General features: G+C 39.3%; 4 protein-coding genes and 1 long non-coding RNA gene across 5 annotated transcripts; 1 reads left to right on the top strand and 4 right to left on the bottom strand.

Annotated features, from left to right (window-relative positions):
• Positions 1-1128: 1128 nt before the first annotated feature.
• On the top strand, positions 1129-49077 carry rasgrp3 (RAS guanyl releasing protein 3 (calcium and DAG-regulated)). The gene is made up of 17 exons (XM_062429857.1): positions 1129-1235; positions 28807-28945; positions 29455-29557; positions 31507-31569; positions 32371-32502; positions 33821-33968; positions 35434-35607; positions 38899-39015; positions 40160-40438; positions 41919-41999; positions 42343-42456; positions 42550-42665; positions 44501-44648; positions 44826-44862; positions 45834-45983; positions 46097-46464; positions 46875-49077. The coding sequence occupies exons 2-17, from the start codon at positions 28876-28878 to the stop codon at positions 46881-46883; spliced, it is 2109 nt and encodes a 702-aa protein (XP_062285841.1). The 5' UTR covers positions 1129-1235; positions 28807-28875; the 3' UTR covers positions 46884-49077.
• On the bottom strand, positions 47751-49752 carry LOC133991451 (uncharacterized). Its single transcript, XR_009927001.1, has 2 exons — positions 49423-49752; positions 47751-49383 (listed from the first exon to the last, which is right to left on the bottom strand). It is a non-coding gene; the product is annotated as an uncharacterized LOC133991451 (long non-coding RNA).
• Positions 49753-52968: 3216 nt separating this feature from the next.
• Positions 52969-68296, bottom strand: LOC133992370 (B-cadherin-like). Its single transcript, XM_062431118.1, has 18 exons — positions 67893-68296; positions 66763-66877; positions 63248-63336; positions 62619-62858; positions 62207-62347; positions 61482-61637; positions 61035-61179; positions 60271-60443; positions 59731-59859; positions 58906-59091; positions 58525-58769; positions 57828-57970; positions 57438-57529; positions 57146-57278; positions 56453-56671; positions 55639-55769; positions 54793-54942; positions 52969-53917 (listed from the first exon to the last, which is right to left on the bottom strand). The coding sequence occupies exons 1-18, from the start codon at positions 67941-67943 to the stop codon at positions 53702-53704; spliced, it is 2754 nt and encodes a 917-aa protein (XP_062287102.1). The 5' UTR covers positions 67944-68296; the 3' UTR covers positions 52969-53701.
• A 15336-nt stretch (positions 68297-83632) lies between these two features.
• Positions 83633-97524, bottom strand: si:busm1-71b9.3 (B-cadherin). Its single transcript, XM_062430978.1, has 20 exons — positions 97417-97524; positions 93134-93248; positions 92675-92763; positions 92045-92272; positions 91659-91799; positions 91129-91284; positions 90682-90826; positions 89757-89926; positions 89433-89561; positions 89047-89187; positions 88526-88681; positions 88079-88223; positions 87316-87488; positions 86768-86896; positions 85981-86166; positions 85607-85851; positions 84921-85063; positions 84540-84631; positions 84244-84376; positions 83633-83793 (listed from the first exon to the last, which is right to left on the bottom strand). Exons 1-20 carry the CDS (start codon positions 97465-97467, stop codon positions 83633-83635), a joined length of 2928 nt encoding a protein of 975 aa, XP_062286962.1. The 5' UTR covers positions 97468-97524.
• Positions 97525-100141: 2617 nt separating this feature from the next.
• Positions 100142-122886, bottom strand: LOC133992260 (B-cadherin-like). The gene is made up of 20 exons (XM_062430979.1): positions 122865-122886; positions 122446-122513; positions 121098-121212; positions 120534-120622; positions 119917-120144; positions 116501-116516; positions 114139-114263; positions 112198-112353; positions 111750-111894; positions 110986-111158; positions 110444-110572; positions 109197-109382; positions 108816-109060; positions 107437-107579; positions 107052-107143; positions 106734-106866; positions 103753-103971; positions 102970-103100; positions 101047-101196; positions 100142-100893 (listed from the first exon to the last, which is right to left on the bottom strand). Exons 1-20 carry the CDS (start codon positions 122884-122886, stop codon positions 100678-100680), a joined length of 2781 nt encoding a protein of 926 aa, XP_062286963.1. The 3' UTR covers positions 100142-100677.
• Between the last annotated feature and the right edge of the window lie 15461 nt (positions 122887-138347).

The following is a 138347-nucleotide window of genomic DNA, read 5'->3' on the forward strand; positions in this document are numbered from 1 at the left end:
GACCTTTAAGGTGGACCATCTATTCTCATTTTAGTGACAATCTGAGCTGCTTCCACACTGAGAGCGGAGAAATGTCTGGCTGCTGAGTCTCTGCTGAGTTTTGCTGCTGTGGTGCTCATACATTTGTTTTTGTTTTCTCTTTTAACAGAAATTGACTCGTATGAATATGAACTATTTAACTCATAAAATCCCTTTTTTGTGAGCATTATACACTCACCCCAACATATAAAAATGGCTCCTGACATTTCAAAATAAAACCAAATTCACCTGAAACTCTTCAATCCCACTATCAAACTGATGCTGGATGCTGTGTGGGCCATGTATGTAGGCTGCAGATACGGTGTAAGTGTAACTAGGGGTCTTGGCACCTAAATATGGTATTTGAACCAGTTGTGTAATGTTAACTGCAATTGTGGTATAAAATGATCTTCAAATGACAATAATATTGTTTATCACATTTATTTCTGGGACAATATATGTCCAACAATAGTAGTTATCATGACAGGCCTAATGGCAATCCATCCAAATAGTTACTGAGACCATTCCACAGTCAAATATTAAAATGTCTACTTTTCTGAGCACTTTGAGAACATATCATCCATGCTGACTTACAATCCATTCAGTTAAGGAAGATTATGTGATCAATAGCTATAGAAATAACCCTTGTGATGAGATTGTTTTGTCTGCTACTGATTACAGGGTCAAGAATGAACTTGTGGCAGCGCAAATTGTGACGTGTGTGTCTTGGAAGGAAAGTTGGGTGTAGTGTGAAAGTGTTAAATTCCTGCAAACCCATCTCAGTTTTCATTTCTCTATTTTTCCTCCTTGTCTGTCCGTCTCTCCTGCTCTGTCTGTCTCCTCCCCTCTGTCTCTATCTGTAGCAAGGCTACACACTGATATTTGCAGAGCCGTCCTGCACACCAACCTTTGTTTCCAGTAAACTCTGAATCTATTAATAGACTGTGTGTGTGTGTGTGTGTGTGTGTGTGTGTGTGTGTGTGTGTGTGTGTGTGTGTGTGTGCGTGTGCGTGTGCGTGTGTGTGTGTGTGTGTGTGTGTGTCAAAGACAGGGGGGGAGAGTGTTTGTAGAAGTTATTGGACGGACAGAGTTAACCCTCAGCACTTAAAGCAGGCTGTTGTGTATCACTGGCTGTACCTCTGAGTACACATAATACAGGATCATGATTTGCGTGGCAGAGGTCACCTGGCGGTAATGTTTGTGTGGATCAGAGAAAGGTAAGTGCATCCCTAAACACTGCTGTGTGTGTGTGTGTATGTGTGCGTCTGTATTTAGATGGTAATCTTCAAGCTCTGGTTTATTCTATTTTTACATATTTTGCCATAAAGCAGGTGATTTTGTGGGCTTTTTGAAAATGTTGCCTTCATTTTTGGTGTGTGTCTGCATTGCACTTTGCAGCAGGCAGTGGACACACTGTGTTAATGAAGTTGATGAAGTTTGTTCAATGGTGGCAACCACATATTGACCAAGAACAGCATCATTTACCAATGAAGCCAAAGGTATTTAGGTTAACAATAATCTAATCCCACTGATAATTACTGGGATTAACAGAAAAGGATCTCATCTCTGCTAAAACACTACTGTATTGTAATTATTATGTCTTTCTGCTGACACATTTAACACTGATGGAACAGTATAACTAAATATGTTTGCTTTGTTAAATACAACTACATTGTGTGTGTCACATATTTTGTTTTTCTAAAACTTCAAACTCTATTTGCAGATCTAAGTGCACAGCTGAGTCTTTGATGGAGTGTGTTTTGTCACTGTAGTTGTGGCATTTTGGTTTTCAGGAATGTTCATTTGTTACATGTGATCCTGAAATAAAAAACAACTGAATACATAATCATAATCAGTATAATTCAAGGTTCCATACCAACAGCGACATTTATGTGAGTGAGTGGTCAGGGTCAGGCCTCTTAACACCATGTCATTGTAGTGGATTGTATAATTACACAGTAAAGTGTATACCTCATTGGATGAAGGCCATGATAAGGCATGGTCGGGTTTTCCAATGAAACTAACTGAATGTGGTGAAGGTCCCTGACAGTGAAAAATGCAGATGGTGACACAGAGGTAGCACATGGCTACATGGTCTTACTCAGAGTAAATGAGTGGCTGGTTAAGATATAGTATATCTGGTGGAGACCAAAACTGAATAAAAAAAACGTTTGTCAGTTGGACAACAACATATCTCCAAGTAGATGCTAATGATACAGGTTGTTTCAGAAGCAGTTCCTTTTTTAGTTTAAAGCAGTTTTCTGCCCATTTGGAGTAATTTTCATTTAATCTGGCGGGTAAACTTTGTTTTGGGTGATAATTTGGGCTACCTTTTTACCATCTGGATGATTTCCACTGATAAAAGTTAGGCTATCAAACTTTTAAACAATGCTGTTTGAGGCTGTAGGGAGTGTGGAGTGGTCTCATGGTGTTTTATTATGGGGTGTGTGCAGTATGTGTTACGTACAATGTGCATTGTGTTTTACCATGTGGTCAGTGCAATTTAATGTTGTGATTGAATAAGCTGGTTCTGTTTTGTTCATATGTAGTTTGTTTTACTGTAACTGTTGAGGCATTTATGCGCGCAGCCTTTGAGTTTCTCTACGGGGATAATAAAATATATCATATATTCCAATAAAGCAGCCTCTCCTCATCTGAGTAGGACGAGACTAACACTGTCCTGAGTTCAGTAGGCTGGAACTGCCTTTGTGTCAATTATCGAAATTACCAGCTTCTAACTTGTAAATAGCACTCATGTAACAATGAATTTCAATTTTTTTTCTTAAAGCTCCGATATCCGACTAGGCACTTAAATTCCATGCTATGTACAGCTGTAGCTATAAACATATCTGCAGAAGGAAATGCCTCAGCTGTCCTTTGTGTTTAGTGCTAATTAGCAAATGTTTGCCTGCTAGCATGCTAAACTGCTGAAGATGGTAAACATTACCTGCTAAGTACCAGCATGTTAGCATACCCATATTAGCATTTAGCTCAAGCATTGCTGCAGTATGTGGAAGTACAGCTTCTCAGGGCGTACTCACACTAGGCAATCGTACCGTGCCCAAGCACGCTTGCCCCCTAAAATCCGGATTATTTGGCTAGTGTGAGTGCAATTGTACCGTGCTTGAGTACGGTACACTTCCCTGGTACGGTACGGTTGGAAGAGGTGTGCTTGAGCACGGTACACTTGGTCACGCATGCGTACTAGGGATTCATATTATAAAATAAGACATTTTAAATCCCGGGAAAAGAAGCCAATTTTCCAGGGAAATTGACGATTTTTAAAAGGCAACATTATCTGAGCCCTGGTCATTTCAAGCAACACTAAATGCAATGTGGAGACATTATGCATATATGGGTTCCCAATCCGACCATTTTTTGGGTATTATTTTATCATTAGTAAGGCAAAAGAAAGAGATTTATGTCCATCGACATTATAATGAAAAGGCTATAGGCTTAATATTAGTTTGCTTCCTGCGTGCTGCGTGAACTTCATTACATCTGCTGCACCGCTGCTACCACAATTATGAAATGTTAAGTTTATTGTCTGTGACTGTGACCCTCATAAAAGTAATATTTTACAAATCTACATTATATAAACTAACAAAATTTGTTAAAGTAAGTCATTTGGCGACAAGTCATTAAACTAAATCTTACTTTTACTGGCGTAAAGAGTTGAATCAGTACGTCTGCTTTTACTACAGTCTTTTTTATACAAGTATCTAGTACTGCATACTACACAGGCATGACTCAGAAGAACAAGCTTGCACTTTTTAATCATAGCGTGTTGTGTTAATTGATCAGCTGTGTTGTGTTTTACCGGCGCACAGCACGCAAACACATACCTGTGCATGTTTTATGAGAGTAAACTGTATATATGTTTTTGCGCAATGTGTTGGAGGCAACCGTACACTTGGGTTTGAGTAATGTGAGTGCGGGCCAGCGGGGGACAGGGGAGGGGGGACATCCGTGCTTCAGCACGGTACGGAACAACTGGCCCTAGTGTGAGTGCGCCCTCAGAGCTGCTAGCATGGCTGTAGACTAGTTTTAGGATTTGGTTTATTTTCCAAGATCTTTCTAGAACTGTCTCACCACCACAAACCCACTATTTGCATCCTAGATACCTCATGGGTTTGGTTCTTATATACAGTCAAGCTCAGTTCAGCCATCTAATGTCCCTTCTATCCACATACGTGCAGTTCAGCCTTCTTTATCTCTATCAACACCTCAAGTTCCTATCCAAATGCCACCAATCCCTTTGCCACCTGCCTCTTCATCCCATGTGCCTTCTCACTAAATATACCCCCAGTACCATCTCAAGTGGTCAGCAGAGCTCAAGTAGTCTATGGTCCTCAAAGTCAGTTGCCACCAGCTCAGGGGACTCCTACCATGGTAAGCAATACAACCTCCACCTATCCCTAAACCTCAAGTGTCATAGACCAGTTCACAGCCATCTGCTTACCGTCGAAGTAATGTAGCTTCATATCAGTTTCATCATGTTCCTCAGCAACCAATGCAGCAGCCTCAAGCCCAACACCTTGTGTCCCAGCCAGCTCCAGTTTCATATGCCCCACAGCTTTCTGGAGTTCCTCCTATTCCAACCTTCCTTTTGCCTGTGGTTCCACGAGTTCAAGATATCCATCTCAAGTTGAGGGACCTGAACCGTACAAATGTCATATCCTATTGGATCATATATGTCTCCCCTCTGCTTTCCTATGCCCATGACCCACAACCTTTCACCAAGGCACTGGCAGCCTAAGAGTGGACAGTGTGGTCAACCACATCAACTGGCCCTAAAGGAGATACAGACCATATTAAATCTCCCTAAAATGGCTCGTGAAGATGCTGAGGGGTGACAAAACTTTGCGGTTAGAGTTAAGAGTTAGAGTAAAGTCCTTTGTGTGCATGCTACAATCAGTCAAATCAGGAGTAGGTGCTGCAGATCTAGCCTGTGCATCACATGTTCAGTAACTGTTGAGTAAACCCCCTGTAGAGCTAGTTTCTAACTATGCCAGACATTCCCCCTCAGCCTCTTCTAATGCTCAATGTACCCTAGTGAACTTTTCTGCATGGTTGAGGGAGAAGCGGAATGTTAAGCAATTGCAGCACAAGCTAACGACTTTCAAATCGGCCTTCCCCAAATTCAAAGGAAAGATGCAATTCAAAGATTCAAGTTTCCATCAGCTACCATCCTCCATGGGGCTGACCAGACGTCTCCATGTAGACACACCGCATAAGGACATAAGTCACAACCCCAAATGAGGTATCCATGTACATACTGTCAGTCAACCTCCCATTACCTGCAAGAACTTAAAACTTAAGCACAGAAAAAGTAGTAAAATGTTTGAAGTAACAAAACAGATATTTGAAAATTTGATAGAACTCATCCACAAATCCACAAAGTGCATCACCCAAAGTACTACCTAAAGTAGTCTGAAGTAAGAGAAAGTAAAAGAAAGTAAGACTGAAGAAACTGGCCGTGGTTTAACTTAATTGCTGACCTCTGTTCTACAGTGATTGTATGTTGGGCTCTGAGCACCGTCACAATGAACCTGACATGTACTGTGCCAGAAGACATTCTGTTTAGACACTGAAACCTGCTCTGCTAACATGGTACTTTCACTACAAAGCATGTGTAGACACGATATAACCCCTTGAATGTCCACATTTACTTGTTAACTAATCCTTTAAGAAATCCTTAGAAAGTTTGGAACTTGGACCATTCATAGCCACACCGGGCACTCTAATTTGTGGATTCAATAAACTTTAACTAATTTGATCCTGACCTAAATGACTCACTGAATTCCACAGCATACGACACCTTACTGAAAATGTACGAGAGACAATAAGAGCTGGAGTTGAATTCTTTTTGTTCAGCCAGGCAGCAGGATGTGTAGTCAGTGTTTTTGTTTAGGCAGACATTTTTAGAAGCCCAGAGAGACAAAACAATGTGTGCAACGTCATTAGAGCGGAGTATGGGATGGGTTGACCCAACTCACACAAGAACAGAGCAACAATGCACACACACACACACACACACACACACACACACACACACACACACACACACACACACACACACACACACACACACACACACACACACACACACACACACACACACACACACACACACACACACACACACACACACACACACACACACACACCACTAATTGTGAAGTGGCGACATAAAATATTACTCAGAAATCTGAATCAGAATGACTCACTTCAACTTTGCTGGTTTGTAAGCATGTGTCTAACGGGGTATTTACTGGGTTAAATTATCTTGAATGTTGCTGGGGTTTGAGACAGGAAGACGCACAGAAACAAACACTAAACGTGCGCACAAGCATATTGTGATACATTTCCTGCTCTCTGCTCTTTTCCACTTTACCTTGTGTGGTCCCTATATTTAGCTCAGTGCAGGGAAACCAACCAACACAGGCAGGAAAACTAAGTTGGGAAAGAATTGAAGGAAGTCTACTGGCCATTTAGACAAACAACTCACACACTGGGATCAGCGCTGCCTGTACTGTATGGCCGAGAGAGACAAAGGGCTTCGGAATAGATAGAGGGGGCATCTAAAGAAAAGGGGATGGGAAATATTTCGATCCAGTACCGACGGCTGAGAGAGCTATGCTGGGTTTAGTAGCGGTCTTGAGGATCCGGGTGGATTTGGGTTTTGATGTGGATTTGAACGTACACAAGGTGGATCTATACATGAGCATGTTTTAAAAGGTGGATCCATGTGGTCTGTTGGTAGATCTTGGCAGACTGAAGGTCTCAGATGAGGTAAGGTGCATATGTAGTTGCCTAAATGTTTGTATGGGAATGTGCAACAACTTAAAGACTAAGATATAAGTCCGTAGTCTTTATCTTAATTAGTACCTAAAATATCCAGCTGATTTCATTCCTAAAGTGAATATTAATGTGCTGCAATAGAATATTGTGACAGTTTTGTGCTGGTTCTTTTGTTGCACTCATATCTGTCAGATATTAAGCAGGACAGTTGTTTTTGTCAGGACTTTAAAGGATAAGTTCGCAGTTTTTCCTGTTCATACTGACTATTAAAAGATCTCCTTCAAATGTGTTTTCAATGGAAGTGATGGAGGACAAAATCCACAGTTTGTCAACGCAGTCATTTAAAAGTAGATGATCAGCTTCTATGAGTCTTCATCAGTGTGAGTTAGTCATATCAAGTGATATCTGACACATTTACAGTCTTTTTAGCATCACATTCCCTCTTAGTGTTTCCCTGTTGAGCTGTGGTGGAAGTATAGTAACAAAAAGACTTTGGTACTAAAAACACTGTAATGTTGAAACATAGAAGACTTGATTTGACTCATTTGGACGGCTGAAGCTTCATATTAGCTTCAGATCAACTTTTAAATACATTTTTACACAGGAGGACTGTGGATTTAGTCCTCCATCACTTCCATTGTAAACACATTATGAAGGGAGCTTTCAATGTTGATTTAGGGACCTGACAGTTGTTTTGAGAAAGACTTTGACCTTTAAGGGTTGATTATAGTTGTATGTGCTTGATAGTTTTATGGTAATTGTATGTAATACATAAGAGTCTGTCATTTGTACAGTGTGATCCACTCTATTGCGTGGCAATCATTGCCTCCCGGATGAAGTAAAGGGACTAAAGGCCCTCAATTTGTAATGAGGGGATACTCTTGCTTGACTTAAATTACATATTAAAACATAGTCAGTGTATCATTTCACTAGTAATAATAATCTTCTTCTTCTATTGTTTGGTATTCCTGAACTAGCCTTGAAGCTATTGTAGTCTGGGGCTTGCACAGATTGCATCATGGTTGCTTGTAGGTTGTTTTTTTTCATATATATATATCTCACATCTCACACACACACACACTTTTCTCTCCTATGCTTTAAACTTTTATCTTTTGTCACATCTGCAACAGTCATTTAATCTGGACAATTCATTTCAACTTTCAGCAGTATGTTAAATCTTTATGTTGCTATTTTAATTCAGCACTTCAAGTAACAACAAAATAACTAAAGTTTCAAGTTCTGTTTTGAGGTCTGTCTAGCTTTCTCTCTCAATGTGTTTCCCCTCTAGGTAGCAGGTTACATAATAAGCACTTTTGTATTTCTTGTGTGTTTTTGGTGGAAACTGGAACACACACACACACACATGGTTTTTGAGCAGACTGCATGTTGCAACGTGCCACCCTGTGTCTTTAACTGCTCTAATGACCCCTGACCTTCCTTCTAGAGCCACCGACCAAACCACCACCAGGCCAAAGTGTCTCTCCGCATCACAAATGTCACAATCATATTGGCAGTTTGCCTACTCAGCACATTAATACTCCTCAGAGAAGCCTTTCCATCACGGACCCTCCATGACTTTTCTCCTCTCACCTCACCTTGGACAAAATGTCACGTTTGCATAAAAGATCTCTCATAATCTAATAGGCACATTGGGGTGATATTCCCTGATTAAATTTATGAACCCCCCCCCCCCCCCCCCTCCTGAAAAAAACCCAAAAACACTCAGAATGTGGCACATAGACCAATCTAAGTATTCATTTAAATGACATAACTTGAATCTTAAAGGCAACATCAAATCTTCTGGCTGCTTTACTGTGTGTATGACACTGCTGCATATTGTAATTCATCATTTCATTCAGCGCCAGTAACACCAGTATGACGACTTCAGGTCTTACAGGTTAACACGTGGATGGCTTTTGTGAAAACGTATGTAAAGCTCACAGCTTCCCTTCACTGTGGATATACATGCATTCATAATGAGCTGCTGCGGCGAAAGACACATGCGGCATCTGATTAGCATAATTATTTCATTGGTCGTCACCTAAGTAACTGCACAGAATACACTGAGGGTAATCTGACTCTGTATGAATGTATGAAACAGTTCCACCTGGCTGCAGTTTGTCCTAACCAGAGTGAAGTTACCACTGAGTTTAATAAAACAACCACACTGACTGCTGCAGTAACCGTTTCCCTGCTTTTTCTTCCTCTACATGTATCATGTTAGAATAGAATAGTGGAATAGTGACTGATGATGACTTTATCAGTGTTTCTAGGTTGTTCCAGATTTGCTGTTTTGTTTTTTTCTGAATATTCCTAAAACTGTTGTATGAGACCCAGCAGGCTAAAAAAGGGTCGTTTAATTCCCCTCCATGTTTTTGGAAGAGTCTCAGTGACATATACGGTTCCCTGTCTTTATTTGGAGGAGATTAGATACTGGCCCAGTGAACATTTTCGCATGGAAAGGGGTTTAAATCAAAAGTGCAAAAATCAAAACGTTTTTTCATTCATGTTGATTAAACATTCACATTTAGACCATATTTCACAGGGATTTGCAATAATGGCTTTCAACTGGGAAATTTAGATGCGGTTTCTTAGTTAGGTCCCAAAGTGACGAGCAGCATTGTAGAGGATGAAAAATGTCACTGTTGCAAATCCTGGTCTCAAACTCCAGTCTGCCTGACCATTCAGCCAAAGCTCCGCTCCAGCAGACACACAGACCTGCAGCTATAAATGCATCTGTGACACAGAGACAGACAACAGAGCAGAGCGGAGGAAAGGGACGGAGACAGTGATGTAACCTCGCTGCACTACGAGTCCTGACCTGCATGTGTTTTTAAAATATTTGTACAACATAGATATTTATAAAAAAAACATCATTTGTGCTTGGACAGTATTCGGATTTGGCTTCACCCCTACTACATAGTTCCATATTTATGACATTTTATATGAAATATTAAAAGAATTGAAATTATAACTTTGTATGGAGCACATTTCACCTACCAGTGCAACATGACTTCACACTAATCAACTGAACAAATTCTCATGATAATTAAATCAATTGGTGATTTGTGACACATTGATGTTGTAACTGCATTTTAGCTGGTTGATAAGATGTTGAAAGGAAGTTGAAATCCTGATTTGTGCTCACTGGGAAGCTCAAGACTCTTATTTTGAAAATCTGGGGTCCCTTGATTATATCAGATGCAGATTGACTCGGCTGCAGCTAAGAAGTGTCTCAGTGTGGCTCAGTGTACAATGTATCTGAACCATCTTTTAATGGTAAGGTATCCCTGGACTGTTAACAGTGTGCAAAAAACATCTGCATGTATTCATTACATTAGAAGCTTCTGACCTGTGTGCAGCAGTCTTTTTGGTTTCTGTTTATGTACTTTCACAATATAAAAATGTATAAAAGTTGTTATTAGATTTGATTGTTTTTTTGGAAGTGTTTCTAAAATAGGCTCAATTGTGTTTAAGAGCGCTGTATTGATTGATATGTGAAGAGGTTTGGCTCGGAGCTTCGGGCTCAGCTGCTTTTACAAGCGTCCCGTATCATGGCATTTTTAAGATAAAAAATAATGATTAATCGATAATTGATCGTTAATTTTCCCGATGATCGATCAAGAAAATGTATTCAAATGCCCATCCCTAGTGTTCACAGATGAAGAGGCAGTAATTGTACATCAGTGTATCAGCCTGTGGATCAGTGGGAATGTTTTGGTAACACAGTCCAAAAGGAAACTGGAGCGTGCAGGCTTTTCTTTCTCTGCTGAAGTTCAAATAGGTGTCTTGTGTGCTTTATTTTCATCTTTGTCACACTCTAAAAAAAGAGAGTAAGGCGTCTGTGATCACGCTCGGTAAACGAAGTGAAGCTTGTGTGCTCCGCTTCCAAGTGCCCTCACGCTGCAGAATGTCAAGAGGCTGTGTGGAGGGCTTCAGAGGGGAGCGGTGAAACAGTACACACACACACTGCACTGTTATTAATACACACATGAAATTTGTGTGTCAGAATCAGCTGATACACAAATCTGACTAACGGAGTGTTTACGGAAATATGTCCGTTAAAATGTATCTTTATGCTGGTTTGTATTTTAAAGCGTGGTGTGCTCCTGCGTGCACACCTGTGAGCACATGTCCGGGGATTAAATTGAGACGGCTTTTTACTGTCACTGACTGTGACCTGCTGGTGACATATCAGATGCACTTCACTGTGTCTGACCTGACTTGTCTGATGTCACTTTCTGCACGCACACACACTGGATGTCTACATTAGTTTGAGCTTATGTCCAGTCAGAGAGGAGCACTAAGCCGCACACAAACAGAGGGAGCGAGCACAGCGATATGATTAACTGCAGGTCCTTAAATAGACTTCATTAGATTATTTAAGTTTAACACATTTCAGTATCCCAGTGACTCGGCAGTTTGACATACCACAACCAATCCAAGTCCAGTGAGTTTGTTTTCAATAATTGAACCTATTTGTAAGTGTTTTAGTTGCTTATTATACATTATTTTATTATATTGGGGTGGGACACAGCACAAGAGCAATAAAACAGTAAACCAAAGAAATATTCTGGCAGAAAAACTATGTGACGGTGGTTTTAATCATTGGAGTGGAGTAAGTTATGGTAAACAGGTGTTTTCTTTGTAACTTGTGATATATTCATGTTATTTGTGAGTGCTCACAAACACAGATATTGGAGCTTTCTTGCCAAAATGCACATTGGGAGTTGTAGTTCATTTTTTAAACTAACTGACTATTAATTTTTATAAACACAGGCTTCAACTTTTGAAGAACGTTTCAATGGTTTATAGTTATAACACAGAGCTGTAGAATATGACTTGGATCCCTTTTAAATCCCTTTCATGGGAAAATGGGGATTTTAACTTCCAGAACCAGCAGCTCTCACTCTGCAGCTCTCTCTTTCCCTGAAGAAATTCCACAGTGAAGCTAAAAAAAAAAAAGTATTATCCACTGTCTGCCAACAATCTCACAATGCAATGCACCACATTTTATGTGCAACGTGAAAATGACTGATTACACCTGACAGATTATTGCTCAGTACTGAGTGTACTACTGAGTGTTATATAGGGCGAGAATGAGTGAAGAGACTGAGCTTGTGTACACTGTCTTTGACATTTTAATACACTGTTAAAAACATGAACTTGATTTTATAGCTCATAATATACTACTGGGAATCGAAATACAAAGTAGTTATAGTGTTTGCCTGCAAAAAGCTTCATAATTTGACTTTCTATGTAGGTTTTTTTTTGTTTTGTTTTTTACTTTATCTTTTAACTGGCAGAAGGATTTTATTGATCGCATGCTGGGATTTCACATTTAGCCTGTGGAAGCTTGCACAAACGCTTTGGGAGCTAACTGTTTACTAGCACACCTGGGAGCACCAGTACTGGGTCAAGACAAGCTACAACCCATCATCAGCATACCCGAAGCCCAAATAGCCAAATTTCTGCAGTAAGTTCTTGTGCTTGGCGGCTTTTCTGCGGTTCACCTGTTCTAATACTGTATCAACACTGCAGGTCGGAGCTGCTGCCTTCCCTGTTAACAGCTTCTACCAACCACAACTAGTCAGTTAACTATTACTCTGCACTTTTAGTCCTTTACTAGCCTATTTTTTTTTGTATGTCCCAGTTACACATCTATGACTAATGGCTTCCCTCATCTCTTTGCTGGACTGTGTCAGCTGGATGGGCAGAGGTTGAGCAGTATTACACACCTACTAGCTTTAACATCCAGCTGGATAATAAATACTAGAACAATGCGCCCGTTAACTGAAATATATGCATAGTTTTTTAAGATAAGATAACACATCATGACACACCACTGTTTAATAAAGTCAATATATATTGATGATGTGATTTCTGAAAAATGTTTATATAGGCTATGACACACAGACTAAATTGTAATATAGTGGAGCCAATGCATGAAAAGGTTAAGCTTTACATGCATAATCACATTGTGAAGTATGATCTAGTTGCTAATGAAAACAGTCATATGTTAAAAACAAAAATCTAAGTAATAATTTCTATGTCTTGGTAAGGATGGGTTATGATAGAGGAAAATACTCATTACCTCAGAAAAATGTAATATTTTATGCAAGTATTGTCTGAAAAAATATATTTCCCCTTGTTTTAACCGGTGTTACACCAACATCTGTGACCGTCAGAAATGGTGACCTGTGTTGCTGTCTCTGCTGAAGAAGTTGTTTATATTATTATATTATTTACATCCCACCCTAATCTAATAGACAGTTGAAAAGGAAATGTGTTGATTGTTGATATATATACTTTAGTTTATAGATATAGTGATTGTTTACTTTGCGGCTTCGCTGTTTAGTAGTATCTCGTAAAAAATGAAGATCAACAATAATTGTACTTCCAGCATCATCCAACTACCAAAAAAATACTACCGCCAGAAGTGTGTGTGTGTGTGTGTGTGTGTGTGTGTGTGTGTGTGTGTGTGTGTGTGTGTGTGTGTGTGTGTGTGTGTGTGTATTCGTGCTAACAACAAGTTATTATTTAACTCTGGTACAAAAATGATCTTAACCCTGAGACAAAGAGGAACATAATATGTGAATTCATGTCGCGGAAGGATAATTACATGTAAGGCTGTATGGGCGAGCAACTAACAAACTGTAGCATTAGCATTAGCATTAGCTACTGTGTGGATTGTGTTTTGTGGTTTCTTACCTGACTTCTCTGGAGTTTCACCACCTTGCGTTAATGTCATGCAGCGTTTGGCGACATTGCGAGTATTTTCCAACAGTTATTTGCTCTTGTTAGGCATGTTGAAAATGTTCGTCACCGTGGATAAATGTCGCCTCTCATTGTCTCTCTCCTCCCGTCCTTCACGCCCCTATGTAGGCCTACGGCGTCTCTACGCATATATGTCAGGGGGTTGGTGAAAGGTGAAGGACAGACGGAATGACGAACATCCTGCTCTCCAATTATAGTAGTAGGATATATCATCCAGGACTTGTTCGACTTTCCATCTCTTTTCGGCTGAGGAGTCCCGCAGCCCGCTGTAGCCTCCGGGCGCTCCTCCGTGTCAGGGCGCCGCTCCACACAGTAGTTCAGACCAGCTGAGAAAAGCTCCTTCGTAGGTCGCTTCAGCAGCACAGTTTCCACAGCTGGCTTTAATTAGCTTGTGTAGCATTATGCCTTTGTTTACATCACAATTTAACCTATTTTAGAATCCTCTGTCTATGTATATAAATGACAGCATACACACCGGGTGGTCATATTTTTAGCTAACAATTTGTATTTCGCCGTTCTAAACACTCTACCTGCCGGTCAGTTCTGGTCTTCTTCAGCAGAGGGACTACTTTCACTGCCCCGCCACTAGCAGACTCACTAGCTCCACCCTGTGGCCTACCGCCCTCAACCGTTTACAGCTCCCCACAAACAACAGCTCCAGTTCCCATTCAGACAATAATAACTATCAGGACCACCTCTCACTCATGGCATCAGTTCTCCCCATTAAGACTATAGTGTGGAATAGACTGACTGCTCCTCTTTCATCACTAAGCAGGTCAACAAAAATAATCTTCGATACATAAGCATCAGCCAATGCTTCTCCATTTACTATAGCCTTGACTTAGGTTGACTAATGACCTTTTTAATGACTGCTGATGATGGGATGTGTTGTGTCCTTTTTGTCTTGGACCTTACTGCTGCCTTTAATACTGTTGACCATATCATACTGATAGACAGGTTGAGGGATTGGGTAGGATTAAATGGCACAGCCTTAGATTGGTTTTCTTTATATCTGTTAAACAGGAGGTTCTGTGTCCCAATTAATGGTCATATGACATCTTTTCCTCCTGTCAAGTATGGTGTCCCACAGGGGTCAATTTTTGGACCAATTTTATTTTCCTTGTACATGCTCCCCTTTGGACTTATTATTTACTTATATTACTTTAAAGCTCTTCGTGGCCTGGCCATATTTTATATGACCATACAAACCTGTTTATAGCCTGAGATCCTTGAGCAAAGGTCATTTAGTTGTTGACGAAACAAAACTGAAAACTAGAGGTGGCGGAGCTTTCTTTGTCAGAGACCTAAAAGTCTGGAACGAGCTGCCTGAGGAAATTAGGTCAGTGACTTCTTTTAAGATTTTATTTGATTTCTCATTAACTTCCTGAAACACTGATGTCTAGATTGTTATGGATTTTATGAATCTTACTGCTTGTCCCTTTGCTGGTGACTTTAAGTGTACAGGTTTACTTAGATGTTTACTCTTTGTAAAGCATATACAGCAGATACCAGTCTTCATCCTTTAACCTAACCTGCTCTGCTCTTCAAAAATTAATAGTGCCAGTTGTTTGTATTTTACTTTTTTTTATAATGGTAGAGAAAAACATTATTTTAAATACTGACTTCATGCCTGAAGCTGAGCAATGTGCTTTACAGTCAAACAAGTCTATTAAATATTCATACTGCCTACTGGAACAGCGCACACATGAAAATGCAAGGTTAAAGCATTATGTTGCAGATTATAAAACACCTTGTCCCTCAAGACTCAACATGTTTTAGTATTCATACTATCTCACAGGATACATCTGTTATGCAAAGAGGTTGAAATGCATTTTGTGAGACTTACTGTTAAGAAAGAAGATTTAAAATATATATTATTAACAGCAGCAACAGTGCCTTGGGTTCAGCTGGTTGCCCCAATCAACAGAAATGAGCCACTGTATACTGTTCTGCTCGGGGGGGCACATGACCATAGTGGAAATATATGAAGTTATGTAGTAGAGTTGCAACTAACATTTATTTTAATTACTGAAGAATCTGTCAATCATCATTTCTTTGATTGTCTTTATTGTCATTAATAATATTCCTGAAAACCATAAAGAAATGTTAATCACTTCCCGGAGTCCATGGTGACATCTTCAAATTGGTTGGTTTTGTCCAATCAACAGTGTCTAAAGAGATTCCGATTTTAATGAAATAAACAGGATAAAGTAGAAAGAGAATCAGGCACCCATCACTTTGAAACAGACTGGTGGGTGTGCTTTGTGGCACCTGTAACCACACCCCAACTATATTGTTAGAGGGTCCTGGAGTACACCTGTACATCATTGCAGCAACGTTAGAAGTGAAGCCTGGAGGCAAGATAAACAAACATTTCAGGGGTTATTAATTTCAAACCCAAGGTAATTATTAACATGCTGCAACCTGTATTAGACAATGTAGCTAAACAGAAAAAACTAACACACAGTGAATGTAATAATAAATATAAAGGCAGGTGGACAGTGCTGATAACAGCAGGAGAGCTCAAGTCCACTGTTGGTTTCCTAACTTTAAAAGCTAAATCACAGACTCATTCACACTCAATAGGGTACATCTTATTTAGCCCATTTTCTATTACTTGTTGTCTCTATCGATTGATCCTTTTCGCATCAGACATAGAATATATATAGAAAAATCTATATTCTCTCTATATATAGGGCACTGTGGTTTTATATTTAATACCATAACTACTATTTTGGTGGTGTAAATAGTCTCTAGTGCCCCAAATTCACAACTGAAAATAGTCCCCAACAATTTACACCCTTATAAATGACATTTGATGAAAACTACAGTGCCCAGCTGAAACATGACATGCCTATATTTTTATTAACAAATGGGAAATCAGAATGTACTGAGAGATGGAATAACACATTGTTGGTTTTGTTCTTTTCTTGGAATTTGTAGACCAAAACAAAAATATAGAAATGCCTGCCTTTCATTGGTGTGATATATATTGACACGTTGACCTCTCCAGGGTTTTCATACTGGAGTTCTTGTAAGCTGTGATAGATTTCAGGAACATGAAAAGCAGTTAAGCAGATAATAACTAAGTAGCTATGCATTGAAATGTGCTCAGAGGCTGACCCCCTTTGAGATTTACTTTGATAATGTGTGTGAACATAACTTTTCTTTTTTTTCATGCATGCCACTAGTCATCCAAGAATATCCTCGGTTCCAGTATTATCTCAGTTCAGTGGACACATATTGCTACAGTTGGATGTTATGTAGAAACTCTCAACACAGCTCACTGTCCTTCAAAGTCTTGTGTATATAGTTCCCACATTCTTCACAGTGTCAGCTGGTCATTTTTTTAAAACTACAAAGACACAGTTTGGGAATGTCTATCAGAGTTCTATTCTAACCGAACCCCTTGAATCAATTAAACAATTGGAATCTAACTTGTACCACCTGAGGCCAACAGCTGTAATAGAATGGTCATTTTTGGTATTTCATTCTTCAGAGTACTAGAGCTCACCAAACTAGACATATAAGAACAATTATAAGAATGGAGTCTGTACATGAAGTTAAGAAATCGGTGTATTATGGATGTGTAATTTGTGCCAAGCAAGTCTAACTTTTCTACATTCTCTAAATGACTTCTCTTAATCAGCCACACACAGCATCAAGTTTCATTTGATATATTATTCCGGTATGATTGTTTAAACCTATTCTATGATGCCGACGCCAACATTTAAAGCAGCATCAATTTTTGGCCACTTGGGGGCATCACTGAGACTTTAATCAACAGATATTGATTAGTGCACCTAATGAATTAAAGCTGCAACCAAATTAAAAAACATGCAGCCTTTTTTTCAGTAGTCATTGCTGCCCTACCACAGCAACTAGTCATACTAGTTGTAAGTAGAAAAATGAGATCACCTTAAAACTAAGATAAATAATTTTGTTATTTTTTACTTTGTTACTCATCTGCATATTTTGGTGCCCTTTTACCTCCCAAACTCACCAAAAGGGCACACTAAAAGATGACAGACATTACTGGGGTTAAGTAGATATTGTTTAATTATCTATACTTGTACTATGTGTTTATAATGCTACAAATAGAACTCATTAGAAGCTAATGAAGCACAGTGGATGGGATTAACCAGACTGTAGAGGTTATGTACTCACTGATGAAACAGGACATACGAGTTGCCGTGAGAACGCACATGCGCACACACAGCATAGACACGGAGGCCATCTGCTTAAGCCGTCCTGCCAGCTGTCTGAACCCAAGGTCGATGTAACATCTGTCTGCAGCAGTAGACTAAACATGAGTCTAACCTGTCTAGTTTGCTCTGACTGTCAGATTCATTCTAAACACCGCTACCTGTTTAGTGTGCTCTCTGCTCTCACGTGCATCCCAGTGAGAACAACAGTCAGTTTTAGATTGTTCTATTCAGGCAGCTATATTAGAACTTTACATATGTTTTAACAGGAGGGATTAGGTTACAGTACAGGCAAGTGTACAGTTAAGGCATGATCTGCTGAGGCTTACATCTGTGTTACAGCTGGTGTAATTGAAGCATTAGTATGATTACCATACATTTAACATGTGGTTGCCTAAAAATAGAAAGAGACATTTGGTTTACTACTGAGAACTACCCATTTTGGCATAAATAATTATCTTTTTATCAGATAAAATTGTCTATTAAATAAACATATATATCCGCAAAAAAGGAAACTGACTTTCTTTAGTCACTACAGAACTTTCTAGAAATAAAAAAATAAAAAAATCTGATATTAAAGCTGCTCTAATCAATATTTAATGGATCAAATCATTATATGCAAGGTGAAATGTGTCACTAGTAGTAACTACAGATATCAATCAATGTTTCCCTTAGAGGTTAGTGAAGTGATAAATGAAGAACAGAGCTAAAAAGGAGAGCGAATATTGGAATTGCAGGCTGCTAATGACACACACAACTCCTAATGAATTGTAATGTTATTCTATGTGTGCTGGATTTAAGTTAATTTTAGCCCACTGAAACTAAAAACTATAAATCGGATCAATTTGAATGAAGGAGAAAAAAAATGCTGATAGGGTCTTTAGGAACACATTTCTGTCAATTTTATTTCAATTAAAAAATGTTATTGTCATATTTTTGTGGCGTTTCCGCTGTCCAAGTGTGCAGGTTAAAATGTAAGCCTGTAGTGATGTAGTAGATTAAGGCAAGGTTGTGTTATCAGTGGAAGGTTTGTGTGTGTGTGTGTGTGTGTGTGTGTGTGTGTGTGTGTGTGTGTGTGTGTGTGTGTGTGTGTGTGTGTGTGTGTGTGTGTGTGTGTGTGTGTGTGTGTGTGTGTGTGTGTGTGTGCGCGCGCGTGTGTGTGTGTGTGCGCGTGTGTGTGCAGACACTTGTTTTTGCTACCTTGTGGGGACAGTGTCTTGTTGGGACCAGTAGTTCTCATAGGTACCAAAGCATGATCCTAATGTGCCAAAGCATCCTGGTTAAGGTTAGGGGTAAGGTGTGAATTGATTATGATTATGATTAGGGTTAGGGTTTGGCTGTGCATGTGTGTGTGTGGGTGTGTGTGGCAATGCAAGGTCCTAACAAGGATAGCTGAGCAGGTTTGTGTGTGTGTGTGTGTGTGTCTGTGTCTGTGTGTGTGGGTTAGGTCACATGGCAGGACTGCTGCTGCTCCAGGCTGCTGTGTTTACCAACAAGAGGAGGAGGAGGAGGTCATAGCGTAGTATACGCTCTACCATGGGAGTCTCTCTGCTTGACAGCCAGTAGCAGCCTGCAGCATCTAACAGCAGTTACTGTTATCTCAGTAAGGGGATTGCTTTGGAGCCTGGATGGTTGCTGGTACGCTGCTGTTTAGGGGGTAAGATTGCCTGTTAAATGTATAATAAATACTGTGTAATATAGACTGTGTAGTTTGTAATTGCTAGTTTCTGTGACAATATGTAAAGGTTTGTTGTTTTGCAATAGAACTGGATATGAGTTTAATGTTTTAGCGAGTACTTTTTTAGCTATTGCTTCATTTTGTATCATTAAGGATGTCAGTGTTGGGCTGCAGCAGTGTGTGTGGTGACAAGTACAAATCAAAGATGACATTTTATTACAGTTAAGTCCTTTAAACCTGATTTTAAACTGGGTTTTTTTTTTCCAGACCGTGATGTGTGGCAGGGATGTAAGAGCAGTGTATTGTGTGTGTGTGTGTGTGTGTGCAGGTGAACATCTTTGCGTTTGTGTTATCCTGCGTCTGTCTGACCGTGCATCTGTGTGTGTGTGTGTGTGTATGTGTGCACACCTATGAGCAGTGTATGTCACTGGTCTATGCATAAGCACACAATGACGCATCGGCAAACCAGAGGCAGAGACACAGTGACCCATTGTGGAGGCAGAAAAGCACAAGTCATGCTAAAGGGCACAGCTGACTGTAACATGCACAGCCGAGCCGTGAAATCAAAAGGAAGAAAAACTTAAGAATCCGTTAGTGTGCGTAACCCGTAGCAATCGACATATAACGCATTAATGTTCGACACACCGTGAAAGCAGTGTGATGTCCACACAAGACGACGTGAAAGGGGAATACTTCGAAAGTTTCAGAATGGCCTGTTTGTTGTTAGTGAGGCATCTCTGCGTCACACTGTGGAGACTAGAAGTAGCAAACGGCATCGAGCGTCCGTGCCTAAACGGTAGATATTTTTCTGTAATGACTGTCTTTTTATTTTTATTGATGGGTTTATGTCAAAGTTGACTTTTATCGATGCACTAACCTACATTTCAAAAACATACTAACTTCGGAAGCCTTTTATGACAAGTCGAAGACCGCACTGATGAGACTGATTCAAGATCAAGATCAATGGTTGAATCAGCCTGAGCTAGTAGCAAGTAGAAATTAGCCATCCTTATCACTCTGAATTGAAATGACCGGCAAGAACAGGCAATCACTGCTGTGGTATATTGTGAAATGATGAAATATATAGTGCTGGTGAGGATTTTGAACATCTGTATGGGTTTACTACCACACTACAAAGGCATAAAGGTTATAAAAACTTTAATATATCGGTCAGCCGATGTTGTCAGCCGATATTGACTTATCAAAGATATATCGGTACTGATGGATACGTTGTCCGATATGTGCTGATATTGTTCTTTTATTTTCTAAAGTTATATAGGCAGCATTTTATGTATATTTGACCATTATCGGTCGGGCCCTACTTTAAATTACCTGTATGTGTGGATGAGAGTTTGAAAGTGTTTGACAGTCTGTATTATGATGTACCCTCCTCCTGAACAGGATTCTGTTTCCAGACTGAGGGGACGTAATCGAAACTTAAAGTAATCTCAAACTACCTAGAGACAAATCCTGCCGTTATTTCCTGCTGACCGCACCGCACCACTGGACTTTGCAGCAACCGATAGACAGAAATAACTCCCTGAATTAGATGCACTTTATGCCTCTGCAGTCAAGCAAATAGGTCAGATGTATAACTTTTGGACCGGTTATGTAACATTCCATCTCCTTCAGAAGTAGTCATTGGAATCTGTCATTATCTTGGCATCCTTCTGTCTTTCGCTTGCTTTTCGTTAGCAACATTATTAAAGTGTGAGTCAGGCTGGGGAGACGTTGACGAGAAGGGTTTACCCTCCCGGGTGCATGACTGTATTGAGCAAATTTCAACTGCTTATTAGATGACCATAAATCACAATTTTAGCCTTAGGGTGGTATTAGAGAAAAGGTCATAGTGCCCATATGACAGAGGACTCCGAATAAGATAATCAATTATGCTCGACTGTCATGTTAGTCTGCAACGTCCCACATCTGTCAGGTTGGTGCTCTATCAAGCTGATATTATGAAGTCTGAGTTAAATTTTAAAATAAGTATTTTTAACTTGATTTTGATTTAGTTTTACGTTGTTATACAAAAAAGTACCTAAAGTATCTCATTTGTACCTCACTCTCATTAGTAAATATCAACCTGACACTCAATTTAGGATAAGTAGGTATAAATAACAGATGGAAAATGTATTAAGAGCTGTCTCCATGCTTTTAAAAACAGATTTAAAAATATGTGTCAGATTTACAACTCCTCTTGCATGGCACTATATACTTGCATAGGTCAAGTATAGCACCTTATATATAAACTATAGTACCAGGGCCACAAACCAGAATTGGCTGAGCAACCCCCGACCTTGGCTGTTACTTGTCACATGGCTAAACAAGGATTTAAAGAGGAGGCAACCAGTGGATTCACCAAGGCAATGTCATAATAGAGATAAATCCCTTAGTAGCACCCAGCAATGCCAGTAGATTAAGATTATAGATAAGATTAGGTTTCAAGAAGAAATGGTAAACACAGTCAGTTGTTCAAGACACTATCCATGCTACCCTGCTGCTTGCTCGTTTACTTATGCTGTATCTCAAATCTCATACATCTGTACTCACACTTAATATTTTGAGTGCATTAGTGCCTTCACACTTTAGTATGGAAATATGCAGTGCACTATTAATACTCGGATGGTCAAAAAGTTGAGTTTGGAACAATACGCCACTATACTGTTGTCACATATAAACCCTCAGTAGGTTTATTGGGTTAATTTAGCAGTCTGTACAATGACATAGTACTGCAAACAATAATGCGAATGCTAACACTATGGACAATAAGCACAATGGCCATGTTTGATTTGAGACAACACTAACCTATTTAAATTTACTACATAAGAAAATACAGATTGTACACAGTGTACTAACAGAAGTGCACTAACAGAAGTATGTGATTTGAGACACAGCATTTAAGCAGCCAACCTTTTGTAATTATCCTCACGAAAGCCTGAATACAATATTCACTTTATGTTCTCTTCCAGTCATCACTACTGCACACAATCCTACAGCTTTACTCTGGTCTACAGGATATACAATCAAGAGTTCCATTCCATTAACAACCATGTAATTGCTCATGGCTGTACTATGGATCTCTAATCAGCAATAAAATGAAATGATTTTTTAAATGAATCTCACCACAAGCAAGACAAACTGTGGTCAAGGCCAGTAACTTCCTATTGGTTTGTACACCTGTCACAAGTGTATGTCTACTTGTACGTCAGTAGGGACGTCCTCATCTGATCTACAAGAATGTTTTCAGAGCTGATCAAGACTTATTTCAATCATTTGTATTTGAGATACTGATCAGGGTTAGGGTTAGGGTTAGGGTTAGGTTCTAATGCTTTAGTTATTTTAGCTCATGACTAGGTGCTGTTTCTAAAACAAGAATACAAAGCAACATAGGCCATGTGGTGTGCTGTTATGCTGCTGTTCTGTCAGTTGGTCCGCAAACAACTTTGACTGAAATAACAGACTCAGATATCTCAACAACTATTGGATGGACTAACACCTTTAGTGTCATTATTTACTCAAGGTTTTAATGCATCTAATACTTTGGTTCATGAACAAATGCTTGCAAAGCTAATGATATTGCCATCAGCCTCAGCTGTAATATGTATTAAGGGGGAAATTAGCAAATGTTAGCATGCTAACAGGCCAAACTAAGATGGTGAACATGGTAATCATTACACCTGCTAAACATCAGCAAGTTAGCATTGGGTCACCCCTCACAGAATGGACCTCCCTGAACTGACTTTATGCGGGTTAGGATGTCTGCTTTTAGCATGCTGATTTTAGCATTATGCTTTCAACACACAGTCTTGCGGAGCTGCAAGTATGTCTGTAGTATATTAAGGCCTATTTTAATCGTGCACCTTTATTCAAGTGCAAAGCAGTGGATCTTGAGTCCAAAGACCTGGTTCAGGTATGTGCAGGATCCCAAAGTGCCTTTTTTAACAGTTGCCATCTATCTACTGAAGGATGGACTCTCTCTATGTCTGTATGTCCTTTGCTATCTCTTGAATTGTTAATCTGAGTCACTCCACACTTGACAGGTGTATTGCTGGGGGACAACGGAGCGCCATGTCAAATTTGGTGCAATATGGACATGCTGCGTTATTCATTTGAATAAACTCTGAATGAACAAGTGATCACTTGCTGACTGCTCAATTAAACTGCCCAAGAGAGAAGAATGAGTGCACACACGAGAAAAAAACAGAGGCAGAGGCAATAAAACTAGCCAACAGGAGTGTAGATACGTTTCAGCAGGCAGCAGCAGAATCAAGCATCAGAAGACCATAAACTGTTCAACCACTGTTTAGTCTCACTAGTGAAGAATCTATTTGAATTAAAACCATTTGATTAATTAAGTTTATATTGTTTTAAATGATACATTTAATTGATACATTTATATGTGGTTGTATGTGGTGTGTGTTCCTTATATTTAGTTTTACACATTAACATATAAAAGGTTGCAAAATATTAGGAACAGTTTTCAATTTTTATGTACTTCAGTACACCACCACGCAGAGCTGTTGTTTTGGATTACATTAGACTGCACAGGTGTTCCTAATGAAGTGCTCCGTGAGAGTATTTTGAAGAGTTATTTGACCTTTCAGTCGTTGGGGTAGTTCATGTTATTCAAGTAGATAGGAATTTCATTTTTATTAGAACAGATCTATTCAGCTGACAGGCATATCCTAACTTCATTAAATGGTTTCACTGACTTTAATATACTTGAAGTATACAAGGACAGTTGTGTGTGAAAATATATGAAATTGTACATACATTTATACAATGAAAATTTTAAATCGTAATTTGTATCAGCAGATACTTAACCTTAGTCTTATATCAGAAACATTGGTGGGTAAGGCAGAGATCATTCAAAAGTGTGAGTGAGTTATTTGCTGAGAGAGGTCAACAAGTTGTGCTGGAAAGTACGTCAGCACCAGTCTTTTGCTTTCTATTTTGGTTAGCCATCTGTATGCTGATACACTATTCAAGGCAGCACAGCCAGTGCATGGTGATTGGTTGCCCTGTGAAGCTGAGAAAAAATGACGGCATGGAGCTTTAGAGAGAAAAAAGGTCACCCGTTCATGCAATTGAAAACCGCAATAGCCAATGATCATAAATCTTACAATGACAAAGTCAGTGTATTATTGGTGTGCTGACGCAGATGAGGGGACTCATCTGACTCGCTGTTTCGGTCACCACTGCAGTGTCAGCAAAGACAGATGAGAGAGAGAGAGAGAGAGAGAGAGAGAGAGAGAGAGAGAGAGAGAGAGAGAGAGAGAGAGAGAGAGAGAGAGAGAGAGAGGATCCCTTCAGAACACTGACATGAGATTATTATGCACTACCGTGAACTTAAAGATATTCTTTTCCAGTTGGCAAAGGGCGATAGACATTTTAACATTTATTCAGTTACTTTTCATTTTTAGGGGTAGGGATAAAATGACTATTTTCTATGAAGCAATTTTAATATCTCTCAGCTCATTCTTTTGGTTTTATGGCCCCCAACTTTACTGTTTTGCTTCACTCTCACGGCTCTCATCAACCTTGTTACCAGCAGCCAGCTCTTTTTGGTGATAAAGCTGTGATGAACCCACTCTATGGCAAATGTCCAGCACCAGACAGCAGGCAGAGTTTAGCTGGATGCTGGATGAGTAAGTAGGCAACTGTTAGGGCTTGCTCCACTGCCCTAAGTGGCCAACACCAACAACAAAAAAAATTGAATTCAGCTTTAAATAAGTCTGTTAGCTAACAAAATGAAAGATATTCACCTAGTCAGAAATGTCCTACACATATGCACTTTCATTTCTACAAGGCTTTAATTAAACCCATAGATTCAGAAGCACAGGAACTCTCAAATATTCGATCATATATTGTAACTGTGGCTATTTTAGGATTCTCCTACAATTGTTTGTAACTAACTCTATGACCATTCTCCATCAGCAGCATAATCCACATTTATCTAAATATTCCTGAAATGAAATGATAGAATCGTTCCTGAAGAAGTCATAGTCTGTTTCAAGATTCAAGAAGAATATTGTCATATGCGTAGTAAAAAAACAAGGAGGTTCAGACAATGTAATGCTCTCCCTTACACACAATAACACTATGCATATGGCAATAAACTTCTTGAATCTTGAATCTACTAAAATCATCAGTCACAGTAGGAATTGCCTCATCTAAGCATAGTCCCTTTTAACATCATATTCATGTACACATGAGTTACGTCCAGTCAAGGAACAATGCCGTCATTCATTCAACTGTGTACACACGAACACACACACACACACACACACACACACACACACACACACACACACACACACACACAACATGCATGTGTGATGTTAGCGCAAGCGTCACAAAATAAATTAGCTGTCGGCCAGTGACGTCTTGTTTGCCCCACCGGCCTCACCAAGGTGATGGCAGCTGATGACATACTTAACCATTAACAACATCAATGTCAATTGAGCAGCCTGAACGATGTGATCCTACGACACAGATATTACAAACGGCCTAGTTCCTCAACAAACCACAGGATTAAATCAAGTGTGAGTTTGAAACTTTTTTTATTGAGATTAGATTTTTAATCCTGTTTTGTCAGATATACTTTTAATCCAGTATTGTATTTTAAAGGTGTTGTATGTAGAAAGTCAAAGCTCTTGTAGTGTAGAGAACTTTATTAATAGACCAACTTGTTTTGGCTTGCGACCTTCATCAGGGCCATATGATGTCATATTTAACGTGTTGCATTTTGGGGAGATTTTAGGGACAATTAAATGTTAGAAGACAGTGATTAATAAGACTTGATGTACAAATTGTCAAGTAGCTGACCAGGTACAATGATAACACATTCTCTCACCTGCATATTTTGACACGTCAAATCAGGAAAAGCACTGATGCACTTAACAGTATTAGTGATGGCTGACTCCCATTTAGTTTTATTCAAATTCATGACCGTAATAATGTTTTTGGGTTGTTGTTTATTTTAGATTTCTTTTTGGCATTTTTTCCAGAGAGATGGATATAGCATGCAACAAAGGTCCCTGGCTGGAATCAAACCAGGGACATTGCAGTTATATGGTATGCACAGTAACCCTTCAGTTACCAGGACACTCCATGACCCTAGTGATGGTTCAGCAATATGGCTTTGCTATACACTTGAATGGTGCCGAGCCATCATTATTATTATAAGTTGCATCTGTGTTTTCCTCCTATGACAAGGCAAAATGTCGGCTGTGAAAAAAATGGTCTTCCAGAGACTCAGCTGTGGTGCAGTTCAACAGGTTTGGAGCAGATGTAGACAGCTAGTCAATAGCATTCAATGGCCTTTCCTCACCAATAACTCTAAATAATACTTGATAACCAGACATAAGGAGTAGCCAAATGTCAGTGGACTTTCTCCTGCTCTTTCTTAGACATGCAATAGACAAGGGAAGGCAGAAACAGCACACATACATGGCTTTCTCCAATACTGATACCTTCTGAAAGTCAAATTTGAGCAGAAGATGCTGGAACAGTTTATTCCTAATGTTATTTTGAAGGACTGAAGCATTGTCATGGGTGGAAATATTAACGCCAAGTATACAACATCGTAACCTGCAGGTATAAACATCATCATATTTGGATAAAAATGTCATGGTCATTGGTAGAAATGCCCTTGTTGTGGATAGAAACATTGTCAACATGAACAGAAAGGTCATTCTAACAGACAGACACTGTCTCCCTGACACAGTTCAGGTGTTACTAGTGCAGCTATTCATTTAAGGAACCAACATGCCCTCACTAAATTATTGTAAGCACTTTCTATTTCGCTTAACCCTTAAAAACTGTTCATATTCTACACCCTCGCAGTATGTTCTGGGTTAGTTTTGACCCGGTCTAAGAATCCCTTCAAAAAGTGTCTATACCAAATGTTGAACCACAGATGTGTTTAGAAAGCATCAATAATTCAATGGACACATATGTAGTATACAAAAGTATAATATTTTAAATTGTGCATTTTGGACCACTTTAGGAAAAGTCATCAAATTTCAGGACATGTGTTGTTGTTTTTTTTAGCTGTCATTTGTCAAAAACTGCACATTTGGTCGTTATGAAAATATGGTTGAAAAAATGAAAGCAGTGCTACAGAGGCAGGACAGAGTGGTGACACAATTGGGTTTTTTTTTTTTTATAGGATGTTGTTTGATCTTTAAAAGTTTCACACTGAGTTGGATACAATTGGATTCAGGTGTGACAGCTGTTCCAGAGAATTGGGCATTCCAGCTCCAGAGGTCTGCTTTGTGCAGGACGTGGACTTGCTTTCTTGCACGTTGCAGATAAGATAGATAGATAGCTAGATAGATAGATAGATAGATAGATAGATAGATAGATAGATAGATAGATAGATAGATAGATAGATAGATAGATAGATAGATAGATGATAGATAGACTTTATTTGTCATTCCATTCTCATTCTAACTATACACCATACACCGCACTTCAGAATGAGATTCTGTTGCAATGGCTTAAAAAATAGTGCAAAACTGTAACAAGTGGGTACCCTAACCCATAAAAATACAAAGAATATTCCACATTTGCATGAATATATTGCACAGCAGTAGTTTGTTAACTAGCATTTGAGTATACAGAGCAGTCCACAAATAATGTGGCAACAGTAATATAGTGCAGTAAATAGTGAGTTATTTCATTTGTTGCTTATTTGAATTGGATACTTTTGGGTGACCAGGTACAATGAGAAAGAGTGGTTGTAAGCTTCATGATGTCCTCTTGATTCTTACTTTTAGGCATGCTAGCAGCATGGCTGTAGAGCTGGTAATGTCAATCTGTCGGTCGGTCAGTCGGTCTACCACTTTGGTCCAGACTGAAATATCTCATTTGTGGCTCAGAGCGAGAGAGTTCAACAACCATAGAATGGATTGAATTTATTAATAATGTCATCGTTCTAATGACTTTGACGAATTGTTCACTGATGCTGTGAATTATTTGGTAGAATTGCACAAGTTTCACATACGATACCTGTGGTTGTTTTTTTGTTTTTTTTTACCATATGTCACTGGTGGCCATTGGTTTAAATTGAGCACCTCCCTTTGTCTGTTTTTAAAGAAGACAAAGATCTTGCTTGCTTTGAGGCCAAATTGATTTGGATGATGGATAAATGCAGATGAGCAAGTGTGGTTTAAGCTATTTGATTAATGATGGAAATATTTGACTTTACATAACCATAAAACTATCCCTATGCATTTATCCTCATATTGTCTACTTTGTCTACTACTTTGTTTTATTTCTATATTCTCTTACTGATGACTGACTCTCTCCTGCTCCCAGGAAAACCCTGATTGGTCCAGAGCAGTGAGCAAGAAGTGTTGGCCTCAGTCCTTCTTCCAGCTTGGCACAATGGGATCATCCACACTGGGAAAGGCAGCATCTCTTGATGCTATCTTAAATGAATGCATTCATGCATTTGGTGAGTGACACATGTGAGTGAATTGCAACCCAGGCTGGATTATCTATTGAACAAAGTAGGCATAGTTAGACACCTAGACACTCAGGGGCCCCAAAGGCCCCAGGCTCACCAACTGTGTGGACCTGGGGCCTGTGGCAACTACTTTATGGTATTTTATGACATGATTAATATAAACTGAAAGGGAAGGACTGTGCATTTGTACCTAATCTTAAGGGCCATCTTACAGATGGGCTATACATGTGGCATGTTACAATGTGCAATTAATTAGTGATTCATTAGTGTCACAAAGCACTTTTCCAAGAGCTCTAACATCCCACTCAGAAACATTCTATTATTAGATTATTAGTAGGATCAATTAACTGTTGGTTTGCTTCTCTTAATGGACTTTATGGACTATAAGTAAAATAATTAATTATCCTTTAAGATCAATAAATCAGAAACCAACATATCTCAGTTAAATGTACATAGTGCCTATGACATGTGTTTTACCATGACTATCTCCTTCACAGATGACAATGGGGAGCTGCAGGCCAACCTACTTCCTCGCAGCCTGCTGCTGATGCATCGCTGGTACGTTAAATCATCAGAACTGGCAGGAAAACTACTAATAATATATCCCACAATACAGTGTGTTAACAATATGTTGAGATACTGCAGGTTGTGGTATTTCAGCTGATTCAGAATACATATGTACATTAAAATCAACACATTGTATAATGATGTCTGAGATCAATTGCCCCTCACTTTTTACAGGAAATCCGACGTAAGTCTTACATTTTGTTATTGGAATTCTAACCAATCCCTTTTAGTGACGATAGCATAGTTGTTAACGTTCTTCATTCTGTCCCTCACCTTTCTTCTCTTGCTCTGCCTCTGTATGTTGATGGGAAATTAGCAGTATTGATCCTTTCCTGGATCAATGGACTTGGAGCTGCTCAGTAAGTGGCGTGCTATGCTGTCTGACGTCAGACAGCTATAGGCAGCTTTCTTTGTCTTCACCTACTGGAAACACATAAGCCATTTCTATTTTCCATTTATATATGTTTATTACTGCGCTTTACCTCAGGTGTCACATATCATTGCACAATACTGTATATGTGTTTTCAGTCAAGTGTGATTTTAAGACCTCCTCAATGAATTGTAAGAATCTTTTGTGCTAAAAAAAAACAAATGTTTAATTGAAACTCTACAGCAAGAATATCTGTGTCAGATGCTGAGAGGTGTGCTTGGTGTTGACATATTTAAAATATGTCTAACACACAATGTGGAGCAAGCTACTCAGGACTTGATGCACAAGCGAGAAAGAACCATAACATGTTTTTCTAGTGTCTGCTTGAAGCCAATGCATTGATTTGAGGACTGAGCTGAAATGTGGATGTCTTACAGTCTCTCTGCAGTAGCCTTATAGTCTTCTGAGCAGGGCCAGAGACAGATGTTACAGTCGACTGTTCTACAGATTCCAAAGTGCATTTGGTCCAGGTCAACTTTTAATAAGAAGCCTATTCTGATCTTGTGACATTGTTGTTAGAAATTGAGTTTGGTTTCAAGTTGAAGATGCAGCTGAGGAAACAACAAATCATGTTTAGTCTTATTTTATTGTCACTTTGCCATTATATAGTGAATGTAAAGAATAACAGATCATCTACTGCTCTCGATGCCTTGTAAGCAACATGGTGAAAAAGGACAGATCAGATGGAGGTGAGGCAGAACAGGAAAAGAAAGGGGAGAAACAAGAGAACAGATCTTCCTTAATTAACTTTTGCCAAAGCTCCATTGATGTAGAGATAGTGCTCTGTGAGCATGTTGTCCCCAAGTCTGTGTGGGGGGTTTTTCTGGGTGGTCCAAAATTCATTGCCCCTGGACGCCTCCCTATAGAGGTGTTCCGGACACGTCCGACTGGGAGGAGACCCTGGGGTAGACCCAGAACACACTGGAGGGATTACATATCTCTCCTGACCTGGGAACACCTTAGGATCCCTCAGGAGGAGTTGACGAGCGTTGCTGGGGAGAGGGATGTCTGGGTTCCACTGCTCAGCCTACTGCCACCATGACTCGGCCCCGGATAAATAAGTGGATGGATGGATGGAGACTCTAAATTACCAATGAATGTAAAAGCCTCAATATGCCTTAAACAAACTATTTGTACAACATTTTATCTGACCACATCTTTATCTTCTTTCGAGTCGCCACACTTGGTTGAAAAGCCTACCACCACAGAGAGGGATCCTCAAACACATTGTTTATGTTCAGTTTAGATTAATAACTGCCACTGCTGAAGAAATGTAAAGACCGAGGCAGACAGTCAGGGTTCTCATAAGCTTTTAGCCCATATAACAGCTGCACTGTCAGCTGAAACGATTCTGCATGATATGGAGGGGATAGTTTCCTGTTTGTCAGTCACAGACAGCAGTAAATTAAGCAAGTTAAATAACAGAGATTATTTCCTTAACATGCTCATATTCCTCAGTCAGGGAGTGAATGCACAATGAAAATGATTTGTCATATACTGGACTGTGTTCATTTGTCAACTCTCGAAAAAAAAGTCCTTAACCTTACCCCACGTACCGCCACTGCAATGGTGACAGCTGCCAGAGAACCAGGCTGAAGATCTGTTATTTAATGAGGTAAGGTGCCATACATACATTCATGATTTATCCACACCTCAACTAAAGCCAAGACTACAGAAAACCTGATTTCAACTCATGTCACACTTTATTTACTGCAGTTATTAACAATGAGCTCAAAGTTTCACACAATTTTAGTTAGTGTTTCACGTTGTTTTTATCCTCAGAAAGCTCATAAATATAAATGATAACTCGATTATATTGATTTATATTTAGTTATATAACCATGACTAAATATGAATTGCAAATATATATAAGTAAATATATTGATTTTCAGTGGGTTGGTTGTAATTTAGTGGAATACCCAAAACTACATATGCATGGTGGTATCATATTACAAGTTACTAATTGATGTAGAACAATAATGATAATTATTAATGAATAATGAAAACTCATTCAGATTGGAAGGTTGTTGCATGCAGATATTTGGGTTTGAACCATTAACACAAAACCAATGTATTCAATTATTTAAGATATTATTATCATTATTAACCAATAAAATACAAAGTACAGTTACTTTCAATGAAGTCTAATTAAGAAAAAGCAGCCCTGCACCAGTGGGTGGGGACACCACAATGTTATTAAAGTGAAACAAGCTGTAGGGAACTTCCTGCACAATAAATGGACACGAGACACAGGGTCACAAAGGTCATGGTCTGGTTTAGTGGAAAGAATTTGGGAGCTAAAATTACATGTACACATTTCTCATATCACAATAGTTTCAGTGTCAAATTGCTATTGAATAGTAATAGTCAGTGTGTGTGTGTGTGTGTGTGTGTGTGTGTGTATGTGTGTGTTCAGGTACTGGATAGTGACGTTCCCTGCGGAGTTCAACCTGGACTTGGGTCTGATCAGGATAACAGAGGAGTTCAGAGACGTGGCTGCTCAGCTGGGCTGTGAGGAGCATTTCAAACTCATTGACATCTCCACCATGTAAGACACCGATTTTACATATCACAGTCTCTGATAAACTCTGATAAATTGCCTCAATTCATGCCACTTGAGTCGGCGTTGGTTGGTCCCACTCTTCATCTCTGCTGGAGGCTACAGCTCCAGGCAAAAACTGCTCCTTACACAAGTTTGCTTATTGTTTTTTCAAGTTAGATTTAATTTTCCAACAAAAGCTTCTGAATGCAACACTTTGTGGCAGACAACTCTCAGATAAGACAGACGTGTCCCTGAATGCACCGAAAAGAATGGATTCATAAATGAACCGTGCATATAGCTGCATTAGCAAAGTAAGCAATTCTGTACAGGTGATTCTTCATGGTAAACAGAAAAGAACAAGCTAATGTTACATAAAGGAGACAAATCAAACTTCAAAAAGTGGTTGGCAGTAATTTAAAGTGTCTACTGAGCCGTTATGACCGGCTCAAAAACCATGACAAATAACAGGAGATGGCTGGAAAACAGTGAGTGGAGGGTCTGTACCATAAAAGGAGAAGCAAAGACAAAGATGGGGAGAATGGAGAGAAGGATCAGAATTTCCCCTTTCTCTTTCATCATGGAACAAGAGGGGTGCACTCTTATATTACTGGGAACACTGGGCCCAGGTGTGCCCAATGAACAATGACTTGACCACACCTGCTGGGCATCTGCATCACAAAACACAAAGACAAGACAAGCAGCCAGCCCAACAGCCACAAGAGGCGAGGTCGTCAACCCTCAACCCCTCCCCAATAAAGACAGAGTACCAACAGCAACCATGATATGAACCACCCAAAAGTAGTGGACCCATTTCCAACGGCAATGCTGGGCCCACAGTGATGCACCAGATCTGAAAAGAGATGCAGCCTGTGCACCAAATCAGACAAGACAAACATTCCCATAACCAGAACTGGTGCTGAATCGCTAGTACCCTCTAGTATTCTATTGGTTCCTCTGAAAAAGGGAGAGCTCATGCCAGGATAAATGAACCCAATGTGTTTCTCAGGATTGTAACAGGAACCTTTTCTTATGAAAGGAAATTATCATCAAGGAACTTTTTTCTTGCACTTGAGGACCAGGTAGGTTCTGCTTAAACATCAAACCCAGTGGTCCCTTAAACCTTACCGTAAACTTTAACCTAATCCAGTTTTTAATCTTAATCTGGATCCAGCACCTTGAAGGAGCAATTGATGGCTAAAATTACTCCCTTTCCAAAAATGTCAACATCCAGAATAAAATCAGGATAGTACAGGAACAGCACATGAATAGAAACACATTCCACCAGTTTCTGAGAACTGACTTTCTAAATTGTTCTCCTTCGTAGTCCGTCATACGACTGGATGCGTAAACTGACCCAGCGGAAGAAACAGGCAAAGAAAGGCAAGGCTTCACTGCTGTTTGACCACCTGGAGCCCATGGAGCTGGCCGAACATCTCACCTTCCTGGAGTTCAAGTCCATCAGGAGGATATCGGTACGTCTACAGGCAGATCTTACCTCTGTTTCTCTGCCTCTTCCCTGGTCAGACCTTTAAATGACCTGATCTATCTATCTATCTATCTATCTATCTATCTATCTATCTATCTATCTATCTATCTATCTATCTATCTATCTATCTATCTATCTATCTATCTATCTATCTATCTATCTATCTATCTATCGATCTATCCATCCATCCATCCATCCATCCATCCATCCATCCATCCATCCATCCATCCATCTATCCATCCCCCAATGTATAACCAATGTATTCAGTATATTTTATTTCCATTGTTGTTCCCAATGAAATAACATATCTGTGTTTTAATTTAAATAATTCGACCAATTCAAAGTACATAGTTATTTTAAATGAAGTATAATTAAGAATGCAACAATTTAAAGCAAGACTTTGTAACTTTTGAAAGTAACTGAAAAAGCTGATCTCAAATTTGGCTACATGATATGGGATGTGGCATTACTTCATGCTATATATTTGTCCCTATATAAATCAAAATTAAATGAGTAAAGTGCATTATATTGGTTTCATGCAAGTATTGAACTAGTTTCACTAGAAACAGTGTTTGAGACAACTATTAGTCAATTGTTGATGTCGATAAAATGTGTTCGCTAGTGAAAAAGCATGCTGAATTATTTCATGCTAGGTTAAGCATGATGTCTTTTCCTGAAATTACATAATCAGCTCTTTGAATGCCAATGAAATCCACCGTGTGAACCGGTGGCAGTGTGTTCAGCACTGATGAAAATGTTGCAGAAAGACTCTTGGGAAGTTGTACACCTGCTGTCGAGCTTTGATGTGAAGCTCGCTGGCCTCTGGGTGAACTTCCCTGTTTCCAGGTGGCTGATTGGTAATAACGGCAGCATGGAGGTCAAAGTGTATGTTTTCCAGGGAGTAACTGGAACTGTGATAAAAACATGTGTCCTTGAACACCTAATGTAATGATACGGAAAACGGCTGCTTTAATTCACATAAGAATCATTTTCAACACACACGGCCTGAGTTTGTTTTCCAAAAGATGAATTTCAAATACCCTTTAATGTCTTCATGTCCATGTGATGTGATTGACCACTTGATCTCCCTCTGGTGCCACCATCAGGCCAAATTTCCTGTTGAACACACATACAGTAGTATCCAAATCAAACAGGACGATCACAGGAAATTCATTCATTCAATACATTCATTCTTCTCAGAAGATGATCCCTTTCCATTCTGGAAATCTCTCCAGCTTTCCTCAAGCACCATTGTAAGACCAAAATAGCAACTTTGCTTGAAATCCTTTATAATCTAACAGGCTTCAAATGAGCCATTAAATTAACACATCACTGGTGCTCATAAGAGGATCAATCTCTTTGTTTTACCTGTATTACGCTCATTTTTATATCTTTAGGCTCCTAAAATTAAGAAATTGAATGTCTCATCTGTACTTCCATGTCATTCCCAGTTCACTGATTACCACAGCTATGTGATCCACGGCTGCCTGGTGGAAAACCCCACTCTGGAGCGCTCCATTGCTTTGTTCAATGGAGTCTCGCAGTGGGTCCAGCTCATGGTGCTCAGCAAGTTAACACCTCAGACCAGAGCAGAGGTCATCACCAAATACATCCATGTGGCTCAGGTAAGACGAAAGAGTAAGAGTGGGAGATATGGAAATGATATAACGTACATCTAAAAATATATATGTGCGAGCCCCCTGCTGACGACACCAGCGTATGAGTCTCACATGCTCCTGGTTTCAATATCCCATACCAAACCCCCCCTCACCAGCCAAAAACAGAATCCTCCTGACTGAAATACACAGTGACTGCACATGACTGTGTTTATGTGGACAAATGCAGCAGTAAAGGCTTGTCTCCTCCCCTGGACAAAACCCTCCTGGCTGTGTTTGTGCATGTTTGTGCAGGTGTTCAAAAGGGCTGTCACTTATTCATAATTTAAAGTACCAGATAAACAAAGGCAAAAAATGAAATATTCAAACTGGAAATTGTATAATGGAAATTGCACATTTTCATGCTCTGATTATTGTGGGTAAAATATTACAAGAAAGGGTATTATCATGATAATCTTTCCTGACATACTATCAGTCATAATCATGTTTGATTTAGTGAAACACTGAACTGTATATTACAGCTCTGTTGGACACTAAAAACACCATAAACAAAAGCAGGCTGGTCATTACAATTTTAAGACATTTGACAGGAAGTGACTTTAAATGTAGCTAAGAGTCTCTTTCTATTCATCCATTCATTTTTTCATAGGTCCTCTGCTTTCTTTTGGATCTTAATAGTTGTTAAGGAAAAGAAAATCCAGAACAATGTTGATCACTTGTATTTGTTCATTTACTTTTTCTTCTACTTTTTTTACACACTATCCGTTGTTAACATCGTAAATCACGGCCAAAGTATGGTTCTGTGTCTTTGTGGCTTTTCCTTATTTTTCACTCATGTAATGTCACAGCTTCTGGAAAGTTGGCCAGTCAGAACAGAGTGGGCTCGGAGACAGAGGCTGAAACTAAGGGGCTGCATAAAGGTTCAGTATAAGATAAATAGGTTGTTGAGGTTGTTGAGGTTGTTGTTTATTTTACTTTGAATCAAGCAAAGTTACTCAAGTAGATTCCAAAAATAAAGATTTAGAGCTGGAAATAAGCATAATACTGTAGGTCCACTTTGATGAATATAAAACTTTTAATGAAGACAGACCAGACAGCTGTTCAATGCCCATGGTGTCCTCTGGAAATAGTAGTGACAGTATTAGAAATGCTGTTACTAAAATACATAAAACATTTCTAAATGAAAGTTGTTTTATTGTATGCAAGTTGCTGTAGTTGTTGCACAGGTATCTGGACCAATGGGTGTTTCAATACTAGATTTCCTGAAAGAGAAATTCAATGCAAAAATGGTGTATCTGACCAACTTTCAATTGACAATTGAACAAACTGCTGCATAAACACACTGTTGAAGCTTATAACTGAGCTCAATTACATGGTTGGTTTGGTTGTTGAACGCTGTGTATTGCAACTTTAATGATAGAAAACATTTAGCAAGATTACAGTTGTTGTGCTGTTGGCTATTTGGAGTTACAAACTAAAACAACTAACTGAATTTGCCCCTCTTCTCTACTGTCTCTTTGTTGAGGATCTGTGTCCAAAATGATGAAAATGATCTCCTCATGCAACACAAACATAGTTAGAACTGAGTGTGATCTCAGTGCGTCGCCAAGACAACAAGTGATGCGATCAATAACACAACCTCTCATCATCTATGGAAGACTAGCTGGGTCGTAATTATATTAATACGACACAACAAAAATATATTAATAAGAAATTCAATACATAAATATCAAATGAAATAAAATAATAAACATATATTTATTTACTTCAATCGATATTATTTGGATCTATATGTATCGGTTATTGATCTATTTAATTTGAGTGCAGATTTATTTTAAATTTGTACATTTCATATTATTATATTTAATATCTTTATGTATTTTATTTCCAATCTATCCATTTACTAGTTCATTCATTCATTTTCAATTCATTACAAATTTACATTTATTTAGTAATATACACATTTCTTTCAAGATGACTCTTGTCACAATAATCGGAATTGACTTATCTTGTTGATAGTTTATAACATTACATAACTTTAATGGAGCCCCTGTTTCCAATGTTGCGTCCATTCATAAATATAAATAGATGCACTTGAGTTATGCTGCAATCATTATCAATATTCATGGTAGGTGTATATATGTTACTGGCAATTTTGTTGGGCATCTCCAACTAATGAGAGCTTCTCTATTAATCCCCCATGAGAATTGAAAGGAATGGATCAGTGAACTAATGACACGCTCTCAGTGATTCTGTCTCCGGTAAGACAGCAGACTGTCTGCAGACAACCTGGAGGATAAAAACGTTTAATACACTATCAGGTGTGTATTACATCTAATAATACTGAATTAGTTTGTAAGACTGTTGGATTTGTTTAAATGGCAAAAGAAGTCATTGGTATGTTAGTCCCAAGATCCTGGTATCTCTACTTGCCCCTTACATAAATGCTCTTTGTATTGTATTGAATGATAGCTTCTTTTTTTCCCCTTTTAAAAGTTTTATTTTGGGCAATTTTGCCTTCATTTGCAAGTACTTGGTATAGAAGCCAACAGGAAGCAAGGAGAGAGAGAGAGGGGGGAATGACCTGCAGCAAAGGTCCCTTGCCGGAATCGAACCAGGGACACTGCAGTTAGGGTTAGGGTTAGGGTTAGATAGTGTTACTCTCTTAACCAATAATCAAAGGAAAAATCTACCTTAAAATTTCCCCCATCATGCAAACAAACTGTTGTTTTTGATTGGAGGGGGTCTATTCCACCAAATCTCACTGCAACTGAGACTGTCCTCCTAGAGAAAACACAGGTCAGCTGATTGCAAGTGCCCCAAAACAATTTCAATTTCATTGAAGTGACAACGCCCTCTAGCAGCAATGGTAAATATGACTGTAGCAAAGGAGGAAATCAGAAGGTTTAATTATAGAGAGACAAAGTCCACTTAGTGAGGAGGTCACGTGGATCGATACGTCAGCAAAACATCAGATTTTCACACAGGATATCACTGTTTATTTCCTGTTTCCACCTGCGAGTCAACAGTTTTACACTGATTTGTACCTAAACCCATTCAAACCTCAAATCTTATGTCGTCACATCATACCACACCATTTTTTTTAACAGTTATGTATAATGGTTTCGAAAAAACTGATAAATGATGTTGTTCTGCTGATAGGAGCGTCAGCAGGACAACAAGAGAAGGTGACATTCACAATTCATTATAACTCACCTAACCGGGATCTTTTGCAATAGAACAGCACTAAGACAAGACAGAAAAGTTTAAGTTTAAACATGTAACTCTGTCTCTCATCAGAAACTGCTGCAGTTGCAGAACTTCAACACTCTAATGGCGGTGGTGGGGGGGCTAAGCCACAGCTCCATTTCTCGACTGAAGGAGACTCACTCTTATCTGGCTGCAGATGTCGTGAGGGTAAGTCAATACCGGCCTTTTAATGCTCTATTATACATAAAACATTTACTACACATGCATTCCTACGTATGAATATAAAAATCAGCAAAACACAGTAAACAAGACCTAGTGATATGGTTGTAGTAGAGTAAGTGGTAACGTGTTAGCAGGCCAACCAGACATTGCCGTGTTTTGCAATTTTCCTTCCAGGTAGACAAAGTTTTCTTTGGCTTAAAAATGAAATAACTGGAATAACAAAACTGGATGAAAAAAAATGTGATGGGATGTTGCCATCACAGCTAAGTAGTAAAGACAGACAGCTACAAGTTGAAGTTAGTAATCAGAATGCTTCAGTTGCAGTTCTTCTAATGACCACTAAATGTAGGCTCCAGTAAATTCTACTGTACTGACGTCAGCGTGAAAGTGACTTCAATACATTTCGTAGAACAATCCCTCTACAAAACTTTGACACAAGGCTTTCACCAATAGGGTCTCTAGCTAATTTCAAATATTTACATGTATTTTAATGTCAATTTTGAGACTCATTTATATGTTAAAGTGATACATAATCTAAATGTTTCCTTTTAGTCCCTTTCAGGACTTCCATAGAGAGCAGTATCTATAGTAAAAGAGAAACTTTTCTTTACCTGGACCCTATTTTCCCATCTTTTTGTGTCTAAGTGACTCATGGAGACAGCAGTTTTTGAACTTCTTCCAGTACTGAGCGAGAGCACGGCAGCCAGCAGCCATGAAACAGGGTGCAATGTAATCTGATGCAATAATCTGAGCCTGTCAGTGTCATAAACAAGCACTTTAGTGGACGTACATTGACATGGTGCTATTGCCCTAAAGGATTACATTGCAGTGCGTTTGGACAAAAGTGCTCTTGCTCAATACTGGACCAATTTCAAATTGTTGTTCCTGTTAGTCACTTAAATACAAAAAGTCTAGACTGAAAAATCCCAAAGTTTCACTTTAATTTGCAGGGGTAGTTGAGGAAGCTGTTTAAGAAAACTCAAGAATCAAACTTCTTCCAATCTCTAGGGGATGCAGCTGCACCCCTGCTCACTAAGTAAAATTATTAATGTCAATGAACTGCCAAACCACTTAGTTTGTGATTTGACCATTGTTCTTACCCCCAAACTTTCACCATTCTCCGCCCCAGATCTGGAGTGAGATGACAGAGCTGGTCTCTTCCAACAACAATTACTCCTGTTACCGAAAGGCCTTCAATGAGTGCCAGGGTTTTAAAATCCCCATCCTGGGCGTGCACCTCAAGGACCTCATCGCAGTGCACGTGGTCTTTCCTGACTTTGTTGATGACAGTAATAAGGTGAACCTGGTGAAGATGCAGCAGCTCTACATGACCTTCAATGAGCTGGTATCGTTGCAGAGTGCTGTGGCCCAAGTGGAGCCCAACATGGACCTCATCTACCTGCTAACGGTGAGGGAATACCACTCTGCACATAACGTACCCAACCTATTCTTAAAGCTGGTGGACTTAATGCAAAGATTGGATTCCAGAAGTGTTTTCCATAACAAAACAGACCCAGTTAGCTGAGTTAGCCGCAGAGCTAGTAGCTGAGCTAGCCGCAGAGCTAGCTGCCAAGCTACCCACCGAGTTAGCCGCCGAGCTAGCCGCAGAAAGCTCTCAGACGTAGCGTCCATGTTTCGGGTAGAGGTGGTGACTTTGATTGACAGGTGACACTTGGTAGGGGGGGGGGGTTTCAGCGAACGCCCACAGCGTTTGGGAGCAGAGACAGAAGCTGATTTTTACACAACTTTGAAGCCTAATTTCATATATTTGGCGATTTTTTTAATCATTAAATTTGGCAGGGTGGTTAACAACACACTTTTCTGTGGTATGTCAAACTCAGAACATATATTTATACTTATTTTACACGGACTTCCATTTCAGCCAAAATCCTATTATTTCCACCTTACTTATCGTTTCATACATTATAAATACATTATATTGTTGTTTCTTATGTGAATTATTCCCAAAATGAACTCTAGATTAAATTAATTTATTTAATGAATGAACAGCATGGCAGCTCAGTCCATACCTCTGATGGGTTATTCCATCATGTCAGCAATCACGTGGTCACTTGAGAGTTCTGTCACTGTACTATACACTGTAAGTAGTAGTAGGTCACTTGATAAATGGGCATCAAGTGGGATCTGACTGGGTTTTAGCTGGGTTTCTGACCCAGTTCAAACCCATGCCCACTCAGTACCCACATAGCCCGCATTTAACCCATGTGGAGCATGCAGGGACATGCTGGCTGGGATGTAGTTAATAGTAACACAGCTTTTCTCTTTGCTCCCTAGCACAAATAAATAGAGTTGGAGGAAATTTTGAGTCATCCATTCATTAATTACAGAGTGACAGTTTTGAAGGCAGTGGCACGGGCAAAGATCCACAGCAGTAACTACAATACAGAGTTGGGGGTCTGCAACAGTGGATTATCAAACCAAAAAGTAGTGGACCCGGGGTTGAGCCTTAAGTTACTTCATCAGGATTGTTTCATTCTGTGATGAGATGTTCTGTGCTGAGTTAAAAGAAGACCTTATATATAATGGGTCAAATCAAAACTATTGATTTTTACAAATTATCATGAAGGATGTTACTAAGAACAATAATTCTTAGCTCCAGAGGTAGTCATAGTTAATGATCATTTACAACTCAGTTTCAATACTAAGTTCCAGAACTAACATTGCTTATAAATAAGACTGGGACATCTGGGAAACTTGTTTTTCCAGAATTTTTCTATGTAAAGTGGTTTGTGTCCCATAATCAGTGCACGTGTATAAGTGTTGCTTATCACACAATATTCAGTAGCAGTTGAAAGCTTATGCCACTGTTGTTTAAAGTGTTGTTCTTGTTCAGTGATTTAAAAAAACCCAATTCCTTGTATTTTCAGCTTTCTTTAGACCTTTATTACACAGAAGATGAAATTTATGAGCTGTCATTGCTAAGGGAACCACGCAACCCCAAATCATTGGTAAGTCTCAGCAAAAATGGTTTGTTTTGTTGTGGGTAGTTTTGTCCACATCACGTGCGTCCAATTTTACCAAACTGGAAATTTTGTGACCTCTAAATTAAAAGGTTCTATCTGCCATTGTGTTTTTAAGGTTCAGAGTTTTCTTATCCTGCAAAGCTAAAGTGATACACAGTAATATTCTATTTCATCTGATCATTGGTCAACAACTACACATAACCAGATAGCACAATTTCAAATGGGGTTTTCTAGATCAGGTAGATTTCAGATAGAACTCTCTTAGTCTTTGAAATCTGTACTTGTGGCATGACAGATGTAAGTCCTGTGTATGCATCCTTCTTCACAGCCTACCTCTCCAACAACTCCCAACAAGCCCCTGGCTCCACTGGACTGGGCCTCTGGTGTCACCACCAAACCAGACCCATCTGTGGTCAATAAACACATCAGGAAAGTGGTGGATGTGAGTAGACAATATCTTTATTCAGTTTCACAGATGTAGAGGTGTGTGTGGAATATTATTGGAGTAATCTGTTTCTCATCTGGCTTTGGGAAGTCTGTGTTCAGGAATTATGACCACGACCACGATGGTTACATTTCTCAAGAAGACTTTGAGAGCATCGCTGCTAACTTTCCCTTCCTGGACTCCTTCTGCGTTTTGGACAAAGATCAGTGAGTGATCAATAAATGCCTGATTATTTATCTGCAGTGGAGTATTTTCCAACCCAACCTGAATTTAAAGCTAAGCATTTAAATGAGAAGCTAACGCAAACCTGACCAAAATCACTAGTCAAAGCATGATCACTTGGCAACTAGAACAGTGGTTCTCAGTGGTCCCCTTATGATTTGTGTAACTTTCCCACCAGTGTGCGGATGCAGCTGTTTTAATTTCACTTAAATTTACAAACATTGTTAACACTGAAACATTATTTTTTGCTTCTTGTGCACAGTCGTCATGTTTACCTCAACACTGTTCACATATCATGTCACACACCACCATCACTCTGATTGTCTCAAAAACAGTTACTTGGATCAGATCTCAATAAGAGCACTTTTCCATATCTGTACTGTTCTACTTTGACTTAGATAAAAGTAGCAATATGACACAGTGGCCCCAATCAATGATATATTATACATAATAATTACAAGTTTGTACTATACTACTGTTATGAATGATGATGTAAACAGCATTTTAATTCTATACTGGTAAAGATAGAGCTAACTAAACTACAGAGTAACTATAGCTGTCAAATAAATGTTTTGAACAAAAAGTGTACACTCAACAAGCACTTGTGTAATTGATTGAGTGTACACTCAATCAATCGATTAAAATATTTTAATCACGATTAATCGCATGATTGTCGTGAGTTAACTCCCGATTAATTGCAAATTAATTTGTATTAATTATGTTTATTATTATTGAAACAATCCAGAACAATGAAATACTGCATGCTCCAAAAACTGCTGTCAGTTGTGATATCAGTGAGGAAGTACACACACACAAACACACACACACACACATATACACACACACAAGCTCATACACACACTCTCTCTTACTCGGTCGCTCACACACACACACACGCGCGCGCTCACACGCGCTTACATACATACACACACTCGCGCATGCTCTCGCACACACGCTCACGCATGCTCTTGCACACGCTCACGTGCTCACACACACGCTCATAAACACACCAGCGAGCAGGAGGACGTCTCTCTGTATCAGCTGTATGTTTGGTATTTGAGACTCTGCTTGTTACCCATATATAATGTGAATATAGATATATATATATATATATATATATATATATATATATGTTATATATGTTATTATTATACAAATATAGTACTCACAATAACACATATATATGTTATATATGTTATTATTATAAAAATATAGTACTCACAATAACATATATGTTATTGTGAGTACTATATTTTTCTCCCTTCTTATATGTTAAATGGGTGGACAAAATATTAGGAATGCTTCTATATAATGCAGTTCAGTACACCAGCATCCACTATGACCTCAATAATTAATAAATTATCTCCTTTCTGACGATCTCAACTAAAACTGAAAATTTGTAATGTAGAATTTATGGCAGAGCTGTTGTTTTGGGTTGCATTAGATTGCACAGGTGTTCCTAATAAAGTGCTCAGTGAGGGAAATATTTGTCTCTGATAAGTAGTGGAGTAGAAGTTAGCTGAAACTGATGTACTCAAGAAAAATACGAGCAACTAAAAGTTCTACTTAACTGCATTATTTTGAGTGTATGCACTTTACGTAACATGAGTGGAGGAAGATCAGAGGCAAAAACACTATATACTGGTGCACTTTGATTGCCACTGGCCACACAGACCTGACTAAAACATCTCTTTCTCTCTCTCTCTCTCTCTCTCTCTCTCTCTCTCTCTCTCTCTCTCTCTCTCTCTCTCTCTCTCTCTCTCTCTCTCTCTCTCTCCCTCTCTCTCTCTCTCCACTCAACCTCCTGTCTTTCTCACAGAGATGGGTTGATCAGCAAGGATGAGATGATAGCATATTTCCTTCGAGCTAACCCACTGCTCCAGTGTAAGATGGGACCAGGATTCATCCATAACTTCCAGGAGATGACGTACCTGAAGCCCACCTTCTGCGAACATTGTGCTGGATTTGTGTGTATCTCTTCAGCTTTCCTCCTAGCTTTGATAAATAATGAACAAAAATTTAAAATTCAGTCTAATGACAAAACAAAAACCACAAAAAAAAACATCTAACATCATTCTCTGTATGTCCCTCCCCCTTTCCCTGGACCTTACCTTGACCTCCCAATGGCGGACCTGCTCCTGCAGCTCTGGGGAATCATCAAACAGGGCTACAAGTGCAAAGGTACATTTTCCAGAAGTTAAAAAAGGAAAAATGCTACGTTTAATATTTAACTCTTTATCTTCCTCTTGTCAAACAGCATGGCCTGAAAGTGGAATTAAACTTTAATCGAGGTCTTTAAAACTTTAAAAACAACATCCAAAGTCTCTATTAAAAACACCTACATTAGCCACTGAAACCATAACACACCTGAATCTGTACAGTCGAGTTGCATTGTGGCTAGTGCTGGGTATCGGTACAAGATACCTTTAAGGTATCAACCGAAAAAAATCGATACCAAGTAGTATGGAAATGTCTCCTGTCAAATGATACCTGCGATCCATCCTTTTTGCACCCAGAGCTAGAAAATATGACTATCTGTATGGACTTGCTCACAGCCAATCAACGCAAGCATTCTTGGATTTAATGTGACAACAACCCGTCTGTGGTGGTGAAGTCGTGGTGAATTTCAGTTAGTGTGCTTATCAGTTCAGCAACCAAGATGCCACCTAAACACTTTAATGTGTGTCTACACTACACGCCAGATAAAAGACACGGTACAAAATGTGGAATAAGTATCTAATGAAGTAATCAGTTGGTATCAGTATAACAAGTACTTGGATTGGTACTGGTATCGTCATTTTTTAAATGATACCCAGCCCTAATTGTGGGTAACCTAGTGCACTAGGTTTATCTCTAAGTCTAATTTTACTGGTTGTTAGTTATACAGTATAATATTGATGAATTCTAAAAATTCACCAGGAAATCTGAGAACTTACTTCTGTACACAAGACAAATGCTTTCACCTTCTTTTCATTTAGTTGAACTGACCCCCTTTATGAAAACCTCAGAACAAATGCAGTGACTCCACAGATTCTTATACATGATTTGTAGAATAGAAGGAAGACAAGGAACCAACATTAGGTTTTCTTGTCATGACACTTGAATACTTTCACCCTGAATTTCAAACTGATTTATCTTTATTTACTCCACAGACTGCGGCGTTAACTGTCATAAACAATGTCGGGAGCTGCTGGTTCTGGCCTGTAGGAAGCTGCTGCGCTCCAGCTCTCTGGGCAGTGTTTCTCCTGCCAGACTGACCCACAGCTCACTACCCAGCAGCCCTGCACTGCCTGTCTGTAAAGGTCAGACATATACACACTGACATAAAAAAATGTAGCTTCTGTGGTTATTTTATCTATGTTTTATATGTACTCTTATTATTTTACTCTAATTTTTTCTGCACTCCTTCCTTCAGATGAGGATGAGGTGTTTGAGTTTCCAGCTGTCACACCAGCAGGTCCGGCTCTGGACACTCAGTCCATCACACTGATGACCGGTTCGGCCCAGAGGATCTCCGTGCGCCTGCAGAGGGCCACCACCAGCCAGGCTACCCAGACTGAGCCGCTGTGGCCAGAACACAGCTGGGGGGCCACGGACGGCGGCTCCCACACTTTCCCCAAAATGAAATACCGGCCTCACAGGAAGACCTCTAAAAATAAAGGTTTTGCACGCTGGGAAAACCAGAACGACGGCCAGCGGCAGGCGCTTTCCTCACAGTGCAGCACAGACTCTCAGGAGAAGACAGGAGAGCGCGTACAAAACGGCATCACACACAGAGGGAAGGTAATGCTGTAGACACTTATTTAACATTACTGTATTACTATATTCATCTTGAGACAATATCAATCTGGCAATGACAACTGCTGACCCTTTGGAGGGGCCCCAGCCCTAGGTTGGGAACCACTGGACTAAACTAGCTAACTGTATATAAAGTAGTGTAAACTAGCTCCACCTCCAGCAGCTACAACAGTAACATGCTGCTCTAACACTGATGCTTCACTATTAATCATCTAATGATGTCATATATAATAATATATCAGTCAGAGGGACCAAACCATTAGCATGCAGAAAACCTTACTGCCAGTATCAGCAGCTGAAGTTTTGCTCAACGTCAAAGACTTAGTATATGCTGGTGGGAAATTGAATAGATTTTTAGATGCAGATGACTAAATATCACTCCTCTACCCCTCCAGGACAGCTGACTTGGTCACGGTGGTGAAGGCCAGTCCCGGGGATCCAGAAAGCCCCTGACGGCTGCGACCAGGAAGCTCTTCTCTTTGGGGGAGGTACTGGGCTGTCTGAGGTCCCCCCTCAGTGACCTGGAGTTATCGTGTCCTCTCTAGACTTCATAACACACAGAGCTGCACGTGGACGACCGGTAGCTGCAGGGGAAGGACGTAACGCATGATCTCTGAAGAGGATCTCAGAGATCGCGGAGACGAGCTTAGCGGATGGTGAATGAACACCCACTGTGGATCACATGGAACCTAACCTCCATCCTGGAAATCAGAGGAGATTACTACTCTCTGAGTAAGACTTAACCTGGGTTCAGGTGTTATTCCAGGATGCATGATAAAAATCAGCACTTGACGAACTAAGAAGGAACATTTTTTTAAACTTTGGATGGAATGAGTTGAGTTTAGTGGGTTATGCTGGCCAGTTACTTTTCAACCCAGCCTTTAAAATCAAGCCTGGGCCATGTGTCAAGTAAAAAGACTACTGCTTCAGGTTCTTTGTATCACTGTGGAACAAACGAGTTGGAATGAACAGAGAAGGGAAGATCCAGTAGACGTGGGAGAATGTGTACATATTTGTATGTGGAGTTGTAAAAAATAAAGGGAAAGTCAAACTGAAAGTGAATGTTAAGGATGTTAATGATGGACAATTCTGCAGAACTCTGGATTATATTCAATGAGGATGTTTTTTAGAGCTCATTGCAAACATTTTTTAAATTATTTATTTCTATAATATCTGCATTTGGCAACTGCAGTGCAGTTAATCTGCTTGTTGTCTTAAGGGTCAAAGTTAATGCTCACAATCTCTCTCTCTCTCCTCCCCCCCCCCCCCCCCCCCCCAGAATGCAAGTTCATGGCTATTACTGGTCGTTTGTCCTTTTACATGTGAAGACTGTCTTTTAGTCTCTTTTGACATTTAAATAAATCTTTTACAGATGAAAAGAATTATTAATACATAAGTTATAACAGCTTTAAAGAAACAGAGTAAGAAAAAGAGAATGTATGTGTTTTAAAAAACAAAACTTGACCACGGCCGACTTTGTTTCACACAAAATTAGAAACAAAAAAAAACAAAATAATATAATCATCTCTTGCAGTGGATTCAGGTACAAATATTTCTCCTTTTGCTAAACGGTGAGCAACACAAAGTGAGGGGGAACTGAATCCACCTGAGACTGCAGACATGGTGGGTGATAGGAAAAACCAATTCTGACCCCAAAGAGGGACTGTGAAATCAAACACAATGTGAGAAATATGTCTGTAGTGCTCGTGCAGGAAAACGTATTAATGAAAGAAAATAAAAAAGACTGCTGCTGTGTCTCAAATCGTGTACTTCTGTACATACACTTAATATTTTGAGTGCATAAGTGTGTTCACACTGAAAGGATGTTAAAATGCAGTGCACTATGGTGCACTCAAAACGGTCAAAAAGTTGTAGTGTGTAACTACGGACACTTCTCGCCCTCAACGGACGCCGTCTTGGCTACATAGCGGAAAAAGCTGGGGACCACTTTTCAAACAAGAAATGGTGAATGAGGACGTTGTAACTACGGTGAACATCGCTGCTTTATAATAATGTCAATTATACATGTGTTTTTTGCACTAAGCACCAATATACTGTTGTCACATAAGCCATAAGTAGGTTTATTGGGTTAATTAGGCATTCTGTAATGGTTTGGTACAGCAAAATAAAATTAGCAACGCTAGCTAATTGTCTTTTTCGATAAGTGTGCGATGGCTCTGTTTGATTTGAGACAACACTAACCTGTCAAAATTTGCACACTGCTAAAGTACTATACAGAAGTATGTGGTTTGAGACACAGCAAGGGTGCTCAGGTTTCCTAAAATAAGAGTTTCAGAAAGTTACTACGTTTCTAAAGCGATCATAACATTACACATCAATGACAGCAAACATGGTGTTTAGTAGTAAAAACTAGAGGTGTCGCCTACACTGAATAATAATCTCTCTGTACTGTGTAGAAGAAAAAACACTAATTCCAAGTTAAATGGAAGGTTGTTTATGCTAAATTGATTTTCAGGTTGACAATTGATTGTTTTTTTTAAGGGTACAGAATATGAAGACAACAGGAGGGGTTATGATTAGGCAACTGAAACACTTTGTTAAAGAAAAAGTATGTTTCCAGGTGGTGAATATGGGGGGGGGAAAAATTTGTTTATAGCCTGTTTGTGTCTCCAGGGGGCGCTGTGTGAGGTCTGATGAACTGCCTCAAGTGATGTCACGTGAGTCACAAATTTGTTAGCGTGGAGTTAGAAAGATGTAGGGGTTAGGATCTCTGGACACAATTTTAGGTTTATGTGGGTAACACATGGAATAATAAAAAAAAAAAGATATCTCTGGTTCTGCTGCATCGATTTTGATTGATTATGAAAACCATCGAGAGTCACATAGAACACACAGCTATGTGTATTGGCGCTGAATGTTTGCAGTGGATGGAAACTAGCTGTACTAATTACCTTTCAAAAATGCCAACACACACCCACACACACACCGGCTAATCAGTACATCATATACAGTAGTGTGTGATGGAGCACAGGTGATAAATCCAAATTCAGCCTTTAAAACATAACATGTGGTAACATCAAACACCTGTGTGCTTCCTTACAGTCAATGACTTGAGATTAACATGACACTCTTCTTACTGGTGATGCGAGTGTTTTAAAATGCAGGTCCATCATTCCTACACATTTTCTAGAAAGCTACAAAAAAAAAAAAAAAAGGTTTGTCCTAACTTCAGTGTAATGTGACAGTTTAATATCATAATTACATCAATGCCAAAATGATGTGTTGTGTGTGTGTTTTTTTTAAAGCATATGGAACCAATAAACAACTGACCAACCTACAATGTTTTATGGGATTCTGAGTGCATATCCACTTTGTATACAGAACAACTTCCTCATCTCTCAGTATTTTAGGAAGTCGTAGATCTGCGTCTGTTAACATAATAATCACATTTTATTAAACAAGAGGGAAGATCCAACGGGCATTTAATGAAGACTATGAACTGAATTTGGTTGAGGACCACATTTCGTATTCATATGTTATTAGAACCTATTTAAAACCATTTCTACAATGTTAAAAAAATATATATGAATATTTGATAAAGGTTTTTTTACGAAGTTTTATGAAACGCTGCACAACTTCCACCACTTAAACTAAACTAACTACAAACTAAAATGTATGTAAAACTTTTGTTTCTGATTGATACTCTACTCAACATCAAATAATAGGAAATCCATTGTTAAAACATTCATTTTGATCGGTTATTACCATTAAATGTTTTACAGTGTTTTTGAGATTTGTAAATCTATGCTTCTATGTTCCACGCATTAGTTTCCATTCATTTCAATGTGATACATAAAATCAACTCCCAGTGTGTTGAATGCTATGGATAAAAAAAATGAATTACAGTAAAACTTTATATGTTTGTAAGATGTTAATCCGACTGAAGTTGTCTGCTGTGATGCTTTCATGTGCGGGTGAGAAGCTGATGTAGCAGCACAGTAGTAGGTGATGTAAGTCAGAGTGTAACCTGCTAAAAAAGCTTTCACTCTGCCAGGTGAGTCTGACATGAAGAGAGTTAACAGCAGACGGTTCTGACACACACACACAGAGAGAGAGAGAGAGGTGATAACAGGTGGAGCTCTCAAACAGAACAAACAAACATTTTATGAGGCCAGAGTCATTTTAAAGGAAGTTCTGTGTATTGATAATATTTTGAATGGATGAGTTCATTGTTCCCAGAAAACAAATCTGTGGGCTATGTTGAGTAATGTGTTGTCCAGATCTGCTGAGTCAATGAGTGAAATGAAGAGGAGATATATATGCAGTTTGTGGTAAACACAGAAAGTCAACACCAAATGTCAGTATGAAGCAGACCCTCTGGCCAATCAGTGGAGAGAATCAAGTTGTAGCTAGTTGACTTCTCAATTCATCAAGTGTGTGTTAAACCAGCAGTCAGGTGTCCATATGAACAGTAAAGAGGTTTTCGTTCCAATCATTACAGCATTTAAGACAGATTTGGAAAACTGTGAATCCGTGCTTAAAGAACATACAGTGTGAGAGTGCACAGAGGTCATGTTTTGCTTCAGTATGTCCATGAGGCATCTTGTAAATGTTACTGGATTATGTGACAAACACGGTCCTCTCATATTTGCCACAAGAGCCCACTTCCTTGTGCCACTCTCAGGACAAACTGTCAAATGTGTACACAAGGTAAAACACCATACATGTGTATTTATGCCATGAAATACTTTGAACATATTGAGGCTTTCTTCAGATCAGTTATCACATGGCCTTACCTCTAGCACCACCCTGAGGAGGAGTAATGCAGTACATCTGGAATATACAATATACAGATGGACAGATTAAAGTAAAATCCGTCATTGAAATCGCAAAATCATAAGGACTTTAAGTTATAGTCTTTTTTTCTGGGTACATTTGTAAAAAAACGAAACAAAAACAAAAACAAACAAAAAACTTGTATTACATGTTACATTCAGAAAGCTGTGTTTGCCAGGTTAACATTGCCCAGTCCTTTAAAAAGTATCGCTTCACTTTGCCTTTCTCCTCTTTAGTCATGATAAGTCTGAATCCTCTCTGAATCAGTGTGTTGGTTGCACTGCAGGTCTTTACTATTTAAGCTGTGTGGCCAATGTTTGTTTTTCTCTGTTTGCTGTGGGCGTTATGGCCCAGGAGTAAAACCGGAGCAATGTTTTTGGGTGTGCAATTTCCACTGAGTGGATACAATGCTCATATGGTACATACACAGGGTTTTAGAATGCAGCTGGAAGTACATAGATTAAGTTGCAGAGGTTTAGTTAGCTGGAATAATATTTTTAAAAAATGGATACTGTTGTATATGGATTTATGATAGCTTTCATTGCAATCAGCTTCACTGAGGACAAATTCATACTCAGTGGTCACAGGGTCAATCAATCAATCAATCTTTATTTGTATAGCGCCAAATCACAACAAAGTTATCTCAAGGCACTTCACACATAGAGCAGGTTCTAAACCGAACTCTTCAGGTTTTTAATTTATAAAGAGACCCAACATTCCCACATGAGCAAGCATTTAGCGACAATGGCAAGAAAAAACTCCCTTTTAACAGGAAGAAACCTCAGGCAGAACCAGGCTCAAAGTGGGCGGCCATCTGCCTCGACCGGTTGGGGTAGAGGGGAGAGAGAGGAAGAATAGGAGAGAGAGAGAAGCACATAGAAAATAAACATTGAAGCACTCAAGAAATTAACACTACTGGCTAAACCAACTTATATTTATTGTTAAGTGTTTAAAGACTTGTTGCTGTGGTGTATGTTGGGGTATCTTTCACATTTGAACTGATACCAGTACCCAGTGTTCGGTATCAGTACTCAATGCTACTTTATTTCGGTACTTTACTCTGAATCTGTAAGGCCATCAGGAAGGATTCCCACCTGATGCAATTTGACAAGTGTTATGTTATTCTTCAAAACCTGCCAGTTTAATAGAGGGACATTCCCACAAAACATGGAAGTGATTGGCTTTATCTTCTCCACAGTCTCCAACATTTTGTATTCCTTTTGTGCCGGGTTAATAAAATATCTCACTACATTCTTCCAACCATACCAAGCGGTTTTCCACTGTTGCTCACTAATCTCTTCCCATTCCTCCTCTGATAACCAGCCTCTTTTTTGTTGTATTGTTTTAATAAGTTAGTAATTTGAAATGCAACTTTATTAATCTTCATCCAACTTCTGTTCTCTCACTTTTGTACCTTAACATGCAAACTAGTGCCTAGATGAATGTTAAAAGTGACTCAGATTTGAATAATATTCAGTATATGATGTGACACAACCTGGTTATTAACATCCCTTTATGATGATAACAGTCTATCGTGGTCATCCCTTCATCATATATCTTGCAGTGCACAGACACCTCTGTCTTAATGTGCTTTATTATATTTTGTGTAGCTCTGGTGAGCTTGACTATGATTAAAAACAGCCCTGAGTGAACTCTTTCAATCAGTGAAATAAAAAGGTCATTCACACATCCTTAATTGTATTAAGATAACTTTATAAAAATCCAAAATTAACAAAGTGTTTGTACCCAAACAATAAAACGGTGTTGAAATTTCAATGTAGTACAGACAACTGAACAGATACTTATCAAATATTTTTAAAAGCACTTATTGATAACTCATTGACCACTCTCTCAAAGGGGATGTGGTGTTGGTTGGCTACCTGCATATTATCTTGATCATTTTATGTCTCAAAACAGAAATACAAACTATGAAATTTAATTCAAGCAGAAGTACAAACATGAAAAAACAAACAAAAAAATGTAAAGTACCACACATTGCCAAAATTACACAATGTTACCAGTGCAAGCGTCTGCGTGCGTGTCCAGTGTCACCCAGTAAGCTACGATGCAGGCCAAAATATCTCAACTCTGTACAAAATTCATAAATGAACATTGAGACTGATGACATGGCTCCAGAACAAAAAACAGAACGCATTTTTAGTCATCAGCCTACAGGTCAAACAGGGGTCTAACAGACAGACAGAGGGGGGGGTTGTATAAAAGAACAAATTCATCCTTTGGCTTCTGATTGGACTGCACTGAACGGTGAAACATAATCCACACACAGAAAAAAAACATCTGTGGCCCTTCTCATGTTGGGCTGAGGGGAATTTCCCTGGAATTCTCAGTCCATGCTTACATTAATAGAACATTCACTTGGCCGTACGTGCATCCATCTATCCGCTCCGTTTGTTCTTTGGTACGTTTACAGCATGTCATCGTCTTCTCCTCCTCCGTACATGTCGGCCAGTTTCTTAAAGCGGGGTCCCCATTCACCGAGGCAGTTGTAGTCCTGGTCTCCGCTGCTTGATGAGTTCAGAGACGACAGGCTTCCTGCGTCAGAGCCGCCTCCCTCATAGTCGAACACCAGCAGGGAGTCGTAGGGGGGTGCTGTTGGGTCGTTATCGGCTGCCTTCATGTTCTGAGAGAGTGGCAGAGGATATATGCTCTTACTTTAAACTATTTGTATTTTTATAGACTACATAATAAACTCAGGAAAGAACAAGTATCAAACCGTGTGAAAAAATTATCTGAATATGAAAATGTTGTAGAGCAGAATTTGGAATAATGAAAGTGGCAACATTTTATCAAGGCAGTGATTCATTTAAAGTCTGTGTAAAGTAAAAATAAATATGTGTTCTGAGTTTGACATACCACAGAAAAGTGTGTTGTTAACCACCTTGCCAAATTTGAATGATTAAAAAAAAAAAAAAATCGCCAAATATATGAAATTAGGCTTCAAAGTTGTATAAAAATCAGCCCCTGTCTCTGCTCCCAAACGCTGTGGGCATGCCTGCCGAGTTCGCTGAAACCCCGCCCCCTACCAAGTGTCACCTGTCAATCAAAGTCACCACCTCTACCAGAAACATGGACGCTACGTCTGAGAGCTTTCTGCCGCTAGCTCAGCTGCTAGCTCGGCAGCTAACTGTAGACTGTAGTAGTAGTGTTAGATATTAATAACTCGCCACTAGGCAGGTTAACCACTGAGGAGAGCAGACTCTGTCTTATATAGTAAGGGATGGACCAAGGTCACGCGGGCACATCACTACGTCACAGAGTAGCCCTTTTTTGCAGGCTCATAAAATCAGGAAAAATGAGAGGGTGATAAACAGTTTAAGGCTCTATCTCCACAATTCAGTACTGCATAGTTATCAGCCTTTTCACATGTTTTCTGTAACCATTTTGCAACATGTATAATATGTTTAGAAGTAAATCAATGAATTGACTTTACACAGACTTTAACAATGGCAGATTTGAATGGGTTCACATTGGCTCTTGAAAGTTAACTTGACTCACATCGTCGATGAAGTTGCCGATTTCATCTGGGTTGGCTGGGCGGGGCTTGTACTGGTACTGATGAGCCGGCATGAAGTTTGGCACCACGTCATTCCTGAACACCTCGGGCCGGTTGTCCAGACCGCGGTGCAGAACACTCAGGTCATAGTCCTGATGAAAACACATGGAGGATCATACGTGAGACACTGCATCTCTCAGGTAAAAACATTCAGATGTGTGTTTGTGCATTTTTACAATCAATGTAATCCATGTTTTGGAAATGACTTGACGATGGATTACAGCTTTAATCCTGTGCAGATATACAGCAGGGATCAGATATGCGATTAAGCCTGAGAGAACTATTATATAGATCACTATTTTGAAGGCTAATGTAGCAGAAATGAATATCACAATAACAATAATAATAATAATGACAATAACACTACAAATGCATCTTTGTATGCAAAATTATCTAATGGGAATGTCATCTGATCAATGTGCACTTGTTGCCTGCCACATACTCTACCATGTGTATGTGGATGTATAAATGATGTACACATATTGAATTTTGGTAAGTAACTAAGTACATTCACTTAAGTTCCAGTCTGAGGTACTTGTACTAATATTTCTATTTTGTCTTACTTTATACCTCTGCTCCTCTAAATATTTTACCATGTTTATTTAACAGCTTTGAAGATGAATATCTGATGTTAAAATGAGCTCCAGCTTGACTAACTTTAACAGTAAATACTGTCCACATGTTGCTTATAATGCATCGCTCAAAATAATACTCTGACAGGGGTCAATCTGCCAAATGTGTTAAGAGAGGTGTCACCTGCTCTACAACAACCCTCTGTCTTCATTTACCTGATCGTCCTCTCCACCTCCCTCTTCATCATAGTAGTAGATGTTGTCTCTGATATCATTGTCCTGCAGAAGAGGCACCTTCTGCTCTCCTTTGCCCCGTCTTGCAAACATCAGCAGCAGCAGCAGCAGCACTAGACACAGAGCACCAAGCTTAATACTACACATCAACATTACTATGACTAGAAAAGCTTGACTTGACTGTGTAAAAGCACTTTGTGTTGCATTGTGATGTATGAAAAGTGCTATACACATGAAGTTTGATTGATTGATACTGATTCACCCAAATCAACCCATTTCCTAGACAGCTGAGAAAGAAAAGCCATGGTGACATGTTGAGTCGGATCTGTCAGTATGAGAGTTTGATGTGGTCATTATTGAATTAGTCTTTCAAAAGGAAAGGTGATATTTCTAGTTTCTTATTGTTAAGAAAGACCCAAGTATTGTGTGTGTGTACCAAAGCCTGATATATCATCTTCCATTGTTCTACAGAGCTCCACTATTCTCAAACTCAACTCATTCTCAACTTGTTCCTTTATTACCATGAAAACACACTGTAGTTTATTATGAGCCAGCCTCACATACAATCCCACAATGTGGATTCATCTGCCGCTGCCTACCTAACTAAGTTGATAACACTATAAAGGCAGTTTTAGGTTTGGTTTTTCATTGGCTCCCACTGAATTATAAGTGGAATATCATACAGGGTTCCAACTATTGTTTTGATGCAAAGCTTCATGGCTTTTCATCTCCACTCACATTATGATAAGGATCGACTTGTAAACAAACACACACAAACAAAAATAAAGTGACTCACTGAGCAGCAACATGACACCTCCCAGTATTCCCAGGATGACGGGCAAGTTGACAGCTGCTATGCGCGGATCAGTGCAGGCCACATCGGGACCTTTGCAGTCACACACTGTGGCCGTCAAGGTGCTGTCCTGCTCCAAGCCCTGGTTGTCTGCAACCTTTAGGATCACAGTGTACACTCCTCTGGGCAGTTCAGTAGCCATACTCAGGATGATGCCCGTTCCTAAAAAAAATAGGAACATGTACTTATTACAAACCCTGTCTTTATTAGTTTATCATTTTACTTTATTCCAGTAACATTTCCACAAAAACACATTTATTACTGCCTATTGCCACATATCATTTAGAGCTCACCTTGGCCTATATAAACTAGACAAAAGAGTCTCTAATCTTATACTTTAGCAAACATCAGTGACCTTGTATCTGAAACTAATCATTTTATTTAAAAAGGAGCTCACAGCACATCATGAACATTACACTTATACATCTGAACAGTGAATTGTGAGGAAAACTTTCTGCCCAAAAACATTTGATAATCATACTTAATGGGTGGGTGGTTCTATAATTGCTTTTTTTTGGCTGATTTTTTGATCAGTTTAAAATAAACATTAATCAGGAATAAACTAGGCATTTCTCCTGTGACTGGCTTTTGATTTTTCCTAAAATTATATTTTCAGTCATGTTATATTGTACATACTGGAGTCGTTCATCCTAGCAGTCCAGTTGGTCTTAGTCATGCCATGTAGAGAGACACTGTATGGAGCAGTGAAGCCCGGTCCGTCTTTATCTGTTACTGACAGCAACTGAGGAGTGCCTTCCTTGTTACACACCTGAGAAAACAAAGTCAGATTCAACATTTTGATCTTTCATTTCATCACATCCTGAATATCAGAAGAGATTAAAGTCACATTAATCACACAACACAAGTGTTGAGAAACTTTTAAGTTTGCAAAAACATAACTGTTCAGCTTTTGGGAAAGGACACATACAGTGAATTCACGTTCTACAATGGAGGGTGCGTTGTCATTAACATCTTCAAGCTGGATGATCAGGGTACCAGTTCCTGTGGCTGGGACTTCATCTGTGGAGGGAAAAAGTCATTACATTCTGTGAAAAATTAAATCATCTGAGTGATACTAAGTCCATATTTAGATAACATTTTTCATTCACAACATTTTTCTAAGACAATAATGTCAAGCTGATATTTTGGCACTTTGTTAGAAACAGCATCTAAATGCAAAGTGTGTCATCTCAGTTTGAGATAATCTTAATTGATTAGGACACACAGCTGTGCAATTGGGCTTATCAAGCCAGCCACCACTATGTTTTATTTCTCACTTAAAGATAAGCAACAGTCAGCAGTCTTGCTTCCCACCTACCATTGTCATATGCACCAATGAGTGCTGTGTATTTGTTGTCCTTTACAAAGTGAGACTCTCTGTCCATGGCGCTCTTCACTGTAATCACACCCGTGTCTTTGTTCACAGTCAACCAGCCCGCTGGGTCACTAACTACCTTATACCTGGACATAAAACAAATAAATACAGATATAAATGTTATGCTACCAAGTAAATTACAACTACCATGGTTCAAAATGGAGGCAGAAACAGAGCAGATTGTTTAAATATACATAATGTACAATATACATTAAATAATATTACATTATTATACATATGATATCTACAATATACTGCATGTGTTCTTTATGTTTTGCTTGGACATGAGGGCTGTTTAAGCTAAAGGCATTTTCGATTTTACTGTTTTCTTTGACCAAATGCTCATAGACAAAGCTTCATTGTAATGTTGTCTTACAGTAAATCACACAAAAGGTCTCAGGGTTTATCAGTTTTTGCATGACATTACTTAACATGAAGTAAATCTTGTCTGCAGTTTCTATTATTTTAACCTATTTAAGATGACATAAACCAGCATGTTCAAAAAGCTCCAAACAGAAAGCAGTCTGAGGTTAGAAAATTGAAAGAACCATCTACTGTAAAGTTTGTCTTTTTCCAATATTCTGTAGCAGTGGTCATCTTGTGTTTAAATACATGTTCAAAGTAAGGAGTTTGAACTTACGAGACTGTCTGTTTGCGTGCAATGTCCGGATCATTAGCAGTGTAGCGCACCACCTCACTGTCGATGGCAAGGTCCTCTGGTTTAGACACAAGCTTTTCCACTGGATCAAAGAACGGAGCTTCATTGACGTCTTCCACAGTCACCACCACAGTGGCGGTGGCAGTGGGGAGTGAAATAGCAAAAGGAACCTCATTCTCCACTGCAATCATCAGAGTGTGTTTGCCGGACCTCTCAAAGTCAGCACCCTGGTTGGATGGAGGGAAAAGCACAGCAGCACAATGCATCACACAAACACCTTACAGCTCATTCCTGCTGTACAGCTAACATCCAAGTTCAGTCTAAACCTTTAATTCATTTTCATAACATTGTTTTTCTTCCTACCTTTACAGTGGTGAGGATTCCTTCATGTTTGTTAACTCCTGTGCTCACACTGAAAATGTTTCCAGGATCACCATCAACAATCTTGAACTTGGCGTTCCAGGCTGGGGAATGTGGCTCATCCCCATCTGTTACTGACATGGTAAGGACCACAGCACCCACTTTATTTTCTGGAACTGTTCCCTCATACTGGGAGAATGCCAGGGATGAAACAGAGGAAACGAGGATCAGAATAAATGCTGTTAGTAACTAACAAGTTCATTTTTAAAACTTGGCCTTAACTTTAGGGTCTGTCTCATTGTGCAGCTCAGATCATTACTTCCCTGAACAGTGATGTTTAATATAGTCCACCCACTTTAAGACTAAAATTAAAATTGACTTGAATTGAACATTAAATAGACATATTTGTCATCATATGGGAAATACAAGATCCAACTGTACTATCAAGTAAAATGAAAAAGGGATCAGTCTGTTTTGCTTAGAACTCATTACATTACCAAAAATGATGGTGAGCTACCGTCTCCAAAGCTGCCATTGACCATGAGATGACCATGTATGTAAACGTAAGTATTAACCATTGGTCCAACCCCTCACCATTTATTACTGTGCCCGTTAAGCTTTTTGTTCTTGTATGCAGTTTACAATCATGATGATGGATGATTAACTGTTCTATTTTATTAGTTTTTTTAAACACTGAAGTAGACACAAAGCAGAAACTCCAGAGCTCAACAGACCATGCTCTGCCTAGCGATGTTTTCTAAGCTGTGATTGGACACTGCCCTTTAGGGTTTCGCAGTCAATTTCCAGTCATGAGTATTATGTACTTACAGAGGGCTGAGTGAAGACTGGAGCGTTGTCATTACTATCTGTCACAGTGAGGATTACTTTCGTTGTTGTACTCAGTCCCTCTCCCTTCATGTCAGCTGCTTGTACTTCCAGAGTGTACTTTGGGTATTTCTGTTGGAAGAGACACATATGAGTTTAAACAGTAAAACTTTCTTACAATCTACAGCTCTATGTGACATTTGAGTAAATGTTTTGAATTATGTGAAATTTCCAAACAAGCTTCAATCTGAGCAATATACCTTAAATCTATACCAGGCCTGATGTACAAATGTTTAGCCAGTGACATCTATGACTTTACAGAGATGACATCATCTCAATGTAGGTCTGTACAGTGCCAATTAGTTGTATTAACACCACCTTTGCCTTGATTTGAAGACATAGAAAGCAGCTGTGTGCATCACAGCTTGCATGAACACTGGCCTAATGGGATCAGATCAACAGGAGCATTTGCTTGAAACACAAACCATTCCAACAGTTAGGTGTGAAAGCAACCTAAGTCAAGTTTTTTTTTTAAAGACACACCTCTCTGTCTAGACCACCAGCATTGACTCTGATGGCTCCGGTCAATGGGTTGACGACAAACAGAGGGTCGCTGGGCAACTTTGGGTCCTGGCTCATAATACGGTAGCGGATATCCGAGTTGTCATGGTTTTGCTGGTCCAGATCTATGGCTGTGACCGTAATCACATCTGAACCTGGAGAGAGGGAATTATGAAGTAGAAATTAAGCACTTATCTTTAAATTAACTTTTCAAAGTTTTACGTGCACTTCATTCAAGAGGTGATTTACACAATAAAACTGTGTGGTGTGCATGTTGCATGTGTGTCAGTCAGTTAGGTAATGTTGCCATTTTGTAGTGATATCTAAAGGTTGTGTGAGAATATTATGCCCTATGAAGTAAAGAATAATGTACAATCAGCGATCAGTAATCAAGAGCTGACTACCATTATGCATTGTGCAGACAGAAAACAAACTGTCAGATCAGCATATTGACCTGAGTAGTGTCCAAAGTTGTTTTTGATTTTACAAACTGGTGCATCATAAAATCCTCTACACAGACTTCCATATTTAGTGAGTAAGGGGAGATTTCTATGCAGTAAATGAGATGAAGGGGTTTTTGCTTTAGAGGAGTCCTATTGGATGTGTGTGCTCTATTCAAATGTTTGATCATCTCTCCTGTCATGCCCTGTATTGGATTTGGGCAAGTTTACACTCCAGCAGCCCCTGCCAACTCATGAGATACAGTTATATTTGCTAAAAACACTGGCTGAATCCACTGACAGTACCTATTTTTGAGGCCTCAGCAACTTCTCCCAAGTAGGTGTCCTTTTCAAAAAGCGGTTTGTTGTCGTTCTGGTCAATTACATTCACGACAATTTCCATGGGCTCCTCAGCATTTCCTGCACCCTCTGCCACAGCATGTGCCTGAAACTGCACAAAGACAAACAGGTTTGTATTATAGTACAGTACATGTCAGAATAGGGAATGCTTTCATTCCTTATCATTAGAGCTGCCATGGCATCAAAGTACACAGTTGACTTTGATTTCAGGTTATTAATTTGTAGAAGTGAACCCACTAAAATGTATATTTTTACATTTCAACTGAAAAAAGGTGGTAATCATTGTTTCTGACATGAAAATGAGAAAGTGTGTTCAGGTGAGTTTTTTCACAATTTCATGTATGATCCTGAACAGTGAACAAATTGTATGTATTATACTGAGAGCATGCTTACCATGTACTTGGCCTGGCTTTCTCTGTCCAGTGGCTGTGTGACGTACAGAATACCAGTGAGTCTGTCCATGGTGAAAAGGTTGACAGGCTCCTGATCAGCTCCTGGACCAGTAATGCTGTAATAAATCTTCTTTATTTTATCTTCATTGGATCGGATCTGGAGTATTTAAAAAAACAACAAATAAACCAAAAAACGTCATAGGAGGAAGTCAATAATTCTCACTGAAAATGAAAGATGCAATATTGTAAAGAGACAATAGAAAAGCAGTAAGGTACTTTAATTATGTTAGATGCTGTATTCAAATTAGTGACTTACAGAACAGATTTGTTATTACAAGTCACTTATCTCAAGATCTCTACACAACAGTGTTGTTTTCTCATAGCAGCTACTGTGAACCTTTAGATTTCTACTGATAACAGGATAATCAAACTATAATGATGAGTAATTGGCTTTGTTGTTTCTAGAAGACAAAGTTAATACCTTGATATATCAAGGTATCAGGTTTGAATTAATAATTGTGAGCACGGGATGAGTAGGGAGAGATGCACACAGGAAAACTGAAAGTGTTCAACATGCAGTAAATAGGAAAACATAAAAAAAAAAAAAAAACTTTAAAGACATCAATGCGGCTGTGGAAACTGCTGTGGAAACTGTCAGACACAACTTTATCAGAATCAAATATTGTAAATGCAGTTCAGTATCAAATTGTCTGTAGTTCCTCTTACCTGAGATACTTTTAGGGGGTATGGTCCTCTCTCATTCTCAGGAACATTGATGTCAGGAATAACCCATTCTCTCTTCCTCCTCCTCAGTCCTTCACCAGACTTGGGGAAATGCAGAACAGGCACCGCTGGATCAGCTGTGCTCTGGGGGAAAAAAACATTTTTACTCAGTTACAGTGAAACTGTTCATTCATACAGTCACCAGAAGGGGGCAATGTTTGTTAGACTATAACAAGTCATTTCACTGTTAAACTGCCTCTCATGAGGTCAGTCTACTATATTTCAGGCCCCTGGTAAATGATTAGATTAATATGTGGATCTGCAAAGCTTTATTTCCTAGTAAATGTATTGATTGTTGAAACAGTCTTATTTAGAAGTTTCCTTCATGTCCCCTCAATAATGTCTCTAATCCTACCTCTGTGGTTTTTGCAGAGTCTACTTCAGAATGGTGTTGCTGATGGTTGTGGTGTTTATGGTCTCTATGTTGATGCTCTTCATTTTGGTGATGGTTGCCATGGTGATTGCCATGGTGATTCCCATGGTGATGCCCGTGGTCCACTACCATGACAGGAACTGTCATCTTGCGACCTTGTGAGTCCCAGGAGTGGATGAAGAATTCTATGTGTCCATCATGAAGAACAACCTGTCTCTTCACCTGAAGGAGGAAAAAATGATCAGCCACGACCAACATGTTGATAACAGATTTAGATTCAAGAAAACTCTACATAACACAAATCAAACTTGTGCAAACTGAACTGCTAATCTTCTGTGACAACTGTAGTTGTACGTGTGGAGAAGCAACAGAGCAGTGATCATACAGTAGCTATATCAACTGTTGCTATACAGCTAATTCTCTCAACATGTCCGGTGGGTTAAGCTAAATCAAAGAAAACAAAGCTTACACATGTATGTGTCTTTTTCAACTATCTACTGCTACCACATTGCATCACCTACACATAATCCATCTTAAATTTTGTAGCTGTGATCTGTTACTACACATTTGGCTGAATTGCTGCTAAAAATGTACACTTCAGTTGTACTCACCATCAGTGTGCCGTCTGTCTGTAACATGAAGCGGCTGTCATCACTGTTGAAAAGAAATCTTGTGCGGTCTGTGCAGTCAGTGAAGCCCACTGGGAATGGAAAGAAGAAATGGTTATCCATAACAAATAAAGGTCACACAGAGGGTGCCACTTGCTAATCAGTGTCCTCGTGCACATACCTATAATCAGCTGTACATGTATAACTGTTTAAGAACACTTACATTCACAGTTATTACATCTTGTGGCACAAGAAAGAAAATATGTCAAAAAGACAAACTACGCTCTTCATGTCATACCACAATTTTACTGATTACAAAGTAACATCACTTAGTTTTAGCAATCAGACTATTTTAGGAGTTGATGGGGGTAAAAACACTTCCACAGCAATGTATTTTTTAGATTCTTACACTACACCTGATTGCTCAATGCAAAATTTAACACACCAACTGAGCTTGATTTTTATTTTCTTACACATAAAGTCAGCTACAGCAATTTAGTTAGACTCTACATTACTACGATGTACGGCTGTGCAATATATCGTAAGACCGGCATCACGTTGTCACACTTACTGCAGTAATGATTATTAAACAATATCTAATACACTTATGCACAACATTGTACACCCTCATAGTAGTTAGTTATCATTTGTGCAGAGGCTTTGTTAACATTGTATCTGAGGTGAATGCCCATTTCTGGCTGTCATTTCAAAAGCAGAATAACAGGTGTGACATCTCCGGGTGAAGTACAGCCCCTTCACCTACCTGCACACCCAGGAAATGACTGAAGATGTAATGCTGATAAAAAACACCCTGACAGAATGCATCAAGAAAGATCTTTCAGGACAGAACTGACAGGCTATGATTCTGGTAAACAACTAAATAGACATGACACACTGTTATAATCACCCAGCTTACCACTTCCTGATTTTTTTTTTTTTTTTAAGAACCTGAACTATGCCAGCCAAAGAGAGGACAGCACCTAAAAAGACTACAGTAACCTGCACAGTCACTTCTCCACAATACAAAGCACTGGTGTCTCAGCATTCAGTTAACTACTGCAATGTGTTTCAATCATTAAAAAGTCACAGGTAAATGGAATGTGGGAATGAGTTTCTACAGCCAAAATTAAAGCAGAGAACTCTACCATTCTACCTTCCATTTATTGGTGTTAAAGTCAGTTTCCCTTTGAGGTATACCATTTATAAAATTCTGTATTTACCATCAGAAGTTGGTGTTAGGGGATTTGGTTTGAGAGACATCGCTCACTGGGCTTACCGGTTTTGAAACACTGCACGTTTTCATTCCAACCAAGCAGGAGCACACCAGGCTTGACTCATTCAATCAACTGATCTCAGTCTTCAGACAGTTGATTGGTTGAATCATGTGCTCTTGATTGGTTGGAACAAAAACCTGCAGGCACACAGCCCTTTATTGAATAGTTTGGACATGACTTATCTAAACAATGTCTCAGCTGGGTTCATGAATCAGTCATGTAACTATTGGGGGGGAAGCAGTGTCTGATCAATACATCAGCTGATTGTTGGCATCTGTGTGTCAGATTAAGTAATGAACAAGGAGAGGGAAGACTGAGCTCTTTATTAGCTGCTTTTCCACAACAGGGCAGTGATGAACAGGCCCTCACACCTTGTGTGTCAGAGGTAGCAGCAGCTGTGGTATCAGTACTGGAGGTGGGCAGACAAGGCTCTGAATTTTCAGGATCATCAGACACTGTGTGAATGAGTAAAATAGTTGTGTGTGTAGACAGAATGTGGTGTTGCAGATGAAATGATGGACATTGTGTGTACATCTGATGTATCATTTAGGTTTCACTTCCTGTTGTCCATAGGCAATACTACACAAGTGAAATATGAATGCATGCAACAATACATTTACCACAGGGAGACTGACAGATATACATTTTCATGAATATTGGACATTGCATGTGGGAGATAACTATCACACTAATTCTACATCATGTTGCTCTATATCATGTGTGGACCACACAATGTAAATTTCATGAAAATCAAATCATGTTTTTCACATAAGGCTGACTTCCTGTTTTCAGTAGGTGGTGTTACACCACTGGGTCATTAATGCAGCCATAGAGCCGACATGCCACACCCACATGATATCAGATCTAGATATTTACTAGTTCAAATATGAGGGAAAAGTTTGGTGAGTTATCTTGCATCCTTAAGGCCTCAAACTTGTTTGTAAATTTCATTTCTACAAAAACATAATACTATGTTTGTGAGGGTTACTTTTCCTTGTACATAGACTCGTTGGGAATGTGAACTCACATAGGGAAACATTTTAATGTATGTACATGCCTGACAGTTACTTTAATTAAATACCACACAGGGAATTATTTTCAGCTTGTTTTAGTCTCAGATGCAGTTAGAGCCCAAGTCACAAATACTACATCTTTATACTATTAGGTCTTCAACTAACAGATTAGTCAGTATTAGGTTTTCCTCTACAGCTTAATGCAGTGATGCAGGAAACTCTGAAAAGTTAATAAGTGAATGAACATAACCTGACTAGTTTTCTGTATTCATTAGTCCAACAAACAATTACCTATCACCACTTTACCTGTATCAGTATATTACTGTATCTCTCCTGCTGAGAACAACACTGTGCTGTACAAACACCTGACATCATAGTTCAGGAGGATATTACTCATCAGCCACTAAACAGACAGGCTTTGTTGACTGTAAACCAGCCATTAGACAATGGCTCAGACTAGTTTACACAAACTGAACGTGTCCTTTAGTCACAAAAAACAATTCTTCTACTTGGAGATATTTCAGTCGACTACAGTGTATAACTTCACTGTTGTTGAACAAGTAATCAGGCTACACAGAGCGAACTGAAACCTGGTTTCATGACAGTTTAAGGATTGTGTGCTAGTCTTTGAAGAAGTGACAGTCAGACAAGGATCTAGACCACAGTGCACAGGTAAGTTCTAGGGAGGTTCTTACAGGACAGTTGCAACAACAGCATCACTTAAAACCACTATTCATGAAGGTGAAGATCCAGTGAAAACAGAACTGATAGAACCTGTTCATGTGAATGCAAACATTTAAATCAAGCGATCCCCTTCTTTGACCACAGCTCTGCACAAGCTTTTGAAAAGCAAGGCCTGCAAAACAGGCTCGGGGACATTGTTTTGCCCTGCAGGTAAGAGCCTTTAATGAGGTGCAAGCTGAGACCTGAGGTTGTTTGGGCTACATGTGTGAACAATGTGAACAGCTAATCTTGTAGAAAGCCGCCTGAGCCAGAGGAGTACTTTAAAGAAAGGCTTAGCAGTTATATCTATGGCTGTGAAACTTCTTTATCTTAGGTCTAGATGCTTCCATTGCTCAAAATTGAAAAGTTGATTAAATACTTTAAACTATGACAAAAAATGTATCAGGAGTCACTGGTCAACACACACACAAAAAGTCCTATGATACTAAGTATTGAAAAATGAACTCCAAGTTGTGCATTAGGCAATGAGTTTGTGGATAGTTCTTACCTTTGCCCAGCCTTGTGCCCGCTCTTAGGTTCTTTCTGGTCACTGTGAAACTCAACAACTCTGACTGGAATCCAGGTTGACATTTTGGTTCCTCAGCAGACACTAAAGTCAAGGTCTAGGAGAAGAAGAAAAAAGGCTTTTAATAAAACCTAAGAGAAAGCGTTTCCTGTCTAATTTTGACATGAAACTATTTATTCAACACTAATGTAGGTAAACTGAGTCATAAGGTTCATTGAATCTATCTGGGGTTGCAACAAACCAACATTTTCATGAATGATTAACTGGCTGACTATTTTTCCAATATAAAATTAATCTTTGAAATGCCAATAAAGTATGAAAATCACTCTCCAGTTGTCTTGTTTTGATAGACTAACAGTTCAAAAGTCAAAGATATTTCATTTGGAATGATATAGAGAAAAGCATCTTTATTTGAACTCCTTTCATTTTCACTTTAATTTACAAGCATCAAGAATCATTTAACAGAAAGACTTTTCTGTTGATCATTAACTACAAATTGTCCCGGCTCTCTCAATCATTATAACTGAAAACTGGTTGTTCAAAGTAAATATAAACATATACTAGGATTCTGTTGAGACTAAAACGAACATTAATAATTATACCCTCAAGGTATGAACATAAATGTGTTCGACGGTAAAAAATCCAAACATGTCCAACAGGAATTTAACCTGCGACAACGTCATCAACGGAACAAGGGCGAGGCCCGTGAAAAGCCGCTGAGTGCTCGACAAGAGGAAGACAACTCTAACAAAATGGTGACTAAGAGCTGTGTTATGAATTAAAGCTTATGTAGGCTATAATATCATTTCAGCAGTAACACCCGCCTCAGTCACCTAATAAGCTGTCTCCGTCCAGATAAACACAGTAGACAGCCGAGTCGAGTGCTCCGGCTAATCACAGAAGTTTTACTGAAATGTTAAACCGCTTGCTGCAAACTCATGTATCAAAAATACATTCAGAATGGTCAGAGGAATCCTAAAAACACTCACATAGTATCCTATCAGAGATTGTTTTAAATTATTTACTGGCTTTTAAATGTACAGGAGAAGGTCAAAAATAAATGGAAGCTGTTTGCACAGTAACGTTAAAGAAACCACAGCAGGAAGTCTCACCTGAAAAACGACGATTAAAATCCCCCAAACCGCGAACTGAGCTCGCCCCATCTGAATGAATCCTCTATGAAAATTCGTAGTAATGATAGGTAATGAAAAAAAACAGTGAAATGAATTACAGAATATATTCCTTTTCCGTCGTCACTTCTTTGTCCGTTCTCTTCAAGGTAGTTTCGGTAAGTGAGTGACTTCAGCTAGACGAGTCTATGCAGGTACTTAGCTCAGCCCGTGACGTCAGCTCACAGGTGCTCGCGCCTTCCCGATATGGGCACGCGGGCTGACACACCTGCAGAGACAGATACCAGATAGTTTCTGATACTGCTGAGCCTGAATAACTGCTAGAAACACAGCAGATACAAGACAATATGTAGACAGTGGTTCTTATTTACCGGCAATGAGCTATATCTGAGCTTAGTAAAGGGAATTCCAAAACTTTCTCTCTCATTTCCTCTTACTGATAATGATTAACCTCCCCCAACCCCTCATAGGCTCTCTCTATCTCTCTCTCTCTCTGTCTCTCTCTCTCTCTCTCTCTCTCTCTCTCTCTCTCTCTCTCTCTCTCTCTCTCTCTCTCTCTCTCTCTCATACACACAGAGTTGACAAGATCCGGGGCTAAAGAGCCAGGGACTGCATCGTATGACTACTGCAAACAGTAGTAGTTAGTAGTAAAAGTACTGTTTGCAGTAGTCATACCATGCAGTGATTTATCTTGGTCCTTAACAACAATTTCCATAAACATGACACACATAAATAACTATAAGGAATTAGATAAAAAAAGAAATAAAAAATGTTCAACTGCATTTCACTCTGTAACACTGCCTCAATTTAAATGTCTTCAGAAGTTTCATTCTAAATCACAATTGTTATAAACTCACTCAGATTCAGTCAGCAGCTGGTTGAAGTCACTGTTTATTTTTGTTTTTTAAATAGATTTGGGGCATTTGAGAAGCCCCAAAAGGCATACACACATGCTGAAAAAACACTAAAAACAAAACACATTATGTTGTAATATTGTAAACACTCACTGTAATATTTGGTGATGTAACAATGCAATTTTTAACCAGGGCGTGGGAATAAAGATTCCAACTATGCATGTTCATCAAGAATGACTGATGTATGCTTCATGACAGGCTCTATAAAAAGCAGGGGAAATGTCAGGTTCCTCATTCTTATAATACAGCTATATTAGATCCTTATTAGTCTCTAATTCAAAACAGAGACTGGACAGATTTGAGATCATGCTTTGTTTACTACAGATACACAGATCTGACTTTTTCAGTCGCAATACCGATACCAAGAACTGATCCAATAGTAGTGCTTCATTAATATGCTGTATGCCTCACTGTGTGGAGGAAACAGTGATTATGGGAAAATTTAACAAATAAATGTTTTCCAGGATGTGTCTATTGATATTGTTTTTTTTGTTTGTTACCCCTATATTCAATGTCCTATGTAACATCTCATAAATCAGTTGTTAATAAACTGTAGTATGACGTCATATAACCCATTGTCTTAATGTGTTCTTTAGAGTTGTTTTTATGGTGATAAACCATCAATAATTAATCCCTAAGACAAGAGCACTTTCTTCATCTGTCCTTTCTTTTCTTTCCTCTGACTGTCTGGGCATCAGCTGACTGACAGACCAGTAGATAAACAGCCTGTATTGTGACCTGATTTGCAGTCAGAGTGTCTGAAGAACTACTGACTACCCATCAGCCGTCATGACTAAGCTAATATCTATGAAAATGCTAACAGAGAATTATTTTCAGTGTCAAACACAAACACAAACACAGTCTGCATCTAAGTATTTGTGTCAGTTGTGTCTACATAGCTCAAGGAAACTCTTGCTGTGCACAAAGTGTAAATGTTTTTAAAATAATAAATATTTGAAGTGACCTCTCAGCAATGCTAACGTTAGCTAGGAAGCAGATAACATAATTGTTATTAATAAACTAGCCTATTTTATATTTAAAAGAATGACTTTATTTTGTCAACGGAAGTTTAATGTGTTGAATAATAACCTCCTATAAGTGTACTCAGTTAATTTAAATTATATACATTATTAAATTCATGATGTTGGCAACATCATGTTGCTATAATGTTAGCAAGGTTACCTGTCCTTGTAGGAAGTCTTGCTAAGTGGCTAACAAGTCCATGCTAATGTTTTGTTAAACTGAGCTAGTCAAGTTATTTGGTTTGTAGACAACCTGACAGCATTGACAACATCAAGTTTTTAGCAAAATATTAAATAGATAAAAGAAAGTAAAGCAAATAAAGCAGTGAATCTCAATTTACTTACAAAGAGTATGTGGCAGTCACTGGAGCTGGTAAGCTAGCTGCTGTTGGGGCAGATTCAGAATGCACACAGCCCCTTTATTAGTTAGCATTAAGTCATTAGTTATAGTTAGCATTAAGTCATTAGTTATAGTTAGCATTAAGTAGAATGTACACAAATTCATATTATTAACTGTATTATTAATATGTCTTATCACATTGTTAAAAAATCATTAAATATAGCTTTAAAAAGAAGAAATTAATATTTTAAAATTTAGTGTGCTCAAAGGTACGTTATGTTTTATTTTTGAATCTAGCACCAGGGGCAACAGTCCTTTACTCTGTATTTTCTTATAATTGCAGGGAGCTCCATTACATTTAACAAAGTTCAGGTCTCCAAATGAACATTGAAACATGTTTTCCTTTCTGTAATATTTCATGTATAATATACCATTAGAAGATCCCTTAATAATGAACTTACTATGCAAGTGATGGGGGACTAAATCCACAGTCCTCCTTCTGTGTAAAAATGTATTTAAAAGTTGATCTGAAGCTAATATGAAGCCTCAGCCATTAAGTCAAATCAAGTACATATCTTTAAGTGTTGCAGTATTTTTAGTGCCAAAGTCCCTCTTTTTGTATATACTTCCACCACAGCTCAACGGGAAAACACTGTCCGAGAAAACACAAAGAGAGAATTTGATGCTCAACAGACTGTAAATGTGGATGATATCCACTTGATATGACTAACTCAGACCGCTGAACCCTCATTTAAGTTTCACATCAACTTTTAAATGCATTTTTGCATTTAAAAGTTGATGGGGGTGGGGGGAATACCCATATTTGCATGTAATGTAACTGTTGTGAAATACTGTCACGGCCATGTAGGGAACAGTACAGAAAGATGAACTGGGAAGTTTGTCATTTCAAGCATAATAAGCTTTCTGTATATTCTCTATTCTCCATTGAAACCTCTCACAGCTTCAGAACAAGTAAGCATGAAATACGGGGGACTTTTCAAAGAGCTATTAAGTGATGGTATCTTTTGCTGTTCTCCTCCATCAGTCATCCATCCTTCCCACAGAAAGACAGTGAGAGATGTGGGGGCAGAGGAAAGATTGGTCAGTTTACAGTGGCCACCACTTAGCCGGTGAGAGGGGTCAGAGAGGGAGAATAGAAAAGAGGAGGAATGGAGGGAGGGGGCAGTGAAGGAAGGAGGCAGAGTGGGAGGAAGGCAGTGAGCAGAGTCAGATTACACTGTTAAGTTTGAAGAGTGGGTGATTCACTTCCTTGTGTGTGACAATTGGTGCAATCACAACAAGAATTATGTGTCTATTAGCAGGGTTATATTTTCAATGTGTCTTGTTTGAGTATAGTAATTTGTGTAGTAATTTAAGTTCAAACTGCACACTGACACTTAAGAAATAGCTGAGCATCATAGTCTCAGTGAATAAACTGTACATTTCTAAAATCTACAATCAGTAATCCAGTAAAATTGGATAACAATGAAAACTGGAGGGAACTATACTTTGAAGAGATGTACCTAGAGATGGTTATTGGTCTTGCTTGTCCTCAAGAAAAAGAAAAAAATGTCCTTTTCACCACGGGTTCTCTACAAACTTAACACATTTTCATGTGTTTCAGTTCAACTGGAAAAGTCAGATAAAAATAATTAAATGAGTAAAAATAGATGAACCATCAAAGAAAACTGAGTCACAGAATATGACATAAGTGTTACAATGGGGTCATGCTGTGTAAATTGGTAATCGGCAATGTAGTCTGCCTGTCTCCTTGATTTCTACCAAGGGGTTAAGTTCCACTGCCAACAAACCTCAGCCCCTCCCCCACAGAGAGGTGATGCTTCACATTCCTTTCCATTGCCAAGGTGCAATTGACTAAATATGTTCCAACACCCAGCCCTTACAGGTGGTCAGCACTCAAGAAAATTTTCCCTTGTTGCTTTCTTGACATTTTGTGGCTAAGCAACCTTTAGCTGATCTGTCTGCAGGCTCTCCTTGTAAGCAGGACTCCCAGGCGTGTCCTCAATGTCCCAGCTAAAGGCAAGCTGATTGACTCCTTGCCTGGGGCCAGTTCGCCTTGGGTGTCACTACAACAGGAATGTAAGCATCAACAAAATTCCCACGGTCACTGAAGCATACCCCACCATGAATAAAGTTGTGGTTCAAGAGGGGATTATGTATAATAAGGTTATATGACCATGTTTATTGCCTTTTGAGTAAAGAAAATCTGCAGTTAGATATGAAGCAGTGCCTTGTCATTTTGTGTTTACATGAAACTCTAGTAGTGGCACACGTCTATGTGTGTAAGACATGGGAGTTAACCTGTTGGGAGTTGAGTTGTCCAATACCACCACTGGCGGTCCATCAAACATTTACTAATGGTTCATTTTTTATCTCTTCACAATTTCTTTGATCAAAACCTTCTTATTTTACTCATTACCTATTGAGGAAAGTCATCCTATAACTCATTAATGGTAAATGGTAAATAGACTGTACTTATATAGCACTTTTTCTAGTCTTCTTAGTCATTAATTTTGTGTTACTCTCTAAAGCTGATGCCATTCCTTACCTGCCACTGATATCTCAGTCAAAACCGGTGTTATAGTGATTCTACTGCCGTTCAGACCTTGTTACGTAAGGAAGTGTGTAAGGAAGGGCATAACATGTCAGTTTCAAACCAGAACCACTGTTATGACCGCAGAATTAGAATGAATCCAATATCATTTCTCATGTTAAGAGAGAAAGTATTACCAAATTGTCATCCTTAATGCACCAAGCAAATAACACCAGGAGCAACTGTGACTGAGCCCATTTGAAGTTGTTGAGCAGATTCTTCAAATGTCAGAAACAAAGTAAACAGTGTTATAATGTAGTGAAGTTTTGATCTGTAGCCGACATCAGCTCTAAATATCCTCTTTCTAAATATCACATGAAGCCATCACATGAAGGTCTTTACTACTAACTCATACCTACTCCCTGAATAATTAAAGCTTTAAACAAAGAACAATGGCGAGGACCAACTGATCATTTGTCAGCATTTCATCTGCAGCTACATATCTCTTTTTACAATATTGAAACTGTAACAGCTCAGTGAAAGTAGTCCACAGAGAAAACCTAGAGGAACAGAGCTAAGTCTAACAACCATCCTCCTGTTCAAGTTGAACACAACACATAGCCGGCTGACCTTGACTGTATTTATGTGTGTCAACTAAGAGACAGAGTTTATTTTAACCAGATTTCTTATCCAGTGAAATATTCTCTCTATCTCACACACAAACAAGCACCATGTCCTTCCACTATCATACTGGAATGTATAACAAGCTCCAAGGCTCCAGATGAACTTGGTTAATTAGTAGAGAAAGTAAATGGGGTGAAAGTGGGAGGAATGGTTCCCTAGAAGAAGCAAGCAAGTGAATGCTTTTGCAGTTTAAAAACAGAAGTAACACAGTGACAGTTATGTAAGGGAAGAAGAACAGAGAACAGAAAGCAAAGAGACAATATATATAAAAGTGAAAGGATTACCTTCATGAATAACCAAATACAAAAGTAATAACATTTCATCAGCATTTGTATTTAGTTCTAATTAGCAAATGTTGACCCCAGTGTTGGTAATGCCTGTTAAACATCAGCATGTTAGCATTGTCACTATGAGCATGGTGCCATGCTACAATAAGCATCTACCGTACCTCACAGCACTTTTGTGCATAAGTACAGCCTCACAGAGCCACTACCATGGCTGTAGCTGTATGGTCTTGTTGTATAATAACCTACCTGCTCCTGATTAATGAGTAACTGCACCGAGATCAGATTAGGGATGAACAGCGTTGTCTTCAAACAACAGCAACACTAAATGAAAAACAAAATCCTGACTCAAGGTGCCATTACTAGCTTTTTCATGAGCTTTCCACTTTTTTCTTATTGCCTTTGTTAAATTATCATGGAGATGGCTCAGAAGTCAATTTGATATTTTTTATTTCTGTCAAACTACTGTTTCCAAGGCAAAGAACGAACTTTTACACTCAGCAAAACAGACCAAACAGAAAGTAAACCTCTGCTAACAGTCAGTATCCACTGCTATGTATTCTTCTACTGTGATTTTTATTGTCTCCTTTTCTAACTTAAAATTCCTTAGATCAACACAAAACATGAGCTCATTCAACTCAGATAATTCACCAGCAATACTATTCTTCTTTTGTCTTTTTTTATTACCCAGCAGATTGTCTTCCTCTGCGCCGCCTGTACTGCTGGCTGATAAAGGGACATCATGTTAATGATTAACTGTCAGGTCAATGTTTAGAGAATCTAGTATCTACTGACAGCAACACAGAAACTGCTGTATTTAAAACAACAGTACTGAGAACTTTCCTTATGATTTATACCCATGGTTCTCAAACCTTTTCATGTCAAGACCATCGGTAAGATTTTGTCCCAGGGTACCCCATCTGATGAGTTTTTTGCTTTTATATGTTTTTTTACAGAATGTGTATGAAACCCATGACCATAGTAGTCATAGTCATACATCGTGTCAATGTGTTACTAATGGATGGAATTATAGTGAAAATAGATTATTCCCCTGTTTGCTGGGGACCCCCTGGAACTCCCTCAAGGTCCCCTGGTGGTTTTCAAACCTCTCCTTGAGAACCACTGATATATATGATATATTTTGTTTTGCAGTTTTTCACTTTGACAACATGTACTATTGAGACTATGCTTTTAGTCCTGTTTTTTTCATCATGTAATTACAATGTGAGAGAAAAAAAATCCACAGCTTCTTATTGCACTTTACTTTTTATTTTCATAAACTGCACATGCAGGACAATTGCATGTTGAAACAAGTGCAAACAAAACCAAAAAATAGAGAGCCTTCTCTCTCAAAACCTTTGGCTTTTTGCTGAAATTTGGTGCAATACATGGCACTTATATTAAATATTGACATGCTATATCACCTTTTTTGACTTTTTTGACGTAATATATTGAACAATATAAACCAGGTGACCAGAACATAACAGTTTAGTGGAGTACCCAAAGTTACAGACAGTTCATCTACATCATACATACATACATAAATTACAACAAAACTCTCAGACATGCGTGCCCCTCATATCCACTTTTCGTAATGTGGACTATGAACATAAACATCCAAAGAAAAATATCCCAAGTCTTGAACTTAACCTGTAGCATTCAAACACTTGTGTAGGTTCAGAAACAGAACATAAATGCCCTTTGCCCTATATCATATAACATCTCAATATACTGAATATATTGTCCAGCATTAAATCAGTGGCACAAATAATAAAGAAAAAGTTCATTTAACAAAAAATGTTCTGTCAATATAACGCTGTCTGTCAAAAACTGTTTCAATAAAAATAAAAATACAATGAACACCACCAGACATGTTACATCATGTCCAAATTGTAACTGTATGTTCAGGCTGTTATAAGGCACATTGTTAAGTGTAGAAGTCCAATTATTGGGCGATGGCAGGGGAGTGAGTTAGTGAATGACTTACAGTAAGGCCCACTCGAAGACACCAGTTCTTTCAATCCAGCCTGTGTGTGTGTGTGTGTGTGTGTGAGAGTGTGAGTGTGTGAGAGAGAAAGAGGGAGAGAGAGAGAGAGAGAGAGAGAGAGAGAGAGAGAGAGAGAGAGAGAGAGAGAGAGAGAGAGAGAGAGAGATGAGTTCCAAAATAATTCTCACTGCATCTTCTCACATACAAAATCAATGTGTGTACCCCTCATTTCCTGTTATTATAATGTGGACTATGAACACAAAAATCCAAAGAAAAAATATCCCAAGCCCTGTACTAACCCCTCAGCCAGCCAAAACATCCTAGCCTGGAACATTCAAACAGTGGTATGTGTAGGTTCAGAAACAGAATACAAATAACACGGAGAGAATGACAGAAATAATACAAGGTGTGAGTAAAAGAATGATTGAGAGAATAAAAAATAATATAGTGAGAGAATGGAAGATGGATTCAGACTTTCTACTCTATCAGGGAGAGAGAAGAAGAGAGGAGGATGAGATTGAGATGAAGAAAGAGTTAAAGGGATGACACAAGATAGTTTTTGATAAATATATGTGAGTAATGGGATTGAGTAATCTCACCATTTTAAATGAAGTCCCACTGAAAGTCTGTGAGTCTCCTCAGCACAGTGGATACATGTGGATTGACTGGTGTAGTCTTTTTGCTGGTGACTTTGACAGTTTTCTTTGATAAGACTTTGCCCCGTCCAGCCTTGGTGCTTCTCTGAGGGTTTATTCCAATGAAGCGCCTGAAAAATTATAGTATTTCTTCAGACACTGTGTAAAAATCAAGTTGTGTAACTCACTCAGATTAACAGAAATTACGGTACTCAAGTGCTGTAACAAGTCTTAATGTTACTTCAACTGTTGAAATGACTTCCATAGACAATTTAGCGACACTATTAAGGCATCATCATTATTATAACTTTTTATTTATATAGGGTTATTAATGAATTCACTGGCAAAATACTTGTGGTTAGTTAATTAAGATTGAGTTCCTTGTGTTGTCTGATTATTTGACAATCATCTATGAAATTCTAGCTAGCTGCTGAATCCTTCTATCATGTCGTGCACATTGTCAGTAGGCTAATGCAAACAAACTTTAAACATCACTGATATACTTTGCACCAATTTATAGATGAAATAAAACTGCTGCTCACCAAATAATTAGCAAGATGGGGATGGATGAAGAAAATAACAGACCCAGCTTCACATGTGTTGTTCAGGTGAATTGCCCTTCCCAGAATTAAAAAAAAATACTGCATGATTCTGTAGTTTAGATACTTTGGATGATTTATTAGCGGTAAAGTGCTGTATTTTAGGAATACATTATAGTTCTGTAAAAAAGCTGGTAAATTGACAGATTTTTGTTTGTATTAACAGTTAAGTGCTTTATTTTAAAATAACAGGTTAATACTGTTGGAATCCTGCTGTAAATTTACAGCAATCATTTACAGTGTACAGTATGCCACATTCATTAAATGGCAATCAAAGAAACTAGCAAAATATGGTCAATAATGCATAATCAGAATAGAATAGAATAGAATTAAAACCACCTGTGGGATAACTAACTTCCCCCTTTACTAATATAAGTTTGAAAACATTCAGTACTTTTGATTAAAAAGATCAGTGTGTTAGGTTGACCGTAGGTACCTCCAACTACGACACTTATAAGTAATAGGTGTAAACTAACAAAACTAGATCAACAATTCACAGTTTTTCTTCATAATATTGACATATACAATAAGTGGTATGTGGAAAAAGGTTAGTTTGAGTCAGGACTTGTGAGGTTAATCTTTAAGATAATTTTTTTTTTTACCTGCATCTGTCAGGCAATGACTTCATTATTATCAGGATGACACGAAAAACTTCCAAAAACATCCAACTAAAGCACTCTACTGCATTTGAATAATTCATAAGAGTAAATGTTGGGTGATAATCACCAATAATGTTACATCATTTTAGGGTGTTTCCTGTCAACAAAGTTACAATGTTTGCATGTTTACCTGACTTACTATGAAAGGACTGAAAGACCTTGAGGCTAGCATTAAGTGGAATTATGTAATTGGGAATGTATCATGAGAACAGTTTCTATTTTTCCATGCTAAGGACCGAACAATTATTCTTTCCAGAGAACTTGGTAAATATTAGTAAGTTACAGACCTCTAAATGAAAGTGTTACCAAAAAAGCATTCCTTATGCAGCTAAAATTTCCTTCAAAGTATTCATAAGCAGAGTAGTGTGGTAGTATAGTGTGAAGCAGAGGGTGCTCAGCTCTTAGTTCTTGCTCGCTGATTGATCAGCATAGAGCATCTACAGGAAATGCTCCATAGGGAGGACAGTATATATATGTGTCTCCCTGCTGGTGGATGGGGAAGTAAAAGAATCCAGTGTTGTTTATCTATATATCTGCTGCTGACTTCAGCATAAAAGCACTTCCATCATCCAGTAACACTTAACTTCCCGTTAAAAGCCCATCAGCAGGCCATTCATAAGCTTTTAGTTCCCATAAGATCTTTATGGCAACATTCACTTTCTGATAACAGGTCCTAAGCCAAGGTTAGAAGCTTCTCTTTTACATTTACATAAACACAGTCACATGATCTCTTCTGTGTGCTCACGGACACGAACAGCGCCAGATTTCTACTAAGTAGAGGCAACTCTAACCACAATAAACAGGAGTTTAGATCATATCAGGTTACGGTGTGTGTGTTGGGCGTGGATAGGCCCAGTCAAGACTGTTTTTCCTGGAATATGTGTGGTGCTGTGGTTGTACCTGAGAAGCCACGTTAATAGGCAGGAGGGGATGAGACAGAGAGGAGGAGGGGCACTCATCTTCTTCCTCATCTTTTTGTTTACTGCATAACCACTAAACGCAGTCAGATGAAATTTCTTTGTCTGCATTACTGGATGAGAGTGTAGATTGAAAATGGTTCTCCATGAGTGAAGTGCATGAACGTCTCCTAAACCTCAGACAAATAAGTAAGTGCTCGGTCCAGGGTGAGCTGGAGTTGCCAGCGGTAACAAAACCTCCACCCCAACTTAACACACATTTAGTTTTTAGCTGTTATTCATATACCTTGCAGAGCCATCTGGAGCTACAAAAACTGGTCATGTTTCAACTTTTGACCACCTCAATGATTGAAAATCATTTCACATTTTCTCACAATTGCTCCTTTGAATCATCTTTACACATCCTCACACCCATACTCCTTTCTTACTCACATCCTGTATTATCAGCAGTTCTTAAAACAGCCGGTTACACATGTGAAGTAGCCGCAAACTATAAAACAAAATTTTCCAGGTTACTGTACATTACACCAACAGTTCATCATGTTGATCTAGAACTGAACAAGAATCAAACCCGCCATTTTTAAATAACGGCAACAGCTTTACAGTGATTCTACTCTCTTGTCTTGCTTTGTGTGTGACAAGAAGCCACAGACTGTGCAGCAAGTACACCATGACCTCAATGTCCTCAATTGATTATGTGTTTGTGTCACATATAAAACGACGTGCTATGACGACCCCGGTCACGTGGAGGGCGTACTATGAAGTAATAGAAAACAAAGTGCCTGGTACCAAAACCAGGTAGAGCTGAGTCAAGTGGAGCAGAGTAGTGCTAGAACTGTATAATGGAAAAGCCCCATAAGGCAGCTCTGTCATGTACATCTTCCCCAATCAAGGGACACGCCATGACTAACAGAGAAACAGCGCATGGGTTGTGGTCATTATACAGACTGAACCTTAATCAATTAAGAGAAAAAGGGAAAAGCCTAGACATGCATCCACTAAACACATCGGGGTACAACATGTACTGTGTCTGCCACAGTGGAGACACAGTCTCCAGGTTATCCTGGCCCCAAGCCGGAACTGGGATAAGCAAGTCCTGAGGGTGGCCTGTCTCACAGGAGTCCCTGCTCTGGCGTCCAAACACATGCCCAGGAACTCTGTTGACTATGAGGGCTGGAGACGGCTTTCCTTCCTGTTGAGATGCAGACCTAGGTGCCCTAAGTGCTGCAAGAGCCGAGTCTACCAGTCTAGGTAATTGGGGATGCGAAAACTATCCTGACGGAAGGGTCCTTGTTCAGCATCCATGCACCTTGTGAATGTGCAGGGGGTGAGTGATATGCCGAATGGGAGGACACAGAACTTGAAGGTCCTGCCATTGAAGGTGAACCTGAGATAGCGTCTGTGCCCTTCCCATATTAGGATCAGAAGATCACATCCTCTCTAGGGCGATTATTGCAAACCAGTCACCTTGGAGGATGGCCTGTCGAACCCTCAGCACAGTCAACATCTTGCATCTTGCATTGGCCTCAAAACCCTGTTCAGCCCCCTGAGTCTCCCATCTTTCTTGGGAATGAGGAAGTAACGCAAATGAAACCCAGCCTGCTTATTGTCCTGCCTTGCAATCACCTCCCTGCTGGCTCTCTTCGGTAAGAGTGTTAACCTATGCTACCAGAACCTCCCTGTGCTGAGGACCTGCCACCACTGCAAAGGTGGCCGACATTGTCACTGGGGGTGAGTGCAGAAATTGCAACATGGCAGACGGGACCACAGGCAGCCTGAGTAGACAGGCCCAGTGTTCCCCCTGTAGCTGTGACGGAGAAAGCCAGATGTGACATCTCACCATGCAGAGTGAGGCCAGGGCCCTGCCAGGTGTCATTGCCTGCTCTTTTATCAGTTCACCACTGGGCCATTCCAGACCACCACTCTTGGCCGTTTTGTATTGTGCATCCACTCAGTGAGAGTGGCTAGACGTTTGATAGAAAAAACCTGAGCCCTAGCCTCCCTCACTCTAGCTGGCAGGGTAAAACAATTCATGCAGAAGACGGGGTCCTGCCCCAAGCAATGAACACACTGATCGTAACCTTATCGATCGTAGCCATTTGCTCTATACAGCACAAGAGTTAACGTGGTCATTATTGGATTAGTCCTTCAAAAGGAAAGGTGATATACTGTCACGGTCTGTCCTGCAACTATAGTTCATGTTTTATTATTTGTGTTTCCTGTTTTATTTTGGTCACTTGCCTCGTTTCAGTTCCACTTCCTGTCAAGTTTTCTGCCTGTGTTGCACCTGTGTCTCATTGTCTTTCCTCTCTGAGTGTATTTAGTCTTCACCTCTTTCTGTGCCAGATTTTCTTCACCTTTGTGTGAGAGTTCCAGCATTTTTGTACTGTTTCTAGTGTGTGTCCACCTTTGTTTTTGCCCATTACCTACCTTTTTGCCTGCTGATTTGGATACCTTTGTCTGTTGGACTGATTGCCTGAATACCGACTTTCTTTTCTTTTTAAACCATTGAACTGTTATTTGCTGGAAGTCTGCTTTGTGGGTCCTTCATCAGTGTTAAGAAAGAGCCAAGTATTTTGTGTGTGCCAAAGCCTGATATATCTTCTTCCATTGTTCTACACTGTTCTCAAAAAACTATTAAAACACATCCTTGAGACACAGTGTTGTACTGGACAATTGTTCCTTTATTACCATGAAAACATACTGTAGTTTGTTTTGACTCAGCCAAACATACAGTCCCAAAATGTGGGTTCAACCGCCGCTGAACACAGTTCCCAACTAATGCACTATTTCACCAGACTTAACATTTGAGTATTACCTAACTATCACTTAAGTTGATAGCACTATAAATGCACTGTTTTAGGTTAAGTTTTTCATTATCTCCTGCTGAACTACAAGTGAAATATACAGGGTTCCAACCATTGTTGTGATCCAAAGCGTCATGGCTTTTCTTTGGCTTTCCATCTCCACTCACATTATGAGGAGCATATTTCTATTCCCAGGATAACTGGCAGGTTGAAATCTTCCTCATCCACATGAGCACACTTCACCTCGTGACCTTTGCAGTCAGGGGTGCTGTAAGGGGGTGAAAAGTTAGGACGATTCTAAGACTGACAGGGGCCCTAAAAAATTATTTGAACATACGTTTTCTTTTAACATTTCATTTTTTATTAACCTGTCATCATTAATCATCAATATACATTAAAATAATATTTGATTTACAATGTAAGAATGAAATTAAATTCTTGTTTTTGGCACAAAAAAAAACAACCATACAGAGCCTATGTATTCAACAAACACCCCCTCTATTTATGTGAAATGGTTCGGTCCTGCTACAAACCAGGTGTGGCACTTGCTAGCGGTGAGTTGCAGTAAGGAGAATCGCAGCATGAGCATAATGTCTCAAAAGCTTCCTTAAATACAAACAGGGTTCCAAAAACGAAAAACAAAGAAAAGAAGGACAAGAGAAAAAACTAAGAGTGGGACAATATGCCATTTTCATAAAAAGGTGGAGGTTTAGTCCTTGAGTAGAAATTAACCTGTTAAGTTTAGTTCACAGTGAAAGAGGAGTTACTATTGCTCCCCTAACATTAGTTACTGCTACCCTCTTTTATCTGACATGTAACCAAAGCAGATCAACTTTTAGCAGCTATTCATACTAACTCAATGGTCCCTGCTCCTGGTGCCAGGACCAACAGGTGCATCTTCAGGTTCAGCAGCCCCGCTGTCCCCCCATAATAATGACCTACTGCAAACTGAGCAGTATTGTGTTGAATGACAAATCAATTAATATAACTGAAGGGGGTCTGTAGGAATTTCTTCCTCTTCTTCTTATTATGAAAAAAAGAAAATTGATTGAATCCTTTTCAGTGATAAGAAATGGTAGTATATTGAGTTCAAAATGTGCAGCTGATTTTATAATGTTTGTGATATTTTATAGATTTTAATTAAATAGGTTAATTTACATTTATTATATGTTATTCATATTAAGGGGTGTTTTTTCTTTTAAGAATTTTACCATTAATATTATATGTAGACTGTAAAAGACAGTCTAAAGCACATTCCCTTTAGAGGGTATCAGCTTGCAGCAAACAGTGTTATATTTTCACATCTTAATTGTAGTGACTGACAATACAATCGGACTCAAGAACAAGAATCCACTCACAAAACAGTTCAAAAAGAATCAATCAAAAAGTCACCAGGAGTCGTCCAGCTGAATGCAGTTAGAGTTTTATTGTCGACAGCAAAACCCGGAGCCAAAATACACAGACAGAATCTATGTATAAATGACACAACTTATACTGTCTATATTGCTGACCCTTGCAGAAAAGTTTCGACCCCCTCCCTCGGTGGAGTGAGTTTCAACCAATCCGCTTCTTTCTGCCCCCAACATGTACTCACGTTCTTCGCACCCTCTTTCACCCCAACTTGAACTCACGTTCTTGGCGCCCATCCTAAAGACGCCCTAAAACACCTTTTATGGCTCTTCCTTCCGTTTTTTATGCTAGCAGGTGTTTCGCTATAGGAGATTTCGGATTACATCATTCTCGGCCTCCATTTCTGTACTTTTCCATTTACTAGGTGCTGCCCCCTATCCTCCACAGCTGGTATTAGCTGTGTGGGCAATGTTTATCACAGATTTCTTTGAGTACAATATTACACAATTACTCTTATTACTGCATTCTTTTCTATAGTACTAATGCTACTAATATAAAAGTGTGGTATATATAATCACATATATTGTGGTTTTCATGCTTATTTGATTATATGGTACTTATTCACTCACTAAATGCAGAATCACCCACTTCTTCTACAACTGCATTGGTTTTGATTATCATAAGCACTTAATACACAAATACACTTCTATCAACTACATCCTTATACATTTTCAATGACTACCATTAAAATTATACTCCACAGAGGGCAGGAAGTGAAGATCTGAAATGAGAAACAAAGGTGACTACAAAATAAAACAGGAAATAACCAAGAATGTACAAACCCAGGAACTAGATGTTACACTCAATGTCAGTAAATATGGAGTTGTAAGCATGCATAGGTAGACACCACTTGGGTTCTAGAGATGTGGCGCAGCCTGTGCCTGGTGGTGGGGCCCAAACTGATATCTTTTCACGGGGCCCGAAATCCCTGGCAGCGCCCCTGTTTGCAGTTGCACACAGTGATCATCAAGCTGCTGTCCTGCTCCATGCCCTCATTGTCGGAAACCCTCAGGACCACAGGGTACACTCCTATTGGTAGTTCAGTAGCCATATTCAGGATGATGCCTGTTTCTGCAAAAAATAGCAAAATGTACTTATTTTCAAACCTTGTCTGTATTAGTTTATCATTTTCCACAAAAACACACTTTTGGTAACTACCTTTTGCCACATATCATTTAGAGCTCACCTTGGCCTATATAAACTAGACAAAAGAGTCTCTAATCTTATACTTTAGCAAACATCAGTGACCTTCAGTATCTGAAACTAATCATTTTAAGGAGCTCACTTTGTGTGGTGCACAGGCTGGAAGAAATAACAAACCTGATGTTCTCAATTCTGAGCAAAAGCACATCATAAACATTACACTTATACATCTGCACAGTGAATTGTGAGGAAAACATTTGATAATCATACTTATTGGGTGGGTGGTTCATTAATTGCTTTTTTTGGCTGAGATTTTGATAAGTTTGAAATAAACAATCAGGAATAAACTAGTCATTTCTCCTGTAATATTGTACATACTGGAGTCGTTCATCCTAGCAGTCCAGTGAGCCTTACTCATGCCCTGTAGAGAGACACTGTATGGAGCAGTGAAGCCCGGTCCGTCTTTATCTATTACTGACAGCAACTGAGGAGTGCCTTCCTTGTTACACACCTGAGAAAACAAAGTCAGATTCAACATTTTGATCTTTCATTTCATCACATCTTGAATATCAGAATAGATTAAAGTCACATTAATCACACAACACAAGTGTTGAACCACAAACTTTTAAGTTTGCAAAAACATAACTGTTCAGCATTTGGGAAAGGACACATACAGTGAATTCACGTTCTACAATGGAGGGTGCGTTGTCATTAACATCTTCAAGCTGGATGATCAGGGTACCAGTTCCTGTGGCTGGGACTTCATCTGTGGAGGGAAAAAGTCATTACATTCTGTGAAAAATTAAATCATCAAATCAAGTCCATATTTAGATTTTTTCATCACAACATTTTTCTAAGACAATAATGTCAAGCTGATATTTTGGCACTTTGTCAGAAATCTCTTCAGAAACAGTTTCAGTCTTGAAACTAAATGCAATGTGTTTTATTTCTCACTAACCAGCCACCACCATCAAAAAAATATGTTTTTGTTTGTGTGTTTTATTTCTCACTTAAAGATACGCATGTTACAGTCAGCAGTCTTGCTTCCCACCTACCATTGTCATATGCACCAATGAGTGCTGTGTATTTGTTGTCCTTTACAAAGTGAGACTCTCTGTCCATGGCGCTCTTCACTGTAATCACGCCCGTGTCTTTGTTCACAGTCAACCAGCCCGCTGGGTCACTAACTACCTTATACCTGGACATAAAACAAATAAATACAAGTAAATTACAACTACCATGGTTCAAAATGAGGCAGAAAAAGAGCAGATTGTTTAAATATACATAATGTACAATATACATTAAATAATATTACATTATTATACATATGATATCTACAATATACTGCATGTGTTCTTTGTGTTTTGCTTGGACATGAGGGCTGTTTAAGCTAAAGGAATTTTCGATTTTACTGTTTTCTTTGACCAAATGCTCATAGACAAAGCTTCATTGTAATGTTGTCTTACAGTAAATCACACAAAAGGTCTCAGGGTTTATCAGTTTTTGCATGACATTACTTAATATGAAGTAAATCGTGTCTGCAGTTTCTATTATTTTAACCTATTTAAGATGACATAAACCAGCATGTTCAAAAAGCTCCAAACAGAAAGCAGTCTGAGGTTAGAGAATTGAAAGAACCATCTACTGTAAAGTTTGTTTAAGTATTGTCTTTTTCCAATATTCTGTAGCAGTGGTCATCTTGTGTTTAAATACATGTTCAAAGTAAGGAGTTTGAACTTACGAGACTGTCTGTTTGCGTGCAATGTCCGGATCATTAGCAGTGTAGCGCACCACCTCACTGTCGATGGCAAGGTCCTCTGGTTTAGACACAAGCTTTTCCACTGGATCAAAGAACGGAACTTCATTGATGTATTCCACAGTCACCACTACAGTGGCGGTGGCAGTAGGGAGTGAAAAAGCAAAAGGAACCTCATTCTCCACTGCAATCATCAGAGTGTGTTTGCCGGACCTCTCAAAGTCAGCACCCTGGTTGGATGGAGGGAAAAGCACAGCAGCACAATGCATCACACAAACACCTTACAGCTCATTCCTGCTGTACATCCAAGTTCAGTCTAAACCTTTAATTCATTTTCATAACATTGTTTTTCTTCCTACCTTTACAGTGGTGAGGATTCCTTCATGTTTGTTAACTCCTGTGCTCACACTGAAAATGTTTCCAGGATCACCATCAACAATCCTGAACTTGGCGTTCCAGGCTGGGGAATGTGGCTCATCCCCATCTGTTACTGACATGGTAAGGACCACAGCACCCACATTATTTTTTGCAACTGTTACCTCATACTGGGAGAATGCCAGGGATGAAACAGAGGAAACGAGGATTAGAATAAATTCTGTTCATTTTTAAAACTTGGCCTTAACTTTAGGGTCCGTCTCATTGTGCAGCTCAGATCATTACTTCCCTGAACAGTGATGTTTAATATAGTCCACCCACTTTAAGACTAAAATTAGGAAATAAAATAAAATAAATGCAAACATATTTAGATTAGGACCAAGATCCAACTGTACTATCAAGTAAAATTGTCTGTTTTGCTTAGAACTCATTACATTACCAAAAATGATGGTGAGCTACCGTCTCCAAAGCTGCCATTGACGATGAGATGACCATGTATGTCAACATAAGTATTAACCATTGGTCCCACCCCTCACCATTTGTTACTGTGCCCGTTAAGCTTTTTGTTCTTGTATGCAGTTTACAATCATGATGATGGATGATTAACTGTTGAATTTTATTAGTTTTTTTAAACACTGAAGTATAACAAAAAGCAGAAACTCCATAGCTCAACAGACCATGCTCTGCCTAGCGATGGTTTCTAAACTGTGATTGGACACTGCCCTTTAGGGTTTCGCAGTCAATTTCCAGTCATGAGTATTATGTACTTACAGAGGGCTGAGTGAAGACTGGAGCGTTGTCATTACTATCTGTCACAGTGAGGATTACTTTCGTTGTTGTACTCAGTCCCTCTCCCTTCATGTCAGCTGCTTGTACTTCCAGAGTGTACTTTGGGTATTTCTGTTGGAAGAGACACATATGAGTTTAAACATTAAAACAGTAAAACTTTCTTACAATCTACAGCTCTATGTGACATTTGAGTAAATGTTTTGAATTATGTGAAATTTCCAAACAAGCTTCAATCTGAGCACAATACCTTAAATCTATACCAGGCCTGATGTACAAATGTTTAGCCAGTGACATCTATGGCTTTACAGAGATGACATCATCTCAATGTAGGTCTGTACAGTGCCAATTAGTTGTATTAACACCACCTTTGCCTTGATTTGAAGACATAGAAAGCAGCTGTGTGCATCACAGCTTGCATGAACACTGGCCTAATGGGATCAGATCAACAGGAGCGTTTGCTTGAAACACAAACCATTCCAACAGTTAGGTGTGAAAGCCACCTAAGTCAAGTTTTTTTTTTAAAGACACACCTCTCTGTCTAGACCACCAGCATTGACTCTGATGGCTCCAGTCAAGGGGTTGGCGATAAACAGAGAGTCGCTGGGCAACTTTGGGTCCTGGCTCATAATACGGTAGCGGATATCCGAGTTGTCATGGTTTTGCTGGTCCAGATCTATGGCTGTGACCGTAATCACATCTGAACCTGGAGAGAGGGAATTATGAAGTAGAAATTAAGCACTTATCTTTAAATTAACTTTTCAAAGTTTTAAGTGCACTTCATTCAAGAGGTGATTTACACAATAAAACTGTGTGGTGTGCATGTTGCATGTGTGTCAGTCAGTTAGGTAATGTTGCCATTTTGTAGTGATATCTAAAGGTTGTGTGAGAATATTATGCCCTATGTAGTAAAGAATAATGTACAATCAGCGATCAGTAATCAAGAGCTGACTACAATTATGCATTGTGCAGACAGAAAACAAACTGCCAGATCAGCATATTGACCTGAGTAGTGTCCAAAGTTGTTTTTGATTTTACAAACTGGTGCATCATAAAATCCTATACACAGACTTCCATATTTAGTGAGTAAGGGGAGATTTCTATGCAGTAAATGAGATGAAGGGGCTTTTGCTTAAGAAGACTCCTATTGGATGTGTGTGCTCTATTCAAATGTTTGATCATCTGTCCTGTCATGCCCTGTATTGGATTTGGGCAAGTTTACACTCCAGCAGCCCCTGCCAACTCATTAGATACAGTTATATTTGCTAAAACACTGGCTGAATCCACTGACAGTACCTATTTTTGAGGCCTCAGCAACTTCTCCCAAGTAGGTGTCCTTTTCAAAAAGCGGTTTGTTGTCGTTCTGGTCAATTACATTCACGTCAATTTCAATGGGCTCCTCAGCATTTCCTGCACCTTCTGCCACAGCATGTGCCTGAAACTGCACAAAGACAAACATGTTTGTATTATAGTACAGTACATGTCAGAATAGGGAATGCTTTCATTCCTTATCATTAGAGCTGCCATGGCATCAAAGTACACAGTTGACTTTGATTTCAGGTTATTAGTTTGTAGAAGTGAACCCACTAAAATGTATATTTTTACATTTCAACTGAAAAAAGGTGGTAATCATTGTTTCTGACATGAAAATGAGAAAGTGTGTTCAGGTGAGTTTTTTCACAATTTCATGTATGATCCTGAACAGTGAACAAATTGTATGTATTAAACTGAGAGCATGCTTACCATGTACTTGGCCTGGTTTTCTCTGTCCAGTGGCTGTGTGACGTACAGAATACCAGTGAGTCTGTCCATGGTGAAAAGGTTGACAGGCTCCTGATCAGCTCCTGGACCAGTAATGCCGTAATAAATCTTCTTTATTTTATCTTCATTGGATCGGATCTGGAGTATTTATTTTTTATTTTTTTAAAGGAAAAAAGAAAAGAAAATTAAACCACTGATTAGAATTTGGCTTTGTTGTTTCGAGAAAACAAAGTTAATACCTTGATATATCACAGTATCAGGTTTTAATTAATAATTGTGAGCACGGCTTCTTTAGGGATGAGTAGGGAGAGATGCACACCAGAAAACAGAAAGGGCTATTTTAGCATGCAGTAAATAGAGAAATTGTAAAATAAATAAATAAATAAATAAATATATATATTCGAAATCAGACATCAATGACAGCTGTGGAGACTGTAACAACTTTATCAGAATCAAATATTGTAAATGCAGTTCAGTATCAAATTGTCTGTAGTTCCTCTTACCTGAGATACTTTTAAGGGGTATGGTCCTCTCTGATTCTCAGGAACATTGATGTCAGGAATAACCCATTCTCTCTTCCTCCTCCTCAGTCCTTCACTAGACTTGGGGAAATGCAGAACAGGCACCACTGGATCAGCTGCGCTCTGGGGGACAAAAACACATTTATACTCTGTTACAGTCAAACTGTCCAACCATTTGAAGAAGTAAAATCACCCAAAAAAAGTGAATCATCTGATAGTAGGCCTTAGGCAGTTGTTGACAATTCCAAAGCTTGAAAGACGTTCTGTGCCAAGTTATGGTTTCTGAGCTGTGATTGGACACTACTCTTTGGGGGATGGGGTTAACAAACAGTCAATTTCCAATAGTAATATAAGTGTTGTGTACTTACCGAGGGCTGACTGTCTGGATTATTATTGTCTATTCTATCTGTGACAGTGAGGATTACTGTTGCTCCTGCACTCAACCCTTCTCCCCTCATGTCAGCTGCCTCTACCTCCAGAGTGAACTTTGGGTATTGCTGTTAGAAGAGACAGATATGACTTTAAACATGAATAATGGTAATAATAAAGATATTTATTTCTAGAGCACTTTTCTAAACATATAGTAAAAGCTTGTATGAAAGCATTTACAGTGACCTAATGGGACCAAATCAAACAGGAGTGTTTAAGCAACCTAAGTCAAATGGAATTTAAAGAAGAAAAAAAAGACACACCTCTCTGTCTAGCCCAGCAGCATTGAGGCTGATGGCTCCGGTCAATGGGTTGATGACAAACGCATCGCTGGGCAACTTTGGGTTCTGGCTCATAATACGGTAGCGGATATCCGAGTTGTCATGGTTTTGCTGGTCCAGATCTATGGCTGTGACCGTAATCACATCTGAACCTGGAGAGAGGGAATTATGAAGTAGAAATTAAGCACTTATCTTTAAATTAACTTTTCAAAGTTTTACGTGCACTTCATTCAAGAGGTGATTTACACAATAAAACTGTGTGGTGTGCATGTTGCATGTGTGTCAGTCAGTTAGGTAATGTTGCCATTTTGTAGTGATATCTGAAGGTTGTGTGAGAATATTATGCCCTATGAAGTAAAGAATAATGTACAATCAGCGATCAGTAATCAAGAGCTGACTACCATTATGCATTGTGCAGACAGAAAACAAACTGCCAGATCAGCATATTGACCTGAGTAGTGTCCAAAGTTGTTTTTGATTTTACAAACTGGTGCATCATAAAGTCCTCTACACAGACTTCCATATTTAGTGAGTAAGGGGAGATTTCTATGCAGTAAATGAGATGAAGGGGCTTTTGCTTAAGAAGACTCCTATTGGATGTGTGTGCTCTATTCAAATGTTTGATCATCTCTCCTGTCATGCCCTGTATTGGATTTGGGCAAGTTTACACTCCAGCAGCCCCTGCCAACTCATTAGATACAGTTATATTTGCTAAAAACACTGGCTGAATCCACTGACAGTACTAATGCACTTTGTAGTCACATTCATATTTATTCTTCATCTTTGCACTAAATGTTACCTGATTTATATTGTTTGATTTACTGTTGTTGTGTTTATGTGCCTTGTAAGGTGACCTTGAGGGCTTTGAAAGGCGCCTTTAAATAAAATGCATTATTATTATTATTACCTATTTTTGAGGCCTCAGCAACTTCTCCCAAGTAGGTGTCCTTGTCAAAAAGTGGTCTGTTGTCATTCTGGTCAATTACATTCACGATAATTTCAATGGGCTCCTCAGCATTTCCTAAACCCACTGCCACAGCATGTGCCTGAAACTGCACAAAGACAAACATGTTTGTATTATAGTACAGTACATGTCAGAATAGGGAATGCTTTCATTCCTTATCATTAGAGCTGCCATGGCATCAAGTACACATTTGACTTTGATTTCAGGTTATTAGTTTGTAGAAGTGAACCCACTAAAATGTATATTTTTTACATTTTAACTGAAAAAAGGTGGTAATCATTGTTTCTGACATGAAAATGAGAAAGTGTGTTCAGGTGAGTTTTTTCACAATTTCATGTATGATCCTGAACAGTGAACAAATTGTATGTATTAAACTGAGAGCATGCTTACCATGTACTTGGCCTGCCTTTCTCTGTCCAGTGGCTGTGTGACGTACAAAAAACCAGTGTGTCCGTCTATGGTGAAAAGGTTGACAGGCTCCTGATCAGCTCCTGGACCAGTAATGCCGTAATACATGTTATATAGTTTATCGGCATTGGATCGGATCTGGAGTATTTTTTTATTTTTTATTTATTTTTTTAAGAAAAAAGAAAAAGAAAATTAAACCACTGATTAGAATTTGACTTTGTTGTTTCGAGAAAACAAAGTTAATACCTTGATACCTTGATATATCAAGGTATCAGGTTTTAATTAATAATTGTGAGCATGACTTCTTTAGGGATGAGTAGGGAGAGATGCACACAAGAAAACAAAAAGGGCTATTTTAGCATGCAGTAAATAGAGAAATTGTAAAATAAATAAATATATATATATGTATTCGAAATCAGACATCAATGACAGCTGTGGAGACTGTAACAACTTTATCAGAATCAAATATTGTAAATGCAGTTCAGTATGAAATGGTCTGTAGTTCCTCTTACCTGAGTTACTTTTAAGGGGTATGGTCCCCTCTCATTCTCAGGAACATTGATGGTAGGAATAACCCATTCTCTCTTCTTCCTCCTCAGTCCTTCACCAGACTTGGGGAAATGCAGAACAGGCACCACTGGATCAGTTGCACTCTGGGGGGAAAACACATTTGTACTCTGTTACAGTCAAACTGTTCATTTAGACACGACTAAAACAAGTCATTTCACTGTTAAACTGCCTCTCATGAGGTCAGTCTATTATATTTCAGGCCCCTGGTAAATGATTAGATTAATATGTGGATCTGCAAAGCTTTATTTCCTAGTAAATGTATTGATTGTTGAAACAGTCTTATTTAGAAGTTTCCTTCATGTCCCCTCAATAATGTCTCTAATCCTACCTCTGTGGTTTTTGCAGAGTCTACTTCAGAATGGTGTTGCTGATGGTTGTGGTGTTTATGGTCTCTATGTTGATGCTCTTCATTTTGGTGATGGTTGCCATGGTGATTCCCATGGTGATGCCCGTGGTCCACTACCATGACAGGAACTGTCATCTTGCGACCTTGTGAGTCCCAGGAGTGGATGAAGAATTCTATGTGTCCATCATGAAGAACAACATGTCTCTTCACCTGAAGGAGGAAAAAATGATCAGCCAAGACCAACATGTTGATAACAGATTTAGATTCAAGAAAACTCTACATAACACAAATCAAACTTGTGCAAACTGAACTGCTATTCTTCTGTGACAACTGTAGTTGTACGTGTGGAGAAGCAACAGAGCAGTGATCATACAGTAGCTATATCAACTGTTGCTATACAGCTAATTCTCTCAACATTTCCGGTGGGTTCAGGTAAATCAAAGAAAACATAGCTTACACATGTATGTGTCTTTTTCAACAGAACTATTGCTGCCACATGTTGGACGTTAGTCCATCACCTACACATAATCCATCTTAAATTATGTAGCTGTGATCTGTTACTACACATCTGGGTGAATTGCTGCTAAAAATGTACATTTCAGTTCTACTCACCATCAGTGTGCCGTCTGTCTGTACCATGAAGCGGCTGTCATCACTGTTGAAAAGAAATCTTGTGCGGTCTGTGCAGTCAGTGAAGCCCACTGGGAATGGAAAGAAGAAATGGTTATCCATTACAAATGAAGTATGAAGAAATGAATTCTTCAGTACATAACAGTATATATGTAAATGTGTTTATGTTGACTCTAATCGGGCTTGTCATGCACAGACTTATAATCTACTGTCAAGTTTACACAAAAGTATATGTGAACAGCTAATCTTGTAGAAAGCCAGAGGAGTACTTTAAAGAAAGGCTTAGCAGTTGTATTTATGGTTGTAAAACTTCTTTAACTTTAAATGCATATCAGGAGTCACCAGTCAATATCCATGTATGATACCAAGTGTTTACATTGAACACCAAAGTTTTCTTCATGTCTTCGTGCATATGGCAATGAGTTTGTGGATAGTTCTTACCTTTGCCCAGCCTCGTGCCCGCTCTTAGGTTCTTTCTGGTCACTGTGAAACTCAACAACTCTGACTGGAATCCAGGTTGACATTTTGGATCCTCAGTAGACACTAAAGTCAAAGTCTAGGAGAAGAAGAAAAAAGGCTTTTAATAAATCATAAGATCAGCTACATGAAAAAGTGTAGTAACCTAAGAGAAAGCGTTTCCTGTCTAATTTTACAGGTGAAATTTTAATGGCATTTCAATTGACACAAAGCTTTTTATTTATTCAACACTAATGTAGGTAAACTGAGGCATGGGGTTCATTGAGTTTATCTGGGGTTGCAACTAATAAGTATTTTCATGACGAGTGATTAATTGGCTGACTATTTTTCCAATATAAAATTAGTCTTTGAAATGCCAATAAAGTATGAAAACCACTCTCCACTTGTAATGATTGGTCAACTCCAGTTGTAGTTTCATCTACAACAAGGACGAGTTCCAAGCCTGTTGTAGCAATTATGGATATTAAATGTTATAATTTCTCGTTATCAGGGACACCACCGGAAAGTTTCCGGCAATTACGGGATTGATTGGACACTATTAATACCGTATAATGATTGAATAAACTTGGATAAAGTCAATCAATTACTGAATCCGTCAAATTTCTAAAGTTCATGGCTCTACGGTTCAATAGATCCCCTGTATCACTTCAAAGAATAGACAAACACAATTGATGGATTTTATTAACTACACACTACTAATAAATGATGTATAAATACGGCTTTGAAGAGGTTCTGGACCACCATCCGGCGTCTCAGGAGGGGGAAGCAATGCACCGTCAACACTGTGTATGGTGGGGCGGTGCGCTGCTGACCTCAACTCGGGACGTTGTGGATCAGTGGAAAGAATACTTCGAAGACCTCCTCAATCCCACCGACACGCCTTCCGGTAAGGAGGCAGGGCCTGGGGACCCGGGCGTGAGCTCTCCTATATCTGTGGCTGCAACATCGCGTGGACATCGGGGGCAGTGCCTCTGGATTGGCAGACTGGGTTGGTGGTCCCTCTTTTTAAGAAGGGGGACCGGAGGGTGTGTTCCAACTATAGGGGGATCACACTTCTCAGCCTCCCTGGTAAGGTCTATTCGGGGGTACTGGAGAGGAGGGTCCGTCGGATAGTCGAACCTCGGATTCAGGAGGAGCAATGTGGTTTTCGTCCGGGTCGTGGAACTGTGGACCAGTTCTACACTCTCTGCAGGATCCTTGAGGGTGCATGGGAGTTTGCCCAACCAGTCCACATGTGTTTTGTGGACTTGGAGAAGGCATTCGACCGTGTCCCTCGGGGAGTCCTGTGGGGGGTTCTCCGGGAGTATGGGGTATCGGACCCCCTGATATGGGCCGTCCGTTCCCTGTACGACCGGTGTCAGAGCTTGGTCCGCATAAGCCGGTAAGTCGGACTCGTTTCCAGTGAGGGTTGGACTCCGCCAGGGTTGCCCTTTGTCACCGATTCTGTCCATAATTTTTATGGACAGGATTTCTAGGCGCAGCTCTTTGCAGATGATGTGATCCTGTTAGCTTCATCGGACCGTGATCTCCAACTCGTGATCTTCCGGGATGAGAATCAGCACCTCCAAATCCGAGTCCACGGTCCTCAGCCGGAAAAGGGTGGAGTGCACTCTCCTGGTCGGGGATGAGATCCTCCCCCAAGTGGAGGAGTTTAAGTACCTCGGGTCTTGTTCACGAGTAAGGGAAGGATGGAGTGGGAGATCGACAGGCGGATCGGTGCGGCGTCCACAGTAATGCGGACTCTGCACAGAGCCGTTGTGGTGAAGAGGGAGCTGAGCCGAAAGGCGAAGCTCTCGATTTACTAGTCGATCTTCGTTCCTACCCTCACCTATGGTCATGAGCTTTGGGTAGTGACCGAAAGAACGAGATCGTGGGTACAAGTGGCCGAAATGAGCTTCCTCCGTAGGGTGGCTGGGCTCTCCCTTAGAGATAGGGTGAGAAGCTCGGTCATCCGGGAGGAGCTCGGAGTAGACCCGCTGCTCCTTCGCGTTGAGAGGAGCCAGATGAGGTGGCTTGGGCATCTAGTAAGGATGCCTCCCTGGTGAGGTGTTCAGGGCACGTCCCACAGGCCTCGGGATACCCCGGGAAGAGCTGGACGAAGTGGCTGGGGAGAGGGAAGTCTGGGCTTCCCTGCTTAGGCTGCTGCCCCTGCGACCCGACCCCGGATAAAGCGGCAAGAAGATGACTGACTGACTAAATAAATGTAATGATGCAATACATATGAATTCAACAGATTGTTACTCGATATAGTGACATGAATGAAAGATGATGGTGAATGATGAATTTAAATGAAGGATATGTAATTAAAACTAAGAAAACTTGCAAGTTTTACTGAGTTTTACCTTTAAAGAAAATTTGAATTACTCAATCTGACATCAACCCTTGATTAAAGCAATATTTTTCCTACTTTCATCCATGGAGGGCCTCAGCTGTCCATCCTTCAGAACCACGCGTACGCAGGCCAAGTGGAAGATCTCAGAGAGCGTTGCAGGTCCGGGCGCGGTTCTATGAGGATGATCCAGGTTGGCTGGCCTTCTGTCAGACTGCCTGGTGAGACTTTGTCCCACTCGATTATGATGAGTCGTAGAGTTGCGGTAAAAGACGTTTATCTGCCCAAAAAGCTCTTGCAGGTTGATGACAGATGGAGGAAATGTCCAATTTAACTAGTTCACTGTTTAATAACTTTCTGGAGAGATCTCAGCACTGGCCACACGTGAAGATCTTCAAAAATGTCAAAAAAAGGATAACTTGATGACGTGTTTACTTAACGGGCCTTTCCTCTGTACGTTTGCTGACAAAAATAACGAGATTACAAAAACTTAAGAAAACTTTCAAATTAAAAAAAATAAAATAAAAAATAAAAAAAATAACTGAAGATTAAAAGAAAAAGACAAGATTACAAAAGTAAGAATGTGTGAGGTGAAGAAAAGAAAAGATGGACAAAGCAAAACCTGAAGCAAAGCAAAGCAAAGCCAAGCCAAGCCAAGTCAAACAAAGCCAGTTTCAGATGGGTGGAGCTGGTTTTTCTTCTGGGGAGGGCCTGTGTTTCAGCCAATCAGATTCATCACAGCTACTTTGAGGATCTAATTTCCAGCTTTTTACCGCAAAACTTTTCATCATCATCATTCATTCAGTATTCAATCCTGATTATGAAATGCATAATAAACCTATTAACACAGAACACAGGATGTATCATTCTGGCATTAATATGACATCAGCTTGATTCATCAAGCTGCCATTCATTAAAACCTGAAAAGGATTAATATGATCAAGCATAATCACATTGTTATTCTACTTATTCAATGATAGATAATTGATTATCACCATAATGTAAACATAACATCAATGTAACACTTTCTCATACCAATATTTGTTTTTATGAAAGGAGAAAGTATAATGACAGTTCTTCAAATACCCATTTATTGGTGATCGCTGTAATAGCTGTTACAATGGAGGTTTCTTTAGGTAATTGATACTGATATAAGTAATTGGTATTGTTTAAACCATACTATTTACTAAGATGTCAATCTGAGTAAAGGGGGAGTGAAGTCTCTCCGATAAGTTATGACGTCCGAAGGAGACACCAAAATCTGTCTTTCGTTAATTTTATGTAGTTCTTGTCACTTTGGGTTGTTTGTTTGTCCAAGAGAGAGACCATGTCAGTCTCTGTATCAAACCTGGTCCAATTTACTCATCTCAGGGTCAAAGGTGAATCTGACCAGATGATGTTCTGAGCTGTACTGATGCTGTGTCCGCTACACTGTCGTGGTCCTGTGGATCCATTCCAGTTGTTTATGGAGAACAATCTTGAAGAAGTCTTTTCAGAGGCTGTCACTTTCCTACTCTCATGATCACTACACCCATGACCACAGTAGAAGCTGAGAGGTGCTTTTCTCAGAAACACCATGACCCAGGAAAGGCTGAACACATTGGCCATGCTGTCAATGGAAAAGAGACTGACCAGAGAGTTATTGAGAACTTTGTTGGCAAGAAGTAAAGGAGGACAAAATGTTCAAGTAGTGCTACTGGCCCGTGTTTAGGCATCATTACTGTGTGTTGTGTTGTTTTCAGATTTGTTTTCCTTTCTTTTGTTTATTTTTTTGCTGAGGTGTGAAGTGGTGCTACGGTTTGTCTGTCACCGACCCCGCAATACATTTTGTCACCAACAGTGACCAGAAGTTTTACTGAAAAAACTAAGCTGCTTGCTGCAGAGCTAATGTATCAAAATTATCTTTAGGAAGTCTCACCTGAAAAATGATGATTAAAATCCCCAAAACCGTGAACCGAGCTCTCCCCATCTGAATTAATCCTCTTTGAAAATTCTGCCCAATTATAGGTAACGAAAAAAAACAGCGAAAATGAATCTGTCTGCTCTCTTGTAGGTAGTTTCAGTGACTGAGTGACTTCAGCTCGACAAGTCGCTGCAGGAATTAGCTTGGCATGTGATGACATAGTTGTGCGGGTTCTGCTCGCGTCTTGCTGATATGGGCATGCGGGCTGACACACCTGAACAGACAGATACCAGATAGTTTCTGATACTTCCAAGCGCGGATAGCTGCTAGAAATACAGCAGATACAAGTCAGTATGCAGACAGCGATTCTTATTAACCGGCAATGAGCTATATCTGAGCCTAGTAAGGTGCATTACACAACTTTCTGTCTAATTTACTCTTACTGACAATGACTAACCTCCCCCGCAACTCTTATCATGCTCACAACTCTCTCTCTCTATCTGTCGGAGTGAGCGTGCTGCTGAGCGGTGTGAAAGCTGTTGTGATTGAGTCTTTCTATCTTTTTCTGTCTTTTTTCTTTGTTGTAATGTACTTGTTAGTGTAATTGTGGTTATTGTTGGTGGGGTCCGTTCCATACAGCCCGCTCAGAAAGGCGGGGCTTATTGTTGAACACCTGACCTGAATGGGCCTAACAAATTAGATCACGCTAAGGTGCTTCCATAAAGGCTGATCTACATTCACGAATGTATGTATATGCATTTCATAAAAGTTTATTGTAGTGCTGTTGTATTGGATAGGTACAACGTACCTAATGAAGTGGCCAGTGAGTGTATAATGAATTCACAAGTGAGTGAATCATGTCAGTCATTTGCTGGAGAAATGGGATATGTTCAAGATAGCAAATACACAGCTGGGGAAAAGAGAAAGTAATATGGTAGTTGATAGTCATTTCATGTGATGAGTCTTATCTCTAATTATTTCGTCGTTCGGAGAATGTCTGAAGTTCCAAAAAGAATCAATCAAAAAGTCACCAGGAGTCGTCCAGCTGAATGCAGTTAGAGTTTCATTGTCGACAGCCACACCCGGAGCCAAAATACACAGACAGGATCTATGTATAAATGACACAAAGAGCTAAAACCTGGGGTCTCTTTTATACTGTCTATATTGCTGACCCTTGCAGAAAAGTTTCGACCCCCTCCCTCGGTGGAGTGAGTTTCAACCAATCCGCTTCTTTCTGCCCCCAACATGTACTCACGTTCTTCGCACCCTCTTTCACCTCAATTTGAACTCACGTTCTTGGCGCCTATCCTAAAGACGCCCTAAAACACCTTTTATGGCTATTCCTTCCGTTTTTATGCTAGCAGGTGTTTCGCTATAGGAGATTTCGGATTACATCATTCTTGGCCTCCAGTTCTGTACTTTTCCATTTACTAGGTGCTGCCCCCTATCCTCCACAGCTGGTATTAGCTGTGTAGGCAATGTTTATCACAGATTACTTTGAGTACAATATTACACAATTACTCTTATTACTGCATTCTTTTCTATAGTACTAATGCTACTAATATAAAAGTGTGGTATATATATTCACATATATTGTGGTTTTCATGCTTATTTGATTATAAGGTACTTATTCACTCACTAAATGCAGAATCACCCACCTCTTCTACACCTGCATTGGTTTTGATTATCATAAGCACTTAATACACAAATACACTTCTATCAACTACATCCTTATACATTTTCAATCACTACTCTTAAAATAAATCTCATAAATCATAGCAAACTGTAGTATGAAGTCATATAACCCATTGTCTTAATGTGCTCCTTTAAGTTTTCCTCTATGGTGATAAACCCTCAATAATGAATCCCTAAGACAATAGCACTTCCTTCATCCATCTTTCTCTTTACTCTGACTGTCTGGGCATCAGCTGACTGACAGACCAGTAGATACATAGTCCACACTGTGACCTGAGTGTATACAGGACAGCATCTGTCATGACTCAGCTAATATCTATGAAAATGCTAACAGGTTATTATTTTCAGTGTCAAACACGTCAAATATATAGAAAAACAGTCTGCATCTAAGTATTTGTGTCAGTTGTGTCTACACAGCTCAAGGAAACTCTTGCTGTGCACAAAGTGAAAATGTTTTTAAAATAATAAACATTTAAAGTGACTTTTAGTGGAAGTTAGCGGAGCGTGTCTATGTTCCCTTTATAAAACTTCATTCGACTTTTGTTCTTTCACTTTTGTACCTTAACATGCAAACTAGTGCCTAGATGAGTGTTATGAATGATTCCGATTTGAATAATATTCAGGATATGATGTGACACAACCTGGTTATTAACCTCCCTTCATGACTCATGACCATTATGCAGGTGATGGATCATCTGTGCAGATAGTCTGTCGTGGTCATTCCTTCATTATATATCTTGCAGTGCACAGACACCTCTGTCTCAATGTGCTTTATTATATTTTGTGTAGCTCTGGTGAGCTTGACTATGATTAAAAACAGCCCCGAGTGAACTCTTTCAATCAGTGAAATAAAAAGGTAATTCACACATAATTGTATTAAAATAACTTTATAAAAATCCAAACAAAGTGTTTGTACCCAAACAACAAAGGTGTAGAAATTACAATGTAATACAGACATCCACTAAACAGATACTCATCAAACATCTTAAAAAGCACTTATTGATAACTCATTGACCACTCTCTCAGAGGCTACCTGCATTTTATCTTGATCATTTTATTCCTCAAAACAGAAATACAAAACTATGAAATTTTATTCAAGCAGAAGTACAAACATGAAAAAACAAACAAAAAATGTAAAGTACCATATATTGCCAAAATTACCTAATGTTACCAGTGCAAGCGTCTGCGTGCGTGTCCAGTGTCACCCAGTAAGCTACGATGCAGGCCAAAATATCTCAACTCTGTACAAAATTCATAAATGAACATTGAGACTGATGACATGGCTCCAGAACTTGACAGAAGAACAAAAAGCATTTTCATTCATCAAACAGGAATCTAACAGGGATCTAACAGACAGACAGAGCTATGGTGGCACAAATGAACAAATGAATCTTTATGCTTCTGATAGGACTGCACTGAATGGTGAAACATAATACACATACAGAAAAAAACATCTGTGGCCCTGCTCATGTTGGGCTGATGGGAATTTCCCTGGAATTCTCAGTCCATGCTTACATCAATAGAACATTCACTTGGCCGTACGTGCATCCATCTATCCGCTCCGTTTGTTCTTTGGTACGTTTACAGCATGTCATCGTCTTCTCCTCCTCCGTACATGTCGGCCAGTTTCTTAAAGCGGGGTCCCCATTCGCCGAGGCAGTTGTAGTCCTGGTCTCCGCTGCTTGATGAGTTCAGAGACGACAGGCTTCCTGCGTCAGAGCCGCCTCCCTCATAGTCGAACACCAGCAGGGAGTCGTAGGGGGGTGCTGTTGGGTCGTTATCGGCTGCCTTCAGGTTCTGAGAGAGTAGCGAACGACATATGTTCAAGTATCAAACCATGAGAAACCATGTGTTTTTCCCCTCAAAAAACTATTTATCAAGGCAGTGATTCATTAACAATGTTAGATTTGAATGTGTTCACATTGGTTTTTGAAAGTTAACTTGACTCACATCGTCGATGAAGTTGCCGATTTCATCTGGGTTGGCTGGCCGGGGCTTGTACTGGTACTGAAGAGCCGGCATGAAGTTTGGCACCACGTCATTCCTGAACACCTCGGGCCGGTTGTCCAGACCGCGGTGCAGAACACTCAGGTCATAGTCCTGATGAAAACACATGAAGGAGGATCATACGTGAGACACTGCATCTCTCAGGTAAAAACAATCAGATGTGTGTTTGTGCATTTTTACAATGAATGTAATCCATGTTTTGGAAATGACTTGATGATGGATTACAGCTTTAATCCTGTGCAGAAATACAATAGGAGTCAAACATTTGATTGAGCCTGAGATGACTATGATAAAGATCTCCATTTGGGAGGCTAGTATAGTGTAGTAAATATTACAATAATAACGATGATATCTATGTATGAAAGATGATCTAATGGGAATGTCATCTGATCAATGTGCACCTGTTGCCTGACAGGTACCCTGCTATTTGTAATTGTGGTTGAATACCTGATCAAATAAGTACACATATTGAATGAGCATATAGAATTGTATAAAAGATGTCAGTCAAACTTTAGTTATTCTGCAAACTGACACAGCTTTGTTACGTTGTTATCATGGTCTATGTGATCCACAAGTTCTGAACTGTGTGGCATTAGAAACCCATCGCAGATAGAGTGTGCAAACTTTCGACAGGTACTATTCAATAATCGAATTAACATCCAGTGCAATGAATCGTGTTCCACTGTTAATTTTGTCTGCTCCCTCTGTCCGAATCCAGCAACACTAAAACACATCCTGGTGGGCTAGGCTATTACACCTGGCGGCACAACCAGGTGCTATGCTGTCTTCCAGCAGTGCTATAAAGGCAGCGGACAAATGTCAACACCCTTCCTCCCACCACCTCCTGCTGGCTGGCCACAGCATTTGTCCCGGAAGGTTAGAGCCCCACTTAGCTGGAGGGCTGGGTGGGGCACGCGACTGGAAGCTGGTGGCAGACTTGGGCCAGAGGCTTTGCTTCACCTGCTGCGATTATGGGGACCAACCTCAGACCAGACCTCATACTATGGTTGGCCTCACTCAAGCTCATCTACATCATTGAGCTCACAGTGCCCTGGGAGAATGCAGTGGAGGAAGCCTACGACCGCAAGAAGCTGAGGTATGGAGAACTGGCAGCTGAGGCGCAGCAGCGAGGCTGGATAGCAAGATCCGGCCTGTTAAAGTAGGTAGTATAGGTTTCATTGCCATGACAACATCCAAACTACTCCGGGAGATGGGAGTACAAGGGAAGGACCACCGGCAGGCAGTCAAAGATCTATCAAGGGCCATTAAGATTGGGAGCCAGTAGCTGTGGCTGTGAAGAAAGAACTTCACCTGGGCGTCTAAGTGAGTAGATGGCACCCAGGGGCTGAGCCTCGGACACTGGGATATACTGCTGAACCCTCTAGAGGTGTTGTGGGCCTATCAGCAAAACATTGAGGAAGGAGGGCGCCCATTTGACAACCCAGAGGATGCTGTCACTCACTTGGCCATCCCACAGACTCCTGGCAGCATGCCTCAAGTGTGCAACTAAGGGATAATAACATCTAATCCTACACAATAGATCTTGGAAAGCAACTATTTCCATTCACTCAAGTACAATTTATGGTACTTGTACTAATATTTCTATTTTGTGTTACTTTATACCTCTGCTCCTCTACATTTCAGAGGGAAATATTTTACCAAGTTTGCCATTATGTTGCTTACAATGCATTGATCATACTAATTCAGCAGTATAATATACAAAACTACTTTGACAGGGTTTATTTTGTCATTAAAAATGGCCAAGATACACATTCACAGTGATAGAGGGTGACATCTCTCTGCCCCAGTCAGTGCTACCCTGACTCAAATGTCACTGCTCTACAACAACCCTCTGTCTTCATTTACCTGATCGTCCTCTCCACCTCCCTCTTCATCATAGTAATAGATGTTGTCTCTGATATCATCGTCCTGCAGTAGAGGCACCTTCTGCTCTCCTTTGCCCCGTCTTGCAAACATCAGCAGCAGCAGCAGCAGCACTGGAGACACAGAGCACAAAACTTAATACCACACAACCACATTACTGATTCACCAAAAGCCACCCATTTCCTACACAGCTGAGAAAGAAAAGCCATGTAGACGTGTTGAGTCGAGCCTGTCAGCACAAGAGTTTAATGTGGTCATTATAGAATTAGTCCTTCAAAAGGAAAGGTGATATTTCTAGTTTTTCTTATTGTTAAGAAAGACCCAAGTATTGTCTGTGTACCAAAGCCTGATATATCTTCTTCCATTGTTCTACAGAGCACCACTATTCTCAAACTCATTCTCAACTTGTACCTTCATTACCATGAAAACACACTGTAGTTTATAATGACCCAGCCCCACATACAATCCCAGAATGTAAATTAATCCATCGCTGAAAACAGTTCCTAACTAATGCACTATTTCACCAGCCTTGTCTTTTTAAACAGTTATACCTCAGTATTGCCTAATTATCACTTACTTGAGTCGATAGCACTATACATGCATAGTTTTAGGTTTGGTTTTTCATTGGCTTCCATTGAACTACAATATCATACAGGGTTCCAATCATTGTTGTGATGCAAAGCTTCATGGCTTTATTTGGCTTTCCAGCTCCACTCACATTATGATGAGCATATTTCTATTTTTAAAATCATAATTCAGACTCACAGAGTAGCAACAGGGCACCTCCAAGTATTCCCAGGATAGCTGGCAGTGGGAAACCTGCCTCATCCACTACACTGCACTTCACCTCATGACCTTTGCAGTTGCACACTTCGGCCGTCAAGGTGCTGTCCTGCTCCATGCCCTGGTTGTCTGCAACCTTTAGGATCAAAGTGTACACTCCTCTGGGCAGTTCAGTAGCCATATTCAGGATGATGCCCGTTCCTGCAAAAAATAGGAACATGTACTTATTACAAACCCTGTCTTTATTAGTTTATCATTTTGCTTTTTTCCAGTAACATTTCCACAAAAATACACTTTTTATCACTGCCTTTTGCCACATATCATTTAAAGCTCACCTTGGCCTATATAAACTAGATTAAAAGTCTCTAATGATACATAAACAAACATCAGTGACTTTGTATCTGAAACTAATCATTGTATTTAAGGAGCTGGTTGGAAGAAAGCACAAACCTGATATTCTCAATTCAAAGTAAAAACACATTATAAACATTACACTTATACATCTGAACAGTGAATTCTCAATTTGAGGAAAACAATTTGATAATCATACTTAATACTTAAACACCTTATGACCCCAGGTACTATCACTGATAATGTGCCCAAGTGCATCACTAGATTTATTATACAACCATGTTAATCTGGCTGAGCCAGTGGCTTCCAGGAAGAGACTGGATGACTACCATGAAGAGAGTGGCGACAGCTGGAGAGACAGATGACAGTTCGGAAAGACAGCATCTGGGGCAGGAAGGGCCAGCAACCCATCCTGCATCTTCTGTGAGGAAAAACCCAAAGTAAGCTACAAAAGTCCCAAAGAAACATACTCCCAGGGGAGCCCAAGGGGGCCAAAGAATGAGCACCCCAAACAGGCAACGTATTATGCATTCAGACAAACGACGAGGAGCATTGTATGTGTATGTGGCAAAAATACGCGTGGTCTAAAGATCCACCAGACTTAAATGAAATGTATGGTGCAAGAGCAACAATTCACAGGGAGCAACCCAGGTGAGATGCAGGAGGAGCCAGGCCAGGAAGCACCCCACAGTGCCCGGAACCTCCAAGGTTCAGAAGCCCAAGCACCATGCATGGTACAACATCAGTGGGTTTAGTGGTGTCCAGCCAGCAAAATGAAAGAGTGGTGCCGATTTGATGAGGGCGTGAACTGCATCCTGGAAGCAGTCATGAGGGGAGGGACCGACAGGAGGCTCTAAAAATTACAACCATGATCACCATCCTTGCAACACAGAGGTTTGGTACAGTGAAGAGAAAGACCAGTACCAAAGGCCAGTACACCAAAAACCGCATGGCTGAAAGGATCACACAGCTTAGACCTACATTTTGCCTTTTTAAGAAACAGTTCAATGGGGTGTGTGAAGAGGAGAAGAACGGGCTGGCAGAACTTCGCTGCATCCTGAGGAAAAAGCTCATAACTCTCTGGAGAGCAGAGCGGCACAGGAAACGGATCAAAGAGAGAGCAAGGAAACTGACCGCCTTCCTAGCAAACTCCTTTGGGTTTACCAAACAACTGTCAACGGTCAAGTCGGCTGAGGTGGAGTGCAGAGTCCTGCTAACCAAGTGTGGAGTCAGGCAATCCCCCATCAGAGCCTTTATGGACAATCTGACAGTAACAACGTCAGTCCAAGGAAGCAGATGGATCCTGCAGGGCTTGGAGAGACTTATGTCTTAGGCTCGGATGCGCTTCAAGCCAGAGAAATCCAGGTCCCTAGTATTGAAGAGAGGTAAGGTGACAGACAGGTACTTTTTGCTGGGAGGCACATGAATTCCATCCATCAGAGAGAAACCTGTATAGAGCCTTGGGAAAACTTTTGACTTTGAATTTTGTAGCCATTGCTGGTTTATGAATTTCCACAGGGATTGGAGAGGAAGATCAACTGTCACCTCCACAGGTGGTTGACATTCTGCCCAGCCAACCCAATCTCTTCTGTTGGGGTGAGGTTGAAGCACCATCATGCCCCTTGTGCCAAGGAAGAAGAACGCTCGAGCATATCTTGAGCAGCTGTCCGAAAGCACTTGGGGAAGGTTGATTTCGCTGGCGACATGAACAATTGCTGAAAGTTATAGCTGAGGCCATCTGCAGCACCATCGACCAAGCCAAGTGCCACAGACCATCACAGCGCAATATATCTTTTGTGAGAGCAGGTGAACATCCCAACGCCAAGCCGAAAGCCCAAGCAGGCCTCCTTGGAACAGCAAATGACTGTCAACTGAGGGTGGGCCTGGGAAGGCAACTATAATTCCCAGATAACATCATGGAAACCATTCTTAGGCCAGACATGCTGGCCTCAGATACATCAAAGAAGGTGGTCATGCTGGAGCTGACAGTGCCATGGGAGGATCAGATGGAGAAGGCCAGTGAGAGGAAAATACACGGAGCTGGTGGAGGTGTGCTGCAAAAGGGGTTGACGGGCACGGTACTTGCCCATCGAAGTGGGGGCAAGGGGCTTTGCAGGAAGATCTCTTTGCGAAGCTTATAGCCTGCTGGGCATCACTGGGTCACGGAAAAGGAACGCCTTTGGACAAGCTTCAGAGGCAGCAGAGAATAGATAGATAGCTTTTTATTGTCATATTCTCAAGTACATGTACATAAGAAACACAATTGTGTTTCCCTGAAACAAAAAGCATCAAGATGGCTATGGATCAGGAGGGACAAACCGTGGACTGCTTCTTGGGCACAGTCTGGGAACTGATCGCTCCCGGTTGGGTCACCTGAATGAGGGTGTCTGAAGTTGAAAGACCCAAAACACCCTATGACTCCAGGTACTATCACTGATGATGTGCCTAAGCGTGTCACTAGATGTATTATATAACCAATGGGTGGGTGTAGCTTTAATTGCTTTTTTTGGCTGAGTTTAAAATAAACAATCAGGAATAAACAAGGCATTTTTCCTGTGACTGGCTTTCTTCTTCCTAAAGTTACATTTTCAGTCATGTAATATTGTACATACTGGAGTTGTTCATCCTAGCAGTCCAGTTGGCCTTAGTCATGCCATTTAGAGAGACACTGTATGGAGCAGTGAAGCCCGGCCCGTCTTCATCTGTTACTGACAGCAACTGAGGAGTGCCTTCCTTGTTACACACCTGAGAAAAAACAAAGTCAGATTCAACATTTTGATCTTTCATTTCATCACATCCTGAATATCAGATTATATCAAAGTCACATTAATCACACAACACAAGTGTTGAACCACAAACTCTGGTTTTCATCACCATTAAAAGTTTGCAAAAACATGACAACTGTTCAGCATTTGGGAAAGGACACATACAGTGAATTCACGTTCTACAATGGAGGGTGCATTGTCATTAACATCTTCAAGCTGGATGATCAGAGTACCAGTTCCTGTGGCTGGGATTTCATCTGTGGAGGGAAAACACACACGGAGGGAAAAATTCATTACATTTTGGGAATATTTAAATCATGAAATAAAGTCCATATTTAGATAACGTCTTCATTTACAACATTTTTCTAAGCCAAAGATGTCAAGCTGATATTTTGGTACTTTGGCAGAAATCTCTTCAGAACAGTTTCAGTCTTGAAACTGGGTTATTCAAACCAGCCACCACCATCAAAACAATATGTTTTTGTTTGTTTGTTTTATTTCTCACTTAAAGATACGCATGTTACAGTCAGCAGTCTTGCTTCCCACCTACCATTGTCATATGCACCAATGATTGCTGTGTATTTGTTGTCCTTTACAAAGTGAGACTCTCTGTCCATGGCACTCTTCACTGTAATCACGCCTGTCTCTTGCTTCACAGTCAACCAGCCCGCGGGGTCACTAATTAACTTATACCTGGACATAAAACAAATAAATACAGATATAAATGTTATGCTACCAAGGAGATTACAACTAACGTGCTTCACAATGAGGCAGAAACAGAGCAGATTTTTAAAATAATATACATATTATTTCTACAATATACTGCATGTGTTCTTTGTGTTTTGCTTGGACATGAGGGCTGTTTAAACTAAAGGCATTTCAGATTTTACTTTTGTCTTTTTTCGTTGACCAAATGCTCAAGCTGGCCAGAAATCTATTAAGAAGCCATACAAAAAGCTTCATTTTAATGTTGTCTTAAATTAAGTCAGACAAAAGGTCTAAAGGTTTACAAACTTTTGCATGACATTACTTAACATGAAGTAAATCCTATCTGCAGTTTAGTTTCTTATTTTAACCTATTTTAGATCAAATAGACCAGCAGAGCACAACAATACAGAATATGTAGGCTAAATGAGGATTGTTCATCACAATATTGCATTATGCACTGTATTACACTGAGATATATAATAGATGTAAGACAATGGGGGTCCATTTGCTTACAAAGGTATCTGATTTCATCTGTAATGCCGCAGTCATATGTTCCATGTGGTAAACATCTTGAATTATTTCCCTATATTATGTTATTGTGGCAGGGTGTGGCTCCAGCCAGGAGACTATAATTACTTTATTTGCTAACAAGAGGAGAACTCTTACCAGATATAGTATATTTGGTTATTCTCTTCATCTGATAATATCCCTAATGTGAAGTATGATAGTTCTAATGGTACTTCTATAAGTAGGCATTTTTAAAATTTCTTTTTGTACATTTTGCCAATATTCTGATAGTTTAGACAGTCCCAAAATATATGCATGTGGTCCCCCATCAAGCCAAATCCCCTCCTGCATTGTTCTGAGGTATTGCTCCATTTTGATGTAACATGTGGGGTTTTGAAGAACCTCATTTTAATCTTCCATCCAAACTCTTTCCAATTAGGGCTACTAGTTATTCTATGTCCCTGGGTACATGAAATTTCCCAGTGTTCATCGGAAATGATGGTATTCATCTCTATTTCCCATTTTTCTTTAATATCCTCCTGCAATATCTTGTATGAGATATGAACTTTGTTTTAATCATTCCCTCAATCGTTGATATAAAAAGATGTTCTATTAGGTTATTAGTAAAGTTTAAGTATCATCCTTTTCCAATATTCTCTAGCAGTGGTCATCTTGTGTTTAAATACATGTTCAAAGTAAGGAGTTTGAACTTACGAGACTGTCTGTTTGCGTGCAATGTCCGGATCATTAGCAGTGTAGCGCACCACCTCACTGTCGATGGCAAGGTCCTCTGGTTTAGACACAAGCTTTTCCACTGGATCAAAGAACGGAGCTTCATTGACGTCTTCCACAGTCACCACTACAGTGGCGGTGGCAGTGGGGAGTGAAATAGCAAAAGGAACCTCATTCTCCACTGCAATCATCAGAGTGTGTTTGCCGGACCTCTCAAAGTCAGCACCCTGGTTGGATGGAGGGAAAAGCACAGCAGCACAATGCATCACACAAACGCCTTACAGCTCATTCCTGCTGTACAGCTAACATCCAAGTTCAGTCTAAACCTTTAATTCATTTTCATAACATTGTTTTTCTTCCTACCTTTACAGTGGTGAGGATTCCTTCATGTTTGTTAACTCCTGTGTTCACACTGAAAATTTGTCCAGGATCACCATCAACAATCTTAAACTTGGCGTTCCAGGCTGGGGAATGTGGCTCATCCCCATCTGTTACTGACATGGTAAGGACCACAGCACCCACTTTATTTTCTGGAACTGTTCCCTCATACTGGGAGAATGCCAGGGATGAAACAGAGGAAACGAGGATTAGAATAAATGCTGTTAGTAACTAACAAGTTCATTTTTAAAACTTGGCCTTAACTTTAGGGTCCGTCTCATTGTGCAGCTCAGATCATTACTTCCCTGAACAGTGATGTTTAATATAGTCCACCCACTTTAAAACTAAAATTAGGAATTTAAATAAAATAAATGCAAACATATTTAGATTAGGACCAAGATCCAACTGTATTATCAAGTAAAAGTGTCTGTTTTGCTTAGAACTCATTACATTACCAAAAATGATGGTGAGCTACCGTCTCCAAAGCTGCCATTGACAATGAGATGACCATGTATGTCAACATAAGTATTAACCATTGGTCCCACCCCTCACCATTTGTTACTGTGCCCGTTAAGCTTTATGTTCTTGTATGCAGTTTACAATCATGATGATGGATGATTAACTGTTGAATTTTATTAGTTTTTTTAAACACTGAAGTAGAACAAAAGCAGCTTGTTATTTTCAGCTGTTGTTAGCTAGCTACATTCCTTTCAATCAAAAATGTTAACCCTGTAAAAAGGGTCTTGAATATGCATTTGATGTCTACATACATAAAGCCAGTATAATTGGCTCCCTCCCTGGTCCGGATCTACCATACTGGCATTCTGGGGCCCTTGATCAATTTTTTCCTCTTTCCTTTCCTTTTCCTTATTTTTTTTTTTTGGTCAGGCTCCACAGTAATAGACACACACTAGATGTTGATAATTATTGACTCTTATTTTCAAACCTGCGTTCAGCTGTGCTATGTGCTTTGCAGGATGGCATTGTTGTATACTCAGTCATAACTGTTGTGCTGTCTGCTTGGGTGGTTTTCCGAGAACACAAATATTACAATCATCTTGAGCCATACACTGCCTTGGATGATTTAATCCATCGTATCCTTGTCTTGTGATTTGTGAGTGAAATGGAAGTATTTCAGCACTTGGTTTATTGAAGTGTAGGCAGACCTGCTCCCAGCTCAGCTAAAATAGTTATTCATGTTATTCATCCAGTCATGAGTATTATGTACTTACAGAGGGCTGAGTGAAGACTGGAGCGTTGTCATTACTATCTGTCACAGTGAGGATTACTTTCGTTGTTGTAGCCAGTCCCTCTCCCTTCATATCAGCTGCTTGTACTTCCAGAGTGTACTTTGGGTATTTCTGTTGGAAGAGACACATATGAGTTTAAACAGTAAAACTTTCTTACAATCTACAGCTCTATGTGACATTTGAGTAAATGTTTTGAATTATGTGAAATTTCCAAACAAGCTTCAATCTGAGCACAATACCTTAAATCTATACCAGGCCTGATGTACAAATGTTTAGCCAGTGACATCTATGACTTTACAGAGATGACATCATCTCAATGTAGGTCTGTACAGTGCCAATTAGTTGTATTAACAACACCTTTGCCTTGATTTGAAGACATAGAAAGCAGCTGTGTGCATCACAGCTTGCATGAACACTGGCCTAATGGGATCAGATCAACAGGAGCATTTGCTTGAAACACAAACCATTCCAACAGTTAGGTGTGAAAGCAACCTAAGTCAAGTTTTTTTTTTTTAAAGACACACCTCTCTGTCTAGACCACCAGCATTGACACTGATGGCTCCGGTCAATGGGTTGACGAAAAACAGAGAGTCGCTGGGCAACTTTGGGTCCTGGCTCATAATACGGTAGCGGATATCCGAGTTGTCATGGCCTTGCTGGTCCACATCTATGGCTGTGACCGTAATCACATCTGAACCTGGAGAGAGGGAATTATGAAGTAGAAATTAAGCACTTATCTTTAAATTAACTTTTCAAAGTTTTAAGTGCACTTCATCCAAGAGGTGATTTACACAATAAAACTGTGTGGTGTGCATGTTGCATGTGTGTCAGTCAGTTAGGTAATGTTGCCATTTTGTAGTGATATCTAAAGGTTGTGTGAGAATAGTATGCCCTATGTAGTAAAGAATAATGTACAATCAGCGATCAGTAATCAAGAGCTGACTACCATTATGCATTGTGCAGACAGAAAACAAACTGCCAGATCAGCATATTGACCTGAGTAGTGTCCAAAGTTGTTTTTGATTTTACAAACTGGTGCATCATAAAGTCCTCTACACAGACTTCCATATTTAGTGAGTAAGGGGAGATTTCTATGCAGTAAATGAGATGAAGGGGTTTTTGCTTTAGAGGAGTCCTATTGGATGTGTGTGCTCTATTCAAATGTTTGATCATCTCTCCTGTCATGCCCTGTATTGGATTTGGGCAAGTTTACACTCCAGCAGCCCCTGCCAACTCATTAGATACAGTTATATTTGCTAAAAACACTGGCTGAATCCACTGACAGTACCTATTTTTGAGGCCTCAGCAACTTCTCCCAAGTAGGTGTCCTTTTCAAAAAGCGGTTTGTTGTCGTTCTGGTCAATTACATTCACGATAATTTCCATAGGCTCCTCAGCATTTCCTGCACCCTCTGCCACAGCATGTGCCTGAAACTGCACAAAGACAAACATGTTTGTATTATAGTACAGTACATGTCAGAATAGGGAATGCTTTCATTCCTTATCATTAGAGCTGCCATAGCATCAAGTACACAGTTGACTTTGATTTCAGGTTATTAATTTGTAGAAATGAACCCACTAAAATGTATATTTTTACATTTCAACTGAAAAAAGGTGGTAATTATTGTTTCTGACATGAAAATGAGAAAGTGTGTTCAGGTGAGTTTTTTTTCACAATTTCATGTATGATCCTGAACAGTGAACAAATTGTATGTATTAAACTGAGAGCATGCTTACCATGTACTTGGCCTGGCTTTCTCTGTCCAGTGGCTGTGTGACGTACAGAATACCAGTGAGTCTGTCCATGGTGAAAAGGTTGACAGGCTCCTGATCAGCTCCTGGACCAGTAATGCTGTAATAAATCTTCTTTATTTTATCTTCATTGGATCGGATCTGGAGTATTTAAAAAATAAAAAAAAAGGTTATAGGAGGAGGTAAATAATTCTCAGTGAACACAATAGTTACAATATTGTAAAGAGACAACGGAAAAGCAGTGAGGTACTTTAATTACGTTAGATGCTGTATGTTATCACAAGCCACTTATCTCAAGATCAATGATATGCTCTGATCTCCCTATATGAACACCAGGTCTTCGCAGGTCTTCATTCTGCCTTACTGCTTGTGCTAAAGGTTCAAAATATAGAGCAAAGAGAATAGGAGACAGACAGCAGCCCTGTCTTGTACCTCTCTCCAGCTGAATCCTATTAGACAAGTTTCCTTTTACCTTAATTTGAGCTGTAAGCTCATTATAGATGGTTTCGATACACCGAATTGGATGTTCATTGAAGCTGAATCTATTTATACTTCATAAATGAATAACCAACTAACACTGTCAAATGCTTTTTCTGCATCCAAACTGATCAAGACTGTATTTATATCTGTTTTCAAATTTCTGGGTGGGGCTAGAGGTTGACTCGGTGCTGATTGGGTATACTCAAAGCGGGATGTGAGGCAACAGAAAGCACCAAAATAAGTAGTTGCGCGACAATCGAAACTGTTGCAGAATGATTAAATCACCTCCAGAGTCTGGTGGGTCCTATCAAGGCCCTACTCTGCAATGGAGACACAACGGCTGAGAGGAACGAGTGAGAGGAAATTTCTGTAAAGTTCCTGCCTCCTAAATTTTACTTCCTTAATGGAAACGGGACTAATATGGAGAATTCTTCTAATGTTATCCTAATATTGGTGCCCTCTGATGAATACAGTTTGGTCTTCATTGATGTAAATAACTTGCAGTCCACATTTAAAAGTGAAACTGGCCTAAAACGTTTACATTGCTCTTCGGCTTTGCTTTCCTTAGGTAATATAGTAATTATTGCTTCCTTCCATGATGGGGGTGCTCTCCCCACTATAAGGGTCTGGTTAAAACAGGACAGAACTAGAGGTGTTAGTTCCTCCCTAAAGGCCTTATTCCACTCAGATGGAAACCCATCACTGCCTGATGATTTATGAGTCTTCTGCCTACTGATTGCAGCTTCTAGCTCCTTAACTGTAAATTGTGACATAATTATATTATTTGTTGCCTCGGCTCATGTAGTAATTGATTTGTATGTGGGTCTCTAATTTTATTAATTACACTAGAGGTCTGTTGTTTAAGCAGTCGTCTGGCCAGGTGTCTAGTTGCTTTTGGGCCTAATTCATAATAGGTCTGCTTTACAAATCTTGCCCTTCCTGAAGAATCTCATCTATCTCTTGCCTTTTTTCTCCTTCATTTGTTGAAATGCTGTGTGAACCCCTGTGTTTTGGTGTTTTTTTCTACAGTTCTTTCAGTTTTTTCTACTTTGTGTTCATACACAGCTAATCGGGCCTTTTTGTGATATTGTCAGGCCGATCAACTTTCCACGGATCACTGCCTTCAGAGCATACCACAGTATTACCGGGTCTACATCCTCAGTGTCATTCTCTTCTACAAACCTCTTTATGTCCTTCCTTATCGGTTCCACGTTTGCCTTATTGTTCGAGGTTTTAATTAATAATTGCGAGCATGGCTTCTTTAGGGATGAGTAAGGAGAGATGCAGACAAGAAAACTGAAAGTGCTATTTCAACATGCAGTAAATAGGAAAACTTTTTTTAAAAATCAAATCCACAAAAAATAAAAAATCATAGGTCAATGACAAATATTCTAAATGCAGTTCAGTATCAAATTGTCAGTCACAAGGGTCTGTAGTTCCTCTTACCTGAGATACTTTTAGGGGGTATGGTCCTCTCTCATTCTCAGCAACACTGATGGGAGGAATAGCCCATTCTCTCTTCCTCCTCCTCAGTCCTTCACTAGACTTGGGGAAATGCAGAACAAGTATCACTGGATCAGTTGCAATCTGGAAAAAACACATTTATACTCTGTTACAGTCAAACTGTCCAACCTTTTAAAGAAGTAAAATCACCCAAAAAAAGTGAATCATCTGATAGTAGCCCTTAGGCAGTTGTTGACAATTCCAAAGCTTGAAAGACGTGCTGTGCCAAGTTATGGTTTCTGAGCTGTGATTGGACACTACTCTTTGGGGGATGGGGTTAACAAACAGTCAATTTCCAATAGTAATATAAGTATTGTGTACTTACCGAGGGCTGACTGTCTGGATTATTATTGTCTATTCTATCTGTGACAGTGAGGATTACTGTTGCTCCTGCACTCAACCCTTCTCCCATCACGTCAGCTGCCTCTACCTCCAGAGTGAACTTTGGGTATTGCTGTTAGAAGAGACACATATGACTTTAAACATGAATAATGGTAATAATAATAATATTTATTTATAGAGCACTTTTCTAAACATATAGTTAACGCTTGCATGAAAGCGTTTACAGTGACCTAATGGGACCAAATCGAACAGGAGTGTTTAAGCAACCTAAGTCAAGTGGAATTTAAAGAAGAAAAAAAAGACACACCTCTCTGTCTAGCCCAGCAGCATTGAGGCTGATGGCTCCAGTCAATGGGTTGATGACAAACGCATTGCTGGGCAACTCTGGGTTCTGGCTCATAATACGGTAGCGGATATCTGAGTTGTCATGGTATTGCTGGTCCAGATCTGTGGCTGTGACCGTAATCACATCTGAACCTGGAGAGAGGGAAATATGAATCAGTGAACAGTAATCAAGAGCTAACTACCGTCATGCATTGTGCAGACAGAAAACAAACTGGCAGATCAGCATAATGACCTTAGAGATATGGTTGCATTTGCTAAAAACCATTGACCAATATCCCCTTGCCACCTCCATCAGACTTTTTCTTTAAAATAAAAAAAATATTTAACCAATTTTTATGGAATAACAACAACCCAGACTTCACTTGTCCCTTTTATACTTGTCCTTTGACGCAGGAGGGCTGCAATGCCCTAATATTGTTTGGTATTATTGGGCAGCCCAATTAAGAACTATAATGTTCTATTATGCTGCAAAAAAGCCCCCCACATGGAGAAGTATTGAGTCACTCTCCCTCAGGCTTCCACTTCCCACGTATATCTACTCTGATAAATATAATAAACTCAAAAAGATTACGCTTAATCCTATAGTTAAAAACATGATTTATATCTTGCATGTCACTCGAAGATATTTGAAAGAAAAACCTCCCCTGTCCATTTTTAGCCCAGTTTGGGGCAACAATTATTTTGCTCCAGGTAGAGCGGACGGTGGTTTTAGAATATGGGCAGACTTGGGGTTGGGACTGTAGAAAGATGCCTTCAGGGGGGATGGAAGACTTTTAAGTTTGAAAAACTAATCTCTAGATTTAATATCCCCCGAAAACATTTTTTTCAAATACTTTCAGTTTAGGAGTTTTATCAGGTCTTATCAAAATGATTTTACACAAATTCCCCAGTTGTCCACATTAGAGAAAATCCTAACTAAAAACCCCTCTGGTAGAGGTATGATATCTGAATTGTATAAATTGCTGGTGACATCTTCTCCTGATTCCTCTGCTGCTAAGCTTAATGCATTGAGATCTTGACTTACAGGAGGAATTGACAATGTGTTCCATTGTCAATTCCTCCTGTAAGTGAAGCGTGTAAGTTAGCCCAAACACAGACGGGTAACACACGTCTAAAAATGTTGCAATTTAATTGGCTATTGAGAGTGTACATTACACCAGAAAAACGTAACAAATTTAATATACAGATTCCTGACCTCTGTAATAGATGTGGAGAACATAAGGGTGCATTGTTCCACTGTATATGGTCATGTCCAAAAATAAAGGAATTTTGGGAAGAGGTTAGAGTAATAATACATGAGATTTTATCAATTAGACTAGTGATGGAACCCAAATTTTTCCTACTGGACTTATATCCTATACGACATAACATGAATCGCTTTGAAAAAAATCTTCATAAATATGGGAATACTACGAGAGTGATAGCTCTAACTTGGAAAAAGATTGGCAAACCAAATATTACGCAATGGTTCAAAGAAGTGCCTTTATGTTTACCATTGGAAAAAATACATATACCCTAAAAGATAAACAAGAAATATTTCAGAAAATATGGGGGTGCTACATCCGGTATATTAAGAACAAAGATTTATCTGACTTAATTATTCCCTGTACAGGAACACAATCATGTGCTGCAACCTGAAGACTACTTTATAACACCTGTAAGAACTCTCATGGACTCAAGTGCTCTTATTGAATGTACCTAGTGTTTGTATATTGTTCGAATGTGTATGTCTGTGTACTTTGTATACCTATGTAAAAGCTTTAATAAATATATTGTTAAACAAAACAAAAAACATTGACTAGATTGCTATAGTCATCCATAAAGTCTTGTCCCATGTTTAAGTGAATATGAAACATTTTAGTCAAGCTTTAATTAAATCTATTAACAGTACCTGTTGGTGAGTTCTCAGCAACTTCTCCCATGAAGATCTCTTGTGAAAAAAGCGGTTTGTTGTCATTCTGGTCAATTACATTCACGACAATCATTTCCATGGGCTCCTCAGCATTTCCTGCACCCTCTGCCACAGCATGTGCCTCAAACTGCACAAAGACAAACATGTTTGTATTATAGTACGGTACATGTCAGAATAGGCAATGCAGTTACTTTCATTCCTTATAATTAGAGCTGCCATGGCATCAAAGTACACAGTTGACTTTGATTTCAGGGCTGTTCTATTACATGTTATTAGATTGTAGAAGTGAACCCACTAAAATGTATATTTTTACATTTCAACCGGAAAAAGGTGGTAATCATTGACACGCACCTGAACACACATTCACATGAAAATTAGAAAGTGTGTTCAGGTGAGTTTTTTCACAATTTCATGTATGATCGTGAACAGTGAACAAATTGTATGTATTAAACTGAGAGCATGCTTACCATGTACTTGTCCTGGCTTTCTCTGTCCAGTGGCTGTGTGACATACAGAATACCAGTGAGTCTGTCCATGGTGAAAACGTTGACAGGCTCCTGATCAGCTCCTGGACCAGTAATGCTGTAATAGATCTTCTTTATTTTATCTGCACCGGATCGGAACTGGAGTATCAAAAAAAGAAAATTAAACCACTGATGCTGGTGCAAAAGTGAAGGCTTGGAAATGGAGATATAAACCATTTCTGCCATCAGTCATCATGGGAAATGTCAACTTTCTGCCCAACAAGAGTGATGAACTGGAGATATTGGTGAACACTCAGAAAGTATACCGTGAGTGTAGTCTCATGTGTTTTACGGAAACGTGATTGAATCAAAACTCTCAGTGGATGTGGATCTACCTGGCTTCACTCTCATACTATCGGACAGAGATGCTAAAGTTAGTGGCAAGAAAAAAGATGGGGGCTTGGCTTTATTTGTGAACCAGAGATGGTGCAGTCCATCATGGTACTGTCAAGGAGAAAATGTGCTGTCCAGATATTGAATTATTGGCAGTTAGTATGAGACCATATTATGTACCAAAAGAATTCAGTCATATCATAACAATACTTGTGTACATCCCACCCAAGGCAAGTGCCGAAGTTCCATGTGAAGACCTCCAAGATTCTCCAAGACCTCATTGCTAAGATACAGACTAAACATCCTGAGGCACTTTTGACAATATCAGGAGACTTCAATCATGTTTCCCTCTCCTCAAACTTACTGGATTTACACAGTTTGTTATTGTCCCACCAGAGAAAATAAAAACCCTTGATCTGCTGTATGCCAATGTCAAAGAAGCTTACAGAGCCACTGCCTTACCACCACTTGGCAGGTCAGATTACAACTTCTTCTGGAGACTAGTTACAGACCCTGTGTGTGGAGGCAGCCTGCAACTAAACTCACAGTCAGGAAATGGACACCAGAGGCTACTGAGGCTCTAAAGGACTGCTTTGAATGTACGGACTGCTGTGTTGCTGGAAACAGAGGAGAACAGTATGGACATTGACAGACAGGTTGACTGCTTTACTATACCTCATAACTACGAAGACTGTACGCTGTTTCCACAATAACAAACCCTGGATTACTAGTGATATAAACGCAATCCTCAATGAGAAGAAGCTGTGCTTTGTCACCATATCTACAGCTTTTAGATATGGTGACAAAGCAAGGCTCAAACAATTACAATATGAGTTGAAGAAGAGACTACAGATGGCAAAGGTGGAATACAAAAAGAAATTGGAGAGGAATCTACAGCACAGCAACATTCGTGAAATGTGGAGAGGAATCAAAACCATCTCTGGTTACAACAGAGTGATGTAGAAAGAGCTGATGAACTCAACCAGTTCTTCAACAGATTCAATACAGCAGCCTCACCCAATTCCAATGCTGCTTCTCCTCCTCCACCTCCTCCTCTTCAACATGTGTACATCTCCAATGCAGCATCCACCCCCCCCTCTTACACCTGAGCCTCCACCCTTGTCTGTCACAGAGATGGGGGTGAGGTCGGAGCTGGGAATACTTTGCTCTGGGAAGGCTGCTGGCATCGAGGTGGTGCCAAGTTATAAGTATCTAGGTTTATACCTGGATAATAAGTCGGACTGGTCCCTAAACACAGACGCTCTCTACAAAAAGAAAGCTCAAATCTGTAGTAAGATGCTGCAGATGTCTGTGGTGGCAAGTGTGTTGTTTTATTTCGCAGTCTGCTTGGGAGGCAGCATCAGACACAAAGATGCAAGGCAGCTGGACAAACTAGTCAAAAGAGCTGGCTCTGTGATTGGAGGCAGGTTGGACACACTGGATGAGGTGGTGGAGAGATGCACTGTGAAGATGTTTGAGGTCATCTTGAATTACCCGGATCATCCGCTACACAACACCTTTATGTACCAAAAAAACAGCGGTGGACGGCTCCTCTCTCTCCTTTGCAGGATGGAGAGATTTAAGATCCTTCGCTCCTACAGTCATCAGGCTGTCTAATTCTTCAATAATTTATTGAAGAGCTAACAGACTAATTGAATTTCCCCTCGGGGATAAATAAAGTAATTTTGACTTTGAATTGAGTTAAATTGACGAGTAATTGGCTTTGTTGTTTCAAGAAAACAAAGTTAACATTTTGATATATCAACATAGCGGAAATTGCTATTTTAACATGCAGTAAATAGAGAAATTGGAAAAATAAATAAATAGAAATCAGACATCAATGACAGCTGTGGAAACTGTCAGACACAACTTTAGCAGAATCAAATATTCTAAATGCAGTTCAGTATCAAATTGTCAGTCACGAGGGTCTGTAGTTCCTCTTACCTGAAATACTTTTAGGGGGTATGGTCCTCTCTCATTCTCATGAACATTGAAGGGAGGACTACACATTACTCTCTTCCTCCTCCTCAGTACTTCACCAGACTTGGGGAAATGCAGAACAGGCACCACTGGATCAGCTGCACTCTGGAAAACACATTTGTACTCCTCTCATGAGGTCAGTCTACTATATTTCAAGCCCCTGGTAAATGATTAGATTAATATGTGGATCTGCAAAGCTTTATTTCCTAGTAAATGTATTGATTGTTGAAACAGTCTTATTTAGAAGTTTCCTTCATGTCCCCTCAATAATGTCTCTAATCCTACCTCTGTGGTTTTTGCAGAGTCTACTTCAGAATGGTGTTGCTGATGGTTGTGGTGTTTATGGTCTCTATGTTGATGCTCTTCATTTTGGTGATGGTTGCCATGGTGATTCCCATGGTGATGCCCGTGGTCCATTACCATGACAGGAACTGTCATCTTGCGACCTTGTGAGTCCCAGGAGTGGATGAAGAATTCTATGTGTCCATCATGAAGAACAACCTGTCTCTTCACCTGAAGGAGGAAAAAATGATCAGCCAAGACCAACATGTTGATAACAGATTTAGATTCAAGAAAACTCTACATCACACAAATCAAACTTGTGCAAACTGAACTGCTAATCTTCTGTGACAACTGTAGTTGTACGTGTGGAGAAGCAACAGAGCAGTGATCATACAGTAGCTATATCAACTGTTGCTATACAGCTAATTCTCTCAACATGTCCAGTGGGTTCAGCTAAATCAAAGAAAACAAAGCTTACACATGTATGTGTCTTTTTCAACTATCTACTGCTACCACATTGCATCACCTACACATAATCCATCTTAAATTGTGTAGCTGTGATCTCTTACTACACATCTGGCTGAATTGCTGCTAAAAATGTTCACTTCAGTTCTACTCACCATCAGTGTGCCGTCTGTCTGTACCATGAAGCGGCTGTCATCACTGTTGAAAAGAAATCTTGTGCGGTCTGTGCAGTCAGTGAAGCCCACTGGGAATGGAAAGAAGAAATGGTTATCCATTACAAATAAAGGTCAAACCGAGGGGACATAGAAATTGCTTAAGTACATAACAGTGTATATGTAAATGTGTTTATGTTGACTCAGAAAATACAGCCTTGTTGAGCCATGTGCTAATGAACCCTAACCCTAACCCTCCTGCACAGACCTATGATCTACTGTCAAGTTTACACAAAAGTACATGTGAACAGCTAATCTTGTAGAAAGCCAGAGGAGTACTTTAAAGAAAGGCTTAGCAGTTATATCTATGGCTGTGAAACGTCTTTAACCCTAGGTCTAGATGCTTCCATTGCTCAAAATTGTATATTGTAGTTGATTAAACACTTTATAATATGACAAAAATATCCCCAGTCAATATCCATGTATGATACCAAGTGTTGACATTGAACACCAAAGTTTTCTTCAGGTCTTCGTGCATAAGGCAATGAGTTTGTGGATAGTTCTTACCTTTGCCCAGCCTTGTGCCCGCTCTTAGGTTCTTTCTGGTCACTGTGAAACTCAACAACTCTGACTGGAATCCAGGTTGACATTTTGGATCCTCAGCAGACACTAAAGTCAAAGTCTATGAGAAGAAGAAAAAAGGAGAAACATCTTGAAATAATTATAACCTCAAACTTTGAACATAAAATCGAAATATCAAACAGAAATGAAGAGCCGCTGAGTCCTCAACGGGAGGAAGACAACTCTGGAGGAAGAGTGTGTTATGAATTAAAGCTTATGTAGGTTGCCTCAACCACCATATAAGCTGTCTCAGTCCAGTTAAATACAATAGAGAGCAGTGGTGGCTGGTTAGTGCGCCCCCTCCAAATATCTAGAGAAAGTCTACTTAAACATGTTAAACATAAATTGTAGATGTTTCCTTCACATACACACACATATACATATATAAATATGTACACAAACCACCTTGTTAGTGCCACCTTGCTGCTGGGGGCACAAGTTTCAACAGTAAAAGGTGGCATTTCCTGAACATGCATTGATCAACACGGTCTACCCAGTGATCAATGGAAGCTAACTGAAGACAGAGCTTAGTTTCATCTACAACAAGGACTCTCTCTCTATCCATCTATCTATATCCATTTACATTCACGCACTATTAATGCATTCACTAACTTAAACTTCTTCCCCGGAGTTCTCGTCTCACAGGTAATCCGGGCCTGTAGACGTCGGGATGACAGATTCCTGTCCCGGACCTTCTAACTTCAATGTCGATTTTCAATGTGCTTCTCTCTCAATGTTGATTTTCAATGTGTTTCTTTCTCCTATCCTTTCTCTCTTTCCTCCTCAATTATTGTTTATTGTGTTATTTTCAGATTGGTTTTCCTTTCTTTTGTTTCTTTTTTTGCTGAGGTGTGAAGTGGTGCTACGGTTTGTTTGACACCGACCCCCCCCCCCCCCCCCAATACATTTTTGTCACCAGCTGCCACTGGTAGAGAGCCATTTCTTCAGAAATTACAGAAGAACCCTAAAAACACTCACATAGTGTTCTGTCAGAGATAAATAAGACAACAATATTATTTACTGACTTTTAAATGTACAGGACAATGGAAAGAAATGGAAATGAACACATGTGCAAGGATAGGGTAAAGAAACCACAGCAGGAAGTCGCACCTGAAAAATGATGATTAAAATCCCCAAAACTGCAAACCGAGCTCTCCCCATCTGAATGAATCCTTTTTGAAAACTCGGAATGAAAATGAATCTGTCTGCTCTCTTGTAGGTAGTTTCAGTAACTGAGTGACTTCAGTTGGACGAGTCTCTGCAGGAATTAGCTTGGCCTGTGATGTCAGCTCACAGTTGTGCGGGTTCCGCTCACGTCTTCCCGATATGGGCACGCGGGCTGACACACCTGAAAAGACAGAGCTGCAAGAAACACAGCAGATACAAGTCAGTATGCACACAGTGGTTCTTATTAACCAACAATAAAAAGCTATATCTGAGCTTAGGCAGCTGCATTACACAACTTTCTGTCTCATTTCCTCTTACTGACAATGACTAATCCTCCCCAACTCTTCACCATGCTCACAACTCTCTCTCTCTGTCGGAATGAGCGTGCTGCTGAGCGGTACGAGATCAGTTGTGATTGAGTATTTCTATCTTTTTCTGTCTTTTTTCTTTAATGCACTTGTTGGTGTAGTTGTGGTTACTGTTGGTGGTGTTTGGGGGGGGGGGGGGGGGGGTTCTGTGTGTTTGCAGGGCCAGGCTTTGTCTGACCTGTTGGCATCTCAGACACCATGATAGTGAACTGCGATGACTTCTCCCGGTTGTCGTGGAGTCACAGCGTCAAAGCGGGCACCATGGAAGAGGTAGCACTAGATGTGGAGAAGTGATCGGACATGGGGCAGTAAAATCAGCCACGTGGATGAACGGGGCAGTGGTTCTGTTCCTGGAGAAAGTGGCACAGGTAAACTGGCTGCTAGAGACTGGGATCAATGTCGGTGGCTTGTTTGAGTCAGTGCTGAAGCTGACTTAACCTGCCACAAAGATCACTCTGTCTAATGTGCCTCCATTCATAAGTGATGAGTTCCTTAGCCGAGAACTGTCAAGACATGGTAAAGAGGTCTAACCTATTAAAAATGTGCAGTCTGGCTGCAAATCTCCACTGCTGAAACACGTTGTTTTTCACAGGAGACTACATGATCTTAAATAACCGCAGTGAGGAATTCAATGTTCGCTTTCATGTCATGTGATTTCATGAACATGAACCCACAAAGGACATGTGTAGACCATCAAGTAAGGGGGGCAACACTTGCCCTGTTGAATTTGTTATGTGCAAAAATGGGGGTTGTTTTCTCCGTGGGGCTGCATATACTGGGACCAGTTTAGTCTGGGAAAACAATGATAAGGGTTTTGTTTTTTTTGTTTTTTTAGAGATTATAGTTTGTCTGAATGTGTAGCTGTTATACGTGTCTTTCTTTTATTAAAGGGTGCCAAAAGTCAAAGACTCTCTCTTTCTGTCTCTGTCTCTGTCTCTCTTCTCTCTCCTTCTCTTTCTGTCTCCCTCTCTCTCTCTCTCTCTCTCTCTCTCTCTCTCTCTCTCTCTCTCTCTCTCTCTCTCTCTCTCTCTCTCTCTCTCTCTCTCTCTCTCTCACCCACACACACACTGAAAAAATACTAAAAAACACATTACATTGTAATATTGTCACTCACTGTAATAGGCCATTTAGTGATGTAACAATATGATTTGGAGCTAAGGTGTGGGAATAAAGATTCCAACCATGGCTGTTCATCAAGAATGATTGATGTATGCTTCGTGACAGGCTGTTCATAGACACCATATTTAATTTCTAAAGCCATTAGTGTGAGAACAACCTGAAAGTTAAGTTGTTAATGTGACATGAGCCTCAAAACGTCAAACAAATACAAAAACATGGTCTGCGTTTAAGTATTTGTGTTAGTTGTGTTAAACACAATTCGAGGAAGCTCTTGCTGTGCACAAAGTGTACATGTTTTTAAAATAATAATGCTAGTCCATGCTAATGTTTCGTTAAACTGAACCAGACAGTTAAACCTCATACAAATGAGTAAGTGCTCAGTCCAGGGTGAGGCGGAATGCCAGCAGTAACCAAACCTCCACCCCAACATAACACACAAAGGACATTTAGAATACAAAAACGTTTTAGCTTTAATGATCACTTCAGTGATGGGAAATCTTTTGAAATCATTTTCTCGTAATTGCTCTTTTGAATCATCTTTACACATCCTCATACCCATATTCTTACTCACAGCCGGTATTATCATCAGATCTGAAACACCCAGCTAAACATGTGAAGTAGTCACAAATGATAAAGCCACATTCTGCAGATTACAGTACATTACACCAACGGTTCATCATGTTGATCTAGAACTATGAGAACTATGAGTATGTTGTGACATGAATCAAAAAGTGCCAAAAATTTGTGTTTTTTAAGCTGGCTTTCTCACTATTACAAGAAAACGTTATTATTTTGGGGAGAAAAAAATGAATGAGTAAAATATACATATAATATAAAGAGACCATTTTATTGTTATAACAAGGAAATGTATGATTTTTTTTTTCACCTACTATTTTTCTTAATAGTAGGTGCATTTACTGTGACCAAAGAAACACAGACTGCCACAGTTTTTGTGTTTCGTTTTTTTTAATAAGAGATATTTGATTTTAGGATTCAAAATTTAAATTGCTACTAAATATACTTGGCATCTTATATGGTAACACTATAATGAAAATGTTTTTCATTATAGTGAATTATTTCAAGAAACTAAATAAATATATTTTCTGTCATTTTTAAAAGTCTGCAGCTTCCTAATAATATCCTGGGACATTTTCTGTGGAGAAGTATGTAAACTGGTACAAGTTATAGGGAAGATAGGTGCATGAATTCTCAAACAATGTTTTTTTTTTCTCATTAAAGTTTTTATTGAATTCTTAATAGCAGAGTATATGAGTACAGGGTTGTTCATACATTTCGTAAACTTGGCATAAACATATGTCATGTCACAGAGGAAAAATAAAACTTGAAAAGCAAGGTAAGAAATATAAGGGGGAAATCCAGTCTACAAAAGGACAAAGAAGCTATGCTGTACTTAGTGTCTGATTTCATAGGCTGAGTTTTCATCAGTCCTTGTGTAGGTCCAAAAAAGATCCCAAGAGGTCAACCCATCCTCCTCGTTAACCGACAGTTTTTGGAGATTCTCAAACAATTAAGACTATTTCAAAATACATTTACAATGATCTATCTATGTTGAGGTGTAAAACAAGACATCTGGGAATAAAGAGGTAAGTGTTTTTGTATTTTTGAGGGAAAATGGCATCATGGTGTATTAGATGTTGGTGTATTTTATCATGGGAAAGTTACATAGGGTGCAGAAATATTGGTGTGATGGAGCAATGTGTAAAGTCTCATAATAAAAGGGTAACAATTGTTCTGTTTATGAGGATTTTGTAAATGATGTTGTAACTTGCTATGTTTGAACTACTGGTCACTTACCAGACACACAATTGTGCATTGATTATTCTAAAATAATAAAGCTATATAATGTAATTCATAGACTGATGAAAAAGCAGTTTAAGCTGTAGGAATAATAGGTTAGTAATGGAAGGTCCATGTAATATATCTGCCATTATGTTGTTGTTGTTTTTTTTAATAGTTTTCATTATGTTGACAACAGAAAAACCAGTTTGAATTTCTTGGTGTTTAAATGGTTTTAATGCAACAATATCTAATAGTAAGATTTTCACCCTTTGAATCAAAGAGTGGTTTTATTTGTTTTAAATGTCTTTCTTTTACAGGCTTATGACACAGTCACTATATATGTCACCCAGGTATGACATATATTGCTTTTGTCAGAGCAAGTTTGGTTATTCAGAAATCTCATCATTTTGTATGTAGTACTAAGGATGCTGTAGGTGACTTAGAGACTTTTTATGGACAAGTATCCATATATGAACGGCTATCAGTCTGTCACTCTGTCTGATTTTTGTTCTCATTGTAAATGTTCTGTGAGCCAGAAGGAAATGTTTTTGGCAAAGAAACGAGCTTTTGTTTGGTTTACATCAGTTGATTAAATGAGTCAAGCCTGTTGTGCTCCTGCTTAGTTGGTGTGAAAACCTGCAGCCACATGAACCTGCCCGTTAACATGAACAAGTTTGGACTTTCCTGATTTACATGAGTGTGAATCTGATCTTCATGCTGTGTTTGCATGTCAACACTTGTGGGATACACACATGCAGGCGTCAAAAGAAAAAGTCCGAAATGTGATGATTAAGCACTAAGATCTCAAGTTACTAGGAGCAAAATGTTTCTATGATTTCAAAGAAGACTTCCTGCTGTTTACCCTTACCACATCGCAGACTACATTTAAACTCTAGTTTTCAATTTATAATATAGTTTAAAAATGTTATATTGTAAATTTCAATTTCATATGTATACATGCTCCTGTGCATGTATTTTTTTCTCACTTACTATATAATATATAAAAATATAAAATGTTATATGTTGACAGCCCTATATCGATTGACAGCCGTACTACATATATATATATATACATACACACACACACACACACACACACACACACACACACACACACACACACACACACACACACACACACACACACATACATAGATATATATCAACATAGCACAAAAAGACAATAAAGACTATTCTATTCTATTCTATTCTATAAAGTAAGGACATTTGTGTTTGGTAGAGTATTTCTTTGTTGTAATAATGCTTCTTGGCAATAAATCTTATACCGTTGGAAAGCCTGTTTGTTTCCCTTTTAAATGGTGCCACATTTGTAAGGAACATGCATTTATGGGATGAGCAGCAGAGCTGAGTATGTGGGTTACGCCCATGAAAAATTTGGCAAATCGTCTCTGCCAATGCCAAACAGCTTATTTTGCTGTTGCTATTGACTCTTGTTTTGAGCGTCTGGTACCCCCAGGTGCTGCCAATCAGGTACCAATCTGGCACCCGTGAGCAGGTCAGTTGGTGTCTGCTCCAAGAATCAGCATGCCGCAACTTGTTTTTGTTGGGTTTTGTGGAACACCAGCTTGAAGTTGCCCTATCCAGTCAAACATGGCATGCTGATTTTTGCAGGGAGAGTTACTGCCCTGCATGTTTTAGGTATCTCCCCACTCTAAAATACCTGATTCTAATTATGAACTTGTTATCAAGCAGCTGAAGCTTGTCAAAGGCTTGACAATGAGTTAATTATTAGAATCTGTTAGAGTGGGGAGATACCTAAAACATGCAGGCCAGTAGCTCTCCAGGAGCAGGGTTGGAGACCACTGGTGTATGATGTCATATGTTATATGGGGCTTCAGAACAGGTGAGCCAGGTGCTGACACAGATGAGGAGACAGGAACCAGGTAAAAAAAATACTTGTTGCAGAGCACAGGGTAGATGGACTGCAGGCTAGAGGAAGTTTAAGCTGGTAGCTGAGGCTGGGGTAAAGGCAGTAAGTGGTCATGGAAGCAGGTCCAGAGGGAGATCGGAGGAGACCAAGAGAAATTGAGTGTTCCATGGCAGAGCTGCAGGGCTGAGGGCAGAACATCAGAGCATGACTGGAGTCAGGACAAGCAGGACAACAAGGGAAATGGAGAACAGGATGAGTATTGGAGAACAAGCAACAAGAACTAAATGCTGAATATCAGAACTTGTAATGAATTGGCTCAAAGAGTAAAGTAAGAGCTGGCTGGTGTGGCTCTGCTTTGACTCCAGCACACCAGCAGACACACACACACACACACACACACACACACACACACACACACACACACACACACACACACACACACACACACACACACGCCCACAGGGATAAGGAAGTGGCAAAAGGTTTAGAAAGCATTGCCTTAGAAGTAGATGGTGTGGCAGATGATGAATCAGGGGCAGGAGTCACAATGTCTGTGCATTCTGGTTTGACAGACATGTGATTATAAGGTTAAGGGTTTAGAATGTTGAAGCAAATCACATCCCCCAGACACACAGATTTTATAATGATTATTGCCCATTTAGCAGTGGTGGAAGAAGTATTCAGAGTAAAGTAAAAGTACTGCAGTATTATGAGTGATGTAGTATGCAGTATTACAGTAAAAGTACTGCAGTATTATGAGTGATGTAGTATGCAGTATTACAGTAAAAGTACTGCAATATTATGAGTGATGTAGTATGCAGTATTACAGTAAAAGTAGTGCAGTATTATGAGTGATGTAGTATGCAGTATTACAGTAAAAGTACTGCAGTATTATGAGTGATGTAGTATGCAGTATTACAGTAAAAGTACTGCAGTATTATGAGTGATGTAGTATGCAGTATTACAGTAATAGTACTGCAGTATTATGAGTGATGTAGTATGCAGTATTACAGTAAAAGTACTGCAGTATTATGAGTGATGTAGTATGCAGTATTACAGTAAAAGTACTGCAGTATTATGAGCGATGTAGTATGCAGTATTACAGTAATAGTACTGCAGTATTATGAGTGATGTAGTATGCAGTATTACAGTAAAAGTACTGCAGTATTATGAGTGATGTAGTATGCAGTATTACAGTAAAAGTACTGCAGTATTATAGTGATGTAGTATGTAGTATTACAGTAAAAGTACTGCAGTATTATAGTGATGTAGTATGCAGTATTACAGTAAAAGTACTGCAGTATTATAGTGATGTAGTATGCAGTATTACAGTAAAAGTAGTGGTTTGGTCCTCTGACTGATATATTATTATTATGACATCATTAGATTATTAATAGTGAAGCATCAGTGTTAGAGCAGCATGTTACTGTTGTAGCTGCTGGAGGTGGAGCTAGTTTACACTACTTTATATACAGTTAGCTAGTTTAGTCCAGTGGTTCCCAACCTAGGGGTGGGGCCCCTCCAAAGGGTCAGCAGATAAATGTGAGGGGTGGTGAGATGGGAGAGGAAAGAAGAGAAAACTAAGTTCTGATACACAAATGTGTTTTCAGTGTTTGGACTTTTTCTCTAATCTTTGATTTCTGCTGAAATATTGGATCATTTGAACATTTATTGAAATGAAAGCATGTGAGAAGTTTAGAGGGAAAAATCACTATCTGGTGGAGCTGTTAACAACTCATAGACATCTGAAATGTGAGCCCGGCTACAAACTATGTGTTGTATTTTAAAAGCTTGTTATATTATCCATTGTGTCAAATCTTCAACTGAAAAGTCACTAAAGCTGTCAAATAAATGTAGTGGAGTAGAAAGTACAATATTTCCCTCTGAGATGTAGTGGAGTGAAGTATAAAGTAGGATTAAATTAAATGTTTACATACACTGTTTTCATTGTATTTGCAACATCCTGAATCATTGCTACTGTATATTAATTATTTCAGTTTAATGTTTTCAGTTATTTCATACAGTAAATATGTCATGTTTTACACATCTTCACTTTAAGTTATGCAGTTAGTTTGTAGTCCAGCTAATTTGTACATAATATAACCTACTGCTTTCCTTAACAATACATCCTCCACTTAAAGGTACAGACAGAACTCCATGTTTTACTGTATTGAGATGATTTTTAAGTTGATCGGATAATGGAACACAGTTCTGCTGTAGGCTAGTTAACATACACAGTGACAATTGGGAGGAGAGATGGTAAACATCCGTAATCACACTCATGATGAGTTGGGGGTACACATGAGTGACATTCATATGATCTCTCCCTCTATGCAACTTCCTGTTTGCTGTGTGTGTGTGTGTGTGTGTGTTTTTGTGTGTGTGTCAGTCATGCTCCTCAAGCCTTGTGAGTCATGCTGAGATGAGTATGATGACGCTGATAGAGAGAACTCAGACTGAAACTGTGGGAAAGAACCTCCCAACCCCTCTGGTCGCGGGCAGATATTTGATCCTATCATCCACAAACATAACGTATTGTTCATTATTTGTTACACAGATGACACCCAGCTTTACCTTAACCCCCCCTCCCCTCTCACAGCATCTCGACTTTGCACATGGTCATGATATAATTCGTTAGAAGCAATATTCCAAGCTACATGTTTGTATTCTGCCTCTTTGAGTTTCTGGTGGCAATGGCTTAGCAACCAATGATATGGAGCCAAAAGTCACATGATGCACAAGTTTATACTGGAAATGTTGTGACAGATGTTCGCCCACATAGAGCTTGCCTCTGATAGAGGTTTTTATTCCATCAAAGGTGAATTTCTCCTTGTTGCTGTCACCAAGCGCTTGCTTATGGGGGAATGTTTGGTCTCTGTAAATGAAAGAGCAGTGTCCTGAGATAACCTCTGTTCTGATTTAGTGCTACATAAATAAAACTGACTAGACTTGATGAAGATGACTTGTCTGCAGTATGAAAGCGTGGCTAAATATGAGCATCATTTTGTGCCTTTTCCCACAGAGGCCTTAAACCTCTGTGATCCAGGGTCATTTCCTGTCATACACTATGTGAGAGGAACATCTGGTTCCCTTTTGTTTGCCATTTTAGATCTTTTAGTGTGCGCAGAAGCCATATCCACTCGTACGATTAATTATGCACAGCACCTGGAAGCTGCTAAGTTACCTGGTACGCAACCTGACTCAAAACAAAGAGACAAAGGTCCCCTGCAGAGTTGATTTTTTTTTTTTAATCCAACATACATCTACCAGACTAATAATATCCTAAATTCACTGGACAAAAATAGTTTTCAAGTAGGCTCTGAGGAGACAACAGGAAGAAAACAATTGATTCATCCATTTCATTCCCTCCTCTCTAGTGCCATGAGACCAGAAACCAGTTCACCGCCAAACTGGTGGTCTTCATCAATTATTATAGATGATAATAGTGATTATAATGATTTAAATATGTGTGCACATGCCTTTGAAAGTGGTATAAATTGCTTCCCTATTCTCCAAAGACAGAAGAATTGCCGAATCACTATTTTTATCTTTTTGGATTATGGGGATGTTATTTATGGAAGAGCAGCTGTTTCTATATTGAATTCCCTGGATGCTGTGCCTGTGTACCACTCAACCTTAACCTCCTGCGACCTTAAGCTGTCATATGGGGACATTACATTTTGGGTTTGCTGGACAGTATACCTTATTCTGCTTAACTTTGACCTGTTGACTTCATTCGTATACAACTTTTTGTTCCACCTAGTGGCAGCAAAAGCACAATAAAGTGTAAAAATCTGTGTAAAAACCAGATCAAGTCAATCAACAGCTGATCCCTAGACAAAAGTGGTTCAGGTTGAAACTGTTTATGCTGGAAATATTACTTTATTATTGTTCATGCAAAGGGAAGGTGTAAATTAAAGAAATAAATACATGTATACATTGGTGAATTGGTAAAATAAACCTGTTGTCCCCATATAATGACATTATTTATTACAAAAACTACTTCCTGTTCAAACACAATGCTTAGTTTTTGTACTTATCAGGTCCAACTAATCCGAAATATCTAGGACAAATTAAAAATGCATACCAAACAAAAACTTGGTTCTCAGGAGGTTAAGGTTCATAACCAAAGATCCCTACAGTACCCACCACTGTACTCTGTACCAAAAAGGTGGCTGGCCATCCCTGGCAGTGAGGTGAGATCAGCATTATTTTTTATTTATATATAAAGCTTTACTGCCACCCTATATTACATCTCTTTTCATTCTGAAGTCACATGCTATTGGTACTCAATAACAGAATTGGTTGCTCTACACTCCATTAGTCAGAAATTAAATAGGAATGTTAAATGGTAAATGGACTGTACTTATATAGCACTTTTCTATGACCACTCAAAGCTCTTTTATATTACATGTCACATTCACCCATTCACACACATTCATATACTGATGACAGGAGCTACCACACAGGGTACCAACCTGCTCATCAGGAGGAAACTAACCATTCATACACATTCATACACTATTGACGCAGCCATCAGTAGCAATTTGGGGTTAAGTATCTTGACCAAGGACACATGGACATGCAGACTGGAGGAGCCAGGAATCGAACCGCCTATCTTTAGATTAGAACCGCCTTTAAAAAAATTAAATTCTTTACCGCAACTACAGATGTTCAAAAGCCTTATTTCAGACCTTGTTTTAATTGATTGCAAATGTTTTTATCTCCAGCTTAATCTTATGGTTCCTTGTATTTATTAATTTTTGCCTTTTTTTCATTTACCTATCTAATATTGTTTTGTGTTGTTGTTGTTTCTTGACACCATTGTAAATAAGGATTCCTCCTCAATGGTCTTTCGAGGTAAAATAAAGGTTAATAAATAAAATTGTTACATTTGGTAAAATGGTAATGTATCAGTTTTTTGAGTCAGATAAGTGATGGGCAAATGAAAAAATTCTGATCTGATGTTTTCTTCATCTGTGAATGTGTGTTATATGTTACTCATCACCTCTGCTGACTTTACACATTTATTTCCCCCCAAAACTCTTAAAATACGTGTTTCTGGTTAATAAACAATGCATGGTTATGGGTGCAAAGTACAAAGACTTTCTAGGCTGTAATGGAGTCGTATTTTCTTCCTCACAGGGAAATTAAATGACTTGGGCAGGACAGAGGAATTCCTCTGAGTTCTTAATTCCGCCTCTAATCCCCCAAAAAAGGAGAAGAATGCCTAAGGACAAGACCTGTCTGCTGTTTATCTCCAAGAAAGCTCCAGACCACACCCTACACCTTAACCTCTCTTTATCCTTGCCACATGTGTTTAACTACCAGTCTATTGTCATTGCTCTGTGAATGTAGGTGTGGTTGCTCTTTAGAATTACAGTCATTGACATCTGTAAACACAAGGGAGCCAATCAACATTCAAAACAGAGAGAGCAGGGCAGGACAAGCAAGCATTACACTTTCCTTTGAATTTGGTAACCCACAGTGATTTGGAATATAATATTAAAAGTCATATATTTTAAGCTGCCACAATTGTAACACCTTCGGTTACTCGTGAATTTCCCTTCAGGCTCAGACAGTCTTCCTATCTGTTGAGCTCACGGGTGAGCTGCATGGAGGCCCCTCCTCTATTCCAATGCAAATAGAAATAAGCACACACACACACAAACATACAAGCACACACACACACACACACACACACACACACACACACACACACACACACACACACACACACACACACACACACACACACACACACACACACACACACACACACACACACTGAACCAGGAAGATGTCTTATCATGTTGGATCATAAAACAGCGTCATTCAGTCAGGCAGTCAGGCAGTCTAGCACACCCAGAGGCCTGTTTTACAGGAATTAGTAGTCAGTTAATCATTAAACATGAAGAAATACATGAGAAAAAATGACGTCACATTCTTTAACCTTATAGTGGGACACAACTGCCTACAAACAAGTTGACAACAAACAAATGCTTTTCATAATTTGAGTATTTAAAGCTACTCTAATCAACATTTTTATATTAATCATGGATCTATGACTATGTGTAATGTGAAAGTGGTTGCTCATAGTAACAAACCTACAGAGAATTGTCACTTATCTCTGCATTTCTCCTCAGCTCAGGGGCGTTTTAACAATTTTCCTTTTGTTTTTAAGTCCCTTTACCTTTCAGTTTTGGTTCAGTATCTGGTTAGTATCTTTATCTTTATGTTTTATCTACAGCTCATTCCGCTGCACGTACTGTATATGTGTCAAAAAAATAAATGGACACAGGTTTAACCCTTACATACTGTCCAGGGTCAAATTGAGAGCTGTAAAAACACCATGTACACATTTCTTTCTTTCGTTTAGCCCAACTTTTCCCAATGCGACCCAAAATATACAAAAATAGAAATAAATGCATATTTTTTACTTCCATTTTTGCGCAGCTGATACAAATTTTTGTATATTCAAATGTACAAAACATGTATTAACGACTAATGGGGAATTTATCAATGTGAATTGGTGTAGAGACTAATTATGAGTCCAAATATGAACAGTATGTAAGGGTTAAGTTTTTTTTGTTTTGTTTTGTGTGCACATCATATTTTACCTTTATTATTTAAATCAATGCCAGGCCTCTAGTAGGGAACAAGACTCACAAGAAAAACAACTTGTAGTGACACATCCCTGATACACAGTATCAGTTATCAAGTGTCTAATCTGGCTAAACACCTGTATCCCACACCCAGCAGACAAACATGTCTGAGTTAAAGGGACGCTGTGGAGTTTTGACCATTACTAGCTCAATAGAACAGTTTTTTATGTTTTAATGGGTGAAGTGACATACATTCTCATTTATTTCTTCATGGTTAATGATTAACCAACCACTAGTTCCTGTTAAGCTGGCCTGTGGGTGTGTTGATGCCTGCTGCAGACTTAATGACAGAATTATTGTGTTTTATAACGGAGCTGTAATATTAAATATAGAGATTTTTTTTGCTGTGAGAGTCCAAACTCAGTTGTTTTGAAGACGTTTCTGTTTGTGACTGCTTTTTTATTAAATCCAAATTATAGGGTTAATATCTTACACTGTAACTTTTTATTCTCCATTCTATTTCAGCTTAACTTTCCTGTTGTCCTCAGGTCAATGATAATTGAGGTATAGTTTCATTTAAATTAGGCCTATTGACCATAATTTCCAAAAGCGTGTAAATCCTGTGGTAATAAGTTGGAATGAAGTTGGATAAAAAGGTTTCACACAGAAATGGGTGATAATGCATACCTTATGCTTTATAAACATCGGTTTTGACCCAGGAGGACAAAAGTTGCTCCAGTCAACAGGAGGGTTCATTTTATTTCAAATTTAACACTTTTAGTTTTATTGAAATGTATTTTTATTTTGCCATGTGTTGCTTTTATATCCTGCCTTGATGCATTTGACCTTATTGTTGAAATTTGCTATACTAATAAAGTTGCCTTGCTTTGCCTAATGAAGGTATGTGGTGATTATCACTCATTTGTACACTGGGAAGTTCATTTTAATAATAAACTTTGTGACTTTAATGTCTTCTCAGCTCATTTGTTGTATTTCTTTTCAGACAGGAATGACAGACTGATTATTTGAAAAGTAATTCAGAGAAACGAGTCTTGGGATTTTAGGTGAATCCCTGCCTAGGGTGCATGGAGTGATGCAATCTGTTGTGACCTGAAATTGGCCTCTAAATGAAAGCAAAGCAAAACTAGCAGAATGTCCTTCAACCTCTTTCAACACTAAGCCCTTACAGACAAGGGCAGGTTGTGACTAGTTGTGACACACTGATGGGAATGTACTGAAGCCTGAAACATCAAACCAACTGTAAAGTTTTGTGCAATCATGTCACAGAATGGGCATTTCATGACAAACCTGTTCAGTATTATTAGGAGGAAGGATTTTTTTAAACTTCTCTAGAAGTGAAGTGTTGATGTTGTTAATCCGCCCTTGACAGTCTATTATTTTTGTGAGGAAGTCTGTGAAAATGACGTAATTCATGTCTCACTGTTGTTCCCCTCTCAGCTGTGTTAAATGCAGTACATTGCTGCACTGTATATACACTGTAGGATGTATGAGAATGTGTCTCCATCTGCTGGTCAACCATGGATATAACAGTTGTTTCATTCACTCTTTGGGAACAGTGCCATTAACATCCTGAGACCCTGCGTCCTTATATGGAGACATTCTATTTTGGGTTTGCTGGACCTTATCCTTAATTATGCTTAACTGTGACTTATTTTCTTAATTCGTACACGTTTTTTGTGCCACCTAGTGTTCGCAAAAGCACAATACAGTGTAAAAACCAGTGTAAAAACCAGGGGAAGGTGTAAATGTAAGGAAATAGTTTTATACACTGATGAATTTATTGTGTTATACAGTAAAATAAACCCATTGTCCCCATATGAGGACATTATTATATTTTTATATTATTATATTATTATATGATATAATATAATATTATAACTACTTCCCCTTCAAAGACTTAGCAGGTCCTACTAATCCCAAATATCTAGGAGAAATTAAAAATGCATACCAAACAAAAGCTCTATACTATTCTATATGAATGAGGAATAGTAACAGAAAATATATGTATCACTGATGATGGTGATGTAAAATGCAATTCTGACACCCTAACTTCCTAACTGTCTGTAAACTGTAAAGGTCTTCAAGAGACTGAGTGCACTAGAAGATGGGCAATAAATTCCATTGAAGACCACCAGCACAGAACCCTGATCAGGCCCTGAAGTTTGGAGTAAATTACTTTCTGTTGCTGCTTTTCCATTTCCTGCTCTGCTCTGTCCTCAACACCATTCACAGCACCTGCTTACATATCTATTGGTATAATGTGCCAACAACTAAGTAAAGTTCCAGATATGACGTTTCATCTTCCACAAACATTGAAGATATCTGCCATCAATCATTGTAATCCTCTAGGATACCAGTTCAAAACACAAACAAATAAAAGAGTCCAGACTGTAATTTGTTTTCACTTCACTTTATTATGACACATTTCCACGCATGAGAGGATCTTTGGCTTATGAGATGACAATCCTGGTCTTTTTAACACCGTGAACCCTTACATGTTATTAGATATGCAGTGGTCTTACCTGATTGATGCTGCTGCAGCTTTTGAGGTTTAAATCATTTTATACATATATGCACATGTATTTATCCATACTGTATGTTTATCTATCAATCTCTGCATGCAATATATATACAGTATATTTCCCACATAATTCTGTCAGTATTGATGTAAACCTACTCAAATGAAAGTTGAGTCTAATGTAGTATCCGTAACTTTATTTCAAACTGAATGTACTGAAGCACAGAGCCTGGATAACAAACATGCGTAACTGCCCAAATACTTACAGTCTGGACTGCACGTATAATACATTAAAAAACAATAACAGCTACAATGAAATATGACTAATGAAGAAACATAAAAAAACAATGAAACTCATGAAATAGCATCACAACAAAACATGTACTGACAATACAGATATTAAATTACTAAAACAAACATAAGTATGACAAAGTGTTATTTTAATTTGATGTTGTCTTCCTGTAGAGACAAATTTTTTTGCGGTGTTTTCCATAACATCCTCTGTATTCTTACATAAGTGACCATCACTCACCTTGACAGTAAAATCATTGCTTTTGGAGGCTCAGTAGAATGAGTGGTTTTGCTGGCGTCAGCGATCAACCTATAAGTGTAAAAAGTGTCATCAAAGACATCATAAACTGCTGTGAAAGTACATTTGAAATAATGCATCACAAGTCATTAGTTTCATATGCTTTGTGCCTTCTTTGTCTAGGTAATATGGCTTTAATTAATATCTGACTGTGGACAGTGACATGACAATTAAGGGGATTGGATTATAATACAGCTGCTGATTCAACTGGTTGATTTACTGTAAAGAAAAGATTGTTTTTACGTTTTCATACTTCTTTGGGTTGTCCCCAATCACATTTAATTCATTTACAAATATACAACATATTACTTTCATTAAGGTCACAGAATAACCCTAATGGCAGCACATTTCCACAGGACTTTGCATGGAAGAGCTGCTTCAGCTTCTCTCCATCATGTTGCCTCTAAGTCAAAGTGTCAAACTGAGAAGTCAGATACAGAATGCTGCCATCTTTTGTGTGTTCTGGTGTATTTAATCTACTCCATTTCACTGGAGGAATCCACTCCAATCTTCATATCACTCATTATACATATTCTATATATGTAGACCAATAAAATGTTGCTTTATAGAACACATTTTTATAAAACGTCAAAAGGATGTAAACGGACCTAACACATAAGGTGCTTATGTAATTTATAAATCCCTTTATAAATCATAAATTCCTCAAAATTTGCCGCAAATGAGAGAACATTAGGGCCTGACCGATACTGGATTTTAGGGGTCGATGCTGATATTAGGGAGGAAAAAATTCCAATATCGATATATAGGCTGATTATGTTATAAGTACAGAATGTGTACTGAAACAGTTAACGCCACTGGGAATTTAGTAATTATAATTAGCTGTGAATAAAAAAAACAGAACAAGCGATATATCGGTCGGGCTCTAGAGAACATCTTTGTGTTTCGTCCATGCACCGCGTTTTGACCCGACTCCTGCAGAGTTTTATAAATGAGGCCCCTGGTGTCATGTCTGCTGGCTCTCCTGGAAACTTGAATAAGTGACATCTGTGCTTTTCCTGCCAAATCAAAAGCCTTTATTATCAAACCTTATCATAAGTGCTACTTATTTTTACATGTGTAATATTTATACATGTGCTAATTGTATAGTCATCCCATTC

Source organism: Scomber scombrus, chromosome 12 (assembly GCF_963691925.1).
Source record: "Scomber scombrus chromosome 12, fScoSco1.1, whole genome shotgun sequence".
NCBI classification, from domain to species: domain Eukaryota; kingdom Metazoa; phylum Chordata; class Actinopteri; order Scombriformes; family Scombridae; genus Scomber; species Scomber scombrus.

Coding starts and splice junctions, on each gene's coding strand:
- rasgrp3 (XM_062429857.1), top strand. CDS start 28,876: ATGGGATCATCCACACTGGGAAAGGCAGCATCTCTTGATGCTATCTTA. Junction 42,666..44,500: donor TGCGTTTTGGACAAAGATCA/GTGAGTGATCAA, acceptor TCTTTCTCACAG/AGATGGGTTGATCAGCAAGG. Junction 44,863..45,833: donor ACAGGGCTACAAGTGCAAAG/GTACATTTTCCA, acceptor TTTACTCCACAG/ACTGCGGCGTTAACTGTCAT.
- LOC133992370 (XM_062431118.1), bottom strand. CDS start 67,943: ATGGGGCGAGCTCAGTTCGCGGTTTGGGGGATTTTAATCGTCGTTTTT. Junction 59,860..60,270: donor CTGGTGGTCTAGACAGAGAG/GTGTGTCTTTAA, acceptor CTCTTCCAACAG/AAATACCCAAAGTACACTCT. Junction 55,770..56,452: donor AGGTGTCATGTTGCTGCTCA/GTGAGTCACTTT, acceptor CTCTGTGTCTAG/TGCTGCTGCTGCTGCTGCTG.
- si:busm1-71b9.3 (XM_062430978.1), bottom strand. CDS start 97,467: ATGGGGAGAGCTCGGTTCACGGTTTTGGGGATTTTAATCATCATTTTT. Junction 91,800..92,044: donor ACTCTGCAAAAACCACAGAG/GTAGGATTAGAG, acceptor TTTTCCCCCCAG/AGTGCAACTGATCCAGTGGT. Junction 86,897..87,315: donor CTGGTGGTCTAGACAGAGAG/GTGTGTCTTTAA, acceptor CTCTTCCAACAG/AAATACCCAAAGTACACTCT.
- LOC133992260 (XM_062430979.1), bottom strand. CDS start 122,886: ATGGTGTCTGAGATGCCAACAG. Junction 121,213..122,445: donor TGAGCGGAACCCGCACAACT/GTGAGCTGACAT, acceptor TTCTTCTCATAG/ACTTTGACTTTAGTGTCTGC. Junction 110,573..110,985: donor CTGGTGGTCTAGACAGAGAG/GTGTGTCTTTAA, acceptor CTCTTCCAACAG/AAATACCCAAAGTACACTCT.